The sequence below is a fragment of the Gopherus evgoodei genome, chromosome 3, assembly GCF_007399415.2.
Source record: "Gopherus evgoodei ecotype Sinaloan lineage chromosome 3, rGopEvg1_v1.p, whole genome shotgun sequence".
NCBI lineage: Eukaryota > Metazoa > Chordata > Testudines > Testudinidae > Gopherus > Gopherus evgoodei.
The window spans coordinates 163,278,143-163,422,321 of NC_044324.1; the positions used below are offsets into that span (position 1 = coordinate 163,278,143).

A 144,179-nucleotide genomic window follows, 5' to 3' on the forward strand; every position below is an offset into this window, starting at 1 on the left:
TCAATAGTGCCTGAGGGCACTAAGCACCTAACAGGACAAGACCTTGGAAGGGATCCTCCAATATTTGGACCAAATCTATAACTGCCCAATAAAAAACAAAAACTAGCAATGAAGAGCAATAGAGGAACAGTCTCATTAACTCCATGAGCTACAAGTACAGTGTTTGCATGTTTACATTAATATTTTAGGGTTTGAGGACTGATGTTTCAGGGTTTGGGGCATCCCACACTACCATCCTTACTCCCAGCCTCATGTCTGAGTACTACTCCTCATGAGTCAGGACCCTAATAATGTTTAGTGGTACTCAGCTGCTGCCCACCTCCATTCAGTGATGTTTGATCACAAGACTGGCGGTTGGAGGATGTGGGACAAAACATATACAATTAAATAGGGAATGGTGGGCACTGGCTTTCTTAGTATAATGAACTTGCACTGTTGTCCCAAAAGGTGAAGAACTAGCATAGACTATTCCTGGACCACTTGCTCTTACTGTAAAGGTTGAATTATCCCCATCACTAAGTAGCATTTGACATTTTCTTTTCCAAGCCTTCCTCAGCCATTGCATTTCATCAACAGTGGGCTTGCTTGGATCACTTCAGTGCAAAGTATAATCCAACTTCTTCAGGGTGCACAACCATCATTCTGCGCATTTAGCCGTCTTCAGCAATAGACACTTTGAATGAAAACCCTGCGTAACTTCCTGTGAGATGAGTTTTCAGACTTGCCATTTTTAGAGGAATTGTATTCTGGGTGACTTCAATTTCCTAGATATTTTGAAAAGATAATACAGGTTTCTTTCTCGAGTTCTTAATGGTGGAGAGGGCTCTCGTCTGCTGAAGGCAGGGCCAGCACTTCCATTTAGGCAACCTAGGCGGTCGCCTAGGGCACCAGGATTTAGGGGGCCGGCATTTTGCCCCGCTGCTGAAGTGCCCTGAAGACCGGGAGCGCGGAAGGACTCCCCAGCCACAGAATTGCCGCCAATGACCGGGAGCGCGGAAGGACCCTCGCCTAGGGCACCAAAAAGCCTGGTGCCGCTCCTGGCTGAAGGTGATACCTGGAAGAGTTGTATGCAGTCTTCTTTTAGCTGTGCTGGCTCCAGGATATTAGAGAGACAAATTGAATGAAATAATACTTTTTATTGAACTGACTTTTTTGGAGAGACAAGCTTTTGAGTTTACACAGGGCTCTTCTTCAGTTGATGCAATAAAAGATATTATCTTCCCTACCTTGTCTCTCATGGAAGAGTTGACATATCCTGCCTTTGGATTCCTCAGCCTTTTCATACTGTTCATACAACTGTTCTTTTAAGAGTCATCTAAAGACAGAGCACTTACTCTTTTTGAGCTTTTTATGACTCAAAGCTTTTCTTGTAACAGATTAGGAATAATCAATTAAAAGAGACTATTTCAGTTGTTTTCTTATTCTGATTCCAGGCTGGCCTAATTATTTGGTACGGGTCCAGCAAATTACATTCATTCCCTAATTCTGACAGAATTTGACAGCAATATTTTCTGAGCTCTTCATTCCATGTGGATGTTCACACAGTAAAACCACATTTCAAATAGAACCAGTTGGGAATTTGGCAAAGGGTTTTTCCATCAGAAAATGCCAGTTTGTCAAAATCAAAACTTTTCATGGGAAATGATCAGTTTCAACAAATATTTCAACTCATAAAAGTTTTCAGTGTTTTGTTTCTAAGTTTTCAAAATGAAAAAAAAATCCATTTTTCTGGTTCAAAATAATTTTGTTTTGAATTTAAGCTAAAATAGTTTCTTTTAAAAAATGAAATTACAAGTACACATTTTGAAATGACTGGAATGAAATGTTTCATTTGGCCTCTACTAATTTTCCCCGAGATTTTCAGTGTGTGAGTAATTTTGAGATTGACTTTTCATCCCGAATTAGGACAGGACATTTTTTTGATATCACAAAAATTTACATAGGATTGGAAAACTGTTTTTCAAGCTAGTTCCAGCTATTCCATCTTTTAGTTTTATTTCAGGTTTAAATGGCTTTTCTTCCAAATAGATACAACTCTGGTCTTTGTTTAAAAAGCTTGATCGCGATATTTTTGGCTGACAGAACTTAGTCCCTTGAACAAAGTCACTGGAGTTACACTAGGGATGAATTTACCCCATTTTTTTGAGTTGGCCACTTGTTAGATCAGAGGTTGTGCGGGAGAGGGAGGTGTCACTCCTGGATCTGGCACTGAAGCACTGTGTAACTTTTGAAACCTGCCAGTGTCTCTATTACTCTAAAATGGGACTAATAATGCTTACTTATAGGGGTGTTCTGAAGATTCATTAATGAATGTTTGTAAAACACTTGTCCATCCTTAAATGAAAGGTGATAGAGTCAAAGCAGTCAAGAACTTTGCATCTTCTCTCTCTTCTGCAAAAATTCCTGCACCAGGCATAAATCTGTTACATCAGTGAGTTGAAAACTTTGTGTAAGGGTCTGGTAACACTGTGTTAACCATAGACATTCTCCACTGCAGTGTGAAATATCAGTATTCCCACTTCCAGACTTGTCTTTGTTTAAACTAGTGATCAAAAGGCACATTGCGCTGTCAACGTGCTGTGTATCACCCTCACCACAGAACAACCACCTTTTCCATCTTGGTGGAATTAATATTCCTTGGAAGGGAGTGAGGTTTGTGTGTCCCAAGTTTCTCTACAGTAATTAGTGAGTTGAAGGAGGCTATTCTATACTGAGGAAAAAAGGTATATTGCATACATGATATTTATCTATTGCCATTGTATTACTAAGATTACAGCGGTAGTTATGCTCTAACTTCTTCTTCCAAAGGAGTCGCAGAAGGGGCAGGGGAGAAGTGCATTCGAACAGGAGATACTGTCTACCCTGCAAAACACATATTGCTCCTCTCATCTCTAGCAAAACAAATGGAAACCTCTCATATACATCTTCTTGGTCCTTCCATTGCATCGTTTTCCAATGCAAAAACTTTTTCCATTAAAACACTGAACTGTTATTTTTGTAAAGTTTAGGAAGAAAACATCAGTACAAATTTTATTTTTCCTGGTGGCAATTGTTTTTTACTGCAGGGGTTGTGGGGAGAAGGGGAGTCACTTAAGCTGCCTGTCAGATAGGTTTATGACTAGTTGCCTTAGAAGTGCCACAAGAGAACTGAAGTTGCAAAATTCAGATCTGGATTTCAAATAGTCCAGTGTTTCGGGGGGGTTGGATCTGGGGGTTGGGGGAGGGGGTTGGTTCATCCTGTTATAGAGATAGGGGTCGAGTGAAAAGTTATTATCCAGATTTTAACCCATCCAAATCAAACTTTAAAGGGAAGGGGGTTAGGAACCGGTGTTTTGGCTCAGGCCTATCTCTGTGCATAACATTAGCTAGTTTACCCTGTTAGCAGTCAGGCTGGAGTTAACCTCGGTGACTTTACTTCATGATAAAAGTGCCTTGTCTTCCCTGTGATTTTAACTTGGGATAGCTCATGCATGTGTGGCTAGGTCTACACTTGAAATTATGATAGTGGCAGGGTGTGTTAACATGCTGGTAGCTTACAATAGCAATGAGTGCCTTCAAGCATAATTTCATGGTCATTTATATTTTGGCTGGAATATGGGTTATAGTTACCTTTCTCATTCATGATTTTTAATTAAAGCTGCTGTAAAGCACCGCTTTGATTCTTTTCCTCTCGTCTTGTCCACCATTTTGAACTGATCACTTGGGAGAGGGGGATAGCAGGGAGAGCTGTAATGGTGCTGCCTCCATCCTGAGGTGAACCAGTGGCTAGGGCTATAGGGTAAGAGTCTGACCAAATATTTTGTAATATCCTTCATAATAACAACAATGATAGCAGCCTCCATCTTACTAGCCTGAGCTGCTGTCCTCCCTTGCTTCTTCAGTTTGGGAAACCTCCTCCATACCGTGCTTTGCCTGGGTCATAAAGGGGAACAGTTCCTATGAATTGGGGATGAGCTCTTCTCTGTGATTAGTGTCACTACTCCCTCCCCCAACCTCTTCCACCTTTCTTCTCCTTCTCCCTCTCCCTGCTGGTTGTCCAGGGCAGCCTGGGTTGGGTGTGTGCAGACATCCAGGTTCTTAACCCACACTCATCTCAGCTTCACAGATGAGTCCATACTGAAATGAGACGCTGTGCTCATGGGTGCTCGGAACACAGTCCAATTCATCATATAAGAAACAAGTTGTTGGGGCACCCTTGATTCTCTTATGCTTATCCTTGGACTTCTACTAGCTCACCTTCAGCCCTTTAGCCTCTCCCTGAGATGCTGTGCATGTCCACATGATCCCATGTTCTTCCTGCAGCTTTTTAGATATACCTTCCCACAATTCTTTGTATTGTTAAAATCATGGATTGTGCTCACTTTGGCTCAAAGTTGCCCCAACTTTCTGGTGTTCTTATAGTCAGGTGGATGCACAATGATAGACAGCCTTATCAGGGGCCATTGTTCTGCTGCTTCAATTACTAGACATGGCCAAGCCGGGAGAAACTGCAGGCAGGGTGGGACTGTGACATCAAACAAAGGGATATAACCACTTGGTCAGAGGTCACGGCGCAGGAAGCACAGGTAGATGGGAAGGTAGTGCAAAGGAGTGGCAATCTAGTGGGCTTAAGGGACCATGATATCTCGGTTGTGAGTACTCCTGGCTGCACATGTTCATCACATTACCCTTATGGGAGTGACACACACACACACACACACACACACACACACACACACACACACACACACACACACACACAAAAACCCCTCATGGTTCTGCACTATAGCTCAGATCATGGCAGCTGCCTCACCATGTGCTACTGACAGCAGCATGTGCATGTACGAATATGTGCTGTGTTAAAGGGGAAAGCCAGGATTGAGCATAAGGTTAGTGTGCAGTGAAGACAAAGCATCAGCATCTCAGACACTCTCCCATTAGTGCTCTCACTCTCTCTGACAGTCGCTTCCTCCTAATATTTTACAAACTGCATCCAAAATCTGATAAGGAGCTAGTGAGCATCCATTAAAGAAAGTCAAAGCTGAATCCTTAGTTCCAAGAGCCTTATCTTAGTCTTAGGATTCTATGAAGAATTGAAGATTTCTCTTGGGTATGGGAGCCAATGTCCTCATCAAACTAGAAATATTCCCAGGAGAGAAGAAAAGATATACTAGATGAATCCATTATGGGCTGATGTCAATACACTGGTTGCTTCCCTTCAGGGTACCTGAATGAAGCAGCTTTTCCAGAAGCAGAGGATATTGGAAATGCTACTTTGGGAGGGTGAGAAGCTGTTGACTGAACTGCAGAGCCCCTAAAATGGATCATTCAATGACATTATTTTTCCCTCTTCCCTCAGAAATAGTTGTGTAACCCTTCTGCCCCTCTGAGTTGGCAGCAACAAGAGCCAGGTTCAGTATCCAGGGGTTCCGTTTCAGTAACACAATGCATAACTGGCTCGAGCCCCCACCCAGTGACCTGGGACACTCACATACCACACACCCCTGGGCGCCTCTAGGAGGCAACACTTCCCCTCTCGCAAGCACGGAGTCTGAGTGTAGCAAAATCCTTTTAATAAAGGAAGGAAACAATGCAGCATCCCATTGGAGAAACACCACAAACAGGATTATAACACAAACCATAAGCAAAAACCCACCTCCAAGTACGTTTGGCAATGTCCTTTCTCCCTTAGGGTCTTAAACCCAATCACCCCAGAGTCCAACAACCCAAAAGTCTCTGATCAGTGCCACCCCAAAATTCAAAAGTTTATCTGCAGTTTTACCCCCCCAGCCTGGATGGAAATGGGGGGGAGTCCACACAAGGCATTAAGGGGCACCTTACGTGGGCCAGGACCAACTGCTCCCCCTCTCCATGGAGTTCTGCTGCAGCCTTCACCACAACCAGCTCCACTACACTAGCTGTGCCGCTTCTCCACCAGTCCCTGCAAACTGCTTCACTCTGCTCACTGTTCCATGGGCTGCTCCAACATGCTGCAAACTGCTCCGCTCTGCCAGCCACTTAACGATAGGTCTTCAGGCTCCCCCACTAGTTAACACAGTACTCAGTGAACTCAGCTCTTAGTAGGTGAGCCCTGGTGCTGGTACACCATTGGCCCAACATGAAATCAGCGCAGCAGTCTCTAGATGGACTCCTAACGGAATCAAAATTAACTCTACTCTTTAACAGTGGAGAGAGGATGTGCAATTGGTGTTCCAGGCCCTCAAAAGGGGCCCATACCATCAGGTACACACATCAGTTCCCAACCTCTCTCAATTCACTGGGTTTTGGAACCCATGTCCCTTGTCTAGCAAGTGTCACTTAATTTATATTGAGACATCTTTGTCATAAAGCAGTCTCGTAGTTCCTAATTCACATAATCAGGTGGCAACATTTTATTTATCCTGCCCCAATAACAAAGAAATTGGGGATCCCAGTGCTGTCAAAATAACCATCCCAGGCTGCCTTGGGCTATGCTGGGCGTGCCCATACAAATACCCGAGATTTCACACTTCCTGAAATTCTTTCCACACTTCCCATAATTCACCATCAGATATCAGGATAGAGCTCATCCTGACTCTGCTTACATCTGTAATTGTTTTTACTTTTGAGGGGGGGGGATGAAATTGTTGGATAATCTCATCACTAAGTAAATCTGTCATTCACAGTGGTTACTTGCAGGGCTGTCCTTAGGCATACGCAGCATATGCAGCTGCCTAGGGCACCATGAAATTTGAGGCACAATGAAATTTGGTGCCCTAGGCAGCTGTGTGCTGCATACGCTGCAGCACCGGCTCTGGTAACCAGCCCCATCCCTCGGCTGACTCTCCCTGCAAGGGGCAGCGCCATCCCTAGGGGGGTGTGGGGCCCTGGACAGCTTCCTCTGCCCTGCATCTTACCCTTCCCCTGCTCCACCTCCATCCTGCCCCCATTCCACCTCTTCCACCAGCGACTCCCTCACTCACCAGCAGTGGCAGGAAGCAGAGCAACCCAGCCCCAGCCCGCTCTACTCTGCCAGCTCCCAGCCATGGCTCTCTGTTTCCTGCCTGTGGTGAGTGTGGGGAAAGGATCATCCCTACACTCATTGGCAGCGGGAAGTGGAGAGATGTGGCCACAGCCTGATCCATTTCCCTTGCCCCGGCCCCAGTCATGTTCCTTGGGTTGGGGAAAGGACCACCTCCGGCTCTCACCGGCAGTGGGAAGCAGAGCACCGTGGCTGGCAGCTGGCGCAGTAGAGCAGGCTGGGGCCAGGCTGCTCCACTTCCCACTGCTGCCAGTTAGTGAGGGATCCCTTCCCCCAAACCTCCTTCCCCGAGTGACACGGCTTGGGCCGGGGCGAGGGAAGTGGAGCGGGCTGCTTCTATCCATCCACTAATCCCCCAGGCCACTCTAGGCCTGTAGGGCCCCCAAAAGTGGACCCCCCACAGCTCCTGCCTCCCAGACCCTTAGGGGGAGGCCTGGGGCCCCACCAGTCCCCCCGCCCATGGAGGGGCTGCATTGAGCACCCAAATGGCTTGGGATGGCCCTGGTTACTTGGAGGCTTGTCTTTCTCTCCCCTCCCCCCACTCCTTTTGTTTTAAATGCTTTCATTACACAGCACTGCCAGTTTCCTTACAGTGAGTGTCTTGGGTGTGGTGGAGGAAACATCAGCCTTCTTTTAATTGCCATTGAAGTTCAGTATTTTACTACTGATTTGCATATGAGTGCTTCCTGGAGGAAGAATAAACTTCAGTAAATAAAGGCATGTTACTTCTGAATGAGAATGTCCACACGGGGCTTTAATGCGCTTTAATGTATGTGCCTGAACTTCCACACTTTTATTTAATTCATCTGAACTTTCCTGAATGGCTCCATGTAGACAAGCCCTAAAACATTAGCACTGCAACCAGTGGCAGACACTTATTTAGATCAAGGGCGTGTGCACTCTGCCACAAGCAGAATCTAATTTCTGAAGCCAAGTGCCTGATTTCTATAGCATACCAGTGCAATAGATGAGAAAATCCATTTGCAGATCAGTTGAAAAAATTGGAGATCTTTACTGAAAAATGAAAATGGATATTATGAATATAATATTGCCTGGGTCATTTAATTTGATATTTAATTGGTTTTATACTGCCCCTTCATTTTAAAACATCCAGCATGCTAAAGTGTTTTGTATTGAAAATGCATAACCCCATTGCAGAAGTTATTAGAGTACAGCTACAGGCTTTGGCAGCTGTGTAGTTGACAAATGATATTTTTGGCACGTGTGGAGGCATGGGAGGCAAATTGGGATTGTGCGATAAACACATTAGCTGAATTTTGCTGTTAAAGTGATCAGTAGTAAAAAAAAAAAAACAAACCACAATGGTGTCTTTCTTGTTATTAAGTTCCAAAGTCAACATCCTCTGAGATGAATTAGGCAGCTTTCACCACCCTGACAACTATTTTTCTGGCTGGCAGACTCAGGCAAACAGTTTATACTCAGTTGACATTTGGAAAGTTTTCTTTGCAACCATAAAGGCTAGAAACAATTTTTTAAAAATTGAAAGCTTAACTTCTGGAGCGTGTTCAGTGGCAAGGGGTAAATTCTGCAGCAAATGGCCACAAAATCATGGAGTACATGGGATCCTGACTTAGATGACTGCAAAAGTCTGCCTGAATTACCTGTACATTTTTATTTGATGATAAATTTGCCTTTTCTTGAGAGGTAATGTTATCTAAGTTCTTTTGCAAGGTCTGACACTAACTTGCTTGACCTTGGGCAAAACATTTAACCTCTGTGCCTCAGTTTCAATGCCCACTTTTGTAAAGTGTTTAGTTATGCAACGTTTTACTATGAGTATCTCCTGCTTTCTCTATTCTTAGCATCAGCACACATTTCACTCTGTGGTTCCCAGCTTTACTCAAAGCATTAGTTTCTAGTAATGCTGTCATGAGTTCTGTGTAGGCACTTCCCTCCAAGAATAGCCATAAAATACACAGAGATCTCTAGAAGAGCACCTGCAGTCCTCCTAGCCTTCTCTGCATCAGCATCCCTCCTTCTTGCGCATTCTCTGTTACCGCCTGTTTCCACAGCCCCTAGGCTGCCTCAACAAGGTATTACCATGCTTGAGTCCTGCTGCCCCATGTCCAGAGCCACACTCATTCCAAGGGCCTGTCTACATAGTGAAATTGCATTGGGCTAGAACACAATCTTGAGAAGCTCTCATAATGACAAGGATGTTAAACACAACATGGCACTCAGCATGACATGAACTGGTATGATTAGGATGACCAAATAGCAAATGTGAAAAATCGGGACAGGGTGTGAGGAGTAAAAGGTGCCTACATAAGAAAAAGCCCCTAATATTGGGACTGTCCCTATAAAATCAGGACATCTGAATTATGTCCAGGGGAGATGAAGTTAGACACAGTGGTCCCTGTCTACACTGAATGTAACAACATGCTAGTTACCGTGACTCCTCAAAGTTGTGTTCTGCCATGATTTTGACAGACCTAGCCTCTTCTGCAGGCACAGAGAATATTTTCTTCATCTAATTTTGTTCAACTAGTTCAGTTCAATGACTAGTTCATTCAAAGTTGAGAAATCAATTGGGAATGAACAAGCAGGAAATGAACAAATCAGTGCTGATAAAGGGGATGAAGAAAACTACATAATTTTTCTAAAAACTGTTACTTTATTTATTTCTTTTTAAATATCGTCTTAAGGGAAACCATATAATGCTGCATAGTTACATCCAAGGCAGATGAGTTCTTTTTTTAAATTAATGAGATTACAGTAAATAACTAGGGAATTAACTGGCATTAGCTTCTCGCTGTTGCAAACATTTTATACTAACAAACTGTCCCATGCCATAGTCTGTTTCTTTTTACAGCATATCTTATATCTGGGAATTGTATCTAGTAGAGATGGCCCCAAACCAAAAGCTAGGATCCAGAAACCCTTCCAAACTTTGCTGTAGGGTGGGAATGGACAGAGCTTTAAATCTGAACTGGGATCTGGCTTTTCACAAAAAAGTGCCCTAACCCCTGTTTTATAAACTCACACGATTCTACTGTCAACCTAAATTATCCATGTTGTTTCACATGGATAAGAATATCTTTGCTTTCAGTCCTAACCCGCTGTGTACTGTTGCTGCAGGCTATTAAATAGCAGCTGCATTCTACTCTAGGCACTTCATTTCAGCTGTGAATGCAGTGATCCAAGTGTACAGTTTGTTAAGGCACGTTGGGATTTTTCAGGACAAAAAGTGCTGTCTAAAATTATTGATCTGTTCTCTCATACATCTTGAGCCATGCAGGTCACTGACCCAGATCTTTATGTTTTACCATCACCTTAACCAGTAGGAATACATGGTGCAGAAAAAGGAACGAAACAGTATGAAATATGACTGGCAGTTACCTCTCACCATCCAGCAATGATCTGTTCATAACTAGCTTGTAATCAGACCTCACTATTTCAAAAGAAGGCCCACAATTTTCCTCTTGTCGAAACCTGAACAGGGTTGGAGGAGGAGCAGTTAAAAACTTCCGTGTTCCATCCCTCTACAAGGAAGTGGAACAAGGGCTCTAACAAGTGCCAGGATTCTGAGGACATCACACCAGTTGAACCAAGCTTTCTTCTCAGGATTGTCATTCAGGATCCTGAGAGATTGGTCTCATAGTGGACAGCTCTCTAAAACTCCTTGCTCTCTCCTTCTCTCTGACACATGATTTTGAAGAGCTAAAATATTGGAGTTATTGCTCTCAGTGCTTCTTGTAGTTACATAGGATTCCAGAGGAGGGCAGACAGTTCCAAGGGAAGAGTTTACCCTTTATATGAGACTGAGAGACAAGGTGGGTGAGGTAATATCTTTTATTGGGCCAACTTCTGTTGGTGTCAGAAACAAGCTTTCGAGCCACACAGAGCTCTTCTTCATGATTGGATGAGCACGTTTACTTGCAAAATTGAAACACATGAGTTATCTTCTCAGTCTAACAGAATCACATGGAAGGGATCACTTTTTCTGGGGAAGGCATTACTTTTTCCCAGAAAGATGACAGAAGCATAAAAGTTGGTGAAGTTTGGAGATGGATCTGAATTCTGTGTGAAAATCCAGCCAGTTCTCCTTCCCCTACCCTGCAAAAATTGCCACCCAGTTAGAAAATTCTCCAAAGCTCCAGAAAGTTATTGTGACAGGTGAAACTGACAAATCTGGGCAGCGAGCAGTTTCTTGAGGAAGGTTTTCTCCAGTGCTTTAACAGAGAGCACAGCACTGTATGGAGAGGGCAGCCTCTCCTAAAGCTCAGTCGTCTTCAAGAATCAGCTCAAGCGGCAAAGTGCAGATCTGGATTTTGAACAGCTCAGAATTTTGGGGTGTTCAGACTTAAGGTATTGGTTTGGGTCTGTCTCTAAAACAGCTGGAATATCCTGACACTTACCAGCAATAGTCATATTTCGCTGTGTGTTTGTTTCATGTTAAAGTACAAATGTCTCATGGGAACTTCTACATGAGCTAAAGTCCAACATCAACCTCTAGTTAGTATTATAAGAATGAACAAACCTACTTTATGACAACATTTATAACATCATAGGACACTAATCTAGGGCCTGATCCTACTTAGCAGAGAGTGAGCATTAATTTAAAGGGGCATCAGTTGTTTGATGCATTCTGTTCAGATTCTGGTAGGGAATTATTAAAAAAAAACATTAGATCTGCTGAAAAGTAGAATATGTTTTCAAACAACATTCCTGCAAAGGTTCATTCACTATGATGTAACAATCTGATTTTGTACTATGAATAAAAACACTGGGCAGTGCCACCTCTAAAAAATAACTGTCAATGTTTTTTCGTACCGTTGTCCTTCATTTCATGCTGTTCTTCAAAGCCTCTTTGTGTAACTCCTGCAGACTTCAGTGTGCTTGCAGGACTGGCCCTCTAATTCTAACCATACTGATGAAAATACCTTATGTGTGTTTGTCTCATTGTCTTTTAGATTGTAATCTCCTGGGGGGGGGGAGGGGAGAGCGCTATGTTCTCTCTTTTATTTGGAAAGTTCCTTGCTAATCGTGGGCACTACCAAAAACAAATAATAAATGCACTGAAGTGTAGCTGGTTACTACACAAAGGGAAGTTGGATTCTCTTTTTCCTAGTGATAGTAACTTTTGTTCATTGACGATGAACTTGAAATGTGAACTATTAGTGAGTTAGGAGTAATAGTGAGGTATTAATCCAATTCTATCATTCTATGATTAAAACAATGAGGTAATTCGTCTGCACTAGGTAGGCCCTGACTGGACCTTGGCATTCAACTCTTGGCACCACATTAAAGAAAAAAGGTTTGCTCTGAAGAGATGAGAAGCAAAATTATCAGTGGTTGGAAAAATATAATGGCAGGAACAGTTGCAAAATCTAGGCATGTTCAGTTTAGGCCTTGTCTTTGCTGCAGGACTAACTAGAGTTAAGGAGAAAACCCACTGTTAAACATGCTCCACTCTCCCACATCCACAAGCCTCTATTTGTACCACATGGAAAGGCACTCACCATGCCCTGAGGTGAGTGAGCTTGTTCCATATACTGCTAACCTGAGATATCTGCAGGGAAAATGCAACCACAGCCAGTCACAAAAAAAGATACTTCATGGTCCTTCAGTTGCTTCCCCACGAGCACACATTCCTGCGTACTATCTTTGCATTTTGCCTGTGGTCTGACCCCTGACTGGAAGTGGTCAGCCTTCATAGGCCTCTGCTCACCATCCTCTGGCTCCATCCATCTGCAGTGTTTAATACAACAGAACAGTGCTTACTCAGAAGCCCATGTATCAGTGTGTAGTCACCTGGCAGGAGAGTCAGACCAGAATGTTGATACATATCTGGGCTGAAGCAACCAAAACCATGACTTTTAACTCCTCAAAGAAGAACCTCAGACTGTATGATGGGTATATCTCAGCAGCTGCTGGCTGATGAAATGGACCAGACAGCAGTGCACGGAGAATATAAAAGGGCTCAAGGTGTGGTACCAGAAGGCCAGTCCAGGACTACCTGACAGCATGTTTATTTCATGAGGAACTGGACCATGTTCTGAGAAGCATGTCAGGTATGGAGCCTGATTTCAGCATGGACTTAGCTGTGGAACCAGGATGGGTGTATGTTTAGAACTTAGATGTCTGAGAAGACATGCTCCACCCCACCAGACAGCTCTAAAACGGTGGGTGGCTAATGACACTAGGTTCAGAGATGATCTCAAGCGTGAATCACAGGAACTCTTTCCTGGTCTGGACCAGGAAGAGCACAGTGGAGTGGAAAGGAGTAGCAGATCACACTCACTGCCATGGCGCCTCCTGCTGGTCAGTCTGGGAATTAGCTCGATTCCAGCTCCAGAGTGTCCCCTGCTGGCAGTGTCTCACCTGCCTCAGGCCCCTGTGTCCCTCCTGGACCCTCGTGCCCTTTACCTCAGGGTTCTGCCCCAGCAGTACACCCACAGTCAGGGTCTTGTCTCCCCTCCCAGGGGAACCCCCAACTCTCTGGTCCTCCTTGCCTCAGTGGCTACTGCCAGTCGTGGTCTAGCCCCCTTTCACTGGGGCAAACTGCAGTCTGTAATGGCCACTCATCACTGGCAAGGGAGTTGGACCAGCTGCCTCTACCTATCCCGGGCTGCACCTCCTAGCCCCAGTGCCTGTGTAGGCCTTTATCAAGGCCTCAGCCTGGGGAGTTGCCAGGCTGGAGCACCCCAGTTCCTCTTGCCTTCCCCAGCCCTGCTCTGTATCAGGTACCCTATCACCAGGCAGCTAGGTCCTTCTCCCTCCAAGTCTGGAAAGAGACTCACTCAGCTCACAGCCCTTTTACAGGGCCAGCTATGGCCTGCTTGGGCATGGCCCCAGCTGTGGCTGCTTCCCCAGTCAGCCTAGCTTTTTCCCCACTGCAAAAGGCATCAGAAGAACTAGAAGAGAACTCAGTCTCTCTGCCAAGTAAGATGGGCACAGCCACCTCTGTCGTTATGAAGGATATTACAAAATATTTGGGTGGGTTTTACCTCTAATCCTAGCTGCTGCTTCAGCTGGGGGCAAATGCTGTCATTACACTTGTCCATCCATCCATCCTGACTATGCTGCTTAAAATGGTGTGCAAGTGGATTAAAACCCATCTGCAAGCCAGCATCTTATAGCAGCTGGATGCAATATATTTTCTTAATGAAAAAACAATCATATGAAAGTAAAAAGCCTCTTGGCTGTACCTAAGTCCAGGCAAAATGTAGCTTGCCAGAACAAACTACCATCCAAATATACCTGCATGTTAAGGCACATTCCCACTAGCATAGAAGCCAGTTTACTGCTGATCTGCCTTTTGGTCCGTTCCTGGAGATTTTTTCCCCCCGATCAGTAAATATTACAGGCAGTCTCTGAGATTCCTTGGTAAAGCAAGCCTCCCTCTACCACCATTATAACTTGCAATCTCTGTCCAGTCACTTATCAGTTCATCTGTCACAAGATATAGGAAGATTTCCTTTGTATCTAGAGAAAGTCTTCTCCCTAAGGCCTGGAATAACTGGTCCTTCTTCTATTCTGTAATCTGAAGCAGCATGATGTCTTGTAAGGTTGCAGCTGCCTGAAAGAGGTTTAATATAATCCCTATTGGCATTCTGTCAGCCAGGACATGGTACTCTCTCCCGTGCCCACCCATCCCCCTTTCCCAAAAAGAGTTTTTTGGGAGATTTGGAAAATAAAATCAACTCCTCATTTAATTTCTTGAGAAAACTCCTTTAGAAAGATTCACAGCTTGCAGAAGTTTGTTGGGTGTAAGAATCAGCAAAAAGAATGGCATTCTTTTGAGATAACCGTTGCTACTTTTTAGTTGTGGCTGTGTACACTGAGTATGAATATAGAGAGTCAAGGACACGCACAGCCTTTTCTTTCCTCGGTCAGTACCAAGTGAGACAGAAATAGTCTCATTGAGAGATGGGAGGTCAGATAAAAGACCACTCAGTGACAGGCTTCAGAAATTGAGTTCAACATCAAGGAGGGCCAGAGATGATGCAATAATGGAAGTGCAAAAGGACTGCTCCATCTGATCAGAAAAATCTATGGAGTTGAAGGAGAAGCAATAAGAAGTTGGAAGAAAAACAAAAAAGGAGAATAAGGAGTCTGAGGAGAAGTTGCTGGCAGAGTATCTCCACCATGATTGTGATATGAAAGAGCAAGACACAGAGTTTCAAAGGGACATATCTGAGAGACTATTTGGGCCCATGAGCCATGGGGGTGAATCCAGATAGTAGGATCTCTTTGTTGAAACAGTCCAGACTTCCAGAAGATCATGGATCCTTATGCATCCAATGTAGGGGTCCATGAATATGTTGCAGTGGTCTACGAGGATCTGCATAATGAAGGAGTAGTATCCTTTCCTGTTAATGTATTTAATTCCTTGACATGGTGAGCATAGGATGGGTATATATGAGCCCCATCAATCACGCTACATAGCTTGCAATCACATCTGTTCAAACCCCCAAATTATTTCAGGATTATTTCCATTTTTTTCCACTCTAGGGAAAAGCACAGCATTAACTGCCTTGCAAACCTCCATCACCATGTATACATCTACTATGAACTGATTATTGGCAGATCTGTAACAGACTGGGGTTACCAACTTCCACAGAGTGGTAGCAACACACTTCTGGATCCTTATTGGCTGCCACTCTTGCACATGGAAGCTCTGCTGCTCAAGGCTATGACAGGCTCCTTACATAGATCTAAAGAGAGTGGCTTTTCTTATGCAAAAGTTCTGGCCCCACTGCTGTACATCTCATGTTTCCATCACAATGTAGTCCCACTACTGTGTGCTTGTGCACCTGGTTCAGAAGAGGTGGTCTGCGCTGGGAGCATCTGCCATGGGAAACTGCATCTGCTCAGTCATCTATTCATGGTCCCCATCCTTTATTGTGCTTCTGCTGCCTCTATCTTCTCCAGTCTAAAAGCAGCCTCTGAAAAACCTTCCACTATCTCTTGGCAGAAGCTTCCGTGAAGGCACAAAAAAAGAATAATTGCCTTCATAAAAAGCTGCAGCTGTTGGTCTGGGTTATTAGGGCAAGCAGGAACCATTCCTTTGACACATAACAGCATACCACCACACCAGTTGGGTCCTGCCAGGAAATGAATTTCCTGTACCTGGTTTATTTTCTCTCTCAATCTCCTGACTGGGCAGACAAGTTGCCCCACAACACCCTGTGAATGCGAACAGAGAGTGATATAGCAAGTTGTAGCACTATGAATCTCAGGAGATGCACCCAGATAGCTGTATTGCCTATCCCAGCCACATACAGCACCAGGGTGGATGAAAGACCTAACAGCAGAGTGCTTATATCGACCGTGTGGTTATGTTAAAGTCAACTATGCAACTGCATATTGACTAACCCACAATCACTTAACCAGTGAGTACCTAGCCTTAGACAGATTGAAATGTACTGAGGGCAAACTTGATAATTGCCTACACGTACATTAATGAACGTTAAAGTTACACAACAGGACCTCACAGCTAGCTGTCAGACCTGGGCACAAGACATCTTATTTTCTTTTAAGAACCTGAGTCATCCACATTGTATATTGGAGGACAGAGGGTTGGAGCATGAAGGGTTTCTTGTTCCTGATCTGGGATCTGTATTCAACCATGCTGCTTTGTTTTGATGAGTTCTATTTTTAGTTTCTTCTTGTTATGGTGCCCCGACAACTCCAGGACTGGGCAGCCAGAAACTGACAGATATAAGAATGAGGACAAGAACCAATTATTTCCCCTCTCTAACAAAGTCAGGAAATGGTAATTAAAATAAACTTCAGTTAGAAAAATGGCATTTACTTATTAGAAAATACTTAAGAACAATTATGCCTGTTGGAAAAACCTGCCAAGGTAGAAACACCATCACTGGAGCTAATCAAGGCTAAGGTTGCACCTTCATGGTCAGAGCCAGCTCAGACAGAACCCCTGGTTGCAAGGGGTTGTGAGCTGGGGAGGGGTCTCTCACAGAGAGACAGCATGCACATGCTCCTCACTCCTCCAAGTCCCATACCACCACAGTGTGAGGAAACTGAGCCTGTGCTACACCTCCTGGACCCCAAGTCTGCTTGTTCCCAGACCCTGTCTAGACTCTAGACCTGGCCTAAGAAAGTCTCCAGCCAACACCAGTGAGATGCAAAGCAGGCTAGAAGGAAGTGGCTGCAGGGAAGGAGATAATTTGATGTTTTGCTTTAGGAAGTAGTGGTGAGAATCAGGATCCTTTCCTCTATGGCTCCCTGTTGCCTTACTTTCTCCCTACTGGGGGTTTCTTTTGTGCCCTTCCCAGCTACTTCCTCCTTTTCAGGCATTCTTCAGGCTCCTCCGCACCCTTACCATCTGCTGCTGCTTCCTCTGGCTCACTCCCATTTTGGCCACTTCATACTGAACCTGATATGAAGCTCTTCAGGAACCACTATTTTCATGCTACCTGCTGCTTTCTGTTCCTGTCCCAGAGCTCCCCTCCCTTCAGGCAGCTTCGCCTCAATCATGTCTGCCCTTTTTCCCAGCCTGCCCTGCACCCTCTCTCTTCCCCAGTCACAGGCAACCTGACCTAATCTGTGGAAGTTATAAGTGTTATTGTTAAATAAATAAGACACTATTTGAATTATAAAATAGGAGGATGGGGTAAGAACCATTTCTTAACAGGACCCCAAATGAGGTGGTCTCCAGGGATATACTTGACCTGGCTCTGTGCTCCTTATTTAGGGATACTGAACTCTGTTCTGCCATGAGGCAGGTGAGATGACTGGATAACCCACTGGAGCCCCCTGCCAAAGGACTCTAACTCTGCTGATTCCCCCACAACAGGAAGGTACATCCTCTATGAAGAGCATGCAACTCAGCCTTTAGTTAGAAGTCTGGTTAGTGGAGACATTCAGCACAGGAATGCGGGCTTGATATCATTTTCATTTCACCCTAAGGATTAAATTTAGTGTCTTATGTAGCACAAACCACAAAATTCCTGACATCCATCCCGGGGATCTCTAAAGGACCTGTCATCTTGGCATTTATCAGAAATAAATGCAATGTGGAGGGGAAGCATCAGTGGCGTTTTCAAGCATTGCATAGAATTCTACCACCAGTATTTCATAGCATAAAAGAGCCCAGTGCAAACTGACTGGGTAATGCTGACTGCTTCTGACTCTCATCCCTTCTCTTTGTTTTCATTCTCTAGGTCATCCTGTCTTCAGTGAATAAGCAGGCACATTTTGCTCCGTTCATTTTCTTTTCCTTTGTTGAATTGCTGATTTGGAGCCAAAGGTTTGTTTGTGCAGGTGACAATTTTAGCTGCCTATTTTGTGCTACAAAGACACCAATTTAGATTCCATCCACACTACAAATGCAATCATGTCAGCAGATCTGAATACAAAGTATTTTAGTGTACCCCTTTTCTGAGCTTCAGTGTGATTCTTAAAATAGAGGTCTTGTCTACACTGCAGAAGGGGAACTATGCTTTAAACCAGGTTGGGGCTCTCAGGTTTGGGGCTGAGGTGGTGGGAGGAGGGAACCCTGTGAAAGAGAGGTGGTGAGGAGTTCAGGTTTGGTGGCAGATGGGTGCTGCAGTGGGAAGGAGCAGGGGCAAGTGGGGCTGAAAAAGAAGCAGTTGTAATTCACTCAAAATAGGCAAGACCCTTCTGTGAAAGCCATTTCAGTTAACACCAGACCCACTGGCAAATTATTAGATGTGTCCTTAACCCAGTTTCTGGCCCAGTGTACATAGGGTCCAAATAGTCAGAATATGTCTGTGGTCTCTTTTCTTAATCATGAGACCCCAGAATCAAACCCATAATGGATAAAATAACGTGTATGTGCATCGGTGTCCTTAATGGAGAGAACCCCAAAACTGTTCAGCTGTGTGGCATGGGCCGCATATTGCTAACAGAGAGTAGCCTCTGATTCAAGCAGTAAGGCCTTGTGCTTTTAGAACAAGAGAATCCAAGTATGGGCTCCGCTGTCAGTGTGCAATGCCAAGTGGCCATGGTGGGCTGCATAATAGGGACAGCTACCAGAGACAAGGTGGGTAAGGTAGCATCTTTTATTAGATCAACTTCTGTTGGTAACAGAGACAAGATTAAAAAGAGGTTGTGAGTGGGTCACAATTAGTGTGAGTTACAACAATCTGTAGTCCACTAACCCAGTGGCTCTCAACTTTTTGTACTGGTTACCCCTTTCACACAGCAAGCCTCTGAGTGTGACCCCCCCCCTTTATGAATTAAAAACACTTCTAAATATATTTTAACACCTTTATAATGCTGGAGGCAAAGCAGGGTTTAGGGTGGAGGCTGACAGCTCACAACCTCCCATGTAATAACCTCGTGACCCCCTGAGGGGTCCCAACCCCCAGTTTGAGAACCCCTGCACTAACTCTCTCTTTTTGTCTTATGACCACAGAGGTGCTAACGGGCCATTCTGCCTTGAATGGTCCCTCACAATACGCACTAATTACTTGTGCTAAACAATCTGGTCCACAGCATTTAGCTGTGATGCTCAGAGTACTTTCCCAGACCTGAAGAAGAGCTCTGGGTGACTTGAAAGCTCATCTCTCTCATCAACAGAAGTTGGTCCAGTCAAAGATATTACCTCACCAAGCTGTTTCTCTAATATCTTGGGACCAACATGGCTACAACTACACTGCATAGGGACAAGTGCGGCATACTTATGTGGTCACAGGAGTTGTTATAGGATAGGACAAATGTAGCTCAGCAGAGGAAAGAGAAATTAGGATGTACAGGCAAGGGGAACATATCAGTAGGAGCTAAAAGAAAAAGACAGGGGCAGTTGACAGCAGTAATATCCCTCTTTAAAGAAGAGCCTGGGTGATTACTGCATAAAAAGTTTGCATGTAATATAGCTTTTGGAAGCGGACACTGACCTCTTAGTCCTAGGTCTTGTGATTTTTGAAAGAATGAACATTTAAAAGTAAATAAACTACGCCAATCTCTGAGCCTTTTCCTCCCTTTCCCCCTCTCCTTCTCTTGGCCAAGGGAAGATAAGTTTATCACAAACATTTCCAAGACGATACATTGTATGAATGCACAAGGTCACATATTGGGTCGGAAGGCAGCAATTTATAAAGGACAGCAAATTTTAAGCTTTAATCCATTTTTTCCCCTATTTAAAATCTGTAACAGATCAAGTATTTTGAGATAGAAAACAATGTCTCTCTTGCCTGGGCATTTTTTGGGATTGGCAGTGTCACGCTGCCTAGAATGGCTCACGACTACGAGTGCCTAGCACAGGGCAGATACCCCACAGTGATGGTATGTTCTATAATTAGATTTCCCCAAGCAAGTAACAAATGTGAACTCCTTAATCACTATAATAGTCTCACCATTCACTTACCCCAGACCAATTTGAATCTTAGATCTCACACGAAAACAACACCTGTATAGCCATTCCTGTAATAAACTAACAAAGGTTAATAACTAGGAAAAAGGAAGAGTTATTTACAGGTTATAGCAAGCAAACACATCTCTGATTCCTAAACGTGACAGATGTGTTAATCTATCAATTCAAGATGTCTTTCAGGGCAGATCCAGGGGGTAACCTTTGGGGATCTCTGCATCAGTTTAGAATCTCTAGCCCTGAGAGTTCACACAACAAAGAGATGGGAAATGTTCTTGTGTCTATTTTATTTCTTTTATTTAGCCTTCAAATGCATAGGATGAGCTTCCTTGCACATAGCATTTCCAAGGTGTGATAGCCATTAACCAATCCTTTGTATTGTGATGTTCCTTGATGTCCCATCTGATTTTGATAGTTCTTCGAGTGATGGTCCCTACTGTATTCCACTGAGGGTTAATGTGCATGTGCCATGCAGCTGGAGTTGGACCTTTTCAAAGTAGTAGTGTCTGTAGGTCCACATATGCGCCCTTGCATTGCTTCATGGTTTTGCCCGAGGTGATAAAGGGCAGGGGGACCGATCACATAGACTCATAGATTTTAAGGTCAGAAGGGACCATTATGATCATCTAGTCTGACCTTCTGCACAATGCAGGCCACAGAATCTCACCCATCCACTTCAATAACAAACCCCTAATCTATGTCTGAGTTATTGAAGTTCTCAAATTGTGGTTTGAAGACCTCAAGCTGCAGAGAAACTGCCAAGTTGGCTAAAATGTGGAATTCAACCATCCTCCATCTTTAACAGAGAGGACCATGTGCACAGAGAATACTGTTCTCTGAATGCAATGAGCCATGCAGAAGGCTAACCTTATCAAGATGGAGCATTGCATCACTGTCCTCTAGATTTGTGTATTAGCCTCCCGTATGACGGCCTCAACATGGCCTTCTCTTTTGTCCTCCCTTTCTCATGTTCCTCCCTGTTCTTCTTGTCTTGACTTAGATTGTAAACTTTTGGGGGCAGGGAATTCCTCTTCATTGTATTATAAAGCACTGTGCACACTATATGGAACTATGAATAATATGTGGTACACATGATGCAAGTAATAACTAGTAATAATAATCACATCTTCAGTTCCTTCTCACTGCTGCATGGTCAGAGTTGGAACTTTCGCTTTTCTCTTGTCCTTGGTGATGCACTTTCCAAACTCTACAGAAAAACTGTTTTTGTTCTTGTATGTAATTAGAATTTTACTGATTTTGTAGTAGATTTAGTGTTCATAGTTATTTTTGTACGATTAAAGATTTTGGGACATCACTTTAGTAGTCCCACCCAACCATCCCTACCCAGCACCGGTGTCTGGGTACTGGATTATGACGACAAGATTCAAGGTCTGCACTTCCTGCCCTGATGCCCTCACTCTTTTTCACTCATTTACTAGCAACAACACTGTCTGTACTGCTTGGGGGAAGCCCACGTCACATCCAGGTGCAGTATCTGTCTCTCCCTCCCTGCCCTATGCCTTAAGAAGCACCTCATGGAGGTTGCCATGAGGCCTCAGTCAGATCCCGGCCAGGGGATCCCCTCTGGACATCAGCCTGAGCAATCCAGGAGTGCACTCCTACCTCGGGGTCCCAGTTTGGTTCTGCCGGTACGAGCACTATGGACCCCATCCTGAGGTCTGGCCATGAACTGTGGAAGGATGTACATAAGTATGGCAGTAAATCTTCCTCCAAACCCAAGAAAGACACTGCACCCTCCATGAGTTCCGGCCACAGAGAAGGGGTGCGTTCCAAGGCTCATAAGAGCAAGGAGTCATTGCATCATTTGCCGGATCCGGTGGTCCTGATTCCTGAATCATGCACCCCTCCTGCAGGAGGTCAGCCAGCACAGTGTGAATTGTCAGTCTCCAGGCAGGTCCCCTTACTGGCTCTGGTTCTATCTGTGGACCTGGTGCCATTGATGCTCTGCCTGCTCTTCCTCTGTTTTAGTTACTCTATTTAGCTATATTTCCACCTTTCCTCAGCTCAGAAATCAGCTTCCTTTAAATCTCCGATGATGTTTTGTGCTGGGCTTATAGCAGGGGTTCTCTGACAGCTTACTTCCATGAACAGTTTCATGTGAGACATACCCTCCCCCGTTGCACACAACCCCTCTCAATTCCCTCCCTCTTGGTTCTAGAACAGCTTTCATTCTGTGGCCCATCAGGAAAGGCTCCACAGAGTACAGACTAAGGGTATGTCTACATCTAAAATTTTGCAGCGCTGGTTGTTACAGCTGTATTAGTACAGCTGTATAGGGCCAGCGCTGCAGAGTGGCCACACTTACAGCAACCAGCGCTGCAAGTGGTATTAGATGTGGCCATACTGCAGCGCTGTTGGGCGGCTTCAAGGGGGGTTCGGGGAACGCGAGAGCAAACCGGGGAAGGAGACCAGCTTCGCCGCGGTTTGCTCTCGCGTTCCCCGAACCCCCCTGCAAACCGCAGGGAAGGAGACCTGCTTGCACGGAGGTTCGGGGAACGCGAGAGCAAACCGGGGAAGGAGACCAGCTTTGCTGCGGTTTGCTCTCGCATTCCCCGAACCCCCCTGCAAACCGCAGGGAAGGAGACCTGCTTGCACGGAGGTTCGGGGAATGCGAGAGCAAACCGGGGAAGGAGACCAGCTTTGCCGCGGTTTGCTCTCGCGTTCCCCGAACCCCGCTGCAAACTGCAGGGAAGGAGACTTGCTTGCACGGAGGTTCGGGGAACGCGAGAGCAAACCGGGGAAGGAGACCAGCTTTGCCGTGGTTTGCTCTCGCGTTCCCCGAACACCCCTGCAAACCGCAGGGAAGGAGACCTGCTTGTTCGGGGAACGCGAGAGCAAACCGGGGAAGGAGACCAGCTTTGCCGCGGTTTGCTCTCGCTTTCCCCGAACCACCCTGCAAACCGCAGGGAAGGAGACCTGCTTCCTCGGGGTTCGGGGAACGCGAGAGCAAACCGGGGAAGGAGACCAGCTTGATTACCAGAGGCTTCCTCAGGTATGCTGGGATACCTGCTTATTCCACGGAGGTCAAGAAAAGCGCTGGTAAGTGTCTACACTTGATTACCAGCGCTGGATCCTCTACACCCGAGACAAAACGGGAGTACGGCCAGCGCTGCAAACAGGGAGTTGCAGCGCTGGTGATGCCCTGCAGATGTGTACACCTCCTAAGTTGCAGCGCTGTAACCCCCTCACCAGCGCTGCAACTTTGTGATGTAGACAAGCCCTAAAGACAGGAAAGCAGGTCTTTGATCTCATGAATTACTCTCCTGTTCCTCACTCCTTTCTGCTTCCTCAAGTACCTCCTGTCTCTTTTCCTACTGGTGGTTACCACATTCCCTGCTAGGCTTTCCCCTTAACTGCTTATTTCTACAGACAGACAGACAGGCAAGCAACTATAGGAAAGAAAAGTCATAATCACATGATCAGCAAGCATGGTGTGGTATGTGATTTGAGAACCTGTGATCTACCCCATCTACCTGCCAATACTGAACTGTTCTGCATGGTATATTTATTAGTCCAGTCTAAGTGTTTGTTTTTTTCTTGTTTATTTGTTCTATGACTCAAAGGATGCGGCTTCCACTTTCCTTTGGGAAACGATGGAAGAGAATAGCAGGTCTTTCATAAATCACTGCTTTGTTTTATCAGAACCCTCCTTGTGAACCCTTCTGATTTTCTTTAGGGTAAGCCACAACTGCTGTATCGCTTTATAACAGCAGATGGCCATAAAATTAGTCACAGTAGGCAGTGTTCCCCAACAAATGCACAAGGCATCTTGCTAGTTTTTCATTCATTTCCCATTTTAGTCATAAATTAAAAATCACGTCAATTTCCTTACTAATTTTGCCTTCTTTTCCAGCTGTGCCAGAGATGGAGCTGGCAGTGGTCCCAGCCTGAAAGGAATAGAAAAATATTGGAGGAGGCTGGAGTCTTGAGCTGCGCCCCCACTTTTCCACTGACTGCCAACATGCAGTGGATATGCAACAGGTCTGGGGGCTGTATGGGAAGAACAGCCTTGGCATTGTAAATGAAACCTTATAATGTTACCTCACAGGGTGTGGGAATTAAATCCAATTTGAGAAATACAGCATTCATTTCTGACCGTAAAAATATAGCCAGCCACATGCAGGAAGGCAAAGAGGAAGTTTTCATTAGGTGGTCTCTGTTTTTTTTTTTTTAATAGCTGCTTTTTAGTTTTTATGAGACTCTTTCTGTAGGCCTGCATGCAGGGGAACAAATTGATTTTCTCCACGCTTTCCGCCATACATATTTTTTTATGTCCCATCCATGGACAGGGTGCATGGTTGGGATAAGTGCTTCTCTGACCGCAGCCTATTTTTAAGCATAAGTATAAGCAGTGCTCAGCCCATAAATAAGCACAAGAGTTTTTAAAGCTGTGATCTGAAAAGCATTAGAAACTAATTACAATATTTCCTTATACACCCAGAAACTGACTAGAAAGGTGTAAACAGATGCAATCAGCAAATGCCTAAAGCTATAGGACTAAGTAAGGACTCTGATCAGTGTAGACTGGCACTCTTATTTTCAGTGTAGGCCTGTGCTCCTTTGAAAGAAGAGGTGATGCATTGAGTACAATTAAAGGTAGAGTGCACTGTACTGCAATGCACTCAGGCTAAGGCAGAATGACAGACAGATTTGGAGATTCTTTGTTATTTCTCAAAAATACTAGAGTTGGTTGGGGTGGGGGGAATCAACATCTTTCCCCCACAAAAAATTATGGGGAAAAATATCTATTTGAATTTTCTCAGTAAAAAAGTTGTTTTCTGTGAGATATTTTAAAAACATTTTAAAATGAAACATTAAGTCAAAATGAATTTTTTTTCAATTTTTGGAAATCAAAAGATTTTGGTTTTACCTTTTCAGATTGCTTCTCCCCCAAAAATCCAAAACCTGAAAATGGAAAACTGATTTTTTTTGGTTTCCAAACACTGAAAGAAATTTCAAATGTGTTTAATTTCAAAACATCAATTCAAAATTGAAAAAAAAAGTTTTGAATTTCACATTTATACAGTTACTCCAAACTACTATAGACTTTTCTAGTAAGAAAATAAGAATATTTCATCAAAATTTTCCTATAGAAATGCCAGTGTCAACAAAAACTACATTTTCTGATGGAAAAACAACGAAGAGTCCTGGTGGCACCTTAGACGTTAACAAATTTATTTGGGCATAAGCTTGTTGTAATATATATACTGTTTACTGTATCTTTCACTCCATATATCTGATGAAGTGGGTTTTAGCCCATGAAAGCTTATGCCTAAATACATTTGTTAGTCTCTAAGGTGCCACAAGGACTCCTCATTGTTTTTGCTGATACAGACTGACACGGCTACCACTCTGAAATCTGATGGAAAAGTTTTTCAGTCAAGTTTTTGTTTTTTGACTCTCTCTAATAATTATCCTACAACTAGTCTGATCAATATTTTTAAAATATAATCGTTTTTTGAATATTGTCTTGTCTGGAATCTTATACCATTCTTGACACTATTGCATTGGAGTAGCTTACACCAGCAGCAGATAAAACATGTGTAAACCTGCAGTCCTGTATGTCAACAGGATTCTGTCCAGAAGTAAAGCTCAGTTTGGGAATGTGATCATCAGAGAAAGTGCTTCCAGCCTAGAGTGACTCAACTTGTTTTCAAAGTTCTATTTCTGGAAGATGGTCTCTCTCTCTCTGAACTCTTTCTGCTCCCATTCTTCCTTTTGGGCAGGGCTGGCTCTAGCCATTTCGCCGCCCCAAGCACGGCGGCACGCCATGGGGGGACGCTCTGCCGCTCGCCGGTCCCGTGGCTCTGGTGGACCTCCCTCAGGCATCCCTGCAGAGGGTCCGCTGGTCCCGCGGCTCTGGTGAACCTCCTGCAGGCATACCTGTGGATGCTCCACCGGAGCCGCGGGACCAGCGGACCCTCTGCAGGCAAGCCTGCAGGAGGTCCACCGGCGCCGCCTGCCTCCCTCCCGGCAACCGGCAGAGCGCCCCCCGCGGCATGCTGCCCCAAGCATGCGCTTGGCGCGCTGGGGCCTGGAGCCAGCCCTGCTTTTGGGATTATCTTTTACTCCTTTTTATCTAGAATTGTTAATTTCTATGGGCCCTGAGCCTGGTTTTTGTATACATTTATAGATGGTTTGTATTAGGCACAATACTATACCCTAAAGACACGATTTGTTTCTTCTCTAGTTATGATGTGAAACAAGGATAGCTCATCCTGGTGCTGATTACATGATGGGACTTTTAATATTCTCTCCACCCCACCCCCTTTGGTGGACTTCTACTCCTCTCTCCCCCAAGTTGGCCAAAGAGACTTCTTTCAGTTTGATTTCTTGAGAGTTTAGGGCAAGAGTGGGAGAAAGGAACACCTAATTGAGCAATGTTACAAAGGCAACCTCTGTTCTTCTGGGAGCGTGCCTGCACATGCGTCAGCAGAAATGGTGCCAGATGCCATAGGCAGGCTGGTGTCTGTCAACATGGAAATTAAACAACATTCCCCCAAATACTTTAAACATCCCAGGCTGTGCAAGGTCTACAGCTAATATTTTAATCTATTCACCACAGGGTAGACAGCCAAAAGGACCTATGGAAAAAGAGGGTCTGAAAGCCTATCAACATCAAGGGATGTACACTATGACAGGGTAGGGCAGACCTCCCAAAAGTCACAGGTTTCATGAGACGGTCCTGCTTTGACCCACAAAATTCCCTGTCTCGGTTGAAGTGGCTCTTGTCCCGGAGGGTTGGCTAAGCTCAGCTGCCCTTTGCGGCCAGGCCAAATCTGTATGTCCTGTGCCCCTATACATCGGGTCGCAATGCCTTGAACAGGGAGCTGAGCCCAGCCAGTCTGGCAGGACTAGAGCTCCTGCAGCGTGGGGTGGTTTGCTCTGCAACTCTCCTCCCCACAGGCCTCCCAGCCCCGCCAACAGGATCCCTGCTGCCTTAATATTGAGAGGAATGATAGGGTCTATAGATTCTTCCTTTCCTCCCACCTATATTCGTGGCTGTTAAGGGTAGGGCAGCTCCTTAAGTTACATGTCACAGGAGCAAGTGTGTCAGGAGGCCAGGGGATGCTCCCCTCATTTATAGTGTCACCAACTCTCAGGATACCTTTGCAAGTATAAGATTTCAGCAAGGGCTGAATGGAGCCAGACCAGTGAGGACACCAGAAGCTCCAGCCCTGTGGAGCATTTCAGCACTGGTCGAGAAGAGGGGGGGAACCCCTCTGACTGGCTGGCTTCTCCACAGCCCCTGCCTCCGCCTCCTCATCCCCCACTGTCAGGAGCCAACACCATTCTCACAGAGGCAAAGAGGGGAGAGGATTGGGACACTGTGGGAGGGAGGGGGACTCACTGGAGGTCAGGGGGGCAGTGTTGTTCCCTATCACGGTAGCAAGCCCGGGACACAGTGAGAGCCATCAGTCAGCGCCACCCTGTGAGATCCTCCCCCTAGGGCTGGGAGCTTTTTGGGGTCCAGCAGCTGTGGTTGTCGGAAATGGACTTGATGCCAATGCAGGGGAGGGACCAAATCAGGGCTCTTTCTGAGGTGCAGCCTCTGCTCTGCGAAAACCCTGGACATTTCTTGTTATTTGAAAAATTCCCCTAGCTAGAGGCTCAAAAAAGAGGCTATATCCTGGAAAACCCAGATGTATAGTAACCCAAGAAGGAACAGAAAGAGCCCTCCTCTCCCTCCTGCGAGTAACAGGGACAGCTCCTCTCCCCTCCCTCCCTGCAACACCCATCCTGAGAAGGGGCAGAGGCCCTCTACCCCTCCCGCAGCTCCCCCGACCCCGACCTGGGAGAGGGGGGTTAAGCAACTCTAGAGCTGCAAGAGGAGTAGAGAGAACATAAGAACAGCCGTACCGGGTCAGACCAAAGGTCCATCTAGCCCAGTGTCTGTCTAGTGACAGTGGCCAATGCCAGGTGCCCCAGAGGGAGTGAACCTAACAGGCAATGATCAAGTGATCTCTCTCCTGCCATCCATCTCCATCCTCTGATGAACAGAGGCTAGGGACACCATTCTTTACCCATCCTGGCTAATAGCCATTTATGGACTTCACCACCATGAATTTATCCAGTTCTCTTTTAAACACTGTTATAGTTCTAGTCTTCACAACCTCCTCAGGTAAGAAGTTCCACAAGTTGACTGTGCGCTGCGTGAAGAACTTCCTTTTATTTGTTTTAAACCTGCTGCTATTAATGTCATTCGGTGACCCCTAGTTCTTGTATTATGGGAACAAGTAAATAACTTTTCCTTATCCACTTTCTCATCATTATTCATGATTTCATATACCTGTATCATATCCCCCCTTAGTCTCCTCTTTTTCAAGCTGAAGAGACATAGCCTCTTTAATCTTTCCTTATATGGGACCCTCTCCAAACCCCTAATCATTTTAGTTGCCCTTTTCTGAACCTTTTCTAGTGCTAGAATATCTTTTTTGAGGTGAGGAGACCACATCTGTACATAGTATTCAAGGAGGAGACAGAAGTGGGGGAAACTGAGGCGGATTGATGGGGAGCGACAGCTTCTGCCCTAGGGGATCAACATCACCTTTTGGGGGAGTTGGCAACACTAATTGACACAGGCTGGGGACGGGCCACAGGAGTTCAGAAAATAAAAAGACAGACCCAACCCCCTCTTTTTTTTTTGGTAAGTTTCAAGATTTAAGGTCTGACTTGTGATTTTTGAACTGTTGGGGTAGGTGATACCACATTCCCTTTTCTTTCATTGTGAAAGAAACCTCTAACCTGCCCTGAGCGAGAGACACTGCAGCAGACACCTCTTCTTCCTCACAGCCAAGTGGGAGCAGTAGCAGGAAACAGAAAAGAGGCAGCCTGGATGCCTGTTCCTCATAACAAACCCACGAACCCCCAACTACTCTCCTAGATGCCTGGCAGTTTGTGATGGGAAATCCTGGGGAGCTGAGGGAGCCTGGGGTCAGTACTGGGCTCCTCACCTTGGGCCACCACTACAATACCATCTCCTCCCAGCTGTTCCCTCCTGGCTGTGCTGCAGCATGGGAGCCACCGGAGCTGAGACACAAAGGGCAGATGAATATCTGCACAATGGCCCCAAGTGGCCAGGAGGCACAGCCACAAGCCTGATGCCTGCCCATAGCTCAGCTGGATGGATGCATGCCAGAGAACCCAGCTGAAATGCAGGCAGCTGTGAGAAGGCTGTCCAATGTGAGAGTTTCACAGGCCATACAGGACACCTGCCATCTCTGTTTATTATGGACAGGGTTAAATTTTGCTCTCATGTCCCTCTTTTCACCATGTATGTAACCAAAATAAAACCACATTCCTCCGTAGTTACACAGAGTTCAGGCATGGTATGTAGGATCAGAAACCTCATTCACACTCTGACTCAGAGTGTAATTCTACCCGTTTGCAAGAGAGAGGGGCAAAGTCTAAAAAATATTGCACTTGCATAGTAACCTTTCATTCAAGGGGTCTTACAGCACTATATATCATCCATGTTTTACAGGAGTGTAAATATTAAGGCAAAGAGGTGAAGTGACTTGCTCAAAGATATATGATGAGTCAGCAGCAAACAAATAGTAACTAGATCCCTGGCCCTGCTTTAGCCACTAGACAATACTACCTCATAGCAGCAGGGATGCCACCACAAACACTGACAGGAGCACATCCCCAAACTTTCAGGCTCAAGGTTGGTTAGGCCCTTTTGGGGAGGGCACTCAAAAGGAAATCGCCAGGTATTACAGGAAGTTGTGTCTGAGATTCCAAAGGGTAAAACTTAACCCCCCCGAGTCAGAACTTAACAGTATCCCAGTCTGGCACTTCCCGTCATCAATTGCTAGGTGTTAAATAGCCGGAGTGTGCCATTGGGTATGTACATATCATACACATAGCTATCAGACTATGTTCAGACTTGGGTGCCTAAAGTTAGGAATGTACAGTAAGTGGCCTGATTTTTTCCTCAAGAGTCGGTCACCCCATCTCCCACTGATTTCTATGGGAGCTCCTGGTGCTCCGTACATTAAACTGCTGGAGACAGAAAAGTGCCATTAGGTCTTCTAGCACATTCAATGGCCACTGTAGGATTGTTCCTACAGTTTTAATACAGTTTTTTTTTTGGTCATCTACCTCCCATTCAGACATTGTGGAGTGAAAGATCTGGAGAGCGGTTGTGGGTACACAAGCATATCCATATGACCTTTTGGCTAGCCTTCCAAATGCTGACCTCTGTTCTAACATGCCTGTCTTTTTCACAGACTTTGCTCCCTCAAAGTGCAGTGTATTAACTTACAACTTGCTGTATCAGGGCCGTAGCTTTTTGAAACAAGACCAGCCTTGTCTGTGAATTGCAATACAAACGTATAGTGTCATAGAAATAAGACTCAGTTCCTTGATACCTCTCCACTCCCCCCTCCCCATTATGACTTGAGAAAACAACTTGTACATTTCACGTTTTATTGCAAAATATTAAAATAAATTACATTTGACACAGAGTTATCCAATATTTACATACATTGTGATTCCAGTGACAATCACCAAACAAAGAACAAACAGATGTTGTATCTGTTCATATGACAGAAGTGGATCACCAGGACTGTACAGACTAAAAATTAGGGACTCTTTTACATATTTTTATAATTTTTAAGTTAAATGCATCAAATTAGTAGACTGAAGCCTAGAAGGCAAGAAGAGTATAGAAAAGATAGAGCTCCCAGGCTCCTATTAAGGTCAATAGGTTTCTGTATAACTTTTTTGTTCCTATTTTACTGAGAATGTTGGTATATTTTTTATCTGTGCCACTCAAATCAAATGGAGAAAAAAAATATCATATCTTATGCAGGATGACAAGGTGTCTGTCAGTAAGCACTGGTTTTGGTTTAAGTTTTGTGGCGTTCATTGGCAGCAATGGATGCACACAAACCCCCAGCACTGGAAGAACACGGCTCTTTTTTTCTATTACTCAGCAGTTTCGTACCAATGTATCAGATTTGTTAGTCTGCCTGCCACAAAACACACACACACACACACACACACACCATTGAAGCCCATTTAGTCACCCTCAAGCCAGTCTAATTGGCATAAGACAGAGGGGAGAGCAAAGTGGAAGATGAGGCCACCTTGTCTTTTTAATTTGGATGTAGGAACAACAACATTTTAAAAACACAACATAAAGACCTGGTTGCAACCGCCAATGCCTTTTACAACATTGGATCGTCTTGGCAAATGGAAATCAGGCATGAAAGGGGAAACCATGCTCAAATTTAATGGCCCAGAAATGGCTGGAAATAGGTTAGCAGCTGGAAGGATTCTCCCCTCCTCACCCCCACGTCTATATCTGCCATAAATTTGTTATTAAAGTTCGCAGCCGATCCACACAATCCCACCTATAAAATTTAAATTATTGAGGAATAAACCACAGCCCCAGTTCACAAACCCCAGTGAAATTCTAAATGGTGGCAAACAGTAAACTTAAGTTTCCTTGAACTACTTCACATTATACAAAAATTTTCCCCAAGCAGCATCTGGGAATTGAAACTAGCTATAGGCACTTTTATGTTGAAGAGCTAAAATACTGGACACACTTCTGATTCATTACATGAGAATCAAAGGGCAAGAAGACAATGCTAGTTAAGGCCCCAGGTTGCTGCTTTTCTTAAAATGTGGAAGACGGGTGGACAAAGAGGGCTAGTTGGCTTAGAACTCAAGCAATTGTGAGATGGCACCAGATCTGAAAAATACTGGCGGGGGAGGAGGAAATCACCTCTTCGGTTTTGTGCTGGCCCTCTGCAATGTACCAATTAAATCCCAATTAATCTTTGAGTGCAAAGCAGGATTTAATTGCTGCACAGCCCTTGTGCTGGCCCACTGCAAAGAGGTGAATTTTGCCCAGTAGCATTACAGTAAGGCACATGGGTGGGTTGTCTTGAGTGAGATGTGTTTATGTCTCAAAAAAAGAATTCTGCATTTAGTTCCAGGAAAGTTAATCAGTACCTGAACATCTATGGTGTTTATAATGTAGACTTTTATATTTTATGTTGGGAAGGTCCAACTGAGGGCCACGTTAGCAGCTTGGCAGAAGGCAGAGAGCTGCACCTAACTTGATAACATGAAACAGATTACATCCCTCCACATCTTTAAAGACACAGCTGCAGTTTGATATGGAGATTGTGCAACATTCCATCTCAGTCAGAGCAGCCAAGAGAAGTATCTGGGTCATGTAATTTCTGTATTAAAGAGAAGCCACATTCTAAAGCTTCACGGACCACACTTTGGATGCTCCTCTTCTCTACTTAACAGAGAATACCAAGCTGGACTTACTTTCTCCATCTTTTTCAGTGTGCCTTTCTGCCTTACCCTAACACTGCATTAACTGTCACTAAAATTTTGATCTGTGTGTCAACAATGGAAGACAAGCTGGAGAACAAGAGTAGTTTTTTGGAGTGTTTTGTTTTGTTTAAGTGATGTGCATTTCTTTAATGAGAATATTAGATCTGCCACAGTAAAAGTCACACCTCTATAAATGGAGCACTGCCTCCCATTTCTTATGGTTGAAGGAACCCCCCCCCCCCCAAAAAAAAAACAGTGGCATCAAGAAATAGTTATCATCCAAAACCCTCTACACAAGGAGGCATACCTGAGGGGCTTGGAATCATGATGAAAGGCTGTGAAAAGAAAACCTTATTAGAACTCATCAGAACCTTTCTAGTACAGACACTCATTCATTCCAGCCTGTTGCAAATCTGGTCACCTAGTTACCAAGACTCCAAAAAGCAATAAAAGTATGAAATTACACTGAGTTAGATTCTCTCTTCAGCTATAATATTGTAAAGGTGGAATAACCGCTGCAACCAATAAAGTTAATTCCACATTTTTGCCAACATTTTTAACAGCGCGGGATCTTGTCCTTTGTTACAATTAGGTTACACACCTTCATGAACATAATACAAGTTTCCATAGAGCAATCAAAACAGACATTCCTTGTTTTACAGTAGGTGGCTTCAGAACTTCTTGTCAATATGATATCTAACTGGAGTGCTGGGCTCCCACAGTTTCTCCTCCTAATGTGTAAGGAGACACCCATAATTCAAGCAGCGGCCAATATTTACAGTTATTAGTACATGTAGTCATTCAAGATTAGTATTACAAAATTCCACACAATCCTTCTCATCAAGTTCTAGACGCAGCAATATTTACCCCTCTCCTTCCCAAATCCATATATTTCAGTTTTAACTGTTCTCTGAACTTTCAACATTTCTAGGGCATCTTGGAATGATTTAGATACTGTAAAACAAAAACAAAAACTTGCCATTTTAAGTCCGAAGGTCTTGACAATTCTATGTTCTAAAAATACTTTGGATACTGGGACATTGTCCTTTCCCCTCCCTCAGCATACCCTCTTCCGCAGTGTCCCCACTCTCCAGAGTAGCAGCACCTCTTGCCAACACGTAATTAAGAGCTCATTTGAAAGGGTTTTACATGGTGTATGCATGGATATCTTTTTTTTTAAAAAGGGAAGAAAAATATATTACCGTTTTCTTTTTACTCAAAACATCTGGGGTTAACTTTTTCAAAAAACAGCTCATGTGCCCCACAACCACTCAAAAGCTCTAATTAGAGGCAAGAAATAAAATTTTCAGATATGCCCAAGTAACTTAGGAGCCCAAGTGACTCAGACTCCTAAGGGCTTGTCTATACAGAGAGTTAGCATGAAGCAAGCCAGGGTATAAAATCTACAGTGCACTCGCTTGGTGCACACTAACTGGCCAAATGGACCCTGCTAGAACACTAAAAGTTCCACAGTATGCTTTCATATGGGAATATGTCAAAGCACACTAAAGAGATTTTAGTGCATGGTAGCAGGATCCACATAGCCAGTTAGCATGCAGCAAACTAGTGCACTGTCGATTCACATTCTTATCTCTTGCGCACTAATACTCTGAGTAGACAATCCCTAAGTTAGTGGCACTTCTGAAAATTTTACCCACGTCTACGATTACACAACCTTCTTGGAAGTGGGGTAGAATAACCACTGAATACCCAAGGAGGTCATGCTTTAAAAAAAAAATTCAAAATGTGACTGTTTTTAAAACCATCTCAACTTCAAGTCTAATCTGAAATATCAAGCTGGGGAGGTACAGCAAGAGTTTCTGAACCAGAGATAGTGATCATACCGTACAGGTTTCTGTAACAGCTCTTCAGGTCCCTTTGACAGGTATTGCAACATTCAGACAGGATTTGATACCCAAAAGGTGATTTTACTCAAAAAGGACAGTTTAACTAAAACTTCATCTGTACAGACAAAGTGTATTCAAGTATTTTCTCTAAAATATGGACAGTGGAAGGACACTTTCCATGTAAAAAGTCTGTCATATCCTTTGTGCTCCTCTACATTTTGATCACGGTGGCTTTTCCCCCCAACTTCGTCTTGCACAGGTCTTGGCTGCTGGACACAGTGAACTTTAGCCACAAGTGCTTTTCATGTCCCTAAGGATGATTTCGTCCCAGGTAGGTTCTTGTTTGCTAAGCAGGCTCTCTTTAAGTCAGCTCCTTTGGCGCTTTTTTGATTTAATATTTTTGTTCATAAATTCACTGCTCACCATTTACTAATAGCACTGGCATAACCCAGACAAACACCATGGTAGCTCTGAAGCTTTTTTACTCACCACTGCCAATGCACCTCAACTCTGATCTTAAGCACATCCTGCTATTCCAATCCCAAGCTTCTCTTGGAGAGAGACTACCAGTTATGCCACATCTAGTGGTAGCAAGTTGGTGATGTGTGGCTAGGATAAGACCACACACTTGTTTTCATTTGTGAACTAGGCAGGACTTGAATCCAGCTTTCCAGAGGTGAAGGCTAGTGCAGTAATCTAACATGTTCTATATGCCTAAACCAGTTTGTTTGCAACTGTACAGTTTTACACCCAAATGAATTCTCCCATGAAAAGCAAAATTAAAAAAAAAAAAAAAAAGGTCCAGTGTAACAACTTTAGTCATTTCCTCCCACTTTCTTCAAGAACTAGAGTCCCAAGAGGAAGCAAGATGCCTCAAGCTTTAAATTGTCATCTTGCAACTGTTCTAATATAGACAAGCAAAGCTGATTGGACTCCAAAAAGCAAACAACTGTTGATGATATTAAGACATAGGAGATTTTTGGTTTGGGTGTTAGAGACAGGAGGTGCTAGCAATAAATCTGCCTTCCTCCTGCATAAATTTTGAATAGACAGTATTAACCACCTTCAAAAAACCATTGTCAAAATGTGTGCTGCTTCACGTTGTAGCTGTTACATTGTTTACTGTGTTGTACACATTCATCAGTTGTTCATAAGGCACAGAAATCTCCGACTCATTACTGGTAAAGGTAGATTCATCAGAGGACGGGAAATTCACCAGTTTTTTGGGAGTCTCAGGTTCCTCTGCAAGATTGTCATCCATGGAGGACTTCGAAGTTTCTTCATCATCTGAAAGATCTTCCTCATCATCTTCTTCCTCATTTACAAAATTTATATTGGCACTCTCAAAGATTAAGGGTCGGTAATCCCTGGAGTCCCAAACTTCCCCTTCTTCCTCGCTGATCCGGTCCAGCTGGTTTATAAACACGGTGCCCTCCAGGGGGCTGTCTCCAGTGCGTTTGTCATTTAGGTGCCTCATGATGTGACCGTTTTTGAGTCCTAGGGAAACATTGTCATAATCGAATGATTTGCTCTTTGTATATGTCACCAGGGCATCCCTGTTGGCATTCTGGATATTTGGTTTTGCATTTTCTGCTTTAATCATTTTGTCATTGCTTGTCTTCAGAGCCTTCTTCCCAATCTGCTTGATGAGATCATTGTATGTCTCTTCCTTCTTGGAAAGGAAGCTGAAGATGTTCACATCCTTGGAGCTGCCCATCTGATGGGCTTTTTTAGAGGGAGAGTGATTTTCAAAGGACTCTTTCCTTTTTTTCCTCCGTTTCTTGATTGCTTTGTGGACTTCCACAAACATACTGACCTTCCAATTGACAAAGAGTGAAAGCCAAGCTAGGCCCAGGTAGATCCATAACTCCACAAAATATCTGTAAAGGGCATGGTAGTTCACGTCCGGGTTTACACCTATAATGAATTCAAAACAAGAAAGGTTATATAACAAAAAGTATATACAAAGTTTAAGGAAGTTTTAGTCTGGATATAACTTGAAGTCCAATGAAGAATCTTCAAGAGTTTGCAGACCACCATTTTCATACTTGCCTTCCAAGAGGAAAGCTGAAATAGAAAACATGTGGAGGTTTGCATTTAAACTCTCCTAGAATGAGCTACTGCATCTGAATGATCTTTCGTTAAAAAAAACATTTTTTTTAAATTGGTTAGGGAGAAAGGACAATCTAGTTATCAAAGCAGAGGTCAGTAATTAAGATGCCGGATTCTGTTTCAAACTCTCCTGCATTGTTTTGGACAAGCTATGCCCAAATTTTCAGGAGTGCTCTCTAATCTAGGGCATTGTACTCTAGATATCTTGGGCTCAATATTCAGAGGTGCTGGTCGCCCACAGCTGCCACTGACTTCAGTTAAGTTATGAGTGCTTGGCACTTCTGGGGAACAAACACAACTTACCAAAGCAGAGCCTAGCTGGCTGAAGTTGGGCACCCAAGATTAAAGGTAACTCCTTAAAGATTAGGCCTCAACACCTCTGTGCCTCATTTTTCCCATCTGAGAAACAGGGACAATGCTTGTGCTTACCCCAGTGATGCTATGAGGCTTGTTTCTAAAAGTTTTATTTGCTCTAAATATGTATGTATGTATGTATGTATGTGTTTGAGAGAGAGAGAGAGAATACTTAACTCAAATTAGGATTATTGAGACAGGTATAAAGAATTCAATTGACTTTCTTGAAAAGTTAGGGGCTCTATGGTTTCCCAGCGCTTTGGCCTTACCTAATACTTTTTCACTGATGGGGTTAGGTCACAAGCCCTCTGGGTCACTCCCACATGAGGAGATACTAGCAAAATCTTGTGGTTGCTAGGACCAGTGGAAGCAAGGGCAGGAATGGAGCAGCGTCTCCCACTCCACAGTGCTGAGACAACTCTCTTTACCTCCCCACGCCTATCTGTTTCCCACAACCTCTGCAGAGCACTGAGCTCAGGGTCTAGGAAGTGCCATTTAGAGAAGTTGCAGGGCCAGCTCCAGAGTCTCTTGGAGTACTGCTGATCTTTAATAAAAGCTTCAGTAACGCAAAAGCCTCCAGATGCACCCAGACCTCAGGAAGTTAAGTAAATACACCAAAGCACTGATATTTACATTGAAGACAGACACACCTCAGGCAATATACAAATAATAAAATAGGAAGTAAACTGACCAGCAACAAAGTCTCCAAATCCTATAGTGGTGATTGTGATGAATGAGAAATAGAGACCTTCAACGTAGTCCCAGCCTTCAGTCACCATAAAGACAAAGGGAGGAATGACCAGATGGACTAAGACTCCCCAGACAATGAAAATAGCTGTGCATGTAATTTGTGCCTTTCGCTGTGAAGGATAAAGAAAAAAAATTATTCAGAAAACACAAGTCAAGTTTTCTTCCACCCCAGTGCATTTTACAGTGTGTCCATCAATGTTAGCCCAAATACTGAAGTCCATGATCATATCACCAACCCTGCACAGTGGCTGCTGGAGCAAAAGATAAGGAGTGCTCTGGTAGTAAGGAAGGGGGTTGTAAAAGGCCAGTGGAGGTAGAGGCACAGTTGACAGAAGAGGAGCAAGTGATCAGTGAAGCAGCACTATGGGACTGACAGGAGATAGCACTGGAGGGTTCAAGAGAAAAAGGAGAGCCAGGGCATGTTACATGAACTAAACCTGCAGTATTCTGAATTCCTAGGCTTCATTTCTATCAAAGGGTTTTGAGAACTACACAACCCACTCAAGCTGCACTAAGGTGTAGGTGACACCACTAACAACTTTGAGAGAACATCAGCCCTGTAATCCGTATCAGTCTATTAATTCTCTATAGGCAAAACTCATCCTGATACAGAGAGGCAGAACGTGGTCCCCACAGCGCTTAAGCTCTGTGCTGAAGAGATGGGATGTTGTGGCTGGAGTAGCCATAAGAGTGATCACCACACACACTGCAATTCATGGCACACATGGAGGGAATTTTAGCACTTTCCTTCCCATTCTCCCCCAATGCCTGCACAAAACCTATTTACCTGCTTGTGTACATACATGTATTTCACCCTCAATAGTTTCCTGTACCTGCTTGGTTTTACTGCATTAAACACTCAGGGCTTGGCTACACTCGAAACTCCAAAGCGCTACCGCGGGAGTGATCCGGCGCAGTACTTTGAAGTGCGAGTATGGTCACGGCGCCAGTGCTGGGAGAGAGCTCTCCCAGCTCTGCAGGCACTCCACCTTCCCGCGGGGATTAGCTTGCAGCACTGGGAGCCGTGCTCCCAGCGCTGCGGCACTGTTTACACTGGCACTTTGCAGCGCTGTAACTTGCTGTGCTCAGGGGTGTGTTTTTTCACACCTCTGAGCCAGAAAGTTGCAGCGCTGTAAAGCGCCAGTGTAGCCAAGGCCTCAGTTATGTATACCGATTATACACATTTCTGTAACAATGTTTTGTAAATGTCTTCATAGTGACTACGATATCATCAAATGTTTGTATTGTCATATAACCCAGAGGGCCCAATTAGGGCCCCATTGTGCTAGGTGCTGTACAAACTCTAGTGGTCACGGATCCTGTCTCTTACAAACTTACAAACAGGGCTGAGTCCTTTTCTCAGTTCAATCCATGTAATCCCATTGCAGAATACAGTCCTTAATAGCCAAGTACACTACCTAGATTAGCAGACATCTGAAGAACTAGAAGTTCAAGTCATACACCAACCACACCCTGCAGGAGGAAAAATAAGCAGAAATCCATACCAGGCTTACTCCTCGCTTTGTTAGGAACTGGCCCAGCCTCTTGGCACGCCCACCAAAGAACTTCCCCAAAGCACTGATCCATGTCAAGCAGAGAGGAACTCCAAAAAGCCCATAAAATATGCAGAAGACACGTCCAGGGGGTGTTTTAGGAGCAACATTTCCATAGCCTGAAAGAGATAAAAGACCATTTAGACAGATGACAATTCAAGGCAGTTCAGCATATACATAGGGAACTGTTCCCAGACATCTGCTGTACGAGAAACCCCAGGTAAGACATCGCTTTTATGAGAACCATTATGAACATCTACGCCTTGGCCTATTTCTGCAGATAAAGGAAGCCTGGTAGTGAAGAAGTGGAGGAAAGGTTGGGATAGAGCAAGTTGCCTTGGTGAGGGCTTTGGCCCTCTGATAGCAACTGAGGTGAGCAGATATTCTGAGCACAGATCCAGGCAGGGCAACTAGTCAGATTTCAAACCCTCTGCCAGAATTCTCTTGATTAAACCAGTTTTTGCTTTCTTGAACTTTTTACTGGAAGTTAAAGAACAATGAAGTCAGGGTTTTTTTCCCCAAAAGGTTTTTAATAATAGTAACAAGCAGAACATGATGCTGTATTTGGTTTCGCAGTAAGGTTTCCATCTCCCCTGGTCAATTTGTGATTGCAAACATTGTTTGTTCCTTGTCAGGACAAAAACAACAAACAATGCCCCTGATGTTTTCTTGCATCTTGCAGAGTTCTCTGGACATATTAGCAAAGACCTTCTGCAAAAGCAAAGGCAGATTTTTGCAAAAGGGTAGCAGCTGATTTTGCAAGTCCTGCAGCACAGTCTGTTTGCATTTCTGAGATGAGGAATAAGCCTTACAGTGCAATAGGATTCCACATGAACAAATCAGCAGTGAGATTAAGTTGAGTGCATCAATCTGCCCAGCTTTCTCCAAGAAATACAGGAGACAAACAGGAAGGCCTTCTGATCTGTCTCTTTCACTAATGACAATGCATTTATCAACAGCTTGTTTGGGAGTGTGTGGGATTGTATGGGATAGGCGAGTTTCACAAAATCTCATGCATGTGTGGATGTGCCAGGCCCCAAAGAATATATCTTTAAGTTAAAGGCAACATTCTGTGCTAAATTTATATCACACAGACATGAAAGTGTAAGCCTTGATTTGAACTAAGAACACATTAATCCCACCTTGTCAGCACATAGGATTTTAACTACTCAGTAAGGGAAATATTTCTATTACGTATTTCAAGGATTTGAGTTCTGTGGGCACAAAGTGAAAAACTGTGATCGCCTCACCAAATGTGCCTTAAAGATACATTTTCTAAGGTTTTTATTGATTTGTATACACTTCCTGTAAGTTTTTAATCTTCCTTCAGTGGACAGCCAGTTGGACAAGAGAGAGGGTACCAGCCCATTGGACTTAAAGGCCAGGAGACTTTACATGCTAAATACCCACCGATTGTTGTGATTACTGTAGCAGCAAAGATGACAGCATTAGGCCAATTCCAGTTGTTGAAGGTGTTGTTCCCAGTGATAGCAACCCCTTGCCCAGCAGCATCTGACACCACCTACAAGGAAACAATTTATAGATAAAAATCATCTGGACATAATGCCCAACACAAAGCTTGAAGTAGAAAGTTATACCAGTCAAGACTTCCCCTTAGTTCAACCTTGAAAAATGGTAATGAAATTTTACTGGACACCAGGTACAAAGTTTACTCACCCATCCTTGCTAAGACTGGGGGAAGGGGGAAAGGAGACACAACCAACCACATGAATGGCCATAGTGGGTCAGACCAATGGTCAATCTAGCCCAGTATCCTGTCTTCTGACAGTGGCCAATGCCAGGTGTTTCAGAGGGAATGAACAGAACAGGCAATCATCAAGTGATCCATCCCCTGTCACCCATACCTAGCTTCTAGAAAACAGAGGCTAGGGACACTTCAGAGCGTGGTTTTGCATCGTAGCACATCCTGGCTAATAGCCATTGATGGATCTATCTTCGAACTTATCTAGTTCTTTTCTGAGCCCTATTATAATCTTGGCCTTCACAAAATCCTCTGGCAAAGAGTTTCACTGGTTGACTGTGTGGAGAAATGTTTCCTTTCGTTTAAACCTGCTGCTTATTAATTTCAGTGGGTGACCGCTAGTTCTTCCATTATGAGGAATAAATAACACTTCCTTCTTCACTTTCTCTACGCCAGTCATGATTTTATAGACCTCTATCCTACGCCCCCCTTAATCATCTCTTTTCCAAGCTGAAGAGTCTTAGTCTTATTAATCTTTCCTCAGATGGAAGCTAATAATTTTTTTGTTGCCCTTTTCTGTACCTTCTCCAATTCCAATATATCTTTTTTTAAGATGGGGCAACCAGAACTGCACACAGTATTCAAGGGGTCAGTATACCATGGATTTACATAGAGGGAATATGATATTTTCTATATTATCATCTATCCCTTTCCTAATTCCCAACATTCTATTGGCTTTTTTGACAGCCGCTGCACATTGAGTGGATGTTTTCAGAGACCTATCCACAGTGACTCCAAGATCTTTCTTGAGTGGTAACAGCTAATTTAGACTCCATCATTTTATACGTATAGTTGGGATGATGTTTTCCAATGTGCATTACTTTGCATTTATCAACACTGAATTTCATTTGCCATTTTGTTGCCCAGTCACCCAGTTTTGACAGATCCTTTAGCAGCTCTTCGCAGTCTGCCTGGGACTCAACTATCTTGAGTAGTTTTGTATCATCCGCAAATTTTGCCACTCCATTGTTTACCCCTTTTTCCTAATCATTTATGAATATGTTGAACAGTGCTGGTCCCAGTACAGACCCCTGGGGGACACCACTATTTATCTCTCTCCATTTTGAAAATGGACCATTTATTCCAACCCTTTGTTTCTTGTCTTTTAGCCAGTTACTGATCCATAAGAGGATCTTCCCTCTTATCTCATGACAGCTCACTTTACTTAAGAGCCTTTGGTGAGGGACCTTGTCAAATGCTTTCTGAACATCTTAGTATACTATATCCACTGGATTATCCTTGTCCACTTGCTTGTTGATCCCTCAAAAAATTCTAGTAGATTGGGGAGACATGATTTCCCTTTATAAAAACCATGTTGACTCTTCCCCAACAAATCATGTTCATCTATGTGTCTGATAAGTCTTTTCTTTACTATAGTTTCAACCAATTTGCCTGTTACTGAAGTTAGGCATACCGGCCTGTAATTGCTGGGATCACCTATGGAGCCTTTTTTAATAATTGGCATCACATTAGCTATCCTCCAGTCATCTGGTACAAAAGCTGTTATAAATGACAGGTTACATATCATAGTTAGTAGTTCTGCATTTTCATATTTGAGTTCCTTCAGAACTCTTAGTGAATACCATTTCGTTCTGATGATTTATCACTGTTTATCAATTTTTTCCAAAATCTCCTCCAGTGACACCTCAATCTGGGACAGTTCCTCAGATTTCCCCAATCCACTAATGAAAATTTTCTTGCCTATTTAAACTTCTCTCCACACAAGTAGAGTTTTGCAAAACCACGGCAGTGTTTAAACAGGTTTACTTGGGAATAAGCTGTGGCTAGAGTTACATGGTTCCCCATGCAGCTCATGAACTAACTCCCACATTATGTTGGTGAAGTAGTATTCAGCTGGTGTCTAGCACAGCTACTGAATATGGTTTAGTGGGAACATATTCTGCAAAACAGTCAAACAAATTGTAAAACTTTCAAACATTGTTACAAGGCCTAGAGTAGCTTGGACGTGAACAGGGCCTAATGGAATCCTTTGGCAAGTTAAATAAAGCATAGGCAAGTGCTATTTCGCCTGCTGTCCCTGGCAAAGGCTGATGAGCCAGCACAAAACTGGGCTCCTTTTGGTTTGTTTTCCTTTGCTTAACTTTTCCAAGTTATTGCATACTATCTGGTCTCTATTTTCTTGAATCAGCCCTGCTTCTCATTCAGCTTTTTTTCTCATAACATGTCTTTGTATTAACTGAGCTGATTTGAATGCTAAATGTTTGTTTATAATATTTTGTGGTGGGAAAGGTCAATATTTTTGCTTTGCAGAGCTAGCAAATCAAAAGCCTAGCAAATCAGCTCAGGCCTACAGGGCACTGAAGACTCATGGAGAATCCTCACATTTGTGGGGACAATCTTTGGAGGTATTTTAGCCTAGCCCAGCGCTTCTCAAACTGAAACACAGGGAGGCTGCACTGGAAACACCAAAGCCCAGTGGCAACAGATAATTTGTATAGAAGTTTACAAGATTTTAAATAAATTAAATAAATACATAAATAAATGCATATGACCACAGTTCTGATATATACTTGAACCTTCCTCACTAGAAATTGCTTACCCAGTTCACTCTTATGCCTTGTCTACACTAGCGAGCTTACAACAGCACAGCTGTACCAGTGTAGCTGCGCTGCTGTAAGCTCACTTGTGCAGCTGCTCTACACCGATGGGACAGAGCTCTCCTGTCAACATAGTGCTGTCCACTTCCACGGCACTTCTGTTAGTGTAATTTATGTCACTCAAGGGTGTGTTTTTCAACACCCCTGAGCAACCAATTATACCAACGAAAGTGGTAGCGTAGATATGGCCTTAGGATACGTCTTCACTAGACTTTTGACTGCAATTAATTCGAGGTAGTTAACACATTTATAAAAGCTGGCATGCAGCTTCCCCGCACCATTTGATCCGGACTATAAATGTTTGTTCTTTACCCTTAATTGGCAATTAACTCAATTAATTAATTCAGAAGTCTAGTGAAGACAAGCCCTTAATAGAAATCCATAACTGATTAGTTAGTCCTCACTCTTCAATTCAAAATGCAATTTAGGACTTCTGAGGTTGCACTCCAGGCACTTTTAATGTAGGCTAGTCTAATCTAAGCACAGAGAAATGATCTCTTCTAGGGTCAGAGACAACATGGGGGAGGGATAGCTCAGTACATTATATACGAGTGTTCTGAGGAGAAGACTCTCCTTACACTGGCCAACACCATGCAGGTAAGTCTCTCTCTCTCTCTCTCTCTCACCCATGCACCTACCCTTCCTTCCTTGCCAATGTGGATCAGATACTGTACTTAGCACAGACACTCAAACCCAATTAATAAAACACACATCACTAATTAAATAAATATAATAAACTCCAGGTTATTTAATTTTGGACCCTAATACATACAACTACCCCTCCTGCAACAACATTGTCCTCAGAGTGCATTTATTAGGTATGTGGTGGAGAAACACAATTTTTTAAAAAATAAAAATGCATTTCACTATTGGAGACCATTTAGAGATAAAAAGAAGGGAGCTTTGGAGTCTGGATAAAGGAACTACAGAGCTCTGTACTGGGGAAGCTTGGCAAGCAGGCAAGATGGTGCATAATATTTGTTGTAGGCTAAAGGTTATATAGCTAGAGACGCAGGTAGAAAACAGGTCTGGCCTGCTGAGGACTGTTATCAGTTTATAGAAACCACAAAGATGGGTGTTGCTATAGGCAGATTTGTTGGAGCCACAAGTGCCCCTAGAAGAGGCAGGTGTTCTAGACCAAGGGTCAGCAACCTTTCAGAAGTGGTATGCCGAGTCTTCATTTATTCACTCTAATTTAAGGTTTCGCGTGCCAGCAATAAATTTTAATGTTTGTAGAAGGTCTCTCTCTATAAGTCTATAATATGTAACTAAAATATTGTTTTATGTAAAGTAAATAAGGTTTTTAAAATGTTTAGGAAGCTTCATTTAAAATTAAATTAAAATACAGAACCCCCTCAAACCAGTGGCCAGGACCCAACCAATGTGAGTGCCATTGAAAATCAGCTCATGTGCCGCCTTCGGCACTCGTATCATGGGTTGCCTACCCCTGTTCTAGACACAGCAAAGTTGAGGGAAGAATGCTTCCATTAACCTAGTTAGTGAGGCTGGAGCTCCTACAGTGATAGAAAAACCTGTTCTTTCATTGTAGGAAGCATTTGTGCCATGGTGCCACAGTTAAGCTGCTGTAGCCTACACTGTATACATGGCCTAAGTCTTTCAATTACAGCTAGGGTGACCAGACAGCAAGTGTGAAAAATCAGAACAGGCGGTGGGGGGTAATAGGAGCCTATGTAAGAAAAAGCTCCAAAAATCGGGACTGTCTCTATAAAACCGGGACATCTGGTCACCCTAATTGCAGCAGCCAGGGCAGCAGCCAGGCAGATCATACGAAATAGAAATGCAGAGCTGAATTCCAGCTGACAGCCCATACGCTCCTCATATGCATGCTGAGCAGGAAGGAAATGAGGAAAACTAAGGCCTGCATGAGAAAGTTGCACTGGTATAAACTAGGGTTACCATACATCCATATTTTCCCAGACATGTCCAGCTTTTTAGTTCTTAAATCGCCATCTGGGAGGAATTTTTAAATATCTAAAAACATCTGGGAAAATACGGATGTCTGGTAACCCTAAGTCCAAAGTTCCAGGGCTGGCGGCGCTTCCTTGGACAGCTCCCGGCGCCCGCCCACCGGCAGGAGCCTACAGTGTGGGCAGACCCTAGGCACAGAGGCGGAGGGGGTCTCTGCGTGCTGCACTGGCTCACTCCTGCTCAATCATAGCTGCGGGGGCAGGAAAAGCACCAATGAGAGCTGCCGGAGCCATGGAGCAGGGCTTGTAGGCGCCAGCAGCACGCAGAGAGCCTTCTGCCCGCCCACGACCCGACCCCAGGAGCCAGAGGGATCTGCCAGATGCTTCCCGGGAGCCGCCCCAGGTAAGCATCACCAGGACTCCCTACTTCTCCCCCCCAACAGGTCCCTCTGGCTCTTAGGATCAGGTGGGGGGCGGGGTGCGGTAGAGGGCTCTCTGCATGCTGCCAGTGCCTGCAAGCCCCGCGGCTCCGGCAGCTCCCATTGGCACTTTTCCCAGCCAATGGGAGCAAAGGAGCTTGCGCTTGTGGCAGGTGCAGCATGTGCAGACCCCTCGGCTGCCCCTGATCCTAGGAGCCAGAAGGACCTGCGGCAGGAGGGGCGAGTAGATGAATAGGGCGGGGTGAAGAGGTGAGCAGTGAGGGTTGAGTAGGTGAGGGGTGTGTAGGTGAGCGGGGGGGAGGCCAACAGAGGTTGAAGAGGCGAACAGTGAGGGAGCCAGGAGTGGGTAGGCGGGTGGGGGTGAGGAGGCAAGACGCGGTGACCAGTGGCAGGCGGGGGTTCTCGAGGTGGGCATGGGGGTGAGGAGATAAGTGGCAGGTGAGAGGAGGCGAGCGGTGGGTGGGGGACTGAGGAGGGACGCAGCAAGCCAATGGTGGGCCAGGGGGTGAGGAGGGGTGCGGTGGCAGGGCCGAGCGGGGAGGGGGCAGGACCTGGGGCAGAGTGGGGGCGGAATGTGGGCGGGGACGACACCCCCTGTGGAGTCTCTTTTTTGAATGTTCAAATATGATAACCCTAGTATAAACTAAGGTGTCAGTTTAAACCGATGTAGTTAAACTGCGTGCGCATGGACACTTTTTTGATGCAAGAATGGCTTTTCTGTTTAGTTTAAGTCAGTTGGGAATAGGTTTAAGTTAACTGAAATAAGCTACTCTTGCACCAAGATCAGTGAATGTCCATACAGGGCTTTGTATGAGTTTAAGTTCAACAAGTGCGCTTTCTCTGTGTAGACAAAACCTCAGTGAAATCCCAGAATGAGGAAACTCTTGGAACAGATGAACTGCTTACACAATCCTCTGTCCCCCACTTTTTTGGGGGGGTGGGTGGGGGAGATGAATGGAGCCATTCCAAAATGGGCTTCAACTCTTGCTAGGGACTGCAGATAGCTTCAAACCTCACAAATCAGTGGTGTCCAAGGCAGCTGTCAGATATGGGGAACTCTGCATGGATGCCTGACCTTCATCCATCACCCGGAGAAGATGTATATTAAAACTGCACTAGATGTTGGTCTAATACCATTCACTCTCCAATTACATCCCATGCTCCAAAATATACTAAATTAGTTTAATTCCTCACAAGACAACTGACCTCAAAATACACACTAAATCCTACATGTTGAAATTTCAGTCTGCATGGTCATTGGGCGATCACATCATACCACATTATTGCACCCTCAACTTGAGCTAAGGAGCTCTGTTTACCAGTCTATGAAAGCAGTTAAGAGCACTATCTGCAAGTGGTGGGGGAGATAGCTCAAGAGGAAGGAAGAAGGCAGCTAGAATGGAACAGAAACCCACCCCTGGTTTAGTGACCTTCACAATGATTCAATTAGTGTCCTAAGAAAGACACAGGGCCAACTCTTCTCAATGCTGTGTAAACACTTCATAATTTAGATTCATAGACTTCCCCCCCACCAAAGCCACACCTCCCTCTTGTCCACAATGACATGCAATTATCTATTAACTGCAGTCTTGCCTGTCCGTCTCCGCTTTCATTCTTGTCTTAGTACTTTTTGGCTGTAATAAGCTTGCGTGTAAATGTGAGGCCACCACGCACATTCACCTTTTACAGCTCAGCTGTAGAAGCATAAGATAAAACATGCTCTTCTCCTTCCCTCCCTCACTTTGTATAGAAGTAATGTCCCTTAAATAGCACAACGTGAAAGTTTCTTGGTAGGGACCAAAACTATTATTATTGGTATTTGACTGGACAATCAAAATAAGGTTAGGGACTTCAAACAAGAACAAAAGAGCACTTAAAAAAATTAGTTTGCAGGAAGATAAAAGAGTAAGGAAAAAACATTATGGATGGATAGATGGATCTCTCTCCTGACATCTTTCTTTTCTGGTAGTATGGAAAGGAGGGAGAAAGAAAACTTAGATAGCAAAACAAGAATGTGTAAGGAGGCTGAGCCTTTCCAAACAACCAAACCACACACGCATATACTTTGCCTGTGCCTACACCAGCATTTTCCTTTCAAATTTCCCACCACTGCAATATCAGCACAGCTCCAGTGCTAGCAAGGATGTGAATGTGTCACTAAGGACAAGCCACCTGTATTTCAACTTCCAGGCTGTCTGATTATGCTCAGAGCAGGTCTTTAAGGTGGTTCAAAAGCAGCCAGTGGGTCTGTTTCAACTTTGCCAGACCTGCTGTTAGTGTAGTGGTCGGAAATTTGAATAAAAATGGTACTGTAGACAAGACCTTTGCATCAGTGCAAAGGGGCAAAGGAAAGCATGCACCCAGCCCTCTGAGAAAAGAGCAAGAGAATGGTGGGGACTTGGATGAAGAATACAACTGTAGAATGACAAGCTAACTTGGCCACAGTAGCCCCTGGGCTTGTCTATGCTATTAATCAAAGTCACCTGACCATGTTAAATTACAACAGTTGGACCCTGCCTGTGTGAATAGGAGTGAGCCATACCGTAGCCAGATATACAAAAAGCATGCTGCTTTAGCCCTTATTTTTAAACTTTAAAAAAAAGTAGACTTTTACATTTTGTCTGTGCAAATAAACCTGTACATGATCCATGGCTCCCCCTGCCCTCTTTCTCCTTTTTAAACAAACCAAACCAAACATGTAACATAGTTATGGTCACATCCACAGCAATAAGATGCAACTTTGTTAAACAAATGTGGTCAATTCTGCAACACAGCGGGCCTCTACAACCACAGAATACCATTCAGGAGCAAATGGACACTTTATTTTAGGAAAGTCTGGTCACATATACATTAGGGAAAAAATCCACATTACATCTCTCCTCACGAGGGAGAAGAAAAATTGACATTGGTCACACACTGTCTCCTGTTTAGACACCTGCAGTGATTTTCTGGCTCATCTCCCATCCAGGTAAGCTCTTTAATTGGAGTGTTATGGCTGTAACTAGCACAGCATTATCTGAAGATAAGTCAATACATTCAAAATTTTAATCTGCCCAGATAAGGCAGAAAAATGAGATGTACATAAAAAAAATCTGCTTTGTTAGAGCAGCAGCAACAGGTTTTGGCCAGGTGATGCCTGTTATCGCTCTGTCCTTGGGCACAAGGCTGACTGAATGTCAGTGCAAGTAGAATACCCAGTAAGAAATACTACAGTAAGAGTTAAGGAATACGAGAGGGATGTATGAACCAGTCCCCATTAACCCTTTAGGAATCATCGCCCCCCTACCCTTTTTTCTTTTAAATAAAGTAAACTTGTATATGTTTGGAAAGGAATGGCTGGGCAAGGTTACATAAGCAACAGAAAAGGAGATTTCCTGAGCATTAGCCAGGTGGGAAGAGCTGAACATGGTAGGTAACTACAGGGATGCTACAAGACAGAATAGTTCACCTGCCCAACAGGTACTTTATTTTCTGCCTGGAAAGGACAGCAAGAAACCATTTGGCCTAAAGACTAGATCCCCCTTTAGATTAGCTGCATTGCCTCTCTTCCCATAAACCCACTCAAGTCACACTGGACAGATCTGATCACACAAGGCAGCGGCAGTTGCAGAGATAATCTCTGCATATCCTTTCCTACATTTACCCATTAGATTCAGCTAGGCTTTAACTTGCAATTTGTTTTATGTTGCACTCATTGAGCAAAACAGTTCTCCAAGTTTCCCAGTTTCTTTCATGGCATTTTAAAACTCCGCAGTGTGAACAATGATCTTGTCCTAATGAAATAATTCTCTTTAGTCAGAGCAGGTCAGAGTAACCGAATCCTGTAAGCCTAGAATCAGCGCAGTCAGCTTTCATTATACTCTCACACTGGCATCACCATATCTACTCTATATGCCACAGAGGTCAGTACTGAATACTGCATTTGAGAGCACATTCTATTGGTTAAAGCAGTGGTTGTGATGTGCCCCATCAGTAGCCCTTTGCTCTGTCGCCTGCTCTGACCCCAACACTGAATGACCCTAAAACGTTGGGCTTTGTTGACACCGGAACTTCGTTGGCAAAACTTATGTTGTTCTGGGGTGTTAAGAAAAGTGCCGGTGTGAACAATGCTTTGTTGGCAGGAGCGCTCTCCTGCCAGCAAAGCTGCTGCTGCTCATTGCGGGGTGGAAGTTTTTTGTCTGCAGAGGAGCTCTCTCCTGCCTACAAACAACAGCTCCGCTGCATGCCTTGTAGTGGCATGGCTGTAGCAGCACAGCTGTGTCACTTAAAGGTGCACAGTATAGACAAAACTTTACTTCAGTTCTCAATACTTTATATATTCCTCATTTGTGAAATTAGGACAGCCCACAGGGATGTTCCAAGAGGTTAGAGGTTTTTAAAGTGCTTTAGAGACCCTCCAGTAAAAATATGCTAGACAAATGCAAAAGCATAAGGTAAATGGAAACTAACTGATAACACTGGTCTACAATTTTTGAGAAGTCGTCTGCTTCAGAGATAAAATGTGATATTTACTGTGTATTTTGATGTGCTGAATTCAAATATGACAATTAAAACAACTGATTGGCTACTGTTTCTTAGATATTTAAGATTTTACATTTTATGTCTATGTATATTGTGTAGATAGTAGAGTTTTAATCATAAGCTGTAAACCTAGGTCTTTTCATGTGTTTATGGTTGCTTTACATGATAATATTTCACCTGTCCTGTTTATGTAACACTTTAAAAATCAGCAAAAGGGTTATATAAATAAAATTTATTATGAAACAAAAGGCAACAAACTATTATGTACATAGTTTAGTCCTATTCAGTGTTTACTCGGCGCTTCTTGGCTTGTCTCTTGTATTCATTAAATGGAGCATCTCTTGTCACTGTCCAGCAATAGTCTGCAAGCATTGATGGGCTCCATTTGCCCCGATAGCCTGCCAGGAGATTCCATTGCTGTAGTCTGGAGCCCAACAGCTCTGCCTTACTCTTGGGTAGTTCCAAATCCCTGACAAGGTCATTCAGTTCACCTTGTGTTATGAGGTGTCATTCAGAGGAGGAGGATGGGAGAAAATGTGGGTCCTGTGACATTGGCCATGTCTACATCTAAAATTTTGCAGCGCTGGTTGTTACAGCTGTATTAGTACAGCTGTATAGGGCCAGCGCTGCAGAGTGGCCACACTTACAGCAACCAGCGCTGCAAGTGGTGTTAGATGTGGCCACACTGCAGCGCTGTTGGGCGGCTTCAAGGGGGGTTCGGGGAACGTGAGAGCAAACCGGGAAAGGAGACCAGCTTCGCCGCGGTTTGCTCTCGTGTTCCCCGAACCCCCCTGCAAACCGCAGGGAAGGAGACCTGCTTGCTTGGGGGTTCGGGGAACGCGAGAGCAAACCGGGAAAGGAGACCAGCTTCGCCGCGGTTTGCTCTCGTGTTCCCCGAACCCCCCTGCAAACCGCAGGGAAGGAGACCTGCTTGCTCGGGGGTTCGGGGAACGAGAGAGCAAACCGGGAAAGGAGACCAGCTTCGCCGCGGTTTGCTCTCGCGTTCCCCGAACCACCCTGCAAACCGCAGGGAAGGAGACCTGCTTGCTCGGGGGTTCGGGGAACGAGAGAGCAAACCGGGGAAGGAGACCAGCTTGATTACCAGAGGCTTCCTCAGATATGCTGGGATACCTGCTTATTCCACGGAGGTCAAGAAAAGCGCTGGTAAGTGTCTATACTTGATTACCAGCGCTGGATCACCAGCGCTGGATCCTCTACACCCGAGACAAAACGGGAGTACGGCCAGCGCTGCAAACAGGGAGTTGCAGCGCTGGTGGTGCCCTGCAGATGTGTACACCTCCTAAGTTGCAGCGCTGTAACTCCCTCACCAGCGCTGCAACTTTCTGATGTAGACAAGCCCATTGATGGTTCAGGACCTGAAGTTTCATCCTCTTCCTCGTCTGACTCAAGTGAGAATGATTCTGGTGCCTCAGGAACCGGCAGTCCTTCTCCATGGGGTACTGGGCGTATAGCTGATGGAATGTTTGGATAATGCACAGTCCACTTTTTCTTCTTTGACACACCTTTCCCAACTGGAGGCACCATGCAGAAGTAACAATTGCTGGTATGATCTGTTGGCTCTCTCCAAATCATTGGCACTGCAAAAGGCATAGATTTCCTTTTCCTGTTCAACCACTGGCAAAGATTTGTTGCACAAGTGTTGCAGCATGTGTGGGGCCCACCTCTTGTCCTGATCTCCAATTTTGCAGCCAAAAAAAAGGTGATAGGCTTTCTTAACCATAGTGGTTATACTGCGCTTTTGTGATGCAAAAGTCACTTCACCACAAACATAGCAGAAGTTATCTGCACTGTTCACACAAGTACGAGGCATCTCTGCTCACTTTGGCTAAACAGAAGTGTGTCTCTGTGCAAAATCAAACACTGACAAATAAGAGAGCAGGACACTGTATGATTTCTAGAGCTGATAGAGGGCAATTTGTTCAGCAGAGTGACGTAAGCTTCATTATGATTGCATCATTCATGACTTCTAGGAATAACATGACGCAATTCATATCATGTATGATGCAATACCAGCTTCAGATTGCATCATTCTTTCATTGTTTTGCCTAAAAAGCAAGTACTGTCCAAACCCAGTCATAGATTTATTCATAGATCCAGTCAAAGATGTATTTTAGTCATTTCTGGTTTAAACTGAGATCCCTTCCCTTTATAACTCACTTATCCTTCGCCATTTCCAAGTCAAGGGTCGTATATACTGACCCAATAGCATATCTTGAAAACTAGAGCCAATCAACAATTTTAAGCATCATTTTCGTTCTCAGGTGACCCAGAATTAGTAAAGTTGACTACATTTATTTCAGAAGCATTTTGGCTGTAGAGCAGTGTAATGTGTACAGTAACAGTATTGCTTCTTGGGATTGCATCCTATTCTATAGATCGTTTAGCTAACAAACACTGAAACATATGCCAAGCAGGCATCTAAAGATTTGTATGCAATCGTCAAATCCTTTTCCTGATCAACTACCTTCTACATAATATGCACTTAGTATTTGGCTTCTTTACAGCAGACTCAGTTACTATTTACTGGCCTAAGTCACCAAAAGGCTCTGAATTCCCATAACCTGCTCATGTTTCTTTCCATTACTTGCTGTACCTCAGATTTTAACAGAGATCTCATTTTTCATGCCTACATCCGGAGTCTTGAACGTAAAATTTAAAGATAGAAAACACTGTGGATCAGTTATCTAATCACGAGTATATACAATACCAACAATTTAGCCAATCACAATAAAATGTCCAGAGGTAAGGGGTTTGCATTTATAATCAGATGAAACTTTATACTGCCATTCCTCTTTCAGCAGTTTTTATTTTAAACAGAATCCAGCAGCAACAGAGTGAAATAGCAGGAGACAACTAATCCTCAGGCAATCGGCACTGCAGTCATGTCTTTGATTTTACTATATCCCATTTCAAGAGGGGAAAGAGAGACCAAGTCAACAAATGAGGAAGGAGCCCCAGGGTGGAGGAAGAGCCAGATATGCTTGTACATATGCATCCACAGGGTAGCAATGGCTCAGTCCAAGGGGAGTGACATCTCCACCTGTACCTATTGAAAGAGAACTTCCATCCCTCTTCTTTTTTGTCCCTGGCTGTCAGGAAAGTCTCTGTAGTAAAAGCATTCATGTAAAAAGAACCTGAAGTGAGGTGCAATGGTAATGATGGAGCAGGCTATGGTGGAGGGAGCTATATTAAGAGGGGGGAAAATAAAATAAACTTACTTGGAAAGCACTTGCTCAGACCCCTCCAGAAAGTCCTATATTAATATAGGTGAGCATATGCACATTCCCCAGACAATAAGAGACTTAATCCCAATGTGTAGAGGTGAAAGCAATTCATGTTGCATTATCTTCATATCCAGCCACCTAGAGACAGAAGCCTAGTCTATATTCAGAGTTGCACCAGTTTAACTCTAGGTGTTATTTATGGAATTGAATTAAAATAAAATCAATATAAACCAGTTTATTAACCTAATTTAAATGGAATTAATAGAGTGTCGGCACAGGATTTTGCACAATTTGAACTACATTGGTTTAAAGACACACCTAGGATTAAACCTGCGCAACTAATGAACATAAGTAAGCCCAGAAACCAAGAGACAATATTAGAAGGATGCAAAGCTCTTTGTATGCTAGTAAAGAAATAATAAGTGTCTGGCAGTGAAAATAATCAGAGTTTATACATTCAGCAGCTTGAATATAACAACGTTGACCTTTGCAATATTGAAGAAACTGATTCACAGGTTCAGTTATTCACTAAGACTATCTTCTTTTGGGAGATTCACAGTAAGTGTCAATGAGTTTAGGCACATTACATAAGATGGAATTAAAGTCTGAAGATTTCAACAAACCTTGAGTGTATCAGTACTGGTGGACAGCATTCCCCACTTGTGTGTTGCAAAGAGAGATCATTGTGTTAGTTTTTAGCAGTTAAAGTTTCATTTTATGAACTCTCACAATCTAGCCTTTGCTGTGTGACCTGCTACAAAAAAGGATTTAAAGCCAACAGGAGAACTGTTATGTACTGTGACTTGATACAGTATACAGGGTAAAAAATATTCTCATCTCTTGGGCTAGGGGTGGAAGAGAAGGTGATAATCTGATTAGTGGCTTTATCGAAGCGTAAACTTAGACAAACTGTTTTCTGCCTTTTTCCTCTTGATTAAAAAGGTTATAATGGAAGGTCTGTGTAGCAAAAATGCAAGAATGGTGGCGAAGGGGGAGATTATAGCTCATGATTTCAGGGACAGCTGAGAAAGCTGCAAAGGAAGGAACCAAACCACATGTAGCCATGTACAAAACAGCTGCACCCTTTTAAGACTCTCCTTCTACTTTTGTATATTTCTTCCAGTCATTTGGTATGAGGTAAGTTGTTCATGGTATGTGTGTAATGTATGAATTCTCAGGAATACAGGACAACGACTCCTTCCAAATGGATCTAAATCAGCAGGAAAGCACACACTTTTGGTTACTCCCCATCCCAGTTTTCCATCTCAGACATAATGATAGCATCATCATGATTGTTTACTTGGCCCCTCAGTCCTCGGCTGCTTGAAACATGCTGTCATGTGACCAGGGTCAGTGTGCACAGCCAAGCAAGCGAGCCTTTCAGGAAGCCTCAGGCACTTGATAAAGTGTCTCTGCGACTCTGGAAATCAACAGGACTTAGGATGGTTGACCTTTCATTTCCCCTCTCTTTCAGCATTATCTGGGGCTGGAATATGATTCTGATGTTCATCAGGATAACAGCCATGCCAGATGAGAAAAAAAATTTTTTTTAGGAGAGTCCTGGATTTCCTAGTTTGCTTTTGTGGGAATGGTTTGTGACATTTTTTTGTAGAAAGAAAAATAAGACAGGTTAACCACATTGTCTCCAACTAACAGGCAACACCCTGGTGCCGTACAAACTTGTGAGAGTTTAACTGTCATTTATGATCTATGTAGATTGTAGCTGTTAGGAGGTGTGTGGGGCAAAGCCTCCAGAATATGAGTCAGCAGCAGCATTCAATTGCACCTGCACGAGGGAAGGATGGTGAGTGATAAATCCAGTGAGAAATAAATTCCAGTTATTAAAATGAGCACAAATTCAATTCCTGATCAACTGAGCGTGTTGTAAACAGACCCTCAGTTAGAGAAGATGCTTTGAGAGGTGTCTCCTCCCCACCATCTAATCCCAGCACTCCAGACTTCTAGGATATGCAGAGACCCTTGAATTCCTGTAGTAGTTTTGTTCTTCCCAAGGAGAACATTAGCAGGATTCCATCTAGCGGCAGCATATGATCATTGCATTGAATAGTTTATGACACAATGGGGCCAAAACCAGTGATTAAATGATATCAGCTAGCAACAATCATTTCAACAACTGTTTTAACTGATTTTTTTTATCTTAATAAATAGATTCCCACAGCAGGCCAAAAGCAAAGTTAACTAAGTTTAAACTGCTCTTTTCCCAGTCTTATTCAATGTATAGCTTTGTGTACTACAGTGGGACACTAACAGGCTTTACTTTAGGGTGCATCAAACATAATCCGGTCATGGGTGTGTCATCATTTTAATGTACAATTCTGAAGTGTGCATGTGACCTATTCAATTTTCCTCAATCCTCTGAGGAACGGGAATGTATTCTCTAAATAGGGGTCAAGTCAACATGATGTGACAAGTTTCAACAAGACAAGCAGCAACTTCCTGCTACCTACACTAGCAATTCTTTTAAACAAACCACAGATATCTTTACAGGCAGAACATGAAGCTTTAATGAGCCCTTAGACAAGTCGTATGCAATTTAGTTATCAAATATTTAACTCTTATCAAAATAAGATAAAAAATAAAAACAAAGAACTTTGGCTCCATGGTACCTAACACCTGTAAGTTGTTAAGCTAAAAAGTTGCTCCTTTTCTATTTGCCCAGTCAGTTTCTCGGCTTTTCATGCTAATTATGCAACAGTGCAGCTCTGCACATAGATATTTGGAGGATCCAAGTTACGCTACTTATACTTATTGCTCCTAACTTTACTCTGTCCACAACCAGGACTTAAATGTGAGCAAATTCTCCTTACCTCATAGAGCCTCCAGCACATATAGAGCCTCCAGCTTCATATAGAGCTGTCCCTGCCTGAGTCTGATATTTAAAGCCTGCAAGTAAATACATGCCTGGTTGCTGCTTTGCATATTGGTTTTGAAAAAGGACAACAAACCAGATATCATTTGGGAGGTGACAGGCCAAACTATTTTTCTGCTGTTTTTACAACCTAGGTCTACTAATTAATTGCTCAATATCTTCAGAATTCCCTATGGGTTTTTAGAAACTACTAATGGGGATTTTTTGTTTCTTTCCTTCCCCATTTCTACTCCTCGCAGTACTACTTTATCAGCAGATTGGCTAGTTTCGCAGAAGGAAGAGAACGCCTAATCAGCTTTCACTGCACAGGACTTTAGAACCAGTCAGGTTCCAAGGAAAGCAATCAAGCATAGATTAGGAGGGGAGACTAAGGATCAGTGCTGGAGGTTCTTCCAAAAAATCACTGATTAGCCAGAAAAAAAAAAAAATGAACACCACGGAACAGATTGTCCTAGCATCAATACATGAAGCCCAAGATGACAAACACAGCAAAGCACGCAAGATACTAAGACACCTAATGATGAGTTTTGATATGGCAAAAATATTCTGCCTCAATGACTGCACCACCCACTCCTTGCCTTGAGGAAGGCCATGTTTAGTTCCAAAATAAAAATCAACATGGTTATCTAGAACAGGGGATTAAAAGAAAGAAAGAAAAAAAAAACTATGCTCTTGCAACACCAACGTTAACGTTATTGTGGTCCTGGGGAAGTTAGTTTCAGGGCTTTGTACAGGAGTGAACAACTACTAAGGGAGATGACCAACAACTGACAAGGCTTTGAGTATTCTGGGTGCCCAAAACCACTATGATACATATCATAACTGGACTAAGGAAGACACGGATGAGAGTCAGTTGTCCAGGACTTCATCTTGCAGCCTCTGACTACATGAGCACTAGCCTCAGTAAAGTTATTGAAAGGATTTCAGGATCAACCTCATACAGACATTGTTATTTGCATTTCCATTGAGCTTTAGACCTGCTTGCGTAGTCTATACAACAAGTAGAAAAATATAGGAGAGGAATCTCCTTTCATTTCTACATCATTGTATTTGAAGAAAACTTTTGTTACTTCTTTGACTGACGAATACTAGCCATTTCTGGTTAATAAGTTACAGGTCACCCTTGAAGAGAATGACTTGTTCTGATAAGGGGTTGATTAACCAGTCTTCTTTTTAAGGATCACCTGTTCTGGTTAAATTGTAAACCTCTGACAAGAAACAAATGAGCAACCTCTCTAAACAAGAGAAAGTGAATGTTCCTGGTTATTACAGAGATTCCTGTTCACAACACTGATTCTCTGTGACCTGTCAGGGGAAAATGGGTAGGAGTTTGTTTGGTTGAATCCCTCTTCAGAAATCAAGTACAATGATGCAACACCATAAATACAAAAAACAGTGGATTAAGATTCTGCCTCTAGCCACTGTCTTTACTGCAGATGTTCCTGTTTCACAAGCAGAACAATCAAGTTCCTCTCGAACTGCAGCTACTGGAACAGTTACAAATGAAGTAATAAGCTTGATACTCAGCACCCAGAACAGTTTCTGTTTTTAAAAATCCTCCCTCCCCCCAAATACCATATTTTTCTCCCCTCTATTGCTCATAAGACCCTCTCTACACCACAAAATTCTCATATAAACATAAAGATAATTCATAATGTGGTGTAGAAGAAAGGGTCTACAGCAGGGGTGGGCAAACTTTTTGGCCTGAGGTCCACATCTGGGAATAGAAATTGTATAGTCATCCATGAATGCTCACAAAATTGGGGTTAGGGTGAGGGTTCTGATTGGGGGTGTGGGCTCTGGGATGGGGCTGAAGATGAGGAGTTTGGGGTGTTGGAGGGTGCTCTGGGCTGGGACCGAGGGGTTTGGAGGGCAGGAGGGGGATCCGGGCTGGGGCAGGGGTGTGGGGAGATGCTCAGGGGTGCAGGCTCCAAGTGACTGCGGCGCTTTCCTCAAGTGGCTCCTAGAAGCAATGGCATGTCCCTTCTCCAGCTCCTATGCAGAGGCACAGGCAGGTGGCTCTGCGTACTGCCCCATCCACAGGCACCGCCTCTGCAGCTCCCATTGGAGCATTGGAAAGGGCCATTGGAGTGCACAGAAGCCAGATCAGGACCATGCCGCAACTTCTGGGAGCCGCGTGGTGTGGCCGCTGACCCTGTATCCCGGCTGGAGTACTGGAATGGGGCCAAGCCACGTGGTGCGGCCCCCAACCCTGTGTCCCAGCTGGAGTGCCAGAGCTGGGCAAGCCCCAGACCCCGCTCCTCAGTGGGAGCTCACAGGATGGCTTAAAATGGCTCATGGGCCAGATGTGGCCCATGGGCCATAGTTTGCCCACCCCTGGTCTAAAGAGAAAAATACTGTCAACAGCACTTAGAAAGAGGGGGAAAAAGACCTATTTAAGAAATCCTGGAAACAGAATGGTACAAATCAGAGTAGAAAAGACCACTAGATCAGCGAGTCTTTCCCTTCTGCACCTCTGCAAAGGTAGGATAGATTTCTAGGCTCTTACAGAGAGAACATTTTCAAAAGGCTCCTAGATTCCATTGACTTTATGGGACTTAGAAACTGAAGTGCTTTTGAAATTTTACCACAAGCACATTTGCATGGGGACACTCAGGGTAGGTCTATACTACAAGCGCTACGGTGGCACAGCTGCTGTTGTAGTGTAGACAGTTAATACAGTGACAGAAAAAACGGTTACTAACCTTCCGTAACTGCTGTTCTTCGAGATGTGTTGCTCATGTCTATTCCATTGTAGGTGTGTGTGCTTGCCACATGCACCGGTGCCAGAAATATTTCCCTCAGTGCTATCCATAGGGGACTGGTTCTGGTGACTTCCAGAGTGGCATGTGTATGAGCCCTTATAAAGGGTGCCACCAGCTCCCTCCACCCAACTTCCTTCTTGCCTGAACTCTGACAGAGGGGATGGAGGGTGGGTCATGGAATGGACATGACAACACATCTTGAAGAACAGGAGTTACAAAATGTTAGTAATCGTTTTTCTTCTTTGAGTGACTGCTCTTGTCCGTTCCATTGTAGATGACTCTCAAGCAGTACCTACAGAGGCGGGCAGGAGTTCATGGACGTGTCGATTGCAACACAGCTCTGCCAAGTCCAGAATCGTCTGTGGCCTGCTGGATAATGGTGTAATGTGGTGAACGTGTGAACTAAAGACGTTCTGGATAGGGACATGCGCCAGAAAGGCAGCTGAAGATGCCTGAGCCCTAGTAGAGCGAGTCTTTACAATCGGTGGAGGCACACCCTGCGCCAACTCCTAACAAGTGCAGATGTAGGTGGTGATCCAGTCTGAAGTTCTCTGAGAGGACACCGTAAGGAAGATATCCTGGTTGACATGGATGTGCGACACCACCTTTGGCAGCAAGGCTGGATGGGGCCACGGCTGAATCTTGTCCTTGTATAATACCGTATATGGGGGCTCTGAAGAGAGGGCTTCAAATCTCGAAGACTCGCCTTGCCTCAGGAATGACTACAAGGAATGCAATCTTCCATGACAGGTGGGAGAGGGAACAAGAAGCCATAGGTTCAAAGGGTGGACCCGTAAGCCTGGAGGAGGACCAGGTTAAGGTCCCATTGGGGAACTGGGCCCCGGATCGGCGGAAAGAGTCTTTCAGGGCCTTTCAGGACACTGACCATCTCATGTGAGAATACCGATATGATACCCAGATGCACCTTGATTGAGGAAAAGGTGAGGCCCTGCTGTTTGAAGTGAAGCAGGTAATCCAGGATGGACTGAGGAGACGTCTGGGTTGGGAAAATATTCCACTCTGACATCCAGCAGGAGAAAATGCTCCCACTTTGCCAGGTAAGTCTGGTGGAGAGCTTTCTGCTCTCCAAGACAGCCTGCCTCTGCAGGCTTGTTCCACTAGGTTCAGCCACACAGCATCCAAGCCATGAGGTGGAGAGAGGCACGGTTCGGGTGCAAGAGCTGACCGTGATCCTGCAAGAGTAGGTCTGTTCCCGCCTGCAGAAGGCCCTGCACCTCCTGACTGAGTAGATGCTCATGAGAAAGGTCCTGAAGAGGGACTGGGAGGGAGAGTAGGAGGGAGGAAAATAGAAATTAGTAGAGGGTATATCCCCCTGCTACTGTGCTGAGGGCCCACTAGTCTGATGTTTTAGAGGCCCAGGCAGGGAGGAGGGGAGACAAGCAGTTGCAAATAAATAGGGATGTTGGATCCAAGACAGACGCTGGAAGGTCGCTCTCGAGCACACCCTCAAAATGCCTGCGTATTACCCAGTTGGGTACGGGTAGAACTCGAGTGAGCTGAGGCGGATGGCTGATGGCCTGGCCAGTGCTTGTAGCCCATGCCCCTTTTATGGAAGGGCTCTGAATGGGAAGGGCCTCCGAACCTGTGGGACTGTTGCAGCTTGAACCTCTTCCTAGCAGGCGCCTGCATGTACAGGTGGCACTAGAGTCTTTTAGTGCCATGCAACTTGCTGTGTCTGTCTATTCTGCAAACAGCATCAAGCCATCGAAGGGGAGATCCTGGATGGATTGTTCGACCTCTGCTGACAAGCCTGATGACTGAAACCAGGATGCCCCCCTCATTGAAATGGCCGAAGCCATAGACTGTGCCACAGAGTCCACCACATCTGAGGCCACTTGGAGGGCTGTCCTGGCTACTGCTCTGCCCTCCTCCAGAATAGCCAGGAATTCCTTCCTGGGCTTCTCAGGCAGCAACTCTGAGAACTTGGCCATTGATTGCCAAATGTTAAAATCATAGTGGCCAAATAGCACCTGATGGTTGGCCACTCTTAGCTGGAGGCTGTCTATAGAATAAATCTCTCTACCAAAAAGATGGAGCCTCTTTGCCTCCTTATTCTTAGGGGTTGATCCCGGTTGGCCTTGTTTATCATGCTCATTGGCTGTTGACACCAGTGAGTTTAGGGCGGGGTGTGTGTACAGGTATTCAAACCCTTTAGCGGGAACATAGTACTTCCACTCCGTCTGCTTAGAGAAGGGTGGCAGGGAGGAAGGGGTTTGTCAAAGGGCTTTGATCAGTTTCACAATTCCCTTGTGGACTGGTAATGCCACCTTTGAGGGGGCTGCTGCACTAAGCACATCCAACAGGAAGTCCAAGGGCTCTGTCAAGCTCCTGGGCTTCCAGTCTGAGGTTCAATGCCACCCTCTTTAAAAGCTTCAGGTGGGTTTTTGCATCTTCCTGGGGGTGCGTGAGAGGACCTCACTATCGCCTCATCAGGAAAGATGATGATGAGGCAGGTATAGATGGGCCTGGTAACTTCACTGCGTCTGCCTAGGGAGCTTTGGTTGGAGCTGGCTGTCCCTGGGGAGCTTTCTCAGACTCCGTTTCTGAGTCGGGGGCGGGCAGGGGACTGTGGCTGACCATATTTCTGATGCCCGAGGCCAACTGATGCCCCTGCGACCGCTGGGGAAATGCCCAGGGGTTCCACAGGTGGCCTTGGCCCACAGGCAGTTCTTCGTACTCACTTTTTCAGAACCTGAGGATGCAGAGGCTTGTCTGGGGGACCAGGACAGGACTGATGTCACTTGTCTAACCCATTCCCATTGGCTCGCTCTGTGGACTTCTGCTGGGGAGCTGCATTGTCTCTTGGTGCCGCGATTCAGGTGACTGCATTCAGCGGATTGGCGACGGTACTCCGACGATTGACATCTCACGCTAGGAGAGCGGTGGTGCTCCGTGGACTGGAAGTGAGAACGGGAGCTGAAGGATCAATATTTTGGAGACCGTCGACACGCCTGTGGGAATCCATACTGGCGAACTGGAGACGGGACTCTGGGGACAGCATATCAACCCTCCAGAATGGTGCTGTGAGCCTGGAGACAGATTTGAACACTCCAGGCACTGGGCCTCTGGGGACGCGCCTCCAAGGGTCAGTGCCAAGCAGCCAGCGATTGACACTGAGATCCCAGCGAACACTGCCTAGAGAGCAGGGAATAACGCCGGGGACTCTGGCAGGTAAGCCGACGCACTTCCGGGTGGTGGTGGTGCTGTTCGGGTGGAAAGTTGGCGGGACACTCCCTGTGGTGGGGAGTGGTGCTGCACTGATGGATATGGCTGGAAGGGTCCCTAGGCGGGTTTTCCCCTTGAATGAGGCACCTCAGTAGCTGGCATGGGCAGCACTGGCAGGGACAATATGTCCTTAGCAGCCTGAAACGCCTCTGGTATGGATGGCATTGTCAGGTGCCGAGTGCCTCTGCCACTTTCTAGGGTGGTGAGTAGGTCTCAAAGGGAGCTCAACAGCTCAGTAGGTGCTGGAGCCCAGCCACCATCCTCAGAGAAAAAGAGCCGTCACTCGTGATCTTTGCTGTCCTCCAGCTGCCTCCTTCCCTTTACAGGACGCAGGAGAATGCCCCCTCCCAGTCTTTCTTTGCTTTTCAGCTGGTACTTGGGATAGGGATCAGCGCTGGTCTGATGTTGCTGCCTCTGCACAGAGGCTGCAGTGCTTGGAGCAGAGTCTGGTCTAGTCGGCTCCAATGCCAGTATGACGGTTGACTCCGTAAGGAGTGCTGGAAGACGAATGTTGTGCTCCTTTTTTGTTCGAGGCCTGAAGCTCTTAAGGATGCGACACTTGTCGCTCACATGGGTTTCCCCCAAGCACTTTAGACAGCTTTTATGGGTATCACTGGCTGGCATAAGTGTCTTGCAGCAGACACAAGACTTTAAGCCCAGGGACTGTGGCATGCTCTGTCCCAAAGGTATGAACCGTCCGGTGCTAACCAACTAACTCTAACACTAAGGAAAAAGTTTTTAACAACTATATACAAAAAGTCAGGGCCATTCCTATTTATGGTGGTTCCCTACACAGTGCGAGCACCTGCAACCCCTCTGCGGAGGGGGCGGGGGGAGCCCTCCACAGGTGGTGGGGAGCTGAGTTCAAGGGCCACAGTGCCACGGGGGCAGGAACTGTGGGGGGCAGTAGCAGGGCAGAGAGGCCCAGGGCAGTGCAGAGGATTAATGAGGGGCCTGGTGCCGGCAGCAGGAGTCAGGCCCGCCCCCGCACTCACCAGTGGCAGCAGGAAGCAGAGCGACCCGGCCCCAGCCCGCTCTGCTGCCCCAACTCCCAGCCCTTTTTCTTGGGGGAGGGGGCTTGGAGGAAGGGGTCAGGTCCACCCCTGTACTCACCAGCAGCAGCGGGAAGCGGAGCAACACGGCTGGGAGCTGGTGGAGCAGGCTGGGGCCTGGTCACTCTGCTTCCTGCCGCTGCTGCTGGTGAGTGCGGGGCTGGGCCCAACCTCAGTTTCCCCATCTGTAAGAAAGGGATGACACTGACTTCCTGTGTAAAGTGTTTTGATATCTACTGAGCTAGGTATCATCATTATTCTGGAATCGGAATATCCAGACAGAGTTATTTTGTAACATCTATTATTCCAGAATAACTTCATGTTTAGACAAGACCTGAGTGACTGATTCTTAAAAAGTGTCATCAGAAGCGACCTGAAGAGCTACTTTGTATTCGACTTTAAGACATTATTTCTGCAGCACCATGCATGCACAGAGACACTGCTTTATACATAAACTTCCTGCCTTGGAGAGCTTACAATCAGAGTTAGTCACAGGATAGCTAGGGAGAAAATGCACGAGGTACAAAGAGATGAGCAATTTAATCTTGGGAATTTCTAGCGTGCTCATTCTCTGCATACTTTTAAAAGTTATGTAGTCTAAATACAAAAGAGCAAAGTACACCCCATCCAGATCAGACAGTTATGTGCTAATTGCCTTAAGAGTTCATGTTAGCAGGTGCTCCTTAAAATAAAATATGCACTTAGATACAATGAATTCCAAGGGATCTATATCTCTTCAGAGAGACAGTGTCCTTCAATGCCACTGTAAAGTAGTCTAAACTATTTGTTCAACCAGCGTTAGGTGGCATCTCCAATAAAAATATTCTGGCACCACCAGTTCTGACTGATGCTGGTATTGTTCCCAGAGTGTGTGTAGGTGGAGGAGGGCGAACAGAAGTTTCGGGGAATTCTGTGACATTTCCATCTATCACACAGAAAATTACAGCTGAACAAGAAGCACTAATGTAGTGAATCTAGCTGAGGACAGGATTCTTCCTGAGACATAAATGCCCTCCCTCTTTTTTGTTTTAATTTTTGTCCCTTGGCATAGAGAACAAGGGCTGAGAATTTTAAAGGAAATGGAAAATATCTTGGGAAATAACGATCATTGACTTGACAAGAAAACACTCTCCTGTGGGACATTATCTTATTACAAATAAACAGGCGGAGAGTAAGTGAATCTCCCGTCACTTAACCCTCTAAACCCCCCTTTTCATTAATCTTTAAACACTGCAGAAGTCACAAATTGAGAAACAAGAGTCCCAGGAGGGGATTTTAACTGCACTTAAGCCACAGATGTATTATTAAGTGATGGATGTTACACACACACACACACACACACAATTTGCCAATGGAAATGTGCCTGTCCAGGTAGATTAACATACAGAAAGACAAAGACAGACCCACTGGGAATCCAACTGACTTGGCTTAATTCTGTCCTCTCACAGAAGGAAGCAGGTTCAGGCAAGATGAAACTTACAAAGAAGACGAACGGGTACAACTTTTCTCTTGCTGGTCTGAAGACAGAATCAAAGTAGAGAAGATGATGTCAAAAACTCCGTCGCTGTTTTGGGCCTTGACCCGTATGCCCTTTGAAGCCAATGGGAGTTTTGCCATCAATGGGAACATAAGAATGGCCATACTGGGTCAGACCAAAGGTCCATCCAGCACAGTATCCTGTCTACCAAAAGTGGCCAATGCCAGGTGCCCCAGAGGATGATTACCTGTTAAGTTCACTCCAGGTGATCTCTCTCCTGCCATCCATCTCCACCCTCTGACAAACAGAGGCTAGGGACACCATTCCTTACCCATCCTGGCTAATAGCCATTAATGGACTTAACCACCATGAATTTATCTAGTTCTCTTTTAAATCCAGTTATAGTCCTAGCCTTCACAATGTCCTCAGGCAAGGAGTTCCACAGGTTGACTGTACGCTGCATGAAGAAAAACTTCCTTGTATTTGTTTTAAACCTGCTGTCCATTAATTTCATTTGGTGGCCCCTAGTTCTTATATTATGGGAACAAGTAAATAACGTTTCCTTATTCACTTTCTCTACGTCACTCATGATTTATATACACCTCTACCCCAATATAACACGAATTCGGATATAATGTGGTAACGCAATGCTCTGGGGAGTGGGGCTGCGTGCTTCAGCAGATCAGTGCATCAGCGTGTCTGGCTCCGACATGCTGCTCTGAGCTGTGTGTTAAGGGTACTGGGCTGGAGCCAAGAGGCTGGATAAGGGGCAGAGGGCCCTGGGGGAAGTGGTCAAGGGACAGGGGGGAGCCACAGCCCAAGGCGGGTAACTGCAGTGCAGGGGAACATCACACGGGCTCCAGACAGTGCCGAGAAGTTGGGGAAGACTGGTCCACGTGGGGAAGTTGCAGATCAAGGGCAGGGAGAGGTGCCTGTCCTAGACAGTGCTGTGCAGGTGCCCCTGTCCCGGAGCTGGAGGGCTTGGCACACAGCGGGCCCACCTGGCAGGCTATACCCCATTCACAGCAGCACCGGGCAGGCTCTCTGGGTCCACAGCATGCCGCACTACCTGCCTGCAGTCAGGGACTCCATGTGCCCCAGCGAGCAGCTGGCTGCAGTGTCCTCACCAGAGATGGGCTGTGCATGGCTCTGCGGAGAAGGAGAGATGGGCTGAGCGCGGGCATGCACAGCAGGAGCTGCCCGCTGATGGCTCACCCTCCCCCAGCACTGCGTGGGCATGAGGTAGGGATCAGACACATGTGGGCATCTTGGGCAAGGCTGCCCACCCTGCTCCCCCTCACGGGCTCAGCCGCCGCACCAGACTGGGTGTGCTCCGTGGACAGGGCAGCGGCCGCTGGGCCACTTCTCTCTGTCCCGCCCCCATGGGGCTCACCCCAGCTGATGTGGTCAAGCAGGTGTGAATGCCTCCGTGCGCCGGCTTCCCAGGTCCTAGTGCCTGTCCCTGTGTGGCGCATGGCTCAGTGTTGGAGTCCTGGGGGTGATTAGAGACGGGGGGGAGAAGGCGGTTGAATGGGTTGGGGGTTCTGAGAGGACAGTCAGGGGGCAGGAAGTAGGTGGAGGTCAGAAAGCAGGCTGGGCTATTTGCTGACTATTAATAACGGAGATGCTAGAGGCCAAAGCAAGTTCGATATAATGCAGTTTCACCTATAAACATGGTAAGATTTTTTGGCTCCTGAGGACCACCTTTTATCTAATATATTCCCCCTTAGTCTTCTCTTTTCCAAGCTGAAAAGTCCTAGCCTCTTTAATCTGTCCTCATATGGGACCCATTCTGAACCCCTAATCATTTCAATTGCCTTTCTCTGAACCTTTTCTTATGACAGCATAACTTTTTTGAGATCACATCTGTACGCAGTATTCAAGATGTGGGCACACCATGGATTTATATAAGGGCAATAAGATATTCTCGGTCTTATTCTCTATCTCTTTTTGAATAATTCCTAACATCTTGTTTGCTTTTTTGACTGTTGCTGCACACTGAGTGGGCGTCTTCAGAGAACTATCCACTATAACTCCTAGATCTCTTTCCTGATTAGTTGTAGCTAAGTTAGCCCCCCATCATATTATATGTATAGTTGGGGTTATTTTTTCCAATGTGCATTACTTTACATTTAATTCATATTAATTTGCCATTTAAAGGTCCTTAATTTGTAGTGTACCATTTTGAGATAAGCCACTGCAGTCCTTCAGTAAGCAGAGAGGTAATGATAGAAGCAGTCATACGGCATGTTGGATTTACCTTTCTGCATGGTTTAAAAATGAACAGATATGGGAGTGATGCCATAGGAAAAATGTCTTTGCGGAGATTGCTCATATTGCTCTATGGCACATGCTGTTAATAATAAAATAGAAATCCTGAGTATAGCCAAGCATTACCACCTCACTGGGTTTGTGGACAGCATATGTTCTGAACTGATTTCAGCTGATTCGGCAAACATCTACACTCAAGTTTAACTGTACACATGAATAGTTCTATTGCTTTAATGTGAAACGGCCCCTCTGTGGTTCATCATCCAGTTGCATTTTCCAAACGAGCTCTGAAACGTTCTACTCACCAATGGCAAATTATTTCCCCACTGCCCTCCATTGGACAAGTACGTTGTTAACATTATCAATTGTAAACCACAGGAGAGTAGGATTTTCTGCCTGGCTGATCGATTTTATTGAGTTTTGCATGGCTGCTCAAAAGAATGAGGATAAGACAAAGGTGATGTATTCTGAGGAACAAATCATTCCAGCTCTGAAATTCTCATGATGATGACTGCTCTGAAAGTTTCTGCTAAATACTATTCACAGCTTTGGAACAAAGAGCAAGTTCTTTGTATAGAGCATACAAGGAACATCCAACAATCACACCTTTCCACCAGCATGTTACGAAGATATGCAGGAATTCTCCCGCAAGGGCTGCCAAAATGTTACAAAAGTGTATCAGAACAAAGGAAGGCCAAAGGGTGAAAGTCAATCACCTGGGCACATCACTATGGAAATAACATAGTTAATAAAAAACAAACAAACAGCACACAATAGAAACTTGCTCATTTGCATTTCTGTCTGGGAGACTCATTACAAGATGCTAACTCTTTGGGCAAATTTTTAAAAAAGCAAGGAGCATGAATCACAAAATATATTTTCTTCTCTTGATGTGTGTTTCAGTGGGGTTCCAAAACTTATAGATAATGTTTTATGAAGTCTTGATAGTTCAGTATAAACCTCTGCTATTAAAAAATAGAATCAAACTGCAGATTTCTTTCTGTGATAACCCGTATGATTCTTTACTTGTACAAACTTCTGCATTATCAAAAGTTTGGACATAGCTGATATAAAATACAAAGCTGTCCTGAGATTAAGGAAAGTTTGCATCTAAATATTTTAATTTGTTAAAGGAGATAGGATCAAAATCAAGGCATATATTGCAACTATAAAAAAAGAATAAAAATAAAAACAAAAATCAAGATATCCCCAAGCTACACATTAAACAAGAGCAGGGTGTTGTCTACGTAGTTGTTGTGGCAAGACAGACACCAATTTCATTACTTCCACTTTAAGAGATTCCTATAAACTCAAAATATAGTGTGTTTACAAATGAAACAGTTGGAGAGATGTTTAGTCAACATGTAAATGCTGAAAAATATTATCCCCACTTTGTAAACAATAAACCTTAGTTGCACTCTGCTGAGTTCTAGCTTGATTCTGCTGATGGATATTAGCATTCCTTCTTCAGATTCATGTGAAATTTGCAGCAATTATAGAGCCAGCCTTTTTTGCCACGCAGCCCCTACACCCCTTCTCCCCCCCCCCGCCTCCAAAAAGAGATTTAACTCTCACAACAAGAATTCCAGAATGATTTTTTTATAATCTTCCTTGTAAAGGTGTTCAGCATCAGAACCAGGGTTAGTTTTTGTTCCCTCTCTCCCTTTTAAAAGAGAAGCAGAGACCAGACTACTGCTCTTAGGCTATATTTACACTACCAGGACTACGCGGGCTTAGCTATGGTGCTATTGTGACGCTGGCATGAACCTGCAGACACAGCCTACACTGACGGAACGCTATTTCCCCAGTCAATGATAGCTAGATTGACTAAAGCGTTCTTCCACTGACTTAGCTGCATGTATACCAACAGGTTAGATTGGCACAGCGGTGTCATTCAGGGTCATGGATTTTTCACACCCTGCACAATGTAATTTTAAAAAAGTGTAGACCAGGCCTTAGTCTCACTCCTGCTTTTAGAAAGCAAAAAGCGTTAGCATTTTTGTTTCTTGTTTAATGTACTAAACAAGACATATGAAAAACAATTATCATATGGGATGACCATAAAAAAAAAAAGGTGGGACTGTATTTGGGTTCCTAGATAAGAAATATCGGTTGTTCTTTCAGTGCATGACTCTGTTGCCTCTTAGGGGGTTGCCACTTTCGTCATTTTTTCAGTTTTACTTTACATCATGTAACTACTGCGTCTCTGCTGGAAGGTACAGCAGGGCTGAAAGAGGTACCTTTATTGCTAGAAATCAGTTTCAAAGTTGTTGTAAGGCAAGTCTTTAACAGGTCGAACTAACCAATTTTTTAACAAGACAAGACCATTCTCTACTCTACCAAAAGATACAGAATGGTAAGAGAAGGCAAAAATTTTGCATGTTTCACTCCAGACAGGTTTCCTCACACTGGGACTGAGACCACTGTTCTTGTACAGCATGATGGGGTCCTGCCAGCCCCATGGAACAGGCAAAAGATTCAGCCTCTAAAGCAGAAGACAGCCTGCAGGGTCTCCTGTGCCTTAGCACAACCTGCTCTGCTGCCCACCTTTCCCTGTAGTATTACAGGTCCTTAAGAAGTCATGCTGTTGTTGGTTCCAAGATCTATGCAGTAGCAACCATGAAAGGGATATAGTGATTTAATACTTCTTGGAACAACAGAGAAATAAAAATAAAACAGTAAAGTTTAGAGTATTTGTCATTTGTAAGATGAAGTGTGAACATGACAGTAAAAATCACTTAAGTGCTTAGGAAGACAGAGAGGACTGCCAGGAGAAAGAACAACGAAATGTGAAGGGGAGGTTAAAACTTGGAGCTCTACTTCCATTCTGCATTCAGAACTAACTGGATATGTTACTATCCTCTCTGGGAAGAGTTCTGATAGGTTTGTGCATTTATCTCTTGGAGGCATGTCAATATTTTCACAAAAAGTACTGTTTAAGATCTGCTTGTGTATGAAGAATGCCAGACAGTTTTCCTATAAAGCCATAATTCATAGGACAGACAAAAAAATGAGGAGTATTAATGGGAAGAGAGCAAAGAGGTGATTTCCTCTTGTACTTTTCTGCAGAGTTAAACAATAACTTGCTGAATTATGAGTTTTAGTTGGATGGAACTGTTCTGTCATTGCAGTAGTGAAAATTGGAACTTACCACCCCTGACACTCACAAATCCCACATGTAGATATATGTATCAGCCAGTCAAATGCTACTTCACTTCATACAGAATTTCCCTCATTCGCTTGTGAAGTACTTTAAAAGGGCTGTACACTCTATATAAGCCATTGGCATCTTTGTCACATGACACGGACTACACAGTTTAAGGGCCAACATTGACTATTGAAAACAGACACAGTCACTCTCACCTAAAGATGTATGCAAGAAGGCTAGGCTTTTTTACCTGGGCCTGGTCTACACCGAAAAACTAGTTTGATCTAGCTATCGTGCTGAGGGATGTGCAAATTTACACCCCGAAGAGCTGTAGTTAGGTTGACCTAATCTCTAGTGTAGACGCAGCTAGAGTGGATGGAAGAATTCTTCTGGTGACCTTACTATAGCCATGGAAGAAACCCTTCCATTGCTGTAGGAAGAGTCTACACTACGGTGCTACAGCAGCAGTGCAGTATCTGTGCCATTATAGCAACTGCAGTGTAAACAACCCCTAGATCAGAACACAATTTCAGAAATTAATGCTCTGAGTAGCTATTTAGTGCCTCACAATCACTGTTTTTGTGATTAAGAAGCAGAGGAAACTAAGGCTGTATCTACACTAGAAAGGGTTTTCCGGTATACTTATACTGGTAAATCCTCCTAGTGTAGATGCAGCTTATGTGGGCAAGAGTACAGTTTTGCTAGTACAGTTTCCTGAATGAAATAAGCTAGACCAGCAAAAAGACTCTTTTGCTGGTCCAGCTGTCAGCTAAGGGTGTGATTTTTCATAGCTAAACTTAAGTGCTGACCAAACCTAGTTTTCATTAACAGAGTTGATTGACCCATGACAGCAGATGTCATGAAAACAGAACACTAACAGGGATTTTCAGTCTCCTTTTCCCTATGGAGTGCTTCAGACTCCTTTTCCTTAGGTCTTGGCTACACTGGCGCTTTACAGTGCTGCAACTTTCTGGCTCAGGGGTGTGAAAACAAACACCTCTCTGAGTGTTGCAAGATACAGCGCTGTAAAGCGCCAGTGTAATCAGTGCCGCAGCGCTGGGAGCGCGGCTCCCAGCGCTTCACGCTAAACCCCATGAGGATGTGGAGTACATGCAGCGCTGGGAGAGCTCTCTCCCAGCACTGGTGCTGCGACCACACTCGCACTTCAAAGCGCTGCCATGGCAGCGCTTTGAAGTTTCAAGTGTAGCCATACCCTTAGTCAATACTTGGGACATTTACTTAGGCCAAATCTGTACTAGGAGTGCTTTGCCATATAGTTATACTGATATAGTAACAGCACAATGCTATTAGTGAGGACACTATCTGTATCAGAAAAATTTCATTTTTGCCAGCATAGCTTATTCAGTCCCCTAAATGAAATAGCAAAACTATGCTTTTGCCAATATAGGTCAGTATAACTGTCCACACTAGTGATTTTTGCCAGTACAGATATGTCAGTCACAAATCTCATCTCTTCGTATCCCTGACTGACACAGACAGCTATTCCACAAAAGGTTGTAGTGTAGACTTATCTTAGTCATGATCAGGACATGAAAATATGAGGCATAATTGTGTGTATCAATGCCTCTTAGGGCATGTATACTCAGGAAAATTAAGCTGAATTAACTGTATGTATAAATTTAAAGAACATTTGTTAAGGTGCATTAGACCACTGAGGGGATGCTCTGACTGAAAAAAGAAAGTGGCCATAGAATTAAGCTAAAGTGAACTGACTGCTTTCTTTTCTGAGTGAGAGCATCCACACAGGGGTTTAATCATGATACTTTCACTAATGCGCTTTAAATTCACACCTTCAGTTAATTTGGCTTAATCTCCTGAGTGTCCCCATATAGACATGATAGTTCTTTTGCAGGAAGAAAGGTTGTTCAAATACTGTTGTGTTGCATCAGCTGAACCAAGAAGTTGGTAAGGAGGCAAATTTAGTCTGCCAGTGGATCTAACAAAATACCAATATGATGGGTAAATACCTCCCTTCTGGCTCAGCTTGAGTAAATGCTGTTGCCTCCCATTTTATAGATAAGGAAGTGGAGGAACAAAAAGGTAAACCCACACAGCAAGTCAGTGACATATCAAGGATTAGAACCAAGATCAAGACCTTGTCTACACAAGAAATCTGTATAGTTTAACTAAAGGTGTGATTTTAAACTGATTTTGGTTAAACAGGTGCAAACCAGTATGGAGACTTATTTCAGTTTAAGAGTGGCTTATTTCAATTTAGTTTAAACAGATTTTTAATAGGCTTAAGCCAAACCAATAAAAGCCTCGTTTAAACCAAAACTAAATTGGTTTAAAAAAAAAAGTGCACCTTTCGTGCAAGTAGCAGAACTTCCTCAAGCAGACAAGGACTCATGAGCTCTTGACTAGCACCCCAGTGTTAATTTCACTATACCACTTCACCCATTTGCAAAATGCAGCTATAGAAGTGTCTCTAGGAGAAGAAGTAAAATTGAAGAATAAAGTTTCCCCTTATAATTTCAATTGGATACAATTAAGCAAAATGAGAAAAAAATTCAGATGAACCACCAGGCTATCTAGCAACTTAACCTACAGAATTCTAAAGACTCCCTTAAGTCACTGAATATGATGTGGTATAAGCTACTGAACACACTGATGTTTGTATCGGTCAACCTCTCACTTTACTATAGTAACTAATATATTATACATAGATCAGACCTTAGTGAAAGCAACTAGAGGTTATTTGAAAGAGAGAGATGATTTAACTTTTATGTGAAAGATCTAACACAGCTAAAAGTAAAAAGGTTAAAGATTTTACTTGTCTCAAGTTAGTTTTGAAGGTTAGCAAATTTAGCAATTATTGTCAAGGTCTTGCTTCATTAAGGAAGCAAGCTGGAAGATACTGTCCAGATATTTTAATCAAAGAAGGACTCATTAACATTAGTCCTCCCACTTTAAAACTACCAAGATACGGCACACAGTTAGAAAGTTAACAGACACAACAACTTACATTAAGAATTTTCTCAGTTTACAAATCCAAATATGATATTTTCCTAATGCGTGGCAACCCGAAACCTACAACGGGATGAGCCAGAACGTTATCAAGAATTTGAACGTCAAGCCAGTGTTATTGGTGGTTTTTGTTTGTCTGTGGACGGGGGACTGATATCTCCAGTAACAGTGTCTGCAGAACAAAAACATTGGCCTAACAACTATGGAAGAATAAAATCCGGCTCCTCTTCCACAGCTCCATGGGTGCTACAAGCTAACAGAAGTAAGATCAGCAGATATGACTCAAACACACACAGGGTGCATAGGTGCTGAGTAAGGTGATGGCATTTTTACTGGGTGACTTTTTGGGCTACAAAACAGAGGCAGATACTGCATTGTAGGCTATACAGGTGTTCCGATGCAGTACCTTTACTAACTTTCACCTACTTAACTATAGGGTGACCAGATAGCAAGTGTGAAAAATTAGGATGGGGTGGGGGGTAATAGGAGCCCATATTAAAAAAAAGCCCCAAATATCAGGACTCTCCCTATAAAATCAGGACATCTGGTCACCCTAGTTAACTACCATGGAAATATTTCTGCTGAAAAACCAAGCAAAAGTCTTAAACACATTAGTTACTCTTCTGCTCTGTAACATTTCAACAAATGAGAGAGGGAAGCAGGGCAAGTTTCCAATGTCAATAATGACAGGATGCATTTTAAGAGCAGCGAGGTGATAGTTTTATTTTAACAGGAATGTGGGAAAAATTCCACAGAAAAACTACGGCTACATCTATACTACAAACACTACAGCTACATTGACGGAAGGGGTTTTTCTGTCACTGTCATTAATCCACCCCTCCGAGAGGTGGTAGCAAGATCAACAAAAGAATTTTTCTGGCAACCAATCTGTATGCTTAGATCAGCTTAACTACATCTCTCAGGGGTGTAAATTTTTCACACTCCAAGCAACATAGATGGTACAACCCAAGTTTTCAGTGTAGACCAGGCTAACTTTTCTTTGAGACTTACATTACTATGCATCCAGTTTAATGCATGTCCTGACCACCACACCACAATGACCCCAGTTTTCCCAATTGTTAGGGCAAAACACTGGCCAATATCCACCGCAGTCCCATCTATCGGGTCATGATTCCCTCCAACACAAGTTCCACACTCAGCTCTAGACACTTTCAAAATGAAAGAGGTATTGCACATCTTGGATGAATATTTGTGAACAAGTGAAAACAAACAACCACCACCACCACCACCACCACCACCACCACCACCACCACCACAACATACACTCTTCAGTTAGTTTCTCACTATGTCCAGCACAATTGTGTTATTAACACTGTGCTCTGTGGCGTTCAGTACACAAGAATAAAGACATTTTCTGCCCCCAAAGAGCATCCAACCTAAAAGCCAGACTCTCACACACACAAAGAAAGGATGCGCTGGAAATAAGTTTGTTTTTGTAAGCAGTTTCTTGTCAGTTTTGCATCACATTCAGTCCTTGGGCAAGAACCCATTGTAAATAAGTTGTCACATTTAACTGGGATATATCCTGTGGAAAATATCTTGAATAAATAAATAAAAAGCCATTTTGTTTGACTGTGACAGCTTTAGCAAACTTACTTTCACAGCTTGAGTTCAGCTTTATAGTTTGGCCTATAATTGTTTTTACTGCTTTATTAAATTAACAGTTCTCAGTGATTAACTTGATTATATCTTCATGTTGAGCCTTAGAAACACAAAGTTCTCACATGCTGGTTTTAACATGCACTCCTACCCTCAAAAACAAGACTAGATTTGTTCAGGTTTCAGCATGGCAGTATCTTGCAAGATATTTCAAAGTTGTGCCATCATGCAAAGCTGCATCGTTATGTCCTCAGAGGTGGTAATGATGTTAAACACATTTCACAACAAGGGCGATTTTCTAGTGTACATTCAGGGCTTGACTACACTCGAAACTCCAAAGCGCTGCTGCGGGAGTGCTCCTGCGACAGCGCTTTGAAGTGCGAGTGTGGTCATGGCGCCAGCGCTGGGAGAGAGCTCTACCAGCGCTGCAGGTACTCCACCTCCCCAAGGGGATTAGTTTACAGCGCTGGGAGCTGCGCACTGGGGCACTGATTACACTGGCACTTTACAGCGCTGTAACTTGCTGCGCCCAGGGGGGTGTTTTTTCACACTTCTGAGTGAGAAAGTTGCAGCGCTATAAAGCGCCAGTGTAGCCAGGGGAGAAGCCAGCTTCCAGACTGGGAATGAATGAATGAATGAATAAATAAATAAATAAATAATCCGAGGGAAGGGAGATTGGGAATCCCTAAGGGACGGGGGGAAATCATGAGCCTTCCTTGCCTGAATCAAGAGCTTACAGCACAAGTGGCCAAAGTTTCTGGCCCTCAGAGCAACAATGACAATTTTCAGAAGTTCAAGAAATAGAGTGCGCCTGCCGGGGCTCAGGGCTTCAGCCCTGCAGGAGGCAACTGTCGGGGCTCAGGGTTTCATCACTGCTCCTGCTGAAGCCCCAAGCCCCAGCAGGCACACCCTGCAGGGCTGAAGCCACGAGACTCCCCTCCCTGATGGACAGAAGTCCTTACCCCTACCACAGGGCAGAAGCCCTGAGCTTTCCACACTCCCACACTCTCCAATCTGGGAGGTGAAGAACAGGGGAGGGAGTGTGGGGGCTCTGTGAGCCATAACTTTAACTGTAAAAGAGCCGCACATGGCTCATGAGCTGCAGTTTGGCCACCCCTTAGAAGCAGGGGTAGGCAACCTATGGCACGCGTGCCGAAGGTGCCACGTAAGCTGATTTTCAATGGCACTCACATTGCCTGGGTCCTGGCACTGGTCCGGGGAGCTCTGCATTTTAATTTAATTTTAAATTAAGCTTCTTAAACATTTTAAAAAGCTTATTTACTTTATGTACAACAATAGTTTAGTCATATATTATAGACTTCTAGAAAGAGACCTTCCAAAAATGTTAAAATGTATTACTGGCATGCAAAACCTTAAATTAGAGTGAATAAATGAAGACTCAGCACCCCACTTCTATAAGGCTGCCGACCCCTGTCTTGGAGTGTACAGTAGTCAAAATCCCAGCTTCACTTCATTCAAGTCACATAAGGCAAATGATACACGAACAGGGGAGAAGGTGCGTGTCACTATAGTTTCACAGTAGCCACTATTCCTCTAAGGGTATGTCTACATCTACAATTTTGCAGCGCTGGTTGTTATAGCTGTATTAGTACAGCTGTATAGGGCCAGCGCTGCAGAGCGGCCACACTTACAGCAACCAGCGCTGCAAGTGGTGTTAGATGTGGCCACACTGCAGCGCTGTTGGGCGGCTTCAAGGGGGGTTCGGGGAACGCGAGAGCAAACCGGGGAAGGAGACCAGCTTCGCCGCGGTTTGCTCTCGCGTTCCCCGAACCCCCCTGCAAACCGCAGGGAAGGAGACCTGCTTGCTCGGGGATTCGGGGAACGCGAGAGCAAACCACAGGGAAGGAGACCTGCTTACACGGGGGTTCGGGGAACGCGAGAGCAAACCGGGGAAGGAGACCTGCTTCCCCGCGGTTTGCTCTCGCGTTCCCCAAACCTCCCTGCAAACCGCAGGGAAGGAGACCTGCTTGCTCGGGGATTCGGGGAACGCGAGAGCAAACCGCAGGGAAGGAGACCTGCTTGCACGGGGATTCGGGGAACGCGAGAGCAAACCGCAGGGAAGGAGACCTGCTTGATTACCAGAGGCTTCCTCAGGTATGCTGGGATACCTGCTTATTCCACGGAGGTCAAGAAAAGCGCTGGTAAGTGTCTACACTTGTTTACCAGCGCTGGATCACCAGCGCTGGATCCTCTACACCCGAGACAAAACGGGAGTACGGCCAGCGCTGCAAACAGGGAGTTGCAGCGCTGGTGATGCCCTGCAGATGTGTACACCTCCTAAGTTGCAGCGCTGTAACCCCCTCACCAGCGCTGCAACTTTGTGATGTAGACAAGCCCTAACACTCTAGAAGTCTTGAAGACTTGAATCAAGGCCCTTTAGCGTTTTTTTTTTTAATTAAAGAATCCACAGCTTGTGGCATAATGGTGTAGGAAGGAACGAAGAAGTCTCAGTGGCGTCTTTCACATCTATACTTGCAACTATTCCTCAGCAGGAGGTTAAATCTCTCCCACCTCAGAAATAACCTAATTTCTATAGTTGCTTTTTGTGCTTGAAATTGGTTTGGTTGAGGATATCATTTTGCTCTAATTTCTCTTTAAGAGCAGAAACACACTACAGCAGGTGGATGGTTTCCATGGTATATGGCCACAGCTGACTATTCTATGACACTTGGAACAACTGAAGAACTTCACAGGTGTTTTTAAAAAAATATCGTAGAACATTGTCAAAGGCATGGAGGTGGAATTCTTGGCTGCTGGAAGGAGCTGAGATGAAGCCGCTCATCATGCTACTCAGGTCATAAAAGGAAGTCATGCTGCACCTCTCTATAATGAAAACTCCAATTAATTTTTAATCTCATTGAGAAGCTGGGACACGTATGTCAAGGTTATTTTGATCTATATCCTCCTAACTCTACAAAAGAACTAAAATTTACTTCCTTGAGAGGGAACAATTAAGTGAAGATAACTTTTGTTCTAGTTTCCTCATCTCTGCCATGGACTTGCGAAGTACACAGTGCCTCAAGGATTCGCAAAGCTTTTCACACTACAGACCTCATCTTAACATACACTGCCACATGAACACTTCCTTTTCCAATCTGCTATCTCACAGACCACATCCACAACCCTTCACAATTGCATAAGATCCCCATAGAAACTACTGGAATCTTTTGTTATATTTACTTAATGTATAAAACTAATTTTTAAATAATCCTCCATCTACAATTCCTGATTTCTCCTCTCAAGGGGAGTCAGCGGGTACATACAAAAAATAATTAGTCAAAAGGAGCTAACTGGAAATAAACCTACAAACATTTTAAATAATTTCCCAAATGTCCCATATGACCATCACAAATAGTACTTTGCAAATGGTTTAACTAAGTGCCAAGAACATTTAAGATTACACTCAAATCAGCAATCAAAACCTTCACAAATTCATAGGTCTGAGATTTCACTAATGACTCCACTTCAGCTAGCGGATTTTACAACACAGTAAAGTAAACTGTGGGACAGTAATCACTTAATTTCAAGAGCAGCACTTAGCATAGAACAGTTTCAATGTATTTGGAACAAGTCCAAAACATCATATGAGAACTATTGCCTGTTGAACTGTGTGCACTTCTAGAGCAGCAAGATAGTTTCTATGTATTTGCAGCATATTCTTACATATCCAACAGATTGCTATTGGAAGCAAAAGGCAATATTGATACACCTCTACCCTGCTAAAACGCAAACCGATATAACACAGGTTTGCGTATAGCACGGTAGCAGCAGGGCTCCGGCGGTGCTTTAAAGGGTCCGGGGCTCCGGTTGCTGCGGGGAGCCCCAAGCCCTTTAAATCCTGCTGGAGCCCTGCCGCCCCTACCCCGGGGCTGTGGCAGCGGGGCTCCACTGGCAATTTGAAGGGCCTGGGGCTACCTGCAGCAGCTGGAGCCCAGAGCTCTTTAAATCATCACCAGAGCCCTGCTGCCCCTACCGCGATATAGCGGGGTTTCAGTATAACACGGTAGGGATTTTTGGCTCCCCACGTCCACGTTATAGCAGGGTAGCGGTGTTCTTAAGGGTAAGCAGCACAGAAAAAAAAAAACCCAGAGGATATGGAAAGCTGAGTCATACTTGATCTTCTAACTGAAGAAACGATCAACTAGCTAGCACAATTACTGTGAAATTGCAAGCTTCCATTTACGACGCTTTCTCTCCTTCCTGCTTCTGTAACAGACTCAGAAAGTGACTCTATTTACTCCTCCTTACATGCCACAGGGTAAAGGAAGTCATTGCTCAATTAAGTTTCCCTCTTTGCTATGTAGAAACATCTTTAGCTCAAGAGCTGCTCACCATCAGGGCACTTTGAAGGTCATCAGAACCCTAGAAAAATTGTAAGCAGATGAACTACACACCCTTCCTCTCAAAGACACACAAGTTCAGCAGCAAGTTCTTTCTAGCATCTAGTCTGAAATTACATTACAAAAACATTCTTCAGCCAGAAAAGAGAAAGCAGCTGTTGTGACATCTGTCCAACTGACCAGCTGGCCATATCGCTGCAAAGCTGAGCATGCATTCTTAAGTGTTTGCCAATAAAGCCAAGAAGCTCCAAAAATATAAGCTAAATTTTACTTTTATTAAAAGTAAAATAAAGAGGTGTATCTACACTAGTTTTACTGTGTAAGATGTAAGGTGTAGGACCTTCCGAACAGATACTGTACAGCAAAGTTATCACAAATAGACCACATATACAACACGCAGGTGATGGGTGTAGTATATTTATTATTTATATCATTGTAATACCTAGGAGCCCCAGTAAAAGACCAGGACCTACATTGTGGTAGGCACTGTATAAAACAGAACAAAAGGATAGTCCTTGTCCCAAAGACCCAATCGTTTTCTCTTACGATCATGCCTTGAAAATCTAAACCTGCTTTACAATTTACCTACAAAGGGGTACAGTGAACTTGATTGTGGCCTTTTTTGCAGCTTTATGGTGAAGACAGGCAGCCAAGAAGGCTCCCACATTAAAAACAAAAACCACACACACTTGGGTTCCGTCCAGATGGCCAAAGAAGTGTCACTAACAATCATTTGGGCAGAAGCTTTCGCGGGTAAAACCTCCCCATTTTTTCAGATGCATGGATCTGCATTTTTCTACCCATGAAAGACTATGCCCAAATAAATCTGTTAGTTTTTAAGGTGCCACTGGACTCCTCACCCAGTTCCACCCCCTCCCCTGAGTGCACTCCATTCCCACTCCCCCCCCCCCCAACGGCCTTCTGCATGCTGCAGAACAGTTGATCGCAGCAGGCGGTAGGTGCTGGGAGGGAGGGGGAGGAGTTGGTTGGTGGAGCTGCTGGCAGGCAGGAGGCACTGGGGGGAGAGGGAAGAGCTGGCTGCTGAGTGGTGCTAAGCACCCACGGAGTCATCACTTATGGTAGTTTGTAAACTATAGAGACTGTCAGATGAAAGCTGCTTTGGGAATCCAAAGTACCATTAAATAGCAGATAAATATGTAGAGCCTTGTTGTTACAGAGAGCCATGATTCATATTTCTAGGATAACAGAGGAAGTTTCCCTTGATGGAGCCAACTGAGACATAAAATTAGATAATGGATATTAGAGTATTGCACCTGCTGCGACTTCAAAAACAAGCTAGTTTATATATACATCAAGCAGACACACAAGTCTGAAAGGCTTGGATTTTATTTCTGAGCAGCTGGAAACTGGTTATACATAATCGTGGGAGGATGCATTCATAAAACACTAACAGAATCCCTTCAGCATTTGCCAGCTTGTGCAAGCCTGCCCAGCTCTTATCTCTCTTCTAAGAAGGCAACTCGATCCAGAACAGGGGTTCTCAACCTTTTTCTTTCTTAGGCCTCCCAACATGCTACAAAAACTCCACAGTCCACCTATGTCACAACATCTGGTTTTCTGCACATAAAAGCCAAGATCAGCATTAGGGGGCAGCAATCAGGGCAACTGCCTGGGGCCCCCACCACAGAGCCCCACAAAGCTTAGTTGTTCAGGCTTCAGCGTTAGTGGGGGCCCCATACAGTGGGGCTTCGTCTTTCTGCCCTGGGCTCCAGTGAGTCTAACACCGTCCCTGCTTGGCAGATGGCCTAAAACCAGCTCATGCTCCCCCTTCTCCCCCAACCTCAGTGGGCCTCGGACCCCTGGTTGAGAACCACTGCCCCAGAGAACAAGTTACTGCAACACCAACCCCACAGCAAGTGCTAAGGCCAAGTGAGTATGGAGAAAACGCTACAGACCTGCATGATGATGGAACAGGAACTTTTGAAATATCTAATGGTGTGATAGATTCAGGCCCTTCTGAAAGGCTCTAGTCTACAATGTGTTTATATTGCTTCCATGCCCCTTCCTTCTTTATGCTGTTTTCTTAGGGAAAAGGAAGAAACACCCAAGGTCTTTGAATTAGCAAACAGCTTTCAGAAGCTAATTGACAATCAATGGCTCCTTGGGTCACAGAACTTATGTGAGAGTCAAATAGGGATGGATGTGAAAACAGAGCTGCTTGGGCAGAGTGCTGAGGAATGGTTTATCCTTCTGTTAACTAAGATTTTTAAAATTTTATTTAAATACATAATTTATGCAAATATATCCAGGGCTACAGTTATGCCACATGGTAAGAAAATATTGCCGAAATGTATGGAGCAGAACACAACTCTTTGGAAACCGCAATATGTATCCCAACTACTTGTTAATCAAAGAGGAATAGGAGGACTTCATACCAATACCAAGCTAACACACCAGAGTTCTGTCATGTCCTTGCTTAACAAACCTGAACCTGAGGTAGAATGGAGAGTACGGAAGACCAAATTCTGCCTTCAGACCACTGACTTCAGTGAATTTAAGGGCAGAATTTCTTCCAGGGTATTTAAATAACTCTGTGATAAATGTTCACCATTTTCCTTATTTCTGCTAGGTGATAGATCAAACCAATGAAGCTGAAGTGAAGTTCACACATGCAGGTTTGTAGGGATATGAACAGATAAGGGCACTTGCATCCAGATTCAGCAAATCATAGCTTAAGTCTTGTAGACCGTCAGTAGAATTTAAGCATGAGTTCGAGTGATTTTATGAATTGGGGCCCTTTTGCCTAAAATGATGTGCACAACTTTTTTTTTTTAAATTAGTCATTAAATCGAGGTCTTAAGCCAAGGTAGCTGAGAAAAAAAATTCAGATACAGTTAGTTATATGTAGGAAACTTGTCAAAAACGTTAGTAGCGAGATATTAAGTGACAGGACATAGGTGACGGAAGGGTGGAGAGTCTCTGGGTTAGGCTAAAAGGGGTAAAAAACACAGGTGATGTCGTGCTGGGAGTCTACTACAGGCCACCTAATCAGGCGGAAGAGGTGGATGAGGCTTTTTTCAAACAACTAACAAAATCATCCAAAGACCAAGATTTGGTGGTGATGGGAGACTTCAACTATTCAGATATATGTTGGGAAAATAACACCGCAGGGCACAGACTATCCAATAAGTTCCTGGACTGCATTGCAGACAACTTTTTATTTCAGAAAGTTGAAAAAGCTACTAGGGGGGAAGCTGTTCTAGACTTGATTTTAACAAATAGGGAGGAACTTGTTGAGAATTTGAAAGTAGAAGGAAGCTTGGGTGAAAGTGATCATGAAATCATAGAATTTGCAATTCTAAGGAAGGGTAGAAGGGAGTACAGCAGAATAGAGACAATGGATTTCAGGAAGGCGGATTTTGGTAAGCTCAGAGAGCTGATAGGCAAGGTCCCATGGGAATTAAGACTGAGGGGAAAAACAACTGAGGAAAGTTGGCAGTTTTTCAAAGGGACGCTATTAAGGGCCCAAAAGCAAGTTATTCCGATGGTTAGGAAAGATAGAAAATGTGGCAAAAGACCACCTTGGCTTACCCTTGAGATCTTGCGTGACCTACAAAATAAAAAGGCTTCATATAAAAAATGGAAACTAGGTCAGATCACAAAGGATGAATATAGGCAAATAACACAGGAATGCAGAGGCAAGATTAGAAAAGCAAAGGCACAAAATGAACTCAAACTAGCTATGGGAATAAAGGGAAACAAGAAGACTTTTTATCAATACATTAGAAGCAAGAGGAAGACTAAGGACAGGGTAGGCCCACTGCTCAATGAGGAGGGGGTAACAGTAACAGGAGACTTGGAAATGGCAGAGATGCTTAATGACTTCTTTGTTTCGGTCTTCACTGAGAAGTCTGAAGGAATGTCTAGTATAGTGAATGCTTACGGGAAGAGGGTAGGTTTAGAAGAGAAAATAAGGAAAGAGCAAGTAAAAAATCACTTAGAAAAGTTAGATGCCTGCAAGTCACCAGGGCCTGATGAAATGCATCCTAGAATACTCAAGGAGTTAATGGAAGAGGTATCTGAGCCTCTAGCTATTATCTTTGGGAAATCATGGGAGACGGGGGAGATTCCAGAAGACTGGAAGGGGGCAAATATAGTGCCCATCTATAAAAAGGGAAATAAAAACAACCCAGGAAACTACAGACCAGTTAGTTTAACTTCTGTGCCAGGGAAGATAATGGAGCAGGTAATCAAAGAAATCATCTGCAAACACTTGGAAGGTGGTAAGGTGATAGGGAATAGCCAGCATGGATTTGTAAAGAACAAATCGTGTCAAACTAATCTGATAGCGTTCTTTGATAGGATAACGAGCCTTGTGGATAAGGGAGAAGCGGTGAATGTGATATACCTAGACTTTAGTAAGGCATTTGATACGGTCTCGCATGATATTCTTATAGATAAGCTAGGAAAGTACAATTTAGATGGGGCTACTATAAGGTGGGTGCATAACTGGCTGGATAACCGTACTCAGAGAGTAGTTGTTAATGGCTCCCAATCCTGCTGGAAAGGTATAACAAGTGGGGTTCTGCAGGGTTCTGTTTTGGGACCGGTTCTGTTCAATATCTTCATCAACGATTTAGATGTTGGCATAGAAAGTACGCTTATTAAGTTTGCGGACGATACCAAACTGGGAGGGATTGCAACTGCTTTAGAGGACAGGGTCAAAATTCAAAATGATCTGGACAAGTTGGAGAAATGGTCTGAGGTAAACAGGATGAAGTTCAATAAAGATAAATGCAAAGTGCTCCACCTAGGAAGGAACAATCAGTTTCACACATACAGAATGGGAAGAGACTGTCTAGGAAGGAGTATGGCAGAAAGAGATCTAGGGGTCATAGTGGACCACAAGCTTAATATGAGTCAACAGTGTGATACTGTTGCAAAAAAAGCAAACGTAATTCTGGGATGCATTAACAGGTGTGTTGTAAACAAGACACGAGAAGTCATTCTTCCGCTTTACTCTGCGCTGGTTAGGCCTCAACTGGAGTATTGTGTCCAGTTCTGGGCACCGCATTTCAAGAAAGATGTGGAGAAATTGGAGAGGGTTCAGAGAAGAGCAACAAGAATGATTAAAGGTCTTGAGAACATGACCTATGAAGGAAGGCTGAAGGAATTGGGTTTGTTTAGTTTGGAAAAGAGAAGACTGAGAGGGGACATGATAGCAGTTTTCAGGTATCTAAAAGGGTGTCATCAGGAGGAGGCAGAAAACTTGTTCACCTTAGCCTCCAATGATATAACAAGAAGCAATGTGCTTAAACTGCAGCAAGGGAGATTTAGGTTGGACATTAGGAAAAAGTTCCTAACTGTCAGGGTAGTTAAACACTGGAATAGATTGCCTAGGGAAGTTGTGGAATCTCCATCTCTAGAGATATTTAAGAGTAGGTTAGATAAATGTCTATCAGGGATGGTCTAGACAGTATTTGGTCCTGCCATGAGGGCAGGGGACTGGACTCGATGACCTCTCGAGGTCCCTTCCAGTCCTAGAGTCTATGAGTAATGAGCATTCAAGAATTTTCATTTTGCATTCGACAAATTTACATTTTGAAATTCCAGTTTATTTTTGATGAACATAAACTCCTCCATAGATTTTATCGTTACATTAAAAAAACCAAACCACTGCCACCCAAATCAATTCCCCCAATATATACTCCACTTATAGTCAAAATGAAGTCTTAGCATGATTTACATCCTTTAGAAACCAAGTCACCTGGATTTTCAGTTGGGTTAGTATTTTTAAAGGAATTTTGCTGCACAAGGTGATCCCTCTAAGACAGTAGTTCTCAACCAGGGACACATGTACCCCTGGGGTACATCAACTCATGTAGATATTTGCCTAGTTTTACAAAAGGCTACATAAAAAAGCACCAGCAGTCAGTACAAACTAAAATTTCATACAGACAATGATTTGTTTATACTGCTCTACATATTAGAGCTGACCGTATTTCCCTAAGTAAAAACAGGACACTGCACAGGACTGGCCTGAGCTGCCAGGTGGCAATGCTTGCCTGAGCCCTGTGCTTGCACGGGGCTGACCTGAGTCTCTTTCCCCTCCCCGCCCCCTATACCCATTTTTGCCAAAAAAAGGGGGGCATCCAGGACAGGGCTTAAAAAGGGGACTGCCACAGATAAAATGGGACATATGATCACCCTAATGTAAGTACAATATTTATATTCCAATTGATTAATTTTATAATTATATGGTGAAAGTGAGAATGCAAGCATATTTTCAGTGCTGTGACACTTCTGTATTTTTGTGTCTGATTTTGTAAGCAAGTAGTTTTTAAGTGAAGTGAAACTTGGGGATACGCAACACAAATCAGACTCCTGAAAGGGGTACAGTAGTCTAGAAAGGTTGAGAGCCACTGCTGAGAAACTACTATATCTGTAACTACTAGCCCCCCAGGAAGGCTACCACATGATTCAAGTAAAAGCAGGGCCAGCCTTACAGAAAATGGCACTCTGGACAAACTTGTATTTTGGCTCCCTTTCTTTGTGTTTAAGTACAGATACACTGTACGATCACATACCTTGAGTTTACTGGAGAAGCTTTTAAGTTACCGTAGGGACTGTGTGCACCTACAACAGAGACCGCTGCAAAAGGCACTGGCAGAGCCTGGCACCAGTGGGCAGAATGCCAAGCTAGTGACAGTGTGACATGCTGGGGTGGGGGGAAAGGCAGGTCTGCAAGGCACAAACTGAAGCTTAGCACCACACACGTCCATCACAGGGTCTGTTTCCCTGAACTGCCCTGAACCTACCCCCCAGGGAGCCCCACCGGCTCCGCTCCTCAGTGCCACTCAACTTCAGGCATTGCTGTGTGCTCCCAGGAGCTCTCGTCACTAGCCTGGGCACACTCCAACTGCCCCTGCTCCATTGGCATCTGGGGGCAGGTGAGCAACTACCCTGGCTGGCAGACTGCACCAGGCAGCCCAGCATGAGTGCAGGAGACACCAGGAAGAAGTAGCTCTTTCTCTGGCCCTCTCCTAGGCCCCCCACACCAGTGCATGGCACAGCCCCAGGGGGAAGGCCAGCCCTGGCTCCAGCCTGCCCTGCAGGGCACTGCCCTGGGCTCATCAGGGCTCCCCTAGCTCATCGCTGTGGCAGACCCTCACCAGAGGCAAGTTGCAACAACCCCTTCACCTGCAACTTCAGCCCCCTCTCCAACCTGGAAGCTGGCCCAATCCACCTGCTTGCTCTGCTGAGCTGGGACTTTGCACGGGCCAACGAAGCCACCCACAAGTGGCAGGGGTTACTCTGCCCGGGTGCCAGCACCCTCTTGATCACTGTGCCCTGCTTTTCCCAACCATGGTCTCCTAGGCAGTCACCCATGCTGCCCACTGTAAAAGCATTTTTAAAATATAGCACTATGTTAACAACTCCGTGAGAGGGCTACAAATGCAGTACTTTGTTTAAAGAGGGACTAAATACGAACTTTCAGCCATGTGTCCCAACTATGTCTTTTTTTTTGGTTTGGGGTTTGTTTGTTTTTTTAATAGCAACAAATGTTTTAGTTATTTTCTAAAGAGACTGCACAGTTGCTTGACTGTTAATGTCAGTTGCAACATAGTTTGTTTCTGGTTGTATTTCTGTTTTGTTAGTATGTTTGTTCTAAGGATTTAACAGCATTGTGGGAAAATAAATCTAATTGAAAACAAACTGAACTCTTATTTATGGTGAAAGTAACGTTTTGTTCCAAAAAGGAGATCATTGAAAAATGGAATGCAATCCTGAATTTTTACAAGCTTCTGAAGCAAGGGGGGTGATGCAACAGCCATATGGTGGCATGGTGTAATGCATTATTTCCTAAAATAATCGGGGGAAGACTATGTAGTCTGTGCTAGGAAAACTAGGTCTCAAGAGTTTTCCACAGATAGTGGCGATAGGGGAGGCTGTAGCATTGATAGGGTTCAGGCATTTTTCCGCCTTGCCATTTAACCCTGCTCCAAATAAGATTAGACAATAAAGCAACTAAAAAACAAAACAGCAACAAAAAAAGCCCACAAGACACCCAGCCCTTCCCCAGCCTCCACCTACTCACTCTGAAGTTACTTAAACTACAGAGTATTGCAGTGCTGTCTTCTATTGGTGAATTGTGGGTCTCAATTTTCCTAGTATAGATATTGCCTATTAAGCAGTATAACCTAGTAGTTAGAGCAGGAAGACTAGGATTGCCAGTTTTAGTTGGCTGTATTCTTGGAGGTTTCATCACATGACGTTAAAGATTAATCTTTAATTCCTGGAGACTCCAGGACAATCCTGGAGGCTTGGCAACCCTAAAGAAGACAGGAGTCCTAGGTTCCATTCCCACCTCTGCAACTGGTTGCTGAGCAACCTCAAACAAGTCAATTAAGGCCTAAGTTTCTAGTTCCCCTATTTCTAAAATGTGTAAACCAATACTTACCTTTCAGAGATAAGACTTAATTCGTGCTTTAAAAATTCTTTGGCTCTAGACATTAACAACGATAATATTTTCCCTTAAGAAGAATTTTGTATTAGCAATCTCCTGTCCCATTCCTGCGGGAGGTGGCTTGATTTTATTTTTTAAAAACTACGTAAGATTTGGAAATATTTCATGGATTTAAACAATGTTGTATTTTGCTTTGGGAAAAATCAGACAGCCTGGTGCAAACTATGAAGTTCAGATTACTATTAAATTCTGTCCCCTCCTCTCAATTCTTTAGATAGCAGCAAATCAGGAAATCAGGGCAGCTATGTGGTCTGTGACACAATGTGCCCAATTTACATGCAATACAATTAACTTGGAAGGGAATGAATCACCACTAAAAATCTCTACTCTCTTTACTGAGCGTTGAGCAAGTGGAGTTAAATCTCAATAACCTTTCAAGTTTTGGAAAAGTAGTTGACAGATGCTCTCAAACCTGACAAATATTGTATGCAAAATTAAACCATATGATGTTAACTTTGAAGTAATGAACTCTGGATATAGAGCATTCAAAAGAAAGTATTTTATTTCTTTTATAAAAAATGCAACATGAGAGGGAATCAAAACACCAAACCACATCTACAAAATGGTATTGAGACAAAAATCCTTAAATCCTGCCTGAAGTTGTCAACTTCTACATCCTCCTGTTTGCATACTCTCTGAACTGCCTTGCAGATATTTTTCTTTAGCAACCCCCTCACACACACACACTCCATCCACCCCCCAAAAAACACCCAAGCACACTAATCCAAGCTCTCCTTGAAGTTCTCTAGCACTTCTTCATAGCACTGGGCTCTGGTCCAAATAGTCAAGCTACCTGGTTACTTCAGATATATTTTAGGGCTTCTGTTTATAGCGTTGTAAGATTTTTGAATAAAGACCTTAATTATTTGTTCAAAAACCTAAAGGAAGCAAACATCACTAGCTGGAACAGGCAGTTTCTCTCTTCCTTTTGTATGTTTTTTCTCCCAAAACAAGTTTCCTACACATAGCTTTGAATTCTTTCCTTCACTGCACCAGCCAAACTTTTCAGTTTATCAAAGATAAATATTTTGACTGCCCCCACCATCGCCAAAAGAAAACGTTCTCAATTATCAAGGTCAGTAAGACTCACCACATGAGTATAGCTCCCAAAGGTTACCTCAGTGTTTCACATGCTGGGTGGGGCAATAAAGAGCAGAAGACAGAAATTGGAGTCAAGGGGGAAGACTGCATAGCCTCGTATCTACTCCTGCTCTGAAAATACACTCCCACAACAGAGGAAGACAAGCAGTCAGCAGGTCTTCAGAAGTCACCACCTGGTCTCACTGCTCTATCAGAGGCTTCCTCCTGCAACTGGCTGCAACAGCAGGTTGCATATACAAGTTTGCAGATTTCATTGTCTGCACACAAAAAGTTGTACCACTTTATACTATTATGGTTGAAGTGCTACAACCCCAATAGAGTGGATGCAGTTTTATACTGGTATAAAAGGGTCCATTACACTATAGCTATTTCCATACAGGAACAGGAATAAGCTATACTGGTATAAGGCACCTGATACCAGTATAACTCCATTCATAGTAGTGGGGTTATACCAATACAACCATACTGGTTAACCCCCTCTTAACATAGTTATACCAGTAAAAAAAACTGTGTTTTAGACCAAGCCTTATGCTACTATCCCAGCAGTTCTCAAACTCGGTCATGACCCCATTTTAATGGGATTGCTGGGACTGGCATAAGAGTTGCTGGGGCCCAGGACTGAAGTCAATGCCCAAGCCAAACTGCCTGGGGCTGAAGCCAACGCCCGAGGGCTTCAACCCTGGGCATCGGGGCTTGGACTTTGGGTTTGACACCTCACTGCCTGGGGTGGCAGGACTTTGCCCACCTCCCCCCAGGGCAGCGAGCTCAGGCTTCAATCCCCCCTCCTGGGCTCATTTAGTCACTTTTGTTGTCAGAAGGGGGTCACTCTGAAATAAAGTTTGAGAACTGCTGTAAACTATCCCAAGCTTCTCTCCTATGCTCCTGTGGTAGCCAGCTCAACTACAAAATCATGCTGCCTGGCCCCATGAAGCTAAATGACAACCTTCCTCACTGGAAACAACATGCAGCCTTCTGTGGAGTAAGCTCTGGCAGATTTAGAAAGCAAAAACTTAAAAATATAATTCTCAAGGGCATTTGGGACCCTCTACTTCGTGTGTTCATCATTTGTTGGTAACTTAGTTAACTGTAAATGATAGTTATTCCAGATCAATGACCAATTAACATGTGCAGTTTTGAAATTCCTCAGAATCTTCTTGGAGGTGGAAAATTACACAAGGCATTTCACGAAGTTTTGGGAGAGGACCCTCAGACACCATTTTCCATCACTGAGTATGTGAGTGCCTCCCCACTAATCCCCAACTTTTCCTTGCAGGCGTATGTAAAATTGTCAAAACAAAGACACATAGGGTTTGATCAGAGGAAAACTGAAACATGGCTTATCTAGAAGCATAGCATCACCTGGCTGAAAGCAGCCATTTGCACAACCTAGAGACTCACTGTGCACATTGGTATAATTCTACATGCCTCAGTGAGACACACTTCAAACATAGCATTTAGAAATCCTTAATAGGGAACAAGTGTCCTTACCTTTATTACAAACACTACATAAGGTTATTCGAAGAGTAATTTTTCTCTCAGTGCAGGTGGTGAAAACAGACTGGCTGGATCCATCTGTAGGTTCTCATGTTCTAGCATTTACTGCAATGTGTCATTTGGAAATTCTGTAGGGAATGTTTATTAACCTTTTTCCATGAGAATGTATTTTAATTCTTTGCTTTCTATTATTAAAGTGTAGTGAAACCTTGTTTTCCAGAATCTAAATTTTAGGCCAAATTGACCTAACGCTATCCCCCTTAAAAGCAATTTAGTCTGTTAATATAGAAATGCTAGTCTAAATGGGACTTGACAAGCAAATAAATTGATAAGGTCTCTGGTTCCTTGGAGCTTAAGATCATAAGACCAGATTCTGCAGCCACTCCACAAAAAGAATTTCCATTGTTCCTGTGCCCAATGTGTCCACTTAATTGGACACTAAATCAGAACACAGCGTGCTGGGTATGAGACAAGACAGCACGCAGCCCTGCTCTTGGGACAAAGTTATTTCTCGTTATTTTTGTTTTCTTTCCCACCATCCTATTACATAAAGCAGGTCAGCAGAGCTAACCTTTTCTGTGTGTTTTCTGTGGTTTCCTTGGGGTTGATTATTAGAAGATAAGCTAAGTTTGGTGGACACGTCAAAAGGCTTCACAGAGAAGTGGGTTTTAAGAAGCGGTATTAAAGAAGGGAGGACAGTTGACTGATACACACAAGATCAAGGAGGCTATTCAAAGCCTCACAGGGCTGCACTGCAGAAGGCAAGTACTGAAGGGAAGGGATACAAAAAGGAGCAACCAAGCAGAAGGCTTAAGAAGAGTAGAGGGAGAGAAGGGAAGAGACAAAAGTAAAGATGTGAGTGGGCCTGGAGTCATGCAGGACCTTGAAGACAAGTTCAGGGAAGCAAATGAAGGGACTCAAACAGGGGCATAGCAGTGGGAGAGGAAGATAATTTTACCAGCATAGTAGTTTTCGATGTGCTGGAGGGGGAGTAAGTTGACAGTTTTCCAGTGGTTAAGGCAGGATGACCATGGACAGACAAAAAAAGGATGGAGTTTAGAGATGTTTTAAGAACCAGCAGGAGTCAATAAAAGCACAGAAACTGGTTGGGGAAAGGAAATTTAAATATGACCCAGACTGTAAGTGATGCAGTTACCATGTGTGAAATCCTGGGCCTCATTGAAATCAATAGGATTTTTGCCTTTGACTTCAGTGGGGCTGGATGTCACTCCATGTTTTCATTCTCTGTGAGAAATGCCATGCACACTGTGACACTATATACAATAGTCTAGCAATAGTGACAGCAATATTGTAAGCCTAGATGACCTGGAGGATAGCAACATCATCATCAACTGTTACCAAGAGGAATGAAGGAAGGGAAAAATCAGCATCACATTTTAGCCATGTTGAGTTTGAGCTCGCAACAGAACACCCAGGAAGAGCTATCAGAGAGGTGGGACTAGATATTGAAAAGTGTGGTTATTTTGGAAGTAGTCAACATGGAGATGGTGAATGAAACCATAAGAGCTTGAAGGGGTCTGACAGGGATAAGGGTGTAGAGCAGTGGTGGGAAGCCTGCAACGCACATGCAGCCCATTAGGGTAATCCGCTGGCGGGCTGGGAGACAGTTTGTTTACACTGACCATCTGCAGGTACAGCCGCCCACAACTCCCAGTGGCCATGCTTCACATTTCCCGGCCAATGGGAGCTGCAGGAAGAGGAGCGGGGTGCAGGGACATGCTGGCTACTGCTTCCCGCAGCTCCCATTGGCCGGGAACGGTGAACCACAGCCACTGGCAGCTGCTGACAGTCAATGTAAACAAACTGTCTAGCAGCCCACCCGCAGATTACCCTGACAGGCCGCAGGTGTAGACAGATAAAGACATAGACAGGGATAAAGGACAGAATCCTGAGGGGCAACAGAAAGAAGAGTCACTGGGTATTGTCTTCACTGCACAGCTGGCCAAGGTGACTGACTGGCATCGAGGTGAGGCTCATCTGGGTGTGAACATTCCCACAGCAAAGCCTACCCTCATTACTGTGTCCTCACTGTTTCTGCATTCACCCATGTGTGTCTGGAGATGTATCCCATAGTTCTTTTTGCCAAGACACTCTAGGATTCACTCCCAGTCAGTCGTCAGAAAACTTGTCTGTCCTTTGAGGCAGTGTCATCAATTTGGAGGTGCTGGGCGAGCTAATGCCGCCCCCACCCCCAACGTTTTTGCGCTTGCTTGAAGTTCCACAGGCTGCAGAGCCAGCAGGGGCCCTGGCCCAGCCACTTTTAAGAAGTGGTCCTGTCCTAAATCAGCACAGCTGCTGCCAGAGCATTGCTCCAGCTGTGTGGTCATAATGCCACATAATGCCACTAAAATTTGACTCAGCTGTCCCTCCATAAACATGGAGGGGCAGCCAGGCCAGTCAGAAAGCCGGCTGGGCCAAATGGTGTTGCAACCTGGTGCATGGGGAGTCTGTTCCTGTATGTTGAAACACAGGGGAGTCTAACAAGAACCCAGCTTGTGGCAGCACAGGCTCATGTACCATGTGGATAAGAGATGGGAGACTCCTCGATTCGGGGAGATGCAGCATCCCTGCAGGAGGACAAATGGGGACCAGAATGGGGTCCTTGCTGGGGGTTAGGGGGAGGTCAGAAGGGAGGGAAGGACCAGAATTCCCCCCTCCCAAATATCTGAATTGACACTACTGCTTTGAGGGGAATTGTGGGAAGGGCATTGGAGGACTATTGGCACTTGAGTGATTTTGCCTGCATCCTCATTGCAATGTGAGTGGGTTCCAATCTGAGTTAAAGAGGAGTTTAGGCAGTAAGCTACAACCCAGCTATATAAACTAGTCCAAGGTTTAAATATCTCTAAACTCAGGTCAGAGGTTTTTCTGAATGGACGGTAAGGATGGTTGGGCTAAAATGAAGGCAAGAGTCTGGGTTAACTGTGCAGAGAAGACATACCCACAGAGGCAGATGCTGAAGGAACATTGCAGAAATAGAACGAGATCTCAGTGAGCACAGAATCACAAAAGCCCAAGGAGGAGAGCCCGACCTACTGTGATAGAGACAGCAGGCTCTTGTTTTCTTTGTCTCTGCATCTTTACACACAGACACACACACACACACACACACACACACACACACACCCCTACCTTTCATGGATCCCTTAGCACTCCTGAGCTTTCATCAATCCTCTCCACCACAGCCCACAAGGATATGCTTCATTGATAGAGCCCGACCAAATTCACAGTTCATTTTGGTCAATTTCACAGTCACAGGATTTAAAAAATCATAAATTTCATGATTTCAGCTATTTAAATCTGATATTTCATGGTGTTGTAATTGTAGGGGTCCTGACCCAAAAAGGAGTTGGGGGGGGATCATAAAGTTATTGTAGGGGAGTTGCAGTACTGCTCCCCTTACTTCTGCACTGCTGCTGACAACAGCACTGCTGTCAGAGCTGGGCAGCTGGAGAGCGGTGGCTGCTGGTCGGGAGCTCAGCTCTGAAAGCAGAGCTGCCACCAGCAGCAGTGCAGAAGGATGGCATAGTAAGGTATTGCCACCCTTACTTCTGCGCTGCTGCCTGCAGAGCTGGGCCCTCAGTCAGCAGCTGCCACTCTCTGGCTGCCCAGCTCTGAAGGCAGTGGCGCAGAAGTAAGGATGGCCTGGTATGGTACTGACACCCATACTTCTGTGCTGCTGCTGGTGGGGCACTGCCTTCAGAGCTGGGATCCTGCCCAACAGTCACCACTCTCCGGCTGCCCAGCTCTGAAGGCAGCACAGAAGTACGGATGGCAGTACAGCAACCCCACCTCCCACCCCCCCAAAAATTAACCTTGCAACCCCCCTGCAACTCTCTTTTGGGCACCATGGAACTGGACCCATGCTCAGAAGGAGTCACGGCCTGCTCTGCTTACACTGTGCCTTGAGACTCTGCCAGACTCTGGAGCGATTCCCCGCCCCAGGACCAAACAGGGCTGTGCTGTTGGCTCAGCCCGGCAGACACAGTCACCTTCCAGAAAGGCCAGTGACTGTGGCCAGGGGGCAGGGTGTGGGTCCCTGGGAGGTCTGGAGGGGGTGCTTGGTTGTGAGGGGGACATGGAAGATCTCTGTGTGTTGGGGCTCTAGGGAGTGGGGGTTCTGTGTGGGGTGCTGGGCAGGAGTGATGTGCAGGGTGCTGTGCATTTGTGGCAGGGTCTGTGGGGGGTGCTGGGCATAGCGGGTCCAGGGGGCTCTGGCCATAGGGAATTGGGGTGGGGGCATGTTTGGCGGGGGGGGGGGTGTGTGGTGCAGCGTGGGCCCATCCCCGAGGGGAAGGGGCATGCTGGCAGCACAGGACCAGGCAGGCCACTGTGCATCTGGCAACTGCTGGTTTGTAAATAGTGCCCTCACACTGGGCTGAGCGGACATGCCATGCCCCTGTCTGGGCCCTCACTCCAGGGACTGACACCCCCCCCATGCCATGCTCCATTGCCCCCATGGGGACCCACAAATATGTTTGGCGCCAGGCCCACAAAAGGTTAATCTGGCCCTGCTGGGACCAAACATATGGCCAACCTCATTCTCTTAACTCTCTATTCCCCACTGTTCACCTCCATACACGGCTGCACTTAGTGTATGTGTTTTTTACATTACAAACTATTGCATGATCTCCAAAGAGACAGACTACATGGTTTTGCTGATTAATGCACACACTAGATGCATAGCAAGGCACTAACAGATTAGTATTACGGCATGATCTGTTGAGTCTTATTAAGTAGCTGTAAAGAGGAGTTACACATACACGAACCCGTCCCCTCCACCCCCAACCACTCCTTATGGGTAGCAAGCGGTCCAGTGCTATAGATGTAACAAATAAATCATGGAGGTTAAGCAAGATGCAAAGAATAGACTTGCTATATATTACAAAGATTAAACATACGCTTCATTTACTCACCATATTATAAAGGGGTTCTCAGTAATTGGTGTATTAAAATACCCAGTATTTACCCCTTTGCACATACTCAGCTTCATAAAAATGAAGCTCAGACAAGCAAACCATACAATTTTGACAGGTTTCCCCTTAACCCAAGTTTTTCCCAGACCAAGTTATTAGAGCTAAACACAGATCCCAGGCAAACTTTTCAAAGCAGAACTTACTAAGCACATAGAAAAAACAAAAACAGACCAAGCAAAGAAGAGGATCAAGTACACCAATTGCTTGGCTTCATCTTTTGTTTCCCTGATTCTCATGCCACCACCCAAGGTCCATTCAGATATCCCAAAGTATCCACACAGAGTTTAAAAAAAAGAACGGAGAATCTATTAGTTTTGGTAGCTCTGCTAATCTCATCCCTTAAAGAGTTGCTACAGTAATGCCTCGGCAAACAGTTCAGTAGTGTAATTCCACCAAGTAGTACCTGATTGAGACAGCCTAAGGAGGAATCAATACATTTTTGAAACCAAGGGAAATGGAATTAACATTCTAACCACTGTTTCACAGACAGTACAGGCAAATTACGCAAATTCTAAACCAATTGCATTTTAAAAATTAGCATCTCTCCCTTTGGTGGAAGATCTCACATTTTTATTGTAAATTTAACTATTCCTTTCAGTTAGATGTGTTGTAAAACTATACAAGACACTACATTGTCTTAAAAAGAAAAAAGAGGGGGAAAAAACCTACCGAGCACATCACCTGCTGATATAAACCCAGTCTGCTGGCCTGTGCCCCAGGGAAGACACATGCCCAGCCTGCAACTGGCACAAAAAACTTTGACTGCTCAGCACTGTGACTTTTGCAATGTGAGAAATTTATAGGAAGTTGATTCAAACTCAATACACCAATTAAGAGAAAGTATTTGTCAAACTCCTTTCTCATTTTAAAAATAAAAAAATTCTTCATGAAATCTCAAAATGTTAAACACACACACATACCTCATAGGTATGAATGAAAATACTTTGTTAGAAAACCAATTCCCCTCCCCCTTCCTTAAAGACATGCACACACCTATTTTAAGTGCACCCTGCTTGGGGATTTACTGTCCAAAACACACACCCCCACGAAGACCGGCCCTCCCCTGTTAGAAATCTCCCCCAGAGGTAAACTTTTGAGTTACTTAGGACCTAGGTTTTGCATGGCAGGCGTCCCAACTAAGTCAGGAACCTGCTTGGGGCAGGGACCTTTAAAGAGACTTGTAAGACATTTACGGGAACACAAAGCACTCTTGCGGTGTAGCCCTTCATTCAAAGTTTTGGCTCAGAGGGCTAATCGCATGACACGCACACGTGTCTTGTTACTGGGAGGATTTTGGTCAAGGAGACATCAGCCTTAGCTCTCCCTGTCTCAGCTACGGGTTACTAATGCTGCCTTGCCTCACAGGGAGGATTTGTGAAGCTCTCGTAACCGCGCTTTGAGATCCTCACCTTAAAAGGGTCACAGACAATGCAGGGAAACTCTCAAACGGCCACGCCTCCATAGTCACCCCCAGAGCAGCCCAAACAGGCGAGAGGAGGCAGCTTCCCCCACTTACCTGCAGGATCTTCTCCAGCCCCTCCTGGCTCAGGCAGGGAAACTCCTTGAGCAGCTCAGTTTTCTTGTCCTTGTAATCTTCCGACGCTGCTTGCCAGTTCGGCTCCTCCAGGACTTCAAAGATAGCTGCCCCAATGGACAGGTAGAAGATGATGGCAGAAGTCAGCAAGGGGCCCCTGTCTACCATGGTGCTGGAGGGGGCGGCTCGGGGACAGTGACAAGCAGGGCGCTGGCAATGCCTTGGCGGGCGCAAGGAAGGGAACAGCAGCCTTGGACTCTCTCTGGAGAGTGACTGAGACGCTCTTCCTCCTCCTGCCTTGCGCTCCCTCCCCCCTACACCTTTCTTTTCTCCCTCCCTTTTTGTCTGTGTGGCTCCCTCTCTCCCTCCCCCTGGCCTCTCGCTCTCTCTCCTCCCACCGTCTCCTCCCCCCTCCCGCCTTGCGCCTTCCGCGGCTGTTTGAATTTGGTGCCCCTACTCTCCCCCTCCCCTTCCGGGACGGCGCATGCGGGGCGGCCGGCGGGGAAAGTTCCCCGCCTCGCCTGAGCAGCTGTGGGGCAGGCTCGCACCCCGGAGATCCGGGACTGGGGGAGGGCAGGGGACCTGCGTTCAGCCGCGCTTTACCCGCCCGCTGGGCTGTCCCCTCCCCGCAGACACGTGTGTGCGCCCCGCCGCGCAGCCCGCCCCGGCGGCCCCACGAAGGGCGACTAGAGCCCCGGTAGAAAGAGCTGGGAGAGAGCCTGATCTCCGCAGGTGCCCTGTGTGCGTGAGAGAAAGAGAAAGACACCCCCTCCGCCTGTACTATATGTGTGAGTCACCCCTCCACCTGTACTGTGTGGAGGGTGGTGAGAGAGTCAGTCCTCTGCCTGTACTGAGGGGCGAGTGAGAGAGTCACCCCTTCGCCTGTACTGTGGGGGTGTGAGAGAGAGACAGACACACCTCCACCTGTACTCTGTGTGTGTGTGGCACTCCACTGCCTGTACTATGTGTGTGGGAGAGAGAGAGACACCCCTCTGCCTGTACTGTGTGTGTGGGAGAGAGAGAGAGAGAGACACCCCTCTGCCTGTATTGTGTGTGGGGGGGAGAGAGAGAGAGAGACACCCCTCTGCCTGTACTGTGTGTGTGGGAGAGAGACACACCTCCACCTGTACTGTGTGTGTGTGAGACACCACAGTGCCTGTGTGGGTGTGTGAGACAGTCACCCCTTCGCCTGTACTGTGGGAGTGTGGGAGAGAGACACCCCTCCACCTGTACTGTGTGTGTGGGAGGGAGAGAGAGAGAGACCCATCCGCCTGTACTGTGGGTGTGGGGGCACCCCACCGCCTGTACTGTGTGTGTGTAGGGGGGGGAGAGAGACACCCCTCTGCCTGTACTGTGTGGGTGTGAGAGAGAGAGAGAGGCACCCCTCTGCCTGTACTGTGGAGGCATGAGAGTGTCACCCTTTCACCTGTACTGTGGGGGTGAGATGCCTGTACCCTGTGTGTGTGTCTAAGAGAGACCTCTGCCCTTACTCTCTCTCTATGGGTGTGAGACACCTCTGCCTGTACTGTATGTGTGTATTGTCATCTGTGACAGGGAAATGGGGATTTGAGCACAAACCTCTATTTAAAACTAGTAATGTTGGGGTTAGAAGGGTGACCCACGTTACGGGAGATTGGGTGAATCTAGAAGATAACTGACATTTATGGTGCCTGGGGGCTCTACACACCTCCCCCATATATGTGAATGACCAGCCACATTAATGGGGTGTAAGATCTGATCCTTTTTTCTCCTGGAGCTGACCAGGTGTTAGAGGATGCAGCTCTCCTTTCTCCTGAGGAGGGAATAGACTGTCACTAGACAAGTTTTTTGAACGTCTCTAGTTTTCATCTGAGCTGGCCAAAGTGGCGAGGACCAATAACATGGGCAAGGGGCCAAAAAAACAGGGAAAGGAGCCACGTGCAACTTCCTTCACAAATTCCCTTTTCTGTTTAGATTGTAAGATCTTCAAGGAAGGAACCCTGTCCTCCTCTGGTGAAAAACCCCTAGTACATTTCGTGCCTTTAATAAATAATGCATATGAGAAAGAGACCCCATCAGTGTTTTTCCATGACATTCAAAAACTCCCAGCTTGAGATAGTTCAGTGTGGCTTGTTCATAAAGCCTTGCCCAGGAATTGTATTGACCTTTACTTTTAAAAAAGAGGTTAAAGAGAGAGGAAAAGTTGCAGCACTGTGTTGGATGAGAGGAGTTGGAAATGTGAGACGGGGAGTGTGACATGTACTGAGAAAAAGGGTGGAGGGAGAGGAGAGAAGGGAAGCCGGAAAGAAGAGACAGCGCAGGAAGGAAGAAAAACAGAGCAAAATAAGAAGAAAAAGGTGGAATAAGATAAAAATGAGAGAAATGGGGAAAATCCTGCCGCAGGTATGCATGTTCAGTTATTGGTGTGTAAAACACAAAGTGATGTCAAAGCAGTGCTCTTGTGAGACTGCTTATAGAAAACTAAATTGCTCCGTACATAGACAGCCTTCTCCAACAATGTATGCATTCATCACAGGCAACTATAACCTACAGTAGGTTCTTTTTTTTTCAAGCTCAGCAGTTTATTAGCAGGGTAAGAGAGAACCACTAATGGGGAATAGGATAGAGGTCTATAAAATCATTAATGATGGCAGAAAGTGAATAAGGAAGTGTTATTTACCCCTTCACATACACAAGAACTGGGGGTCACACAGTGAAATTAATAGTCAGCAGGTTTAAAAACAAACGTAAGTACTTCTTTGCACAATGTACAGTCAGCCTGTTGAAATCGTTGCTAGGGGGTGTTGTGAAAGCTAAAAGTATAACTCATAAAAGAATTAGATAAGTTCATGGAGGATAGGTCCATCTCTGGCTATTAGGCAAGATGGTCAGGGATGCAACCCCATGCTCTGGGTGTCCCTAAATCTCTGACTGCCAGAAGCTAGGACTGGATGATGAGCAGCGCCATCCCTACCTATGGTGGTGCCCTACACAGCCTGAGCACCTGCATCCCCCCTGCGCTTGGGGGAAGGGGTTAGGCCCACCCCCACACTCACCAGCAGCAGTGGTGGGAAGTGGAGCAATGTGGCTGGGAGCTGGCGGAGCAGAGCAGGCTGGGGCTCAGTCGCTCTGCTTCCTGCCACTGCTGGTGAGTGCGAGGGTGGGCCTGACCTCTTCTGACAGCTTCAGTACCCCCGCTAATCCCACGGGCCGCATCGCTCAGGGGAGGGAGCTTGGTGGAAGAGGCAGGGCCACCCAGAGGATTCAGGGGGCCTGGGACAAAGTGGGGGAGCTGCAGCAATTGTACTCACCTGGCGGCAGTCTGAGTCTTCAGCAGCATTTTGGCAGTGGGAGGGCCTTCAGTCGCTCCGGGTCTTTGGCAGCACTGAAAGGCCTCCCACCGCCGAAATGCGCCAAAGACCCGAGCGACTGAAGGCTCCCCGCCGCTGAATGCTGCTGAAGACCCGACCCGCCGCCGGGCCAGGCTTGTGGGGCATTTCGGCGGTGGGGGGCCCTTCAGTTGCTCCGCGTCTTCGGTGGCACTGAAAGGCCCCCTGCCACCGAAATGCCGCCAAAGACCCGGACCACTGCTGAGCCAGGGCTCACGGGGCTCCTGCGGGGCCAGGGCCTGGGGCAAATTGCCCCACTTGCCCCCCACTCTGGGCGGCCCTGGGAAGGGTGGATGGGGGCAGGGTGGAGGAGGAGTGGGTGGTGGGAAGAGGTGGGGGCGGGGCAGGGGTTTGGGAGAAGGGGTCGAATGGGGGCAGGGCGTAGATGGAGCAGGGAGGCTGCCTGGGGGATAGGACTGGCCGCTGGAACCAGTGCTGCATATGCAGCATGCAGCTGCCTAGGGCACCGCAAAATTTGGTGCCCCACATTACGTGGTGCCCTAGGCAGCTGCCTATTCTGCATATGCCTAAGGATAGCCCTGATGACGAGGATGAATCACTCAATAAATTGCCCTATTGTGTTCATTTCCTCTGAAGCATCTGGCACTAGCCATTGTCAGAAGACAGGATACTGGGCTAGATGGACCATAGGACTGACCCAGTATGAGAATTCTTATGTTCACTATGACAGATTTATGTTCTATATATTGATTGTTCAGTATCTCTGTCTTCTCTTGGGAATCTACAGTTGTGTGCAGACTTCTTCAAAAGGGGTCACAGAACCCATGGAAAAACTTCCATATGAAGTGTATTAGAAATATTGTGTTTGTTTAGTTTAGAGATGAAACGAGAAGGGAGATGATAAACACAGTGGATGGGATAGAGAATGTAAATCAGGCAAGTTTATTTGTTTTCCTCTCCTAAGCTAGAACAGAGTACAATTTAATGAATTGGAAAGCAGCAAATTTAAATCTGATAAAAGGGGGAAAAAAATTCACAGTGCACATTTACCATGTGGAACTCTCTGCATGTGTCATTTGGACCAAAAGTTTGAGTATAATTTAAAAAAACACTGGATGTTGATGGATAATGAAAACATCCACAGTTACATCACATAGGATTTAAAATAAAATCAAATTTAAAGAAAGGATCGGGGCAAGTTACTGTATAATTGCCTATTTGGGGAGGTTGCAGCTTCCTCTGAATTATCTATGAGAGACTGCGCTAGATGAATCAATGCTCTGATCAGGTTATGGCAGTTTAGTGTTTATAGATTATAAAGCCAGAAGGTACCACTGTGAACATCTCCTCTGACTTCCTGCATAAGACAGCCATAGAACTTCCCTGAATTAATCTCTATTGAACCTGAGCATATCTTTTAGACAAGCATCACAATCTTGAGTTTAAAATTGCCAATGATTGAAAATCCACCACATGTTTCCTATTTCCATTCTTGTGCCTCATTAACTCGGGGGGTTTTGAATATATGACTGCATTTTTTGAAATTGTACCTCTTTTACTGACTACCTATAACTCTTTACATTGCTGAAACAACAATTAAGGGAACAAACATGAATATCCCAGAACATAGTGCAGATCTGCAGAACAAATAAAGCAGGAGTGAATAAAGTTTCAACTCAGTTATGGAACATATGCTTAAGATTGGGTGGATGCTTTCTACTTCCATCTCAAGCTCTTCCTCATCTATTGCTGAATCTTTCAGGAAATTGAGGTCAGCTGGACATTTTGAAATATTACTACACTTGGTCAGACTGCCTCTTTGGGTTTTAGAGAGGTAACCCACACGAGAAACGTTAACCACAATTCAGTGGGAAGCAAATTCTGCCTCTAGAAGCAGAAGTGATCTTATGAGTCTGTCAGTAAGCTCCTTTTGCTTGGATATTTCACTTCAATTTCTTTTGTCTGCAACAGAACAAAATACAAGGCACATTTTCATACTGCACTGAAAGTGAGTGTAGCAAGAAAGAATGTGTCTAAATCATGGGGTGGTTTTATTTGATACTTATAGTGCTGTGCTTTTTATAAGTGGTTTTCCATAGCTGGCACCTCTCTTTGTTGCTTTTCTTGCCCTCAAAAAAGATCCAATCTCCTTTTATCCACAGCCCTTTTTTACTCCCTGTCTCCCTCAGATTAAACAGTGCCCCTATTGTTCACCCACAGCACCTGTCATATGGGCCCTACAGCTTCCCAGGCCAGTTAGATAATAAAAAGGCTGGGATGGCTTACCTCAAAAGCTGAAAAATTTCAGGGCTGAAACAGCAGATAGTACTATTGTGAGCAAAACCACAAATATCAACCGTTCGCACTGTTTGCAAAAGTCATCATCATTTCAGGTTTTCCAGTCCAAAAAGGAAATCCCTTTCAGCCAAGCTGTATGTCTAAGACACATTTGCTGTACAGATGTTTCCTAGAACAATCCTGAATAAATAAATAATGTTAGAAAATGTTTTAGATTGAGCACATGAAAATATTTTATGGCAAAGGAAACCTGTTGCATAGTGACAAGTGCTGCAGTTTTTACTGAGTATGAACTGTGAAAGGTGCAATTAGCTTCAGGCATCTGTCTTTTCATGCTGCAACACTTCTCACCTGGAAGTCCTTTACTGTCCAATTGGCTCATGATCTCATTCCAGGTGATGTCCATCAACTCTGCATCTCTCACTCTTTTAACAAGCTTTGGACCCATCTAGATTTGCTTCTCAGGTCTTATTGCCAATTTGTCTTACTTTTTTGTACATAGAGAGGTGGAGGGGGTTGTCATTTGTTGCTTGCTGCCTAAATCCTCAGTTGCAGTTTCTTTTTGTCCCCAGGGGTAATTTTTAATTTTCATGAGCAACTTCCTGATGAGGGAACCCAGATATATTATTTATTATCTGTGCATGTCATTGACTGTCTTACTCATTGTCTATCTACAACAGAAATCTGACCTTCACGTTGGTCAGTATAGTCCTGTTTCTCTCAAACTATTGCATGAAGAAACTCTAAACTTCTTCCATCTCACTTCAACTCTGCAGGACAAATGTTCATAATACCAATTTCTTCTTATAAACTTGATTTTACATGCATATCAACCGGGAAAGTCTAAAGCATGCGCTATAAAAATCAGTCAATTGCAGTATTTTCAGTCCTTGTATTCACTTCCTTTTATTACTTCACTATCATAATACCCACAAAACTTTGGCAGTCAGGCCTCATGATCAGTTTTAGTGGGACATTGTAGGAGAAAAATGGTGAAAATTGCCAAATATTCTGCTATTGTTTGTAATATAAAACATCTAACCTCCCAGTTGCAGATAAGGGCCCAATAGGGACATGTATTCTGGAGATGAAGGCATAACTGCACAGGTGGTGTCAAAAGGGAGGGCTTTGGCTTCCTTGACCATAGGATGCTGTTCCAGGAAGAGATGGGGTCCACCTGACCAAGAAGTGGAAGATCATCTTTACACACTGACTCACCAATCTGGGAGAAGAGCTTTAAACTAGGTTCACAAGGGTTAGGTGGAAAAGGCCCACAGGTAGGTATTAAAAAAAAGTAACCTTAACAGAGGGCTCAGTGTTGTGGGGGAAAATGGAAAATTACACTAGGATTACAGAAGCAATGAAAATGAGAACAATGGGAGAAACTGCTCAACATCTTAGATGTCACAAATGTAAGGAGTCTGGGTATGGAAAATCCACAGGATAAGTTGGAAGTCTAGTACACAAGCTAAATTATGCCTTTATCATCATCGAGCCTTGGTGGGATAACTTTCATGATTGAACTACAGGTGTATAGATTTGTCAGCTAAGGACAGACATGGAAAAAAGGAGGAGGTGTTACGTAGTATATCAAGAATATATACACTTGTTCAGAAGTACAGAAGGAGGTGATAGGCAGACCAGTTGAAAGTCTGTGCATGAAGATAAGAGGAGGAAAAATGGGCAATGTCATAGTAGGGTCTACTGCAGACCACCAAATCAGGAGGAGATGGTGAATGAGTCATTTCTAGAAAGTCGACTTTAATAAATATGGTGAATTTGTAGGTAAACTCCCAAGGGAAGAAAAATCTAAGGGAAAAAGGAGTTCAGGAAAGCTGGCAGTTCCTCAAAGAGATAATATTAAAAGCACAACAGCAAACTATCCTGATGCAAAGGAAAAGAATGAAGAATAATAAGCTAATAATAAATTATGGCACATAATGAGTACACTCAGCAAGGATGTAAAAGTAAGAAGACAAGATTCTGGAAATACATTAGGAGCAGAGAAAGATGAAGGAAAAGTGTAGGGTCCTCTACTTAGCAGGGAAGAATAGCTATTAACGGGATGACATCAAGAAGGCTTAGGTGTTTAATGCATGTTTTGCCTCAGTCTTCACTAAAAAGGGTTAATGGTAATCAGATACTTAACTCAATTAATAACAACAACAAGGGGGAAGGAACACAAGCTAAAATAGGGGAAGAACAAGTTAAGGAATATTTAGATAAGTTGGATATCTTCAAGACAGCAGGGCCTGATTAAATTCACCCTAGGGTACTTAAGGAACTAGCTAAAGCAATCTTGAAAAAATTAGCAATTATCCTTGAGAACTCCTGGAGGACAGGTGAGGTCCCAGAGGACTGGAGATGGGCAAATATAGTATCTATGTTCAAAAAGGGGAACAAAGAGGACCTCAGGAACTATAAACCAGTCAGCCTAACTTTGATACCTGAATGATACTGGAACAAATTATTAAACAATCAGTTCATAAGCTCCTAGAGGATAATAGAGTTATAAAGAAATAGACAACATGGATTTGTCAAGAACAAATCATGCCAGACCAACCTAATCTTCTTTCACAGGGTTGCTGGCCTAGTGGATAGAGGGGAAACTGCAGATGTGATATGTCTTGATTTTTTTATAAGGATTTTGAAACAGTTCCAAATTATATTCTCATAAGAAAATTAGGGAAATGTTGACTAGATGAAATTACTATAAACTACATGCAAAACTGGTTGAAGACCTATAGAAAAAGTAGTTATCTAGGTTTACTGTCAAACTAGGGGACATAACTAGTGGGATCTTACAGGGATTCAGTCCTGGGTCCCATACTACTTCAATAATTTCATTAATGACTTGGAGTGTGGAATATGCTTTATAAAATTTGCAGATGGCACCAAGCTGGAAGGGGTTGCAAGCACTTTGGAGGACAGGATTTGAATTCAAAACAACTTTGACAAATTGGAGAATTGGTCTGAAATCAATAAGATGAAATTCAATAAAGATAAGTGCAAAGTACTACACCAAGGAAAGAAAAAAATCAAATGCTGAGATACAAAATAGGGAATAACTGGCTAGGCAGTAGTACTACAGAAAAAAGGATCTGGGGTTATAGAAAAAAGATCTGGGGTTATAGTGGATCACAAATTGATATGAGTCAACAATGTGATGCATACAGAAAAGGTTATTAATAAATTAACTGCAGTGTAGTATGTAAGTCATGAGAGGTAATTGTTCCACTCTGCTTGCCATTGCAAGGCCTTAGCTGAAGTACTGTGTCCAGTACTGGGCACCACATTTAAGAAAGCTGTGGACAAACTGGAGAGAGTCCTAGAGGAGGAGTAACAAAAATGAAAAGAGATTTAGAGCATGGGCGGTGGGTGAACATGCCCTTGGGGGAGGCTAGCCCTCGGCTCCTCCCCTTCCTGATTGGAGCCCAGAACACCACCAGCCCAGCACTGGGCGGGCAGGAGGGCAGCATGGCCGGGAGCATTCCCAGCCCCGGGAGTGCTGGGCGCGCAGCATGGTCTCTGTGCCAGACAGATGGGCAAGCATGGCATGGCCCCAGCTCCAGGGTCTTGTGCGCACCACGGTCCCAGCCCGTCTGCCCCAGACTCTCGGCACACGAGGAACAACAGGCAGGAGGGGGTCTGGGAGTGGAGCGTGGGCGGGGCACTCCAGGCTATTTGGGATGTACAGGCCTTCCCCTGCCCATGCTACCTGCCACCCATGATTTAGAGAACTGACCTGTGATGGAAGACTAAACAAAACTGGGCACTGTTTAGACTTGTGAAAAGAAGACTGGGGGGGACCTCATTGTAGTTTTCAAATGTGTACGGTCTCTTATAAAAGAGATTGGTGATCAATCTGTTCTGCATGTCCACGCAGGTAGAAGAAGAAGTAAGAAGCCTAATTTGCAGCAAAGAAGATTTAGGTTAGATATTAGGAAAATCTTCTAATTATAAGGGGATAATTAATCTCTGGAAAGGCTTCCAAAACAAGTTGAAAATCTCCATCATTGGAGGTTTCTAAGACAGGTTAGACAAACACCTGTCAAGAATGGTCTAGATCTATTGGTTCCTCTTCAGTGCAGGGGGCTTGATTGGATGACCTCTCAAGGTCCCTTCCAGCCCTACATTTATATGATTCTATGATTGAGGAGTCTGTGTAATTAGTTTCCTAAGAAATTGTTAATTTCTGATTGTTTCTAATAAACAGTATTACTGTAGTAAATATATAAATTTGCAAAAACTGTCAATAAATTCCACTGAGAATTTAATCCTCAACACTGCATAATTCTTCAGTTCGTTAACCTTATTTTACAAGCATTAAAGGCTTGTCTAGTGGCAAAATGTCTGTTGAGTGTTTGTGTGCAGATTTTGGCTGCCCATAGGATTCCTTGCTACACTAATTGTTTCTATGGGCTTGTCTACATCAGAAAGTTGCAGCGCTGGTGAGGGAGTTACAGCGCTGCACTTTGAAGGTGTACACATCTGCAGGGCATCAACCAGCGCTGCAACTCCCTGTTTGCAGCGCTGGCCGTACTCCCGTTTTTGTCTCGGGTGTAGAGGATCCAGCGCTGGTGATCCAGCGCTGGTAATTCCAATGTAGACACTTACCAGCGCTTTTCTTGACCTCCGTGGAAGGAGGAAGCCTCTGGTAATCAGCGGGTCTCCTTTTCCCGGTTTGCTCTCTCGTTCCCGGAACGCCGAGCAAGCAGGTCTCCTTCCCTGCGGTTTGCTGGGTGGCTCCGGGAACGCGAGAGCAAAACCGCGGCGAAGCGGGTCTCCTTTCCCGGTTTGCTCTCGCGTTCCCGGAACGCCGAGCAAGCAGGTCTCCTTCCTGCGGTTTGCTGGGTGGCTCCGGGAACGCGAGAGCAAACCGCGGCGAAGCGTGTCTCCTTTCCCGGTTTGCTCTCTCGTTCCCGGAACCCCCGAGCAAGCAGGTCTCCTTCCCTGCGGTTTGCTGGGTGGCTCCGGGAACGCGAGAGCAAACCGCGGCGAAGCGGGTCTCCTTTCCCGGTTTGCTCTCTCGTTCCCCGACCCCGAGCAAGCAGGTCTCCTTCCCTGCGGTTTGCTGGGTGGCTCGGGAACGCGAGAGCAAACCGCGGCGAAGTGGGTCTCCTTTCCCGGTTTGCTCTCGCGTTTCCGAACCCCCCTTGAAGCCGCCCAACAGCGCTGCAGTGTGGCCACATCTAACACCACTTGCAGCGCTGGTTGCTGTAAGTGTGGCCACTCTGCAGCGCTGGCCCTATACAGCTGTACTAATACAGCCTGTAACAACCAGCACTGCAAAATTTTAGATGTAGACATGGCCCTATGAGAAAATGGGAGCTAATGCATCAGACTAATTCCTGCAGGAGAAAGGGAGACAAAGTTGGTAGCTTTTCCTCTTTACTGTTTCAGGTTAATTAATCACCTTTTATGTGGCCCTTCGAAGGATGATCACCTTGTTGGAAGAAGAATGTTGGAGAAGAAGAAGAACACCCCAAAACAAACTAACAACAAAATCAGGTTTTTTCATCATCTCCTATTCCTTTGTCTCAAATCCTGCAGCAACATCTTGTGGAGCTGGTTCTGGTCTTATCTGAAAACAGAGTTAGCTCCATACAGTTTAGTAGGGCATAGTGTTTTACACTCTGATGATTTGTCATGATGTTGGAGATGGCCAGTGAGATGAAGCAGCATCAATTGTCATGATATAAACACGAGTTATGATGCAAACATCCAGGAGCTGTGGCAAAATGAGGGTAGTGGGCATATGAGAATGCTAGCCCTTGCAGAATAGAGTCCTATAATAAAGGATCGCAATTAGACGGAGCAGGCTCTGTGACAAGTTGGAAGACCTGAAAGAACCCATAAGAACCATTGCTTCAGATAAAGACTAGGCTTTTGCCACCACTATAAAGATCAAAGCTGCTGGAAAGGTTAGTTGGCCATGAGACCAAGTTGCAGGGTGCTGAATGCTTTTTGACTCCCATTGACTTTGGAAGATGTTAAGGGGACTCTATAAATTGCAGCATATTCAGTTGTGCACCCTAAACCTGTTTGGAGGGGACTCTCCTAGTGGTTTTCTCCCCTTCTGCATAGAAGTTGTCAGCTGCTTCTTTAGCACCATCTCCCACACATTCTCCAGACCTTGCAGAGGCCTGTCTCTGCCAGAGAAGGAAACAAAGACTGGGAGTGTTGTGAGTGGGTGTGGGTTGGGCAGATATAAATAATTTAATCTTCCTTCTGTGTTACTGCATAGCCCACACAAGTTCTACAGAGAATCCTGGTATAGAGTTGCAAGGTAGCCACAATGCCAGGGATTGTGGTTGGGAAGAGGCCTGCCAGCCAGGAGCCAGAAGCCAGGGCAGAGACACAGGACATCTGCATGGATAGCACTAGCCTCCCCAAAATACCTGGAGATCTGCCAGGTTTGGGATGGTCCTGGAGCTTTTTCTGTGGGTGAGGAGTCCTCTCCCCAACAGGCTGATGTAGCAGGAGTCTCTGTAAGGGAATTCTAACAGAGATTTTCCTCCCTCAGGGTCCCCTTCCATCCAAGGTGGATGATTAGGGCCAGGATCAGGTCTGATGTATATATCACACGAGCAATAAGGGTTATGAAACTAATGATTAGCAGAACTGTCAGCTATATCCAATAGAGATTTCACAATGTATTTCCTTAGAGTATCAGGCTTTTCTGTTGCCAAATAGGAAAAAAAAGAAAATAAGCTATAGAAGGCATTTCATCTGTTTTAAGTGTCTGATCCAGTCGGGGACACCAATGAATTTAGTCTTGAAGATGGCGCTGCAATTAGAACTGAAAATTAATATTTCTCAGAATGTGACTAAAATTCATTTGGTACAAAGATTCCTGTAAAGATTATAGGTCCAGTCTGCAAACTGTTGTTCTTGTCAGTAGCCTTACTCACATATGCAGGCCAATTGACTTCAGTGGGATACTTAAAACAATAAAAACTCTTCACGTGAATGGTGTTTTGAAGGATCTGTCTTTATGTCCTTTTTTCTGACTTTTGCAACTGGGTAACAATCAGAATTAGAAAAGGGTGTGTCTGTGGGTCTGTAGTTCACTTTGCAACATCAGCCTTTGTGATGCAGTTTAAAGGTAAGGGAGGGGCTGCAAGATTTCATTTTACCCAAATGAGAGCTGCATTGGCAACATAACAAGAGCCTGAGGGCTGCACTCGTCTTTCATAAAAGGAAACCGATTGCAGGTAGCAGCCCGAATCTGAATATGGAACTGTGTCCTGCAGATACTGCAGACCTCAGCATGCACTGTTTTATCTTGCTTCAAAGAGAGCTCTAAATTGAGAATTGCAGGCTGGGTGCTATAATTTTGCATTGCTGCCATTGTATGTTATTTATGGGTAGCCTTGAGCTGTGTTGTAGAGCTTTCTGGGATGCATGGAGCATGCATCATCACCCACCCCTGCAACGGAGACTATATCATCTCACTAATATGAAATGTGAAAATACTGATCTCGTTAAGCAGAAACTTGACAGGTAGTGTTACTGTGTTTTATGTTATTTAGATTTGTGCCTATATAAACAGATGACAATGAAACTTGCACTTTGACTGAAGGCGCTGATAACTGATCTAGACTATAAAAACAATTAACAAATGAGTAATGTTTGTCAGTTCAATAAAAGAACTAAGATGTGTACCTTTCACCTATTGCACTGTCTAGGTCAAGTAAAGCAACCTTTTCTTTGTAATATAAACCTAATTTCAGCTATATCTACATTTAAACGCTACAGCACTGCAGCTATGCCATGACAGTACTTCAGCATAGACATTCACTACAGCAATGGGAAGGGTTCTCTCATCGCTTTAGTTGATCCATTGCAGTAGGAAATAAGGAAATGAGGAAATAAGGAAATAGATCAACAGAGCCAGACGTGTACCCAGAAGCCTCCTACTGCAAGACAAACCCAAGAGAGAAACCAACAGGACTCCACTGGCCATCACATACAGCCCCCAGCTAAAACCCCTCCAACGCATCATCAAGGATCTACAACCCATCCTGGACAATGATCCCACACTTTCACAGGCCTTGGGTGGCAGGCCAATCCTTGCCACAGACAACCTGCCAAACCTGAAACATATTCTCACCAGTAACTGCACACCACACCATAATAACTCTAGCTCAGGAACCAATCCATGCAACAAACCTCGATGCCAACTCTGCCCACATATCTACACCAGCGACACCATCACAGGACCTAACCAGATCAGCCACACCATCACTGGTTCATTCAGCTGCACATCCACCAATGTAATATACGCCATCATATGCCAGCAATGCCCCTCTGCTATGTACATCGGCCAAACTGGACAGTCTCTACGGAAAAGGAATAAATGGACACAAATCAGACATTAGGAATGGCAATATACAAAAACCTGTAGGAGAGCCTTCAACCTCCCTGGCCACACTATAGCAGACCTTAAGGTGGCCATCCTGCAGCAAAAAAACTTCAGGACCAGACTTCAAAGAGAAACTGCTGAGCTTCAGCTCATCTGCAATTTGACACCATCAGCTCAGGATTGAACAAGACTGTGAATGGCTTGCCAATTACGAAACCAGTTTCTCCTCCTCTTGGTTTTCACACCTCAACTGCTAGAACAGGGCCTCATCCTCCCTGATTGAACTGACCTCGTATCTCTAGCTTGCTTGCTAGCACACATATATATACCTGCCCCTGGATATTTCCATTACATGCATCTGAGGAAGTGGGTATTCACCCACGAAAGCTCATGCTCCAAAACGTCGTTAGTCTATAAGGTGCCACAGGATTCTTTGCTGCTTTTAATGGAGCAGTTAAGTGTTTGAATAACAATAGAAAAAATTATTCAGAGAATCAATCTGTGCTGAGCTAACTGCAAAGTGCTTATCCAGCTCTTACCTTTTTGGTCAGTATCTTTACATCATTTATCCATATTTTTGAAATAGAGTAGATAGGACAATAGGAGAACCCTGCACACCTGGCCCAGTTTGTTTATTTTTCCACTTTGAGATGCACAGAAAGAAAGACATTATGAGGTTCTTTCTATTTTCTGCTACAGCAAGGAGCTGTGGAATCTGTACTAATCTCCATGCATTTAAATTTAAGTCTGTCCAAATGTGATCACTGTGTGAATGCAGGTTCAAATGAAAGTGAAAGCTTAGAAATTAACTGAAGTGGAGGACACAGGGGGTCAGACCCGCCAGCTATGATATGTATTGTCTTTGAACACTGGAGGCTACTAACATTCCCCAGGCACCAATCAGAGAACACAAATGCACTTGGAAGTGCTGTCAAAAGTACACTGACACTGAAAGTTAAAATCCAATTCAGAATATTTCCATAAACCTGTAAAGTGCGTAATCTATAAAGTGTAGTGTCACCAGGTTTACAGATTATTACCAGGTTTATGCAAGTATTCTGAAAGTGAAATGCTCACAATCATATAGTGGAACTACAAAGGCCCCAGTATTATTGTTCTTTCTTGGGTGGAAATGGGGCAACATCTCACTCCCATGGAGCTCTGAAAAACTCCCATTTCCCCCATTCTCTATAGAGCCAATCTTGCAGCCATTAGCTTTTCAGTTTAGTGTGCAGCTTCCATAGTGATCCCAACACTTGTTGGACCAAGTGGAGAGTTGATGCAACTGGAGATCTAGGACAGAGCATTAGCACTAGAGCGCTGTGCTGGCTGTCCCTTTTTCCATTTAACATTCTCTCTGAGTATGTTGTAGAGGGTGAAATTTACCCTATGCAGAGAGCCAGCACAAGGCCTGTGCAACACTTAAATCCTACTTAAGCCTCAAGAGGGACAGGACAGGAGTGAATTTCATCCTGAAAGAAATTGCAGGTTTGTTCCTTGTGGCAGGGACTTTACTTTTGTGGCTGTAAACCACACAAGCCCTTGGGTCTGTAGGAAAATACACATAAAAAAGAATAAAGGTTGCAAAAGAATAAAGCAGTGAGAACCCCTCCCAAGCCATTTAGTTGATTATCTGCATGCTTTCCTAATGGTTGGAGTCCGCTTTCTATTCAGAAACGTTCCTGCTTGAGTGTCTGCGCCATAACATGCTTGATGATGATGAATAGAACATTGTGTCAGATTCTTTGCTGTGTACAGTACATTGTTTTTCCTCCGCAACCTACTATGCAAGAGCTCAGAATGCCATTAAAGACAGCGGCTGTGCTATCGCAGTTCAAGGCTCCCAACTGCACTTGCCGAGGCAGGGACATGCCTGGCTTCTCCAAAAATAAAGCCCCAGAATAGAACAGAAAGCCAAGCAGAAAACAACAAGAGTTTCAATGTAAAAAAAACAAAATAAACTCAATGACCCAGGTTTTTCAGAAGTCTCCTCTCCTGTTAGATAGCTCCACACAAGAACCTGCTGCTTAATCCCTGAGGGTGAAATTCACTCTGTGCAGTCAATCAGCATGAGTCCTAAGTACCAATAAACCCTGAGGGACTTCAGTGGTGGACAGGACTCCTGCTAGTCCTCTTCACAGGGGTGAATTTTACCCTTAATCCAAAACCAATTCAGCATACCCTACCCCAGGCAGTCCATGTCACTGGCCACACAGCCACATCAATAATGCATCAGACTGAATGTTTCCCTTGTTTTTTATGTAGGAATCTCATTTCATAACAAAAAGTCAATCCAGACAGCATGTTTCTTGGGTATTATTTCACTTCCCAAGTGGTCAGAGTCACTTAGTTTTACAGCTTCAGGCCAAGACCCTTGGTAATCCCCCCAAAATTGTTCTTTCTTGTATCTTATTGCTTAAATATTACTTTCTGTATGCTATGTTGGAAAAGGACCATGGGGACATGTTATCAAAATATTCACTAAATCTCTGGTAATTTTCTTGTACAATAGAATACTGTTCTCATTTCCCTATGGAGTCCTATCCTGAAAACCTTTGCAAGTGCCAAGGGATAGGTATCTTTCAAACAAACAAACAAATTAATTAATATTCTGCTGAGCAGTTCAGAGGACACACAATTTCCCTGGTTCCTGTATTCAGGGCTGACACCCTGGAAATGGTTCTAAACACTGTGTTAGATTCCTATACACAAATGAGAAGGCTTTCAGCACCACCAGTGGCTAACCTAGAGTGAAACAGGAGTGGGAACTCTCATTGCACCAGCCAAGAAGCTGGGGGAGCTGTGGGAGGAATGCTGCTTCTTTAAGTCAAGCAGAGATCCCCTCTGCTTTTAGCAGAATGAGAGAAGCTGTGCTCCTTCTTCATTCCCCCTTATTTTAATCTCTGCATGCCACAGAAAATAGGTGTCAGGGGGCCAAGGTGATGGTAGTGGAGGGTTATTTATGCCACAGAACAATGGAAGGATGCCCTCGATACCTGAACCCAGAAAAAGACATTTAAAGAGATTCACTTTGCAGGGTTATTGTGGACTCAAGGTGAGCTTCAAAGTCTGATTGCTGGTTTGAACTTTCCCAGAGTTCAGGTGTGTTCAGAGCTGGGGGTTTGGTTCAGGTCTATCTCTATTTTCAACCTTCTTAACCTCCATAGTCATGGAAAGTTCATTAAAGTGCAAGTTCATTGAGAGCAAGCTATCACTCAAGGTTAAAATGCAGAAAAACAAGTTGTGAATTTATTAGCCATAAGTATTTCATTGTTTAAAACCCTTTATAACTCATTTGGTTTTGAAAGCCAGGGACAAATGTCAGCAAAGAGTTTTTATTTAATGTGGTGAACTTTAACCATTGTAAGTTTGTACAGGATGTATACACATACCCACATCACAAACACGTCACACACCAAACAAAATATTCCAAACCCTGCAGAAAAGTGAAAAGTTATCATATTAGAAATTCTTTAAAACCCTTGTTCAAATTTGGCTCCAAAATGTATGTAGGTGGCATAAAGCGAGAAGCTGATTGAGCAGTCACTATATCAGTACTTCGTATTTACATAGCACCTTTCATCGAAGGGTCTCAAATTGCTTTACAGACATTATTTAATCCTCACTACATCCCTGTGAGGCAGATGGGTATTTTCACAGGAGGGGAAAATGAGGTGCTGAGATGTTTAATGACAGGTTTCAGAGTAGCAGTCACGTTAGTCTGCTGGTCTGTCCTCACAGACAGCCCCCCAATCTGAACCAAATACTCACTAGCAACCACACAACAAAAACACTAACCCAGGAACCTATCCTTGCAACAAAGCCCGATGCCAACTCTGTCCACACATCTATTCAAGTAACACCATCATAGGACCTAATCACATGAGCCACACCATCGGGCTCATTCACCTGCACATCTACCAATGTGATATATGCCATCATGTGCCAGCAATGCCCCTCTGCCATGTACATTGTCCAAACCAGACAGTGTCTATGCAAAAGAATAAATGGACACAAATCTGACATCAGGAATCATAACATTAAAAAACCAGTAGGAGAACACTTCAGCCTCTCTGGTCACTCAGTAACAGACTTAAAGGTGGCAATTTTGCAACAGAAAAGCTTCAAAAACAGACTCCAGCAAGAAACTGCTGGACTTGAATTAATATGCAAACTAGGTACCATTAACTTTGGCTTGAATAGAGACTGGGAGTGGCTGGGTTATTACACACATTGAATCTATTTCCCCATGTTAAGTATCCTCACACCTCTTGTCAACTGTCTGAAATGGCCATCTTGATTATCACTACAAACGTTTTTTTTCTCCTGCTGATAATTGCTCATCTTAATTAGTAAGCCTGTTAGAGTTGGTATGGCAACTTCCATCTTTTCATGTTCTCTTTATGTGTATATATATCTTCTTACTATATGTTCCATTCTATGCATCCGATGAAGTGGGCTGTAGCCCATGAAAGCTTATGCTCAAATAAATTTGTCAGTCTCTAAAGTGCCACAAGTACTCCTGTTCTATTTGAGATGTTTAAGTGACTTGTCCAAGGCCACAAAGAAAATCAATGGCTAAGGCAGGAATAGAACCCAGGAATTTTGACTCCCAATACTCCCTCCAAACAAAACCATTCATATCAACAATCTCATCACCAAAATATTTAGCTATACATTATCATAAATCCTACTGGTATATGGTATTTTTGAGATGTATTGTTTTAGTTCTTGAATACTGTGGAACATATTACTTACCAGGAAAGATCAGGGTTAAATCATAGGAGGTCTAAATCTTTTCATACAGGCAAGACCACACTGTTATAAACATGTGGTTCACAAATATGTTACAGGACAATTCTTTACCATGGTTTGATATTGTATACAAGCCCTTAGAAAAGGCTGGGTGGCCATATATCTTAAGTATCCTAACCATTGGGCAGCTGTGTAATCTTCTAAATATATGTAACTATTGTAGCACATGGTTGAAATATAGCTGTAATACATGTTATGAGACAACTGCAGTGTAAAAGGGTGGTTTTATTTTAAATCACTGGACTGGGGCTCAGGACACTGAGTTCAATTTGTGACTAGGCTGTAGATTTTGTGTGTGATCTTGAACAAGTCTCCTTCTCTCCATGTTCCTGAGTTTTTTATCTGTCTAATGGGAATGCTAATTCCCTAACTCATGTGGGTGCTGTGAAGATAAATACCTTAAAGTTTGTGGGATGCTGAGATATGATGGTGAGGGGGCCCTACAGGTAGATAGATAGTTCTATGGGAAATATATAATATAAAAATAAAAAAGAACAACTATTTAGCAATGAGAATTTGGAGAGCTCTGCAAGTGAGAAAGGCTTTGGCCATATGAGCCAGGAAGACCTTTCTGGAGAACCAGTTCTTGTGAAAAAACTGCTTATACAGTTTCCCCACCCAGTGTGGACTGGGCCAAAGTGTTTGCAGTTAGTTGGTAGAGAACCTATTTCTTGACATAAGCAGGCACTGATGTCAGGGTTCAGTGGCTAATGCTGATCTTGCCAGCATTTCTAGTTAATGTGTTTGTACTGCAGATACATCAATATGAACAAACTTGAGTCAATGTTTAACTCTACTGTTAAAAGCAAGGAGAATAGGAGCGGGGAGCTGATGGCTTAAAGGGGGCTTGATAGCCAAAGACTACTGTCCTTGCAAGATTGATAAATAACAGACAGTCCAAATTTTTGTAAGAGCTCCAAGGTTTCCTGCGGGATTCCTTTAGATAAGAATTTGAAGGGCGCTGGTCATTTCTGAAGGTACATTCCCCTCTCAAGGTCCAGCATACAAGAGGAAACAAAGCTTTTTTAAAAAAAAAAAAACCAACAAAACAAACTATTTGTCCCTTGCTCTCAGAAGGATGGACTGTTTACAGGTTCTCCGCAGAAGCCTGCTGCTGATGGGTCACACAATAGGAGAAAATTGTGGTGGGGAGTAGAAACATAAGGAGCAGCAGAGCTTTAAAAACAATCCCCTCCCCCCCAAACCAAATAAAAAGCTAATCATATATTGCCCTTTAGATTAGCATCATGTCCTAAATATACAGTACTGCCTGAAAGAAGTGGGGCACATAATATTTATATTTCTAAATACCTGCTTAGCCCATACTTGTGAAATATTTCCCATTATGATGTAATATCCCTGCACTTGTACAGTATGTTACTTTGATGGAGAACTATGGGCCAATCCCACAAGACACTGAGCTCCTCACCTTACAGGAGGTGCCAAGATCCCACTAGGCTCAGGTCAAAGAGTGCTGTAATGCTTATACTCAAATCAACCAAGTTCAGAGCAGTCTTGATGAATTATTTCATGGCTTTGTCTTGAGTCTTCGGGCTTTTCTACACTACAGCTGCTACAGCTGCACAGCTGTGGGACTACAGCTGTGGCACTACAGTGTAGACACTTACTATAGACTCATAGACTCTAGGACTGGAAGGGACCTTGAGAGGTCATCGAGTCCAGTCCCCTGCCCTCATGGCAGGACCAAATACTGTCTAGACCATCCCTAATAGACATTTATCTAACCTACTCTTAAATATCTCCAGAGATGGAGATTCCACAACTTCCCTAGGCAATCTATTCCAGTGTTTAACTACCCTGACAGTTAGGAACTTGGGAGTCCATCACAGTAGTTAATCCACCCCCATGAGACATGGTAGCTAGGTTGATGGAAGAATTATTCTGTAGACCGAGTGGTGTCTATTCTGGGGTTTAGGGTGTCTTACCTGTGTCTCTCATGGGTTTGAATCTTTCACATTCCTGAGAAACATAGGTAGGTCAACCTAAAATTTAGATGTAGACCAGGCCGTAGGATCATATTTTCAGTAGTGTTCCTTAACTGTGCCCACAGTGCCTGAAGGTGTATTTGAAAATAATCTCACATCTTATCATGCAAGTCTGGTAACTGCACTCAACTAATGCAATTTGACTGTGTAAATGAGTTTTGCATTCACAAATTGATCCAGGTATGTATTGTGGGCAATTAAGGGAGGTATCTGAAAAATCTGCTCTGTACCAAAGTGGTTCACACACACACACACGACCCATTTGCTTTATAAAAGTTGAAGTACCTGGAGTCACTTAGTTGTTTTAAATTAACTTCTGGATCTGTTATAGTACTAAAACTACACAGAACAGTACTATGGAATATTGCATTTGATATGTGGTTGTCTCAGAGCTTGGGAAAATGAGGGAGAACCCAGCATTGCCAACCCATGCTAGTTGTACTGGAGAGTTAAAATAGTTGATTTATCGCATTGGATGCTTGTATTTTAATTTGCACATCACTGCAACTTTTACTAATACTTTAAATGGAAATTTTCAGTTTACATGACAAATATAAAACAATATTTAATCACTGCTGAAATTCTTTGAACACTTGAAAGGGAAATGTATTTCTTTATTAGTCTCATTCCCTCTGACCACTCACATTTGCTGACTTGGCAGTGGAGAGTTGCCCATGAGTGCTGAGTTGCTGGCACTAAATTTTTATTTTCTTTAGAAAACACAGATACAGGACTGGGATTTTATAAACAGATGTAAGGACCTATGAAGTCTCTGTCATCTTTACTGCCAGTTTCCATAGCAGTGCTTCCCCTCCAACGGTGTAGACACAGAAGCAAGTTCTTTTATACACATAGGCCAGAGAGAAAGCTGGAGGAGAGGCATCACCAGCACTTCCTTTGGACATGGAGAATTCAGCTTTCACAGGTTTCCTGGAAACTCAAGTCACCTTCTAAACCCAGAGCTAGCTCTGAGTTACAAATAGGCGCCAAGTCCATGGGTGCTGTGGGGCTGGAGCACCCATGGGAAAAAAAAATGATGAGTGCTGAGCACCCACTGGCAGCCCTTCCCCGATCAGCCCCTTCTTCTCCCCCCAGTGCCTCCCACCCTCCAGCAGCCCCACTGATCAGCGCCTCTCCCTCCCTCCCAGTGCCTTCCGCCCACCACAATCAGCTCTTCTGTGGCATGCAGGAGGCACTGGGGGAGGGAGATGAGCGAGGGCAAGGCACGATCAGGGAAGGGACAGAATGGGGCAGGAAGAGGAGTGGCAGGGGTGTAGCAGGGCAGAGTGGGAGCGGGAAGAGGCAGGGAGGGAGTGGGGTCAGGGATAGAGCAGAGGTCGAGCACCCCCCAGCACAATAGAAAGTCAGCATTTCTGGTTACAATACCCCACCACCCCCAGTCCCCCCTTCAATATATGTTCTTGTTTCCAGAGCAGTTCTCCACTGTTTTGTAGCTTTTATTGGGCTAAGTGAGAATATATGACATCTCCCTGGAAAGGTCTTTCAATAGGACATCCTAAGCCTGGTCTTTAAAGAGCAGACCAAAGCTCAGCTAGTAGTAACAATGCCTCTGACCACCTATTATTTTGCTAGCAGCTGCAGATTACTTTCAGGGTAGTGGCCATGAAACATACTGGGTGGGGCTGGATGCTTATGGATACGGTTGGCAATATTCTACTTTTATTTTATTTATTTTTTATATAATTTTAATGTTTGTTTTTAAGATTTTTTTTTTTAGATTTTTATTTTTACAGGTTCCAGAAATTATAGGGGAGAGGGGTGAGACAACTAAATAATGACAGTAGATGTTAAGGTTTAAAAAAATTAAAGCTTTATAAACTGTTAAAGCACAAATTGTGAACATCACATGTCAAAATATACAAAGCAAATACCCATAGACCAACAAATCATATCTGTTTTACTATTCATTTACTAGTCCGTATGTAACAAGCTGAATTCAAAAGTCTAAATCACTTAATTTTGATTCTAATAAGTCCAAGCACAATTTTTCCTACTTTGCCCATCTGTAAATTTTGATTATCATTGATGGAAATATTTTTTCTTTGGTTTGTGTGTGTTCAGTGAAATCAGGTTCATCAGTATTTACTGAGAAGAATCTACTCCTTCCAAGCCTACTTATGGGTAACAAGATTTGAGAACTCCCCATAAAACAGAAAAACCACCATAAAGAGTTCTTCTTTCATATGGCTTGGGTAGGTAGCAACAACTACTAATTTATATCTAAGTTTGATAGCCAGCACATTGCCACTGCAGTGAGATGGTGAACATTCTTCAGGCCCCTAGCGAAAGAACAAAGGGGACATTCAGATATGATGTGCTCTATCATTTGTGTCTGGTGACCACAGTCGCATACAGGTGTTTGGGGTACTGGTAGTGATTTTAAGTGAGTTTTAAGTGTGGTGGCTGGAGAACAGACAAAGTGGTTACTGGTTTGTTATTTTCTGTTTGCTTATTTTGGGCAGGGGAAGTAGGGATAGAAAAGGAAGCAAAATAAATAAGATTGAAGATGAGAAGAAGCTAGAACTATACAAGTTGCAAATTGCCCAGAAAGGCTGAACACTGGGCACTGGGAAAGTCTCTGTTAACTAAGAAGCCCCTGAACTGAGTGCATCTCAGTTACAGAGAACTGCAGACGGGTGTGGCCCAGCCTCTGTGACTGGCTCAGCAAGACAGGATGCTGGAGTCCTGAGCTGACAGGGAAAGCAGGGGTAGAAGTAGTTTTGGCACATCGGGTGGTGGCTCCCAAGGGGGGTTCTGTGTTTCAACCTGTCACACCGATCTGAAACTAAATCTTGAGTAAATCTATTGGAATTTAACTGGATTCACATCAGCGTGACAGTGATCAAGATGTTTGTACAGGACTTGACTCTAAAAGTTAGTAAATATTCAAACAGCTGATGAATTACACATAGAGATTTATGAATTTAGATTTAGTCCTAAAAGTGGCACACAGAATCTGGTCCAAGAGTTGAATGCAGCCAAACCATTTGGTAATAGTGACCATAATGTAATTCAACTGAACATCCTTGTAGGGTAGAAAATACCAAGGAAACCTACCACAACAACATTTTAACTTCCAAAAGGGAGATTTTGCAAAAATGAGGAGGCTGGTGAAATGGAAATTAGAAGGAACAGTCACAAGAGTGAAATGCCTGCAAGATGCATGGAAACTTTTCAAAACCACCATTATAGAGGCACAAACTATATGTATATCCCAAATTAAAAAACAAACAACAACAACAACAAAAAACAGTAAGAGGACCAAAAAACTGCCATCACAGTTAAACATCAGAATAAAAGAGGCGGTTAGAAACAAAAAGACAGCCTTTAAAAATTTGAAGTCAAATCCTACCATGGAAAATTGAATGAAATATGAACTCTGGCAAGTCAAGTGTAAATATATAATTAGGCAGGACTAAAAAAAACTTTGAAGAGCAACTGGCAAAAGACACAAAAACTAAAAACAATATTTTTTTAAGTATGTCATCAAAGCAGGAAGCCTGCCAAACAATCAGCGGAGCCAGTGGAAGATAGAAGTGCCAAAGGAGCACTCAAGAAAGACAAGACCATTGTGGAGAAGCTAAATGAATTCTTTGTATCAGTCTTCACAGCAGAGTATGTGAGGGAGATTCCCACAGCCAAGCTATTCTTTATAGGTGACAAATCTGAGGAGCTGTCCCAGATTGAGGTGTCAGTAGAAAAGGTTTTGGAACAAATTGATAAATTAACAGTAATAAGTTCCCAGGACCAGATGGTATCACCCAAGAATTCTGAAGGAACTCTCATGAAATTGCAGAATTGCTAACTGTGGTATGTAACCTGTCACTTAAATCAGTCTCTGTACCAGATAACTAGTGGATAGCTAATGTGACACCAATTTTTAAAAAGGCTTCAGAGGTAATCTTGGCAATTAGAGGCCAGTAAACCCAACTTTAGTGCCACACAAATTAGTTGAAACTACAGAAAAGAGCAGAATTATCAGAAATGTAGATGGACAGATTTTGTTGGGAAAGAATCAACATGACTTTTGTAAAGGGAAATCACGTCTCACCAATCTATTAGAATTTTTTGAGCGAGTCAACAAATATGTGAACAAGGTTAATTCAGTAAATATAGTGTACTTGGACTTTCAGAAAGTCTTTGACAAGGTTCCTCATCAAAGGTTCTTAAACAAAGTAGGCAGTCATGAGATAAGAGGGAAGGATCTTTAATGGATAAGTAACTGGTTAAAAGACAGGAAACAAAGGGTAGTTTTCAGAGTGGAGAGAGGTAAATAGCAGAATCCACCAAGGATCTGAATTGGGACCAGTACTGTTCAACATTCATAAATGATCTGGAAAAGGGGGCAAACAGTCAGGTGGCAAAATTTGCAGATGATATAAAATTATTCCAGATAATTAAGTTCAAAGCAGACTGGAAAGAGTTACAAATGGATCTCACAAAACTGGATGACTGGGCAACAAAATGGCAGATGAAATTCAGTGTTGATAAATACGAAGTAATGCACATTGGAAAACATAATCGTAAATACTAATACAAAATGAGGGAGTCTAAATTAGTTGGTGCCACTCAAGAAACAGATCTTGGAGTCATCCTGTATAGTTCTCTGAAAACACCCGCTCAATGAGCAGTGGCAGTCAAAAAAGCAAACAGAATGTTAGGCTCCATTAGAAAAGGAATAGACAATAAGACAGAAAATATAATACCACTGGTACGCCCATACCTTGAATACTATGTGCAGTTCTGGTGACCCCTTCTCAAAAAAGATATATTAAAATTGGAAAAAAGTACAAAGAAGGGCAACAAAAATGAGTAAGAGTATGGAACAGCTTCCCTATGAGGAGAGTTTGGAAAGACTGGACTGTTCAGTTTGGAAAAGAGATGGGGCTAATGTGAGATATGATGAAGTCTCTAAAATCATGAATGGTGTGGAGAAGGTCAATAAGGAAGTTTTATTTACCCCTTCACATAACACAAGAACCAGAAGTCACCCAATGAAATTAATAGACAGCACGTTTAAAACAAACATAAGGAAGCACTTCTTCACACAATGCACATTCAACCTGTGGAACTCATTGCTGGGGGATGTTATAAAAACCAAAAGTATAACTGGGTTCAAAAAAGAATTAGATATGTTCATGCGGGATAGGTCCATCAATGGCTATTACCCAAGAAAATCAGGGATGCAACTGCATCCTCTGGATGATCCTAAACCTCTGACTGCTAGAAGCTGAGACTGGCCAATAGGGGATGAATCACTCAAATTGTCTTGTTCTCTTCACTTCCTCTGAAGCATTTGTCACTGGCCACTGTCAGAAGACAGGATACTGGTCTAGATAGATCATTGGCCTGACCCAATATGACCGTTCTTATGTTGGGCTCCCCTGCTTGTCTCTTTCTGCATTATGAAGTCATCTTGGGTGCCAAGTGCCTGATACCAAAAAGAGTGCTGAGTGTTGCCAACTCTTGTAATTTTTAATATGATTCTCAGAATTTTTGTTTGTCTTAAGGTGCCAGTTTCCCGATTCATGTGATTACATGAGGTCAGCTGTCATTTTAAAAAAAAAGTTTCTAGTCCTCATGGTCTTTTGATGTTTGAATTTCCTTTCCCATCTCCAAATGCGTGTGACAGAGAATTAGTGTTGCCCACTGTCCCAAATGTACAGAATAAGGTGATTTGTGCCAGAGCTGAGGGAGCTCTCACCAGCTGCCTAAGTGTGCAGAGCTTCCAGCTTTTCCCTAAACCTCAACACTAATTAATTATGTGCCTCCCCAGTCCAGCAACTAATTATGTATGCCCAGTTCCCACATCAATTCTTACCCCCCCCCCATCCTCACTTCTGATCCCCATGTAGCTCTAGAGGGGGGTTTCATGCCCTGTCCCAGGCCTGTGGGGGAAGCTGCAATGGGGTCCCCTTCTCCCCCTTCCTCAACCTGGGGGACAGCTCCAGGGGTTCTACTTCCCTCTCCCCAGGCTGGGTATTGCCAGGATTTCAGGGTAGTTGGGAGCATGGTGACTCATTGTTCACAAGAGAGAGGTGGCAGAGCTGTCCTGGAGGCTGGGCTATTTCTTCTCTCATACCCCCTACTGCTCCTGGTTCTTGAGGCTGGGGAAGGGTGGAGGAGGAGAGTTCTATCTGACTCCTGCAGCAGATCTGGCTGGCTGCTCTTCCCCAAGAGGCAGACAAGTGAAGAAAGCAGCCACTCAGAGGGTGGTTTCTCCAGTGCAGAGCTGAAATTCATGAGAAGGCTGGAGCTTCTTGCATCATTGCAGGATTGGCTCTAGCCCCTGACAAAAATCACATAACTCATGATGAAATCACAGGAGTTGGCAACATTGGGGATGTAAAATAAAAGTAATGAACATATCAAAATGCAGGAAGATCAGTGTGAGGTAGAATTTAATGTTATAAATCATCTCACTTCCCCAAATCATCATTTCTGATGTAAATTTACAAAAGTGAAACCTATCTCAGCTTTTGTTATAGGGCTCATCACCCTGATACTTAGAATGGCTACACTGGCGCTTTACAGCGCTGTAACTTTCGCGCTCAAGGGTGTGAAAAAAACACCCCCCTGAGCGCTGCAAGATACAGTGCTGTAAAGCCTCAGTGTAAACAGTGCCGCTGCAAGCTACACGCGTAGAGGAGGTGGAGTACCAGCGCTGGCGCTGCGACCACATTCGAAGTGTAGCCATATAGACCAAGACACTTAGCTGCCACTGAGGATCTGGGCCCGATTACCTAGCTAATGCAAGATACCAGATGTAGGTGGAATGGAGGTAAATTTGAATCTTAAAATGAGGTGTGATGAGGGAGTGTTGATAGACACCAACATCCAGTCCTGGTCCAGCTGCCAACCAGACTCTGATACCTTTAATCCTGGGGAGTGGTTGTTTATTCCAAGTAGTTGAATGGTTGTGCTCCTTTCACATCAGATCCTGTAGGAGTAACTTTCACAGCTAACTAAGGAGATGATGAGGACAAGGAATCTATCTTGAGGTAGTTTCCAGATGGATCCAGTATTTAAACTACATTTCTGAATCCACTATCAGCAGATGAAAGCCTGAAGTTTGTGACTCATGGGATGCCTGGTACTTATCCAGGTGTGATTAGTGCTGATGATAGCACAGCTCCAGTGGTAATGCCTTGTGGGCTAGCCATGCAAATAATCTACTCACTTCGCTGATTGCTATGATTATATCCATTGATTTCTTCATCTATTTAAAAGACAGCAAAACAAAGACTCTCAAGACAATCATGGTCTGACTTCCAGGAGGCCTGAGCTGGTTCAGGCAGGTTGTGGTAATTTGCTGACATTCTTCTGACAGACAAATGTGTCCATTATAAACTAGTTTATTGCCTCTTTTGCCTTAGAGGCAGCTAGCCAAGAGGGCGCTCTGAGATTCTGGCTGTAAAAGTATGTGCTGCAGCTCCAGAGCTTCACTATTATACAGAGCAGTTCCAAAGAGCTTGACAGAAAACTAACTGTACAACCAGCATATAGAATAGTACATGTTAGGAAGAAAAGTCACCAAAAGAATCCTGGGAATCAGTTGGGGAAGGGAAGGGAAGCACGGGCTGACACACCTTGGGCTGACATCATAATCAAAAAGGCTGACAGAGGAGGTCCTGTCATCATCATGAATAGGTGGGAATATGAACAAGAGGCTGTTAGGCAGCTGTCTAACTCCACATTCTACAGGCTATTACCCTCTGAGCCCACTGATGATTACCAAAAGAAACTACACTGTCTGCTCAAAAAACTCCCTGAGAAAGCATAGGAACAGATCTGTACAGACACATGCCTAGAACCCTGACTAGGTGTATTCTATTTGCTACCCAAGATCCATAAACCTGGAAATCCTGGAAGCCCCATCATCTCAAGCATTGGCACCTTAACAGAAAGATTGTCTGGCTATGTGGACTCTCTTCTCAGGCCCTATGCTACCAGCACTCCCAGCTATCTTCGAGACACCACTGACTTCCTGAGGAAACTACAATCCATCGGTGATCTTCCAGAAAACACCATTCTGGCCACTATGGATGTGGAAGCCCCCTACACCAACATTCCACACAAAGATGGACTACAAGCCATCAGGAATAGTATCCCCGATAATATCACGGCTAACCTGATGGCTGAACTTTGAGACTTTGTCCTCACCCACAACTATTTCACATTTGGGGACAAATATACACCTTCAAGTCAGTGGTACTGCTATGGGTACCAGCATGGCCCCACAGTATGCCAACATCTTTATGGCTGACTTAGAACAATGCTTCCTTAGCTCTCGTTCCCTAACGCCCTTACTCTACTTGTGCTACATTGATGACATCTTCATCATCTGGACTCATGGAAAAGAGCCCTCGAGGAATTCCACTGTGATTTTAACAATTTCCATCCCACCATCAACCTCAGCCTAGACCAATCCATACAAGCGGTCCATTTCTTACACACTACTGTGCTAATAAGCGATAGTCACATAAACACCACACTATACCGGAAGCCCATTGACCGCTATACTTACCTTCATGCCTCCAACTTCCATCCAGGACACACCACACAATCCATTGTCTACAGCCAAGCTCTAAGATACAACTGTATTTGCTCCGATCCCTCAGACAGAGATAAACACCTACAAGATCTCTATCAAGCATTCTTAAAACTACAATACCCACCTGCTGAAGTGAAAAAACAGATTGACAGAGCCAGAAGAGTACCCAGAAGCCACCTACTACAGGACAAGCCCAACAAAGAAAATAACAGAACGCCACTAGCCATCACCTACAGCCCCCAAATAAAACCTCTCCAGCACATCATCAAAGATCTACAACCTATCCTTAAAGATGATCCCTCACTCTCACAGATCTTGGGAGACAGGCCAGTCCTCGCTTATAGACAGCCCCCACAACCTGAAGCAAATACTCACCAGCAACCTCACACCATACAATATAAACACTAACCCAGGAACCTATCCTTGCAACAAAGCCCGATGCCAGCTCTGTCCACATATCTATTCAAGTGACACTATCATATGACCTAATCACATCAGCCACACCATCAGGGGCTCATTCACCTGCACAGCTACCAATGTGATATATGCCATCATGTGCCAGCAATGCCCCTCTGCCATGCACACTGGCACATTGGCCGGACAGTCTCTACGCAAAAGAATAAATGGACACAAATCTGACATCAGGAATCATAACATTCAAAAACCAGTGGGAGAACACTTCAACCTCTCTAACCACTCAGTGACAGACTTGAAGGTGGCAATTTTGCAACAAAAAAACTTCCAAAACAGACTCCAAAGAGAGACTACTGAACTCGAATTAATAGGCAAATTAGATACAATTAACTCAGGCCTAAACAGAGACTGGGAATGGTTGGGTCATTACACTAATTGAATCTATTTCCCTATGTTAAGTTCTCCTCACCCCTTCTATGGGTCATCTTAATTATCACTTCAAAAGTTTCTTTTCTCCTGCTGCTGATAGCTCATCTCAATTGATTAGACTCTTTCTGTTGGTAGACATACTTCCACCTTTTCATGTTCTCTGTATGTATAAATATCTCCTGTCTGTGTGTTCCATTCTGTGCATCCGAAGAAGTGAGCTCTAGCTCACGAAAGCTCATGCTGAAATAAATTAGTCTCTAAGGTGCCACAAGTACTCCTGTTCTTTTTGCGGATACAGACTAAGGCTGCTACTCTGACACCTTGGGATAAATTCACCCCTCTGTAAAAGGGCAACGCAAGGTCTGTGCAGCATTTAATACCACATAAACTGAATGGGATTTATGTGGTCCGTAGGCTTTGTGTTGATCTGCTGCAGAGGGGTGAACTTCAGCTCTTGAGCATTTTTTGAGACCTCACCCTTATCTAATTGGAGATCAGACACTGCAAGGAGATTGTGACTACTCATTGTCTTGGTCTGCCTGCTGTGTTAAAACTATCACACAGTTGCAGTGTCCCTTTCATCTCAAAGGATCCCAAGATACAGACAGAGGAATCATGCCTTCCACCTCCGAGGCCTTGTTCAACTAAAATCAGTTTTTAAATCAATTTAGTTAAACCAGTTTAAGTGCCTATGTGGTCACTTTTATAGCAGTTTACACCAAATTTATATCAATTTAGCTTCACCTGGTAACCAAGTTTTGTGTGCAGAGAAGGCCTCTAATGCAGCCACCAATCACATGGAGTGCAGGAGCTGTTTAACAGCATGAAATCTTGCTATACAGTGGCTTGGGACTGGGAATGAAGAATTCCACAGCCAACTGAAAGTTACGGCTGGCTGAATGTAGTCAGAGTTGGATCTGAATCAGAACATGGGAGTGCACACTTAATTCTGATAAAAAGGGCCTTGGACATGGTCAGAACTTTTAGCACTTGGGTTTGTGTCTCATCCAGAAGACCCCCAAAACCATACTTGGGCTTTTAATTTGTAGTGACACAAACAGAAGGACGGCCTACTCACCAAAACCAGTATCTCTTCCTGCAGCATGTTGTGTTTTGTATTTTCCCTGGAGGCCTCTCATCCAAACGCTGGTCAGGTTCAACTTCGTGCCTGTTTAGCTTGTGTGAGCCAACAGCATCCCAGGCTAAAAGTGGCATCTCTGAGAAAGAGTACCCTGCATTATGCTATTTGGATTTTACTGACATATGCTAGACTAATATTGTATGCCTCTTGTCCCACTTTGTGAAAGGGAGATGTGACTTATGAGGCTATCTTAGTGAGCAACATTTTAAACTAATTGTTCCAAGATAGTCCATGGTTGCACTTGATGGGAATAGGACACAAGGCTGATTCTCTCACATACTAGTGTAACTCTATGTTAGTGCCACTGAAGCCAGTGGAGGTACCCTGATATAGAATGGGCTTAAATGAGATCAAAATCAGGCCCAAATTCTGAAGCATTATATCCTGTGTAATCTAGAAGTCTCAGAGTTCAACAGAATGTTTGAGTCCACGAGGAATATAATAAAGGTCCAGGATGTGTGTTTTGCTTCCAATTTTTTGCCAATGAAATGAAGATGGTAGAAACTCTCTTAATAATACCAACCAAGTCTTTCCTTTTAAGTGGATGTCTCCCTGTGATTGGATGTACCAGGCATTCACTGCCAGAGGCCCCACACTTTGGTACCCCCTCCTTCCCAAGGTGGTGTCCTAGTGGAAGTGAAGAAACTGAGTTCAGATCTGCAGGGGATGCCTAGAGATCCCTCCCACAATCAGCTCTAAGTAGATCCAGCGACAACAGGTCCTCCAGCACCCTAAAAGGACTGGGAGCAGGCAGAGGCCAATCAGAGCCCAGTAGGCCAAACAAAAAGGGCTGACTCCTTCTACTAGGGCTGGGGTCAGTTCTGGGTGAAGTCAAGACAGAGAATGAAGGCTCTCCGTTACATAACCCTAGTAACCTTGCCCAGTCAGGAGCCTCACGTTGCCGACATTGGCTTTGCTTCTCCGTGAAGGAATAATGTTTATATTATAGACTTTAACACCCAGGAGGCTATTTTGAGTTGAGATTTAATTTGTCTTCTGTTAACTCTGGAAATGAACTGGATGGAGAGCTGATCAGCTGGTGGGCTGGGCCATGGAAGTGGCAGACTGTTGTGGAACCAAGACACAAGGGGGGCACAAAAGAGAAAGAACCCCAATGCTGGCTCATGACATAAGGCATTGCTCTGGCAATAAGTGCATACTGTGTGCTTCTGCATCTCTTTCATGAAAGTAATACAATCTGCCTCTAGGCCTGTCTCGCCATTACCAGGAAGCACTTGGCTCACACCCAGGATGTTATTTACTTTTTCAGCAAATAACATAATAGTGAAACTTAGCACTTCAATAGCGCTTAACAAATATTAACTACTGAACCCAGTGCCCTGATGGCAGTCCAGCCAAAGCATGATGCCAGAGACTAACTAGCAGGAAAAGACAGAGAGGGTCTATAAAATTTCTCCCCACCTTCTGGCTGAAATTTGGAAGCAGCTGCCCAGAAGAACTGGTTTTCTATCTAGGAATTTATTCACACATCAGCTTTTAAAAATCGATATTGATGACTTACAGAACTAACATTTCATTATGGTTTATGCTTGGGAAGCACCATGATGTTTGTGAATGTTCTATATAATAATAAACAATAATTTTGTGAGAATCAGTAGTTATAACAAAGAAGACACTTCCGCATCTAAAAACGTTCCCAAGGAAACAATATACATGGGTACTTGCCCACAATGGTTATATCTACATTAGTTTTTAAACCACATTAACATAGGCTGCTGTAACTTAGAGAGGCTCCAGGGCTGTCTAAATTATGCGAGTGGCCTCTCAGCCCTTGAAGCAGCCCAGAATCTGTAGGAGGTAATAGTGACTTAAAACCACTTTAACCCCACCTCCCTCTGGGCTGTGAGATCTGTGTAGCTCCTCTCAGAGTTTTTCTTCATTGCAAGTATGGCTCAAGTATTGCCCCGAACCTGACTCCCATCCGCATAAAAATCTCTAGCTCAAGTTAGGTGGTGCTGCAAACTTGAGCTAACTTGCCTGTCGGGGGCATGTGTTGAAGCTTGAGTGCTATTGACTCTTGAGTTAGTAAGTGCTGTGTGGCCACCACTTAAGACCCCACTCCCATGCATGAAGTATGGCAGCTATTTTTTCCCCCCAGTATTGCTGCAATCTATTACACAGAAGAGACACACAGTGCTCTACTATGGAGACTTTACTTTTGTTCTTTTGTTTTCCTTAATCTAAAACAAAAGAAAATTCAGTCTGAAAGCCCACACTTCGCTCTTTGTGCATGAAGACACATATAAGGCCTTGACTTTTATTTACATTAGGCCCTTTAACAGCTACCTTTAGACTGAGTTTTAGGCACCTTTACATGGCCAGAGTCATGTAAAGGGGTTTTAGTGTAACTGAGAAGCAGGTCCATAAGAATGTGTAGATTTGTCTGAATAAATGAATTCCTATGTTCATTCTTGATTTTGGCAGCTATATGAATTAGGTATAAAACATCTTCCTGGCCCAGGAAAGACAAGAGGGTGAACTTGGAGTTCCATAATTATACAAATTGATTAGGATACCATTAAACTGAAGACCACAGACAGTACTAAAAGCATCTACATTTCAACTGTGCAGAGCACTAAAACTGAAAGTTCTCTCCTGCCAGAAGTATGCAGGCATAGAAACTGGGAATGCACTGGTACCAGCCTCTAGAAAATGACATTTCCCACCTCCACTTCAAAGGGACATCCCTTGTCAGCTAAGGGACTTGTTAAGTCAAGTTTAAATTGAAGAAATTTCACATAGAAACAAATGGAGGAAACTGCTAAAACTGAGATTTCTGGGAAGGGGATCTAACAGGAAAGAGAGGAGATTAAGATTTTGAAATACAAAGGCTACAGTTGTGTAAACAAGGCAGACTAGAGAAGGCAAACTTTGTCTCATGTCTTACTACTGCCTTGTGGACCCCCTGGCAGGAGAACTCGGGGCATGTTGTCAAGACACCCAATCATAAATAGCAAAACTATCCTGAAGCCATGCCTTTGGGACGCCGCTGCCTCATTCAGCAGACAAAAATAGACCAGACCATCACATGCATTCACGTGTAATGATGGTGATGAAAAATCCCAACATGTTATTTTTTTAAATTCAAATCCTAAACCAGTGGACCTTTCCTATCCTAAATACGCTGACATGCCACAGTCAAAGAGGGGAGGTTTCAACTATCCTAAATAGAAATAGAGGGTGGCCCAAAAAGCTCTTGCCAAAAGCTATTGTGGTCAAGCTCTTGCATGGACTCAGTGGATCCGTGATATCTTCATAAGATATTGAACAAGACGCATATTGCTTGGAAAATGGGATATCAAGGGGGACCTGCCTGTCCTGGTGTCATAAACAGATAGTTAAGAGTTAATGTCTCTTTTACCTCTAAAGGGTTAACAAACAGTGACCTGCAACACCTGACCAGAGGACCAATCAGGAAACAAGATACTTTAAAATCTCAGTGGAGGGAAGCCTTTGTTTGTGTTTTTTGGGTTTTGCTTTGTTCTCTCTGGGCTCTGAGAGTGACCACACGTACCTACAGGCTCTCTAATCTTCTATTCCAATGTTTTAAGTATAAAGGTAGAAAGGCGGTATAGTCTTATTATTTGTTTTCCTTTATGTGCAAATGTGTATTTGGCTGGAAGTATTTTAAATTGTATTTCTATTGGAGGAGGCTATTTCTCCAATTTCTTAAGCTGATAAACCCTGTAACTTTTTACCATCTAAATTGCAGAGATAGACCTTTTACTTTTTTCTTTCTTTTTATTAAAAGTTTTGCTTTTAAGACCTGTTTGATTTTTTTCCCCTTGTTGAGGCTCAAGGGAATTGAGTCTGTACTTAACAGAGAAGGAGAAGGGAGGGGAAGGGTGGAATCCCTTTGTTTTAGATTCACGGAGCGTGAATCTGTCTCTCTCTCCAGGAGACCTAATTTCTCTGTGTTGTGATTCAAGGGGTTTGGATCACCGTAATCTTCCAAGGTAACCCAGGGAGGGGAAGGCTGACAAAGGCAATGGTGAGGAAAGGGGTTTACTTTCCTTGTGTTAAGATCCAGGGGGTCTGGGTCTTGGGGGTCCCCAGGGAAGGTTTTGGGGGGATCAGAGTGTATCAGGCACTCGAATTCCTGATTGGTGGCAGCTTATCAGATCTAAGCAAGTAATTAAGCTTAGGGGAATTCATGCTAGTACCCATATTTTGGACGCTAAGGTTCAGAATTGGGAAAGATACTATGACACCTGGTTATACCAGTTATAGACTCACAGTGTGATGCAGTGCTGGATGTTCTGTGGTGACCATAGCTGACCAGCAAATGAAATTCCCATTTTGCAAAAAATTCTGGGTTGCTCGCATTTTGTTCTGGAGCAAAACAGCAACATTCTGGAACTCTTGGAGAAATGGAACAAACTATTTTGCCTACCCATTGGGCAGCAAAGAAGCCAGGCAGCCTACCTATTTGCCAGCTGGGAAGATGGTCGCCTGGCTGAGCATGTCATAGAATCATAGAATATCAGGGTTGGAAGGGACCTCAGGAGATCATTTAGTCTAACCCCCTGCTCAAAGCAGGACCAACCCCAACTAAATCATATCAGCCAGGGCTTTGTCAAGCCTGCCTGTCTCTCTATCTAACAGGCAGCCCCTCTGCCTACTAGGTAGGCAGCTGGGGAGCTGGCAAGTTGGCAATCCGGGCAGCCTGAGGTCTGCCTGGTTTCTACTAAAGGATTGGATGGAATAGACAGCAAAAGATTTTTGTATTCTATTGAATCAGCATTTTTAAACTGTTCCATGTAAAAATTTTTGACGAGGTCTTAGGGGTGACTATCCGTGATACTTATGTCTCCTTGCTCCCACACCACCTTGGGATTTTTTGATTGTGGCTGGCTAAAAGGGTAGTACATACTGGAAATAGCATGAATTATATTCAGGGGCTAATGGAGGAGTGGGGCAAGAGAGGCAAGATGGGTTACCATGCAAAAGTCTAGTCACGATAGCCACAGATAGTAATTCTCCTAAGAGGCTTGAAACCTCTGAGGCAAGAATTTACTTTTCTGGTGAGATTCCATAGTGTACGGGATTATGGTCCTACCTCCTCTCATCACTGCCTCCAAGTATGATGACAACAGACAAGTAAACCTGGAAAAATTTGCATCCTCATTTGCATTTTGGCAAATATATGGAAAAACTGGGTTTTCTGGATCTTCGTGAATAAAGCTGGGTGAATTTTTTTGGACAAATATTTTTTTTCCACTGAAAAACATGGTTTTGGTTGACTGGAAACTATATTCTTGAATTTGACATAAATTTGCCAAAAAGTTTCAGCCAAACATTTTTTTTGTGAGGTGCTAGATTCACAAAGAGACTTTGGTGCCATTCAAAAAATGGTGGCAGTGAAAACAGAAGATGGTGGTGCTGCCCTGTTCCCAGCATAACTTTTAGCCCAGTGCCTAGAGCATTCATCCAGGATGTGAGAGTCCCAGGTTCTAGTCCCCCCTCTGCCTGATGTAGACCAGGGATCAGAGTCCTACATGAGCACCCTAACTACAGGGCTCTAGGTTATCCTGAGTGGTTGTCACAATTAGGCTTCAGACACTTCAAGTGGAGAAAAGGTGGTTTAAAATCCTCCAAGTGAGTGGTTGAACCACTTGATTGCATACTGTTGGAAATGGGCCATCCTGATTATCACTACAAAAGTTTTTTCTCCTGCTGATAATAGCCCATCTTAATTGATTACTCTTGTTATAGTTAGTATGACAATACCAATTTTTCATGTCCTCTGTGTATATATATCTTCCTACTGTATTTTCCACTGCATGCATCCGATGAAGTGGGTTTTAGCCCACAAAAGCTTATGCTCAAATAAATTTGTTAGTCTCTAGGTGCCACAAGTACTCCTCTTTCTTTGTATTATAAAAGTGTATTGAGTAAAGTCTTTTATAAAAGCTTTTGATACTCTGAACTGGATGGTCATTATGAGATACAGATTCATAATCACAATCTGAATACATGTATTTGTGTATATAGAAAACTGTGCTCAGAATTTCAACTACACCTCACGGCAAGGAAGGGCACAACCTAAGCCAGGTGTTCACACAAAACCAGCTCCAAGTATATATCCATTATGCAGCCCAAGAAAAGACAACGGTGAACCACTGGAGAGACATTGAGACAACTTGAAACTGAAAAGAAAATTCCAGTTTTTTGGAAACCAAGCAAGAAGGGAGTTTTCCCTACCATGAATATTGACAGCAACTGAAGTTCTCCCCCCTGAAAACTGCAAATCCTTTTAGAAAGGGAGAGGTTTGTAAAGAAAGCCATTCAAGAAACTGAGGTCTGGTCTACACTAGAAAATTAGGTCGGCATAACTGTATCGCTCAGGGGTGTGAAAAATCCACAGCCCTGAGCAGAGCAGTGCAGTTAAGCTGACCTGTGTCCCCATGTAGATAGTGCTAGGTCAATGGAAGAATTCTCTCCACCTACCTACCACCAGTCAGGGAGGTGGATCTCCTATGCTGACAAGAGAATCCCTCCTGTCAGCTTAGGCAGGTAGCGTCTACATTGAAGCGCTACAGCAGCACTGATTTAAATGTAGATAAGCCTTGAGGGGCACCTTCTAAGTGGGAAGATGTGAAATGCTGGATCCCTCCTAAGTGAGGGAGTACACTGGGCAACTGTTCAAATGAAATAGGTAACTCATATTAGCAAAAGAATTTGATCTAATACAGAAGTGTAACGTCTGAAGTTGTGTCTTTATGTTTATTCGCTGTGTAACCTGTATACGTTTGCTCATCTTTGAATCACTGGTTTTCCAATTCAATAAACCTTTGTCTGTCTGCTCCCCTCCCACCCCGTCTCTGTTGTGCAAACAGTGTGGAATGTGTGTGCCAAAGAAAGCTGGTGCCTAGGGGGCTGGTTTCACACCTTTGGCGGTGGCAAACCAAAAGGGACGCATCTTCCACTGAAATTCCTTTCTTTGCCCTGAAAGAGGGAGAAAGAAGAAAGAACAAAACAAAAAACTGCCAGTTAGAATGGATAGGAAAGGTGATGTGCATTCACAGCAGCACAGAATGTCAGCATCATCCAGAGACTTGTGAACCAGGGGAGAAGTCAGGCACTCGTGAATTCTAAGCCTGGCTCGGCCATGGATTCACTCTGCAGCATTGGTCAAATTGCTTAATCTCCCTAAATCGGGTTTCTAACCATTAGGGGAGTGAAGTTCTGGAACAGCCTTCTGAGGGAAGTAGTGGGGGCAAAAGACTTTTCTGGCTTTAAGACTAAGGGATGTTATGATAGGATAGTTAATTTGGGCAATTGATCTTGGATTATCACCAGATAGGTCTGCTCAATGGTCTGCGGGGAGATGTTGGATGGGATGGGAACTGAGTTACTGCAATGGGTCGCTTGCTGGTGGATTCTCTGCAGCTTGAGGTCTTCAAACCAATTTTGAGGATTTCAATAACTCAGTCCTGGTTTAGGGGTTGTTATAAAAGTGGATGGGTAGGGTTCTGTGGCCTGCCTTGTGCAGGAGGTCAGACTAGATGATCATATTGGTCCCTTCTGACCTATGAGTCTATGAGTCTATGAAATCAGTCTCCACATCTGTAAAGTGGGGATAATAATACTTAGAAAACAGCCTACCTCACAGGTCTGCAGTAAGGATTCTCTAAAGTCTGCAAAACACTTTGTCTCTGGTCTACACTTTAAAATTAGGTCAGCCTAGCTATGTTGCTCAAGGCTGTGAAAAATTTCATTCCCTGAGCACCATAGTTAGCTTCATACTTCCACTCGATAATCTGGTCATAGCCACCAATTAACTGTGACACAGCCATCCAGTCACCTGGAAATTGCAGACCCACCCATCTGTCAACTTTGGATGTTTATGTAGACTTGGGAAGGGGTGGGGAAAATCAGATCAACATTAACAAAATGAAGATCATGGTCCAGATATTTCAATGGAGTTGACTTGCACCAGCTGTGGATCTGGTCCCCGTTGTGTTTTTACAGAACCTGCTTTAAAATAAAATAAAAATTCTCTTGTTTTTTTCTGTCTTTTTGGCATTAAAGATTGATTAATTCCACATTAAAATATTAGATAATTTCCCAGTGTCACCCAACACTGTAATTGTCTCCAGGATAATTTTGCTGTGGGCTCAGTGTATTAGATAGTAATAGTGGGTAGCGAGTTTACTGCCAAGGGAGTGGTATTAATATACATGTTTATAAACACCTACCTATCGAAAAGTTCAGGCACCAAGGGCCAGCAGCTAAATAGTATCTACAGTTATATGTAGAACGGGATTCTGAAAATACTTGATTTATATGAGTACTAGTGGTTAAACAATTAACTCTGATGTGAAATTGCAAAGAGCCCTTGAAACGTCGCCCTTTTGAAAAATCAGTCTCAAAAACTGGTCTCACCATGTGGCATCCCTTGTTATTCCTGTCCTGAGCCAAAGTGTGTAAGCCTTAATTAATGTGCAAAGCACTGATTGCATAGTATATATGTACAGCAAACAGTCACCAGACTAATTTCCCTTGTGACACTATCTCTTTTGCTAACACAGATCTCTTGAGCTGGCAATGTAGTTTGATCTCCTGTGCCCGAGGCACCTGACACACCAGCCTGAAATTCTCTACAACTCTCTGCAAAATGGATCAGAGCTTTCAGAGGACTGTTAGAACCAAAGCATTGGCCATAGCTGTCCTATCCTTCCACCAGGTTTGTATTTGGCCCTTCTCCCCAAACAGACACTTCTGATCACACCAACCCTCAGACTTCCTTTCTGTCCTACTCAAATGCATCCAATTAGCTTCTGGAATAATTTACCGTGAGATTGCCCCTGTAGAAGCAGTGCAGTTATAGCCTCACAGCACTCCTTTTCAGTGGGAAGAAACAACCAGCAGTGAGGTTATAATTATTCCGCAGAGACCCAGATTCAGGCTGGCTATCAAACACACTATATAAAGAGCCCCTTTTATGATAGGGAAAGGAGACTGAGTCACTCCAAAGTGCTTCCTTTAAGCAAAGATTTTCAATCTTGTTTGGTTTTTCTAATCTGCAGCTGGCCCTCTTTCTTTCAGCTAATCCTGTCACCAGGTCCCTGGGGAATTTAGAAATAAGAAAAATCTTGATGAAAACAAACCCACTGTGTTCAGTTTCCTCTGACCAAGGGGTGCATCAGCTGCTCTTCGACTTGGTGAGAGTTTTAAAGCAAATTTTCCTATGGAAAATCTCTCTACAAGGCACATCTCCATAGACAGCAGGGTTCACACTGCACAAATAGGCCATTCCTGGTACTCTGAAGTGAGAGGGTCAGCTTTATGCTATTAAACTTAGGGCACTTAGGGCTTGGCTACACTGGAGAGTTGCAGCGCTGGTGGTGGGTTTACAGTGCTGCAATTTAGTAACTGTCCACACCTGCAAGGCACATCCAGCGCTGCAACTCCCTGGCTGCAGCACTGGCTGTACACCTGTTCTGCTTGGGGTGTAACGATTGCAGCGCTGGTGATGCAGCGCTGCTCATCAAGTGTGGCCACCAAAAGCGCTGTTATTGGCCTCCAGGGTATTAGGAGGTATCCCAGAATTCCTGTCCACAACAAACCGGAAGAATGGCTGAACTCCGAGCTCCCGAGCTCCCCGGAGCTACTTATCTAAAAAACAAACACAGCTGCTCTTTGCTCCAGCGAGCGACGAAAGGAGGCAGGAGAATTGCTTTGGAATGTTCACAGCTGTTTGCTTGAGGAGAGAGGGGAGTCCGTGTTGAGCAGCTGCTTATGAGGTCTGAAGGCTATTTAGGAGTGCATAATTTGCATTTAGTGAATAAGAGAGCGGTGGGAGAAGGGGTCAAAACTTTAAAAATGATTGAAGATAGGTGCTGTGTATCTTCCAGTCCTTAGAACTTGCAAGGCAGGGAGCTGAGAACAGTGTCATCTCCAAAAATCCACTCTCTCTGTCTTCCCCACGCTCCCTGTCACACTCCACCCCACTCCCCTGTTTTGAAAAGCACGTTGCAGCCACTTAAATGCTGGGATAGCTGCCCACAATGCACCACTCCCAACAGCGCTGCAAATGTGGACACACTGCAGCTCTGGAAGCTGTCTGTGTGGCCACACTGCAGCACTTTCCCTACACAGCTGTACGAAGACAGCTGTAACTCCCAGCGCTGTACAACTGTAAGTGTAGCCATACCCTTAGTGTCTTCCTTCTGTTTTGTACAGCACTGAGTACAATGATGTCGGTGACATTATAAATGAGGGGCAGAAGAAATCAGCAGGGAATGTGGGCAAAATTGGCAGAGTATCCCCTGATTTGTAGGACTTCATCAAGGATTTTAGCCAGGAAATTAGTTTTTTGGCTCTATTCCTCTATATCGGGGCAGGCAAACTTTTTGGCCTGAGGGCCACATCAGGTTTTGGAAATTGTATGGAGGGCTGGTTAGGGGAGGCTGTGCCTCCCCAAACAGCCAGGTGTGGCCTGGCCCCCGTTTTCTATCCAACTGCTTCTTGTCCTCTGACAGCCCCCCCAGGACTCCTGCCCCATCCAAACCTCCCTGCTCCCTGCCCACCCCTGGAATCCCTTCCCACCCCCCATCGCCCCATCCAACCCCTCCTCTCATTCCTGACTACCCCCCCTCAGGACCCCTGCCCCATCCAACCACCCCTTCTCCCTGTCTGCCCCCAGAACCTCTGCCCCTGGCTGGCACCCACAACCCCTCCAACCCCCCCTTCCTGACTGCCCCACAGGAACCCCTGCCCCCATTCAACACTCCTTTTCCCTGCCTTCTAACTGCCCCGACCTCTATCCACATCCTCACCTCCTGAGCACCACCCCTAACTCCCCTGCCCTCTCTCCAACCTCCCCTTCTCCCTGCCCCCCTTACCGCGCTGCTTGGAGCACTGGTAGCTGGCGGCACTACAGCCTCGCCGCCCAGAGCACCAGGACAGGTGGCTTGAGCCAGCCATGCCACCGTGCAGCACAGAGCACTGGCTCAGGCTGCGGCTCTGCAACTGTGCTGCCCAGCAGGAGGTCGCAGCCCCACCGCCCACAGCATTGTGCTGGCAGTGCAGTGAGCGGAGGCTGCGGGGGAGGGGGCTAGCCTCCCAGGCCAGGAGCTCAGGGGCCGGAGAGGAGGATCCCATGGGCTGGATGTAGCCCAGAGGCAGTAGTTTGCCCACCTCTGCTCTATATTACTTTCAGGTATCACTGTTAAGAAACAAGGAGAGTCATCAAAAATGTTAATAATAAAATAATAATAACTTATAAAGTGATAAAGTGTTTTAATCTAGTAATACCCCCCAAACCTGTTACTTTTGACATTCATAGCCATAAGGGAAAGTGATTTCCAGATACTTACTTACTTTCTGAATGCCTCCATCGAAGTAAATACGTATACGTATCACTTCTTGTTGCAGTGAAGTAGCAGTTTTTCCTGGTGCAAACCTACTCAGATTTGATCATTCCCTTTTTAAAGTTACAAGCAGTGAGTCACTCTTCTGCTTAAGTGTGTACTGCAGAGGATGGTGAAACTACTCTCCAGCCCTAGAGAGGTAAATCCCTGCATAATTACACCACCTGGCAAGATTGTGCGTACCAGAAATATCAGCACTGAGGCCAAATTACTACGGAATCCCCTAGTTTCTATAACCCCAGAAATCATAATTTAGTAAGAGCTAGTTTCCCCCCTTTTCCTCTCTGTAAAATAGGGATTAGAATGCTTTTCATAACTTAAAAGGGAGAATTAATGTTTGTGATGTGCTTTGAGATCCTTATATGGAGGACCAATAGATGGGCAAATTACTTGATACATATTCCTGAGCTTTAATCTTCAAAGAGCTTTACAAAAGGTAACAAACTGAGCCTTAGTCAATATCCTAAAATCATTCTGCAACCAAAGGTCACTCTGTGGTGAGTCAACCAACCTGAATCTGGCTCCCTCAGTTCTGGGTCTTTCTTGAGCACAGACTGTCAGGCATTCCCAATTATATCTATTTATGGACTGTTTTGAAATGTGGTTGAACCGAGACTAGGATCTGAATAACAGATGCATGTTCACTTGCCGCCTTATCCAGCACTTGAATCCAGCTCTCCCAAAATGAAAGCTCTGGAGTAGTTTTGTTACCATCAGTTATTTGTTTGATGCCCCTAAAGTGTGATAGATGCTGTGCTGCTTCACAGAACAAATAAAAAAAAAAACCTGATCCTTGTGCGAAGTGCTTCCAACCTGGATGTTAGACAAGACACACTAAGCTCATCTGAATAGAGACTGAATAGAGACACTGGATTTATGGCTTATTGCAACAACCCATAACTCACTAATCCCCCATATATATAAGCTCTCCTGTCGACATAACGCTCTCTACAAAGGGGTTAAGGTTGGTATAACTATGTTGCTCAGGGATATGGATTTTTCAGACCACTGAACAACATAAACAACTACCCCGATATAATGTGGCCCAATATAACATGAATTCGGCTACAACGCGGTAAAGCAGCGCTCCGGGGATGGGGGTGTGGGGCTGCGCACTCTGGCAGATCAAAGCAAGTTCGATATAACTGGATTAGAACTCAGGCTAACATCATACACTTTTAATTAGCTCCACAAATCAATTTTAACTCACATGGCTTGGAGTCAGAAAGATCCCTTCGTTAATATGCAAAGAGTTGACAATATGTTTAGAGAGTACAGAACCCTTTTCTCAACATTTGCCTCCTTTGGACAGAACTTTAAGCTTTTGGCTCTCAGAAAAACATAGTGATTTTCTTATCAACATCAATATTTTTAGGGTTTTGTGACTAATTTAATAAATTACTAAATATGAAAGGGGCTAGAAAGTACCACCACTCACGACAGTCCTTGGCTGGCTTTCACTCTTTACTGAGCTGTTGCAGGCATAGCTTTCAAACCACATGAATATTGGTTTTGGTTTTCTCTCTAGTATAATTGCATGCATTTTTAAAGTCTTGTGGGCTAAAGAAATTATAGGACAAACCAACATTTCAGGGCAATAAATTCAGCATCTCATTCTGATGTGTTTTCCATTGTTCTCTGATTGCTGTGGGCCTCTGCCTTATGAGTCATTTGACCCAATGAATTATTTACCAGAGACCAGTTCAGTTATAAGCAATGTAACGTAATTGTCTATTTGCAAAGCACCTGTATACATGATCTATAAATACCTGAGAAAACAATCATGTTTTTACTGTAACTCTGCCTATTATGTATTGTAGTAGCTGGTATTCCCCGGAAGAAAGAGAGCATCAACAGAATTGAGGCATGACTGTCGGACAGTCCCTTAGTATATTCACCAGAGTCTTGCCCCCCTCCCCCCCCCCTTTTTTTTATTTTGTTCCATCCAGCACCAACACACACCAGAGGATAAAGCTGCCATCTTGTTTAACTTCTGTGGTGTCCAATACATTCTGAATCAACTCTGTTGTATCAAGTGCAGCCTGAGATCCACAGAAGCACTTTTAACATAACATCATATGCTCTGCCATTGGGATTCTTTTAAGGGCTGTGATTAATCCTCCTCCCACTGTAACTTTATCAGTATTCTTCTACCTGAACCAACCCCTAAATTGGATGTGCTGAACCAGTGTAAAATGGGAGTGACACCTATATGATTTACTCCGGCAATTTACTGGGTTAAATGATACTCAGTTAGGTCTATGCTAGAAAAGCTATACACTAGAAACATTGGGTAGGAGTGTGTATGATATTTAACCAATATAGTTATTCTGGAACAACCCCTAGTGTAGACAGTTATGCTTTATAAAGGTGCCTTATACCAATCAGTACAGCTTTGCTTCCTGAACCAGGATAAGCCTATAAGCACTATTATAACTGCATCCCCTTGTCTGTTTGTGTAACTATACCAATATAACTAAAGCAGCAGAACTTTCTAGAGTAGACAAGCCCTTAGTATAAATCCTGTTTTTCATCAGTGCAGCATTTGTCCATTGAGGTAGCGCCCTTTCCCTGACCTCCGGGTGGAAGTTGCACTGCCTGCAGTTACTGACTAGGAACCACAGAAGCAGTGCCCCTACATTTTGGCTTGGTCCACACCTAAAATTTAGATAGATATAGCACCCATAGCGTAGATATGTCCTCTGATAGTAACTTAATTTATTAGCAGTTAATTACAGCCATCAAAATTGAGGAAAGAAATAGATCTCTCTATCTACTAGTCAAGCAGTAACAAGCAAAGATGAGGAATGCTGTTTGGTACAATGTGAGAGAATGAAGATGACCGCCTTCCTTTATCCCTTTCTGGAATCCAGCCCATTGTTAGATAACAGGAAAATGATGCTAATAATTTTCCACTTTGATGGGCAAGCATTTCAGTGCTACCATTCCAACTCAGGGCAAGCAGGGCAGTCAGCTAGGGTGCAAAGCTGGGGGTGGGGGGAAGGTGGAAGAAAAATGGGGGTGAGGGAAATGACAAAAAACATGGTAGGGGATGCAAATATACTTGCTTGCGCCAAGTGTTAAAATGTTTAGTTACGTCTCTGTTGTGACTGGCTTATTTCATGCAGTCAAACTGCACAGGTGTAGGATGCAGCCTATTTAGTGATCTTAGGGTATGGCTACACTCAAAACTTCAAAGCGCTGCCGCAGGAGCGCTGCCACGGGAGTGCTTTGAAGAGTGAGTGTAGTCCCAGCGCCAGCGCTGCACAGACTCCACATCCTTGTGCGGTTTAGCTTGCAGCGCTGGGAGCTGTGCTCCTAGTGCTGTGACATTGTTTACACTGACGCTTTACAGCGCTGTGTCTTGCAGCACTCAGGGGTGTGTTTTTTTCACACCCCTGAGCGCGAAAGTTGCAGTGCTGTAAAGCGCCAGTGTAGCCAAGGCCTGAGTCTCTAACATGACTAAGGCTATGTCTACACTAGAGAACTTCCAGCAGCACAGCTGTACCGATGCAGCTGTGCCACTGTAAGTTCTCTCGTGTAGCCACTCTGTGCTGTCAGGAGAGAGCTTTCCTGTCAACATAATTAAATCACCCCCAATAAGCATTGGTAGCTGTCAGTGGGAGAAGCTCTCCTGCTAACATAGCGCTGTGCATTACCACCATTTATGCCAACAAAACTTACTCAGGGGTGTGTTTTTTTACATCCCAAAGCAACATAAGTGGTAGTGTAGACATGGCCTTACTTTCTGTACAAATGCCAGTGTTCCAAAGGGAATTCAGAAAGTCCTCAGAGTTAGGACAAAGATGTCCTGTTGCTGGGTCATTGTAGAGAGCTTTACACTACATATTTACACATCAAAATGCAAAAAAAAGCAGTGTCCAGCCAAATGTGCTGAAGAAGAATTTTCCTCTGGGTGGAAAGATCCAGGAGCTAATCATGTGGGAGTTCAGTGGGCCTAGGCGAGCCCTTTAAATTTCCTGGCACCAAATCCACCTGGCCTGACTACCAAAGTCTTTCAAATTTACTTTAAATTCAAACCTTGATAACCAAAGACCTTCCTCTAGGGTTTCTTCTGAGTGGAGTGGTTTCTCACTCCTCTCCTCAGACAAAAACTTAGGCCTGGTCTACACTTAAAACATAGGTCATCATAACTACACTTCTGAGCACTGTAGCTATGTTGTCTTAACTCTCC

At 44.2% G+C, this 144,179-nt stretch overlaps 1 protein-coding gene across 1 annotated transcript; it reads right to left on the minus strand.

The window, feature by feature from the left end:
• Positions 1-31,316: 31,316 nt before the first annotated feature.
• KCNK5 (potassium two pore domain channel subfamily K member 5) lies at positions 31,317-97,492 on the minus strand. Its single transcript, XM_030557278.1, has 5 exons — positions 97,193-97,492; positions 40,675-40,786; positions 39,217-39,383; positions 37,653-37,821; positions 31,317-36,412 (listed from the first exon to the last, which is right to left on the minus strand). Exons 1-5 carry the CDS (start codon positions 97,376-97,378, stop codon positions 35,592-35,594), a joined length of 1,455 nt encoding a protein of 484 aa, XP_030413138.1. The 5' UTR covers positions 97,379-97,492; the 3' UTR covers positions 31,317-35,591.
• Between the last annotated feature and the right edge of the window lie 46,687 nt (positions 97,493-144,179).

Bases quoted from the DNA above. Each gene is read 5' to 3' on its own strand.
- KCNK5 (XM_030557278.1), bottom strand. From the start codon at position 97,378: ATGGTAGACAGGGGCCCCTTGCTGACTTCTGCCATCATCTTCTACCTG. The intron at 39,384-40,674 runs GTGGGTATTTAG...TATCTCTTTCAG, and splicing joins TACAGTAATCACAACAATCG to GCTATGGAAATGTTGCTCCT. The intron at 36,413-37,652 runs GTCAGTTTACTT...AATTCATTATAG, and splicing joins ATTTGGAGACTTTGTTGCTG to GTGTAAACCCGGACGTGAAC.